The 144,179-nt window shown below is 45.5% G+C and overlaps 1 protein-coding gene across 1 annotated transcript; it reads right to left on the bottom strand.

Annotated features, from left to right (window-relative positions):
* Positions 1–61,319: 61,319 nt before the first annotated feature.
* On the bottom strand, positions 61,320–125,974 carry Slc38a1 (solute carrier family 38 member 1). Its single transcript, XM_059247384.1, has 16 exons — positions 125,738–125,974; positions 109,269–109,483; positions 98,236–98,311; positions 97,794–97,909; positions 78,267–78,340; positions 76,255–76,347; positions 75,881–75,962; positions 74,131–74,213; positions 72,245–72,303; positions 72,021–72,131; positions 70,464–70,543; positions 68,084–68,184; positions 66,134–66,255; positions 65,482–65,623; positions 65,290–65,387; positions 61,320–63,558 (listed from the first exon to the last, which is right to left on the bottom strand). The coding sequence occupies exons 2-16, from the start codon at positions 109,388–109,390 to the stop codon at positions 63,457–63,459; spliced, it is 1,461 nt and encodes a 486-aa protein (XP_059103367.1). The 5' UTR covers positions 109,391–109,483; positions 125,738–125,974; the 3' UTR covers positions 61,320–63,456.
* Between the last annotated feature and the right edge of the window lie 18,205 nt (positions 125,975–144,179).

Here is a 144,179-nt window from a genome sequence, read left to right as displayed (position 1 = left end):
AGCTTGGGGAATGTTCCTACCCCTTGTCCGGTTCTTCTTAATGGATTGATCAGAAGTTCCTTCTGTTTTCAGGAATTTCACAGAAATTCCTGTGCCTCAGCCTCTCTAGTGTTGAGATCACAAGTGTGGGTCACTATGACTGGCAGGATCTTTTTCAAATACATCAACATGTAGGATGATGCTACTCCTGAGGAAGAATCATTCAGGTACAAAATGTCTATGTTTCAGGTAAGATCGTTTAAGTGTTCATTCTACAGGCTCTAAGGTTTTCAAAAATGCCACGTCCTGAGCTGCACTTTCTTTCAGTTGTCAGTAGGTGGCAGCATATTCCTCCCGGCACACTGGCGACGTGGTTGTCCTCAATAACCATTTGGGCAAGACAACTTTAATTAAATAAACAAGGGCATGGCCTTTCCGTATGGAATCCATATTGTCTCATATTAAAATCCTTTTAATTCTAGGCATTATTTTATATTTGTGATGCTCTTGCTTTACATTTCACTCCCAATATCACTGTGTACTGAAATAGCTTCTTGTTGTTGTTTTTGAGCAGTACAGTTTAAGAGCTAGGAATTCCTCGGAGTGTGGGTTTATTTTGGAAAGCTGCCTCTGAGCCATATCGGACATCTGGGGTTGGAAAACTAAGGAGAACCTCTTTCCTGTGTTAATTTTCAGACAGGGGTACCACCTCGGTACTTAAATCACTTAGCCAATTGGACCTAATGCTGCCACAAGGAATTTAATCTGTGCCTTTGTCTTTAGAGAGAAGGAGAATATTTATTCTTCAAGGAAACTCATTTGTCTTTTAAAACTAAAAATTTACAGGCTTCCAAAAGTAAGTGTGTGTGTGTGTGTGTGTGTGTGTGTGTATCTGTCTGTCTGTCTGTGTGTCTCTGTGTGTGCGTGTCTGTGTAGATTAGAATACAGCTTGCAGGAGTCAGAGCTAGCTCTCCTACCGTTCATACGGGTCCCGGGACTTGAACTCAGGTTATGAAGCGGCAGGTGCCTTTACTCAGTGCTCCATCTCTCTGGCCCTCCACCTTGTTTATTGAGACAGAGCTTCTCTCAGGACCTGGGACTTACTGATTAGGCTAGACCTGTTTCTATCTAGCCCTGTGGTTATAGCAATGTTTTTCATGGGTGCTGAAGATCAGACCACGTCTTCATGCTTGTACAGTAAGTGCTTTAGTCATCGGGCTAGTTCCCCAGACCCAAGCATGCAAAATAAAAGACAAGGCGATCAGCTCAGTTCACCAAATGTCTACTAGCATTCAATCATTCAGTCACCCCGTGAGCCTTTTTTGAAGTCCTTTTCTTTGAACGGCATTCTGCTAGATCCCGTAGACCTTCCACTTGAGTGCAGCATACTTCTGCCCCTGGGAATTAGCCTAAGGAAGGATGAGAAATGCATACAGACATTTGTATCCTAACGCATACAGTTTATGTTCAGTGAACGTGTCGCATGAGCAGATGGCCGCAAGACGGTTGTAAACAGTGCTCTGGGGATTCAGAGAAGGAAATCAGCTAGCCAGGTTGGAAACAATATATACAAAAGGCATAATATCTTAGAGGAAACACGCAAACATAATATCTTAGAGGGTTCAGAGAGGAGAAAGGCATTCTGGGTGACTAGAGTAGCAAGAACCAAAACCTCTTGGGAAAGACATAACCAGTTTTACTGGAGGGTAACTCAGATCTGCATCAGCCTCCCACTTAAAGAGCCAGCAAGGTCCACACCATGGGACATGATACCTCTTACTGGCATATTTATCAAGGCAGGAGCTGGGCATATGCTCGTACAGGCAGAGCTTTAGCTGGACCTCCATGGCTTGGGCACTCAGAGGCCAGGCCTTTGTGAAGGGCTGGCGAGCCCCTTTGCTTCCTTGTCAACCAGTAAGTTATAAAATTTATTTAGTACGGTGGCTTTAAAATGCACGTTTATTTTAAAGATATTAAAGTATTTAAAGTATTTTAAAAGTATTTTGCTGTGATAAAATACCCCAACAAAGGCAACTTAAGGGAGAAAGTATTTATTTTAGCTCATGGTTCTAGCTTACAGTCCTCAGCGCAGGACTCTGAGAGAGTTGGTTATATCACGTTTATAATCAGGAACAGAGAGAATGGCTGACTTACATAGTGGTCGGCTGGTTCTCTCTTCATTCAGTCCAAGGCCCTGCCTGTGAAACAGCGCCGCCCACATTCAGGATGGGTCATCCCACCTAACTAACCCGGGTAGGAAAATCCCACATAGGCGTGCCCGAAGGCCAGCCCGATAGAGACAGTTCTGAATCGAGATTCCCTTCCCAGGTGATTTTAGATTGTGTCCAGGTGACAATTAAAATTAACCATCACGGGCTGGAGAGATGGCTCAGAGGTTAAGAGCACTGGCAGCTCTTCCCGAGGTCCTGAGTTCAATTCCCAGCAACCACATGGTGGCTCACAACCATCTGTAATTTGATCTGGTGCCCTCTTCTGGTGTGTAGGCAGAATACTGTATACATAATAAATAAATAAATCTTTAAAAAAAAAAAATAAATAAAAAAAATAAAATTAACCATCACAAGAAACAATAGTGAGGGGCTGGAGAGATGGCTCAGAGGTTAAGAGCACTGACTGCTCTTCAAGAGGTCCTGAGTTCAATTCCCAGCACCCACATGGTGGCTCACAACCATCTGTAATAAGATCTGGCAACCTCTTCTGTGTACATAATAAATAAATAAATCTTAAAAAAAAGAAACAATAATGAAAAATTAACTTAAACATGTCCCAAATTTCACTCTGAAACAATCATATTCAGCATCACTTTTCACTTTTCAGATTTCTGGCTGACAGGGATGATTGTGCCCAAATGGGACCTTATTTTGTGTTAACTTTATACTAAAATATTAAATTGTATCATCCTTGAATTTTCAAATTTTAACATAGTGGTAGCAGTGTGTGTATGGGGGGATCAAACCCAAGACCAAGGCGTTCCCTCTTTGTTGCTGAACTATAACAAAACTGTGATAAAGATTGGGAAGTCAGTTAAATTTTTATTGAATTTCAGTTAATTTTGTAAAGGAAAACAAAGTGCAAACGTGTATTCATGTGGTGTACGTTGCAAGAGCCGCACACTGGTGAATCTCTTCCACTGGCTGCCTCCCCATGGGCATCAGCGACACCACTGTGTCAAGAAGGTTCGTCAACCTCTCCAGAAAGCTCTTTAAATTTTTTTTTATCGTTAATCATTGCTTCCTAAGATTAAGAGAAAATTTTATACAAATTCTTAAAATTTAGATTTTTTTTTTTCCCCCGAGACAGGGTTTCTCTGTGTAGTTTTGTTGCCTGTCCTGGATCTCGCTCTGTAGACCAGGCTGGCCTTGAACTCACAGAGATCTGCCTGGCTCTGCCTTCCAAGTGCTGGGATTAAAGGCGTGCACCACCACCATCCAGCTATGATTTTTTTTTTAAAGTCATTATGGATGCTGGAATCTTACGGAGCCGGCTCTGTAAAACCCCAGGGAAAGAATCATGGATTGACCTCAGAGCACCACAAAATAAAATGAAAGTACTCAGGCAGTCCCGTTGTTTGAGAATAAAGACAATGAACATATTCTTTTTTTTTTTTTAAAGATTTATTTATTATGTATACAGCATGTATGCCTGCACGCCAGAAGAGGGCACCAGATCTCATTACAGATGGTTGTGAGCCACCATGTGGTTGCTGGGAATTGAACTCAGGACCTCTGGAAGAGCAGTCAGTGCTCTTAACCGCTGAGCCATCTCTCCAGCCCCCCCCCCTTTTTTTTTTAAAGATTTATTTATTTATTATGTCTACAGTGTTCTGTCTGCACATATCCCTGCAAGCCAGAAGAGGGCACCAGATCTCATTACAGATGGTTGTGAGCCACCATGTGGTTGCTGGGAATTGAACTCAGGACCTTTGGAAGAACAAGCAGTGCTCTTAACCTCTGAGCCATCTCTCCAGCCCCATATGAACATATTCTTAAGCAGAAGTGGCCTTAGCAGGTCTGGTCCTTCTGGGACCCAACAGAGATGATGTCAGCTACACAAGAAATGAAGCTTGCTAAGACAGAAGCACAGGTGTTCCATTCACTGTGGACACAAGAGTGCGCGTCGTGACCAGCTGGGGAATGAGACCCACTGAATTCAAGTCTCGCTTCTGCCCATCCTCCTTTTGGGCCTCAGATCATTTACCCTGCCTTGTTCTCTTACTGAGAACATGAAGATGGATGATTTGTATGGGAATCGAACAGAATGATCCGTGTAGAGTTCTTGGTGCCACGCTGGTACCAGATATTGCCATTCACAATGACACCAAGAGTTGTACAGGAGTCTAGAGCCCTTCAGCATGGCTGTCCCGTGTAGGTAGTCACGTGCAGCCTGCCCGCTCAGGCTGATCCTCCCAACTCTTCCTTTTGAGTCCCAAAGTCACCCGTTTAACCAGGTCACACATCTGTTTTAATCATCCTTTATCAGTTACTATATATCAGTTATATATATATAAATAATTAGTTCTGTTATTGTAGAGAAGATTTTCTTTTTTGAAACCTATTCAGTTTTATTTTTATGATTCTGTACTTGAGAGATACCAGCTGCCCTCACACAGGATCGTGCCTATCTTATAACCCGCTTTCCCATTAAACCTTTCTCCACTTTGCTGAATGTGTGACGTTGGTCTCAGGGCATCTCTCTTTGTCGGCCCTGCGCCTCCACTTCCACTTAATAGATTCTGTTCTTCCCAATACGTTAGTTCCCTTGGGTTCTCGATGTGTGTGTGGTCTTAACTCATCCGTCTCCCATGTTACCGCTTGTTTTATTTCTTTGTCCTTGAAATCTTGGTAAGTTTTTTCATATTTTATAACATGGGCAGTGAAGTTTTCTTAATCTGAATTATAGTTCCTTCCATACTGGGTTCTTCTTTTTGCCTTGTGTTTTAAATGCTCGTTCTTATCTGCTCACGTATACATACATATATATATATATGTGCGTGCGTGCGTGCGTGCGTGCGTGCGTGTGTGTGTGTGTGTGTGTGTGTGTGTTCGGTCATTTGCATAATCATTGCATTATTTTCTTTTTGCTTCTGCTCAAATAGCGTAAGTGTTTCCCGAGACATCCTACTTAGTGTGTTGTATAATGGGTAACTTCACTTGATTCTTTACCCGTACTATTTAGGCTATACCATCATCCGCAAGTGACAGATTAGGCCTGGGTTGAAACACATCAGCTGGAGCTGTTCATAACTTTGGAAGGAAGATCATTGCATGACTATTGCTCTTTCTCCCCCCGCCCCCCCGTCTGTCTGTCTGTCTCTCTCTGTCTTTCTCTGTCTCTGTGTGTGTCTCTCTCTCTCCGTGTCTCTGTGTCTGTCTCTGTCTCTCTCTCTGTCTCTCTCTCTGTCTCTCTCTCTGTCTCTCTCTGTCTCTCTGTCTCTCTCTGTCTCTGTCTCTGTCTCTCTCTCTTTCTCTCTCTCTCTCTCTCTCTCTCTCTCTCACACACACACACACACACACAAAATGTATATACACACATTGCAAAACTATACCTAAATCCCAGAGATAGTAAAAGACAACACTGATATTTGGAAAGAGAGTGCCCTTGCTATAACATAACCTGCACAGTGACCTGCACAGTGACCTACACAGCACAGAACCGTTTCCTTTGTTTGTTTTTTCATTATTGGATAGGAGACAGCATAGTCCTATAGCTGGGATCACAGCTGCCCTAGACTGAAGTCCCACCTCTGCCACTTTCTAGCTATCATGATGAGCAAGGCACTGCTCTTTTTAAAGCTTCATGTGTCTGACCTGTACTGTTGAAGGTGGTAATAGGGCCAACCTTTAGGGCTGTTATAGGTAATATAATAAATATAAAACAGTGCCTTGCAACAACAAGCATACACTTAACGTTCACTGTTATCCCAAACAGTAACTGTTTCCTTTCGTTCAATCCTCTTCTCTTAGTCATTGAACAGGAGTCATTATGAATGGCGGACATTGAGGGCTACTCACCTTCTGACAGTATGTATTGACTGGGCAAGAAGTAAAGGGGATGGAAAACTCAACATGTAGGCCGTCAATACACTGCTGTTGGGAGGATCAGTGGGTTTGGTCTGGGAAACAGATCGACGCTTTCTTTAAAACCTAAACATGCGGTTACCATTTGACCCAGCAATTGCACCCTTGTGTATTCACCCTAGAGAACTGAAAAGAAAAAAGAAAATCTGTACACAAATGTCCGCAATACCTTCATTTGTTGTCATAGAGGAAGGAATCAACTTGTAACCAGGGAAAATGCAAATAAGCCCTTTGACTTCCCCCACTAGGCCACGGCTAGGCAGTCATTATGTTTCCTTCTGGCTTCTCTGTAGAGTTAGGTGACATTGTGGGTTACAATGGCAGTTGCCCAGGTGACTTTTCAGGTCCCCGAAGGCTGCTTTGTTACTTTCTAGCCTAGTTCTTCAGCAGCTGTAGCTTCTGCACTCTGAAGTCCTTCCGAGTCTAGTCCTTGAGACAAGATGAGATCCTGCTAACCCACCCCAGCACACCAGTAAAGGCCAGGCTCTCCCCAGTCAAGGGCACTGGCCTGTGGGTGCCAGCTGAAGTCCTGCTCTTTCCCATTTCTGCAGCTTTCCTGCTCGATGACTCCAAGTGTCTGCTAGCATGCTCAGACGTCCTTAAGCAAATAATAGATTAAACAAAATTTAAAATATCTGTTCATGTATTCAACAGCTTGGGTGACTAGGGAATTACCCAGGAAGCTGAGAGTGGGAGAGCCTAGCCAAAGGGTCTCGTGCTTATGATTCATTGATACAACATTTCAAAAAGACAAAATTTTATAGACAAGTTAGTTATTGCTGGGCCTTGGGTGGTGGAATGGATGGGGAGGTGAAAGTAGTTATAACAAGATACAAAAGCTTCTTTTTCTTGACTGTGGTGGTGGATACACTGTCAGGTCCTAAAGAAATTCAGGGCAAATTAACTGTGGTACCAACTACCACACCAAAGCAGTCAGGCTCACTCTACAACTATGGCTCCCCTCAGATCTTCTCATCCCCCCTACCCTAAACTCCAGCTGGTGGGCTTCCCTTTCCCCAGCTCCTCATTCCTGTATAACCCTGCCATTTCAACCATGCGCTCTCTGGTCCTCCTCTCTCTTGGTCTCCTTGCCCACACTCTCTTCTCTCCCTCTCTTGCCCCACCCCCACCCCTGATATGGCTCAGTTCATTCAGTCTCTACTGGCCATGTTTAGTCTATTTCTCTCCCTGTTCTGGATTCTTCCAGATGTCTCTGCCTGTACTCTTCCCCCATGTCTACAATAAAAATCTTCCCCTCATAAAATAAAAATCAACCATACCTTGGAGTGGTCATGTTCTCACTTTATATATAAAACAAACTACCACAAGTGATAAGGTTGTAAATAATGGAGCACATGAACACATGCATGTCAGCACAAACACACATGAGTAAAACTAAAAAAGTGAAAAGGGAAAGCCTTGATGAGGTGGGTAAGTTGTGTGAGCATCAATATGTAGTTTTTAAAAATGTCACCATTGCTGGGGCCTGGGCAGAATGTACAGGGGATATCTCATTATTTCTCACAAATTCATGATTATCTACAATAACCTCGGAAACATTTTGAATTAAAAGATAAAGAGGAACCCAGGTACAAGGCACATGTGTATGACCCCAGTTTCTAGAGAGGCAGAGGCAGGAGGATCATAAGACATTGGAGTGAGCTGAAAGTCAGCCGAGGCAACAGCGCCTCTCTCTCTCTCTCTCTCTCTCTCTCTCTATATATATATATATATATATATATGTGTGTGTGTGTGTGTGTGTGTGTGTGTGTGTGTGTGTGTGTGTATAAAATAGCATTAAAATAAAGAGGAAAGTTTGTATCAATGCTCTTCATGACCACTTAGCTTCCAAATAAACCCTTCTCTGATCTTGAGGTCTTCATATTTTTTGATGGAAGATTATCCTCTAGTCTCAGAGGAAGGAGGGGGAAGGAAGTATGAGGAGACAGTGTTTCCTTGGGATGCAGAGAGATCGGCCCAAGGACCACTCGTGGATGTCAAAAATCCAAGGATAATCAAGTCTCCGCTATTAAATAGCACATGCTTGACATGCAACCAATGCAATCTCTCTCTTATATGTTAAATCATTTATAGGCTATTTATAATACCTAATACAATGTAATACAAATAGGGAAGGATGACTACATATTATCTTCAAATAATTCCTCTCCAGACACTGGATCAGGCCATCAGCACCCGAAGGGGAGTAGGACCAGGGACAGAAAAGTGCCTCAAAGATGTTCTGAGACAAGGTGATATGAGCTATTGCTGCGCCATCACAGAAAGAGTGGTGAACGGTGATTAAACCAAGTATAGGAGGAGACTGAGTCAGGAAATTGGAGATGGAGATGGGTTTAATTGCATGTAATTATAAGAGTAATGAATCATCTGCTCTGCCTCCTTGAGTTTGAAATGTGTTCCTTAGTCAGTTCTTACATTAAGTCTAAAACACTCCACTAGCCAAGTACTTAATTATCCAGGATTCTGACATGACTTAAGTTTGGGGTTTTTGTTCATTCGTTTGAGACAGGGTCTCACTGTGTGGCCAGTGGCGGCCTCAAGCTCAAGGTGATCCTCCTGACTCTGCCTCCTGAGCACTAGAAATACAGGCTTGCACCATCACGTCTGGCTGTGCCTTGTTTTTGACATTTATTTATCTAGCTTCAGTTCACCAGTTAGACTAAGATTGGAGGGATGAGTAAGAGACAGAATTCCCGCGGGGGAGCAGAGACTCTAGGTATGACAAAGAGTTGTTGATCTGCAAAGGAGGGTGGACTCTAGGCCACCTGGGAAGCCACAAGAGGGCACTAGAGGACCAGGGGAGAACTCGGAGAACACGATTCTTCCTCCATATTACTCATCAAATCTGTGATGCTAACACATGTGGGAGACAAAAAGCTGAGGCTCTGATAACATGTCCAAGGGCACACAGAAGGAGGCAGGGCTGGGAGAGATGGGAGAGCTTCCACTTACCCATCCAGGCCCTTCCCACAGCACTGTCCTCCTCCTGAGGGGACTGACTGGTTTACACAGTCTTACAGTCAGTGAAAATCAGGTCAGTGGGTAGACGGGTGCAAATCCTATTCAATGTGTCAGTAGCTAAAACCCAAATCCATCTCTCTGTTACTGACAACTAGGTTTTGAGGTTAATTATCTTCATATGTGGCCACCATTTCCTCACTTCTCATTCACACTCTTCAGCCTGCTCCCATCCACCTTCACCAAGGCAAAGCAAGACCTTTCAACATTCAGCTGTGTTGACAATATTGACCTTCTGGCCTGGTGGTGCACGCCTTTAATCCCAGCACTTGGGAGGCGAAGACAGATCTCTGTGTGTTCAATCCCAGCCTGGTCTGCACAGTGAGTTCCAGGTTGACTAGGGATACATAGCTGAGACCCTGTTTCAAACACACACACACACACACACACACACACACACACACACACACAGCTGCCACCACCACCACCACCACCATCACCACCACAACCAACAAAGTGGTAATGAAACAACATTGAATTTTGGCAAAATCCTATGGAATATGGTTGAATTGGTCTGGGGTGGAACTCCCTCACAAGCCTAATGGACAGGGGTCCAGGCTTTTATAGGGTGGTCACATAATTTGATAAGTGACTGGCTTAAACTGGGGGGGGGCTGGAGAGATGGTATAGTGGTTAAGAGTGCACACCCCTCTTGCAGAGGACCCAAGTTCAGTTCCCAGCACCCATGTTAGGGGCTCATGGCAGCCTACAACTCCAGCTCCTGGGAATCCAATTCCATGTTCTGGCCTCTGAGGGCACCTGTGTTCATGGGCACATACATATGCAGAGACACACACTGATTATTTTTTTAAAGTCCTAAACTAGGATGGGAGGGAGGGAGGGAGGGAGGGAGGGAGAGAGAGAGAGAGAGAGAGAGAGAGAGAGAGAGAGAGAGAGAGAGAGAGAGAGAGAGAATATTTGTGAAAGCGGAGTAGATTCCAGAGGAGAGGTGTGGGAGTGGCATGGGAAACAGGTGATGGGCGACCACTTGTTGAGACACGGGAGCTATGGAGAGGGAGCAAATTGGGGAAAGAGACGGATGCAGACGGAGAGCCCCACATTGCCCTAACACCTGTCATGTTTCTGCCTGTGCCCGAGTAGAAGCTGACACCCTGGGCAGATATTTCTCTCTGTAGCTGTAAGGCGGTCAGAGTGTCCAGTGTACAGATGGGATGTGAGGCCATGGGTACATGAAGTTGTCAACAGAAAGAACAGAAAGGAGGCAGATGCAAACAGCATTCGAAGAAAGCTTGAGCGGAATGGTGTGGAAGAGGCATGGTGAAATCACAGCAGAGGGAAGAGAGAGAGGCAATCGGCATAGGTGTGAGCACCCCCCCACCTCCCGGATCAAAATTGACTGGGAGCCTTGAACGACCACTAATGCTGTTTCTTCTCTCTCATGCCCTTCCCCTCCTCACCCACTCCACACCACCTGCCCCGGCGTCCTACAGTAAAAGCTGCTCTTTCTCTGCTTCCAACATAAAGACACTGTCTACTTTCGCATACTCGGATTTCTCATACATGAACTTCCTATTAGCGTGTTTGTTTGTATGATACTGGTCTAAGGCTGTTTCTTCACTAGCCTGTAAGCTCCATGAGAACAGGCAGAGGTCATGCTGTTTGGTTCACATCTGTGCTCTCGTGGCCTCGCACGTGGTACTCAATAAATGCCTGTGAAACAAATGCTTAGAAAAGCGATTCCTTCTTGACGTCGGGTCTCTCTTGCAGCCTTTGTGATCTTGTCGTAGCCTCCCAAGTGTTGGGATTAAGGGTTCTGGCCACATCTGGTGAGAACAACATTCATTTAACTTTGGACTGTGTATGTCACAGAAAATTTAGTTACTTTAAAGAGGAATTTTAACTTTGGTATGTTGTAGGACTCTTTTTTTCTAGAGGAGGAAAAACACCTTTAACTGCTGGGTGCATTTACATCTTTGGGGGGTGGGGTGTGTGCAAGATGGTTAACAGAAACCACTTAGACCAAGTGTGGCGGCCCACGTGCCTTTGATCCCAGTGTTCCAGAGGTGGAGACAGACAAACTCTGTGAGTTCAAGGCCAGCCAGGGCTACAGTGTTAGACTCTGTTTTAAAAACAAATGAGAAAGAAAACCCAAACAAGACCCACTTGTGTAACTGATCTCTCTGGAGGTGTCTGAATGAAGTCGGTCCTGGAGACTCCGCCCATGACACAGTCACACTACATGACATAGTCACACCACAGTCACACCAGCGAAGTCAAAAGGAGAAGCTGTGTTTAGCGTTCACTCTACGGCTCCATGTTGGGTGATCCTCCTGCCTCCTCTGCTTTGTTCTTCCGGTTGTGAAAGGTAGATATTATTATCATTCCCATTTTAAAGGTAAGGGAGACTCTCACGATGAAGCATCTGACCTTCTGAGGGCACCAGATAACACAAAGGATCAGGTTACCAACTCAGACTCACTTGTTCCCAGTTGTCTCGGATGGTAGCCGGTTCTATGATGGTTCCAAGAATAAACACCCGGCTTGGCAGTCCATGACTACAGTCTCAGCATTAGGAAGGCGGAGGCAGCGGGACTTCCGGTCTGAGGCCAGCCTGAGCTTTTTAGGAAGATGCTGGGGACGGGACACACACACACACACACACACACACACACACACACACACACACACGGGGGGGGGGGGAGGTTCATTGTCATCAACTGAACCTGAGTAGCACACAGGAACCGGTATAGATCCCCAGCTGATTTGTTGTAGGGTTCTGATTAGTTCTGGCCCTAAAAAGTGGCCTCTCATAATGACGTGTACTGTCTCAGCCCTTACACAGGAGATTGCTGTTTCTTCCATGGCACATCCCATGTATGCTTTCATGGTCACATGGGTTACATGATGTTATGTAGGGAGACAATTCCAGCACAGCCCTGTTTTCAATAGCACGTTAATCACGTTCCCCCAGCTGGCGACATTCCTTAGATAAGGACCTCTCTCTACGCCTAAGTTAGTGTGCTGCTGTTCCTGCTGTTGAGGTTTGAGCTGGTTACTTTCCCTTCTTCCTTCCCAGGATTTCCTCACGAAGAGGCAGGGGTTGAATGACAGGCCTGCTGCAGCCCCCTCAGGGTAGCACAGCTGGCAAACATCTGGGTAAGGACCCCAGTGCAGCTCTGCCTCACTTGGAGGACCGCTCTTCCCGACGCTCTCTCCAAGCCGGAGAGTGGAGCTGCTTTTCCGTGTTCTATGTCTCTGTTTTTTTTTTTTTTTTTAAGATTTATTTCTTTATTATGTATACAGCATGTATGACTGCAGGCCAGAAGAAGGCACCAGACCTCATTACAGATGGTTGTGAGCCACCATGTGGTTGCTGGGAATTGAACTCAGGACCTCTGGAAGAGCAGTCAGTGCTCTTAACCTCTGAGCCATCTCTCCAGCCCTATGTCTCTGGTTTTAACCAATACTGTTAGCAGTATCTCTCCAGATGCTGGGAACAGTCCTTGGGGAGGTTTTGCTGCTGTACCAGCTCAAAGGTCTGAGTTTTAGAAAAAAGTGGGACAGCTGGAAGGAAGTCTGTAGGGAAGGAAGGCACAGAGTCTCCAGCATGGTTTGAACTGGGTGCTGACATGGATGGGCCTTCAGCAGAAAGCTGATTCAGTGCTGTATGCACACAACCATTTCAACAGATAATAATTATGGTGGCTTGTTTACCAGTGTGGCATAACCGGAATGTAGCCACCAAAATTCATGTGTTTAAAAGTTCCTCAATATAGCAGAGGTGAGAAATGGGCCAAACAGGAGGTGTTTGGGTCATGGGGCGTTCCCCTATTTCATAGTAAAAAGGCTTTTTGTTACTTGCTTACGGCGCTTGGGATCAAACCTGGGCTTTGTAGGAAATGCTCCATCACTGAGCTGTGACCCGGACTTTTTGCCCTACTGAAGGGCAGTGGGTGCCATGAAAGGATGAGAAGAATATGGTCTGTCTTGTTTGTGTTCCTGTCTTGTCTTACCCCTTCTGCCTCCCACCATTGGGGGGCGAGGAACGGCAAGGCCCTTCCCTGGTGCCGCTGGCTCCATCTTGGTCTCCCCCGTCTTCAGAACAGTGAGGAAATGTAGTTTTTATGAATCCCCAGGCTCCGTTATTCTTTACAGAAGAAATAAACCGGCAAAGGCACAGAGTCATCTTTGGGATTGATTTTTGGGAACTTGCAGAAATTCAGTAGTCTTTGCAGACAGCAGCAAGCTGTAGCTTTTGAGGAATAGCTGTGTGCCCTGAGTTTGGGACAAGGACAGTTTGCAACCAGTTATGGTAGACACAGTCACAGGGTGGAAGTAAGCAGATGAGGCCTTCTCAGAAAGCCGGCTCCTGGGTGTTCACCAATATGTTGATATTCATAGGGAAATATACGATACTTTCCTGTTCCTGTACTCATTAATCACACGCCACAAGGAAAGAATCTATGAAAAATCAACATATCAACTAAGAACAGACCGTTTAAATTTTAAATGGACTAGATTCCTGGAAAGGACAATAAATAACGCTTCTTTCTTCCCTTCCTGAACTGGAAACGAACTGGAAGCTAGCAAATCAATATCTCAACTTAATTACTAATAAACCCAATTAGACGCTGCGACATGGAACCGGGCTAAATGGATATCCTCATTCCTTGCTGCTAAGCAGAATAAGCCCATGCAATCATTGACTGCACTGGCCCATGCCAGGTCCCAAGTCTCCTTCATCCACGCCTCTTTCTGCATACTGGAGTAGAGAATGTGTTTGTCCTACAGTCAAGCTATTCTGAGTGACAGGGGGACCAAAAGAGACCACGATGCAGAGGTTGCTTCTAGCATGTTTCCTCTCTCCTTTGGGGTCCCGGCCAAGCAGTCTCCTGGCAGAGAAGATAAGGATGAGGAAGAAAGGCCCTTTTCAGCCAGGCAGTGGTGGCGCACACCTTTAATTCCAGCACTCAGCAGGCAGAGGCAAGCAGATCTGTGAGTTTGAGGCTAGCCTGGTCTACATAGCAAGTTGTGGGACAGCCAGGGTTACATGGAGAGTCCCTGCGGGGGGTGGGGGGGTGGGGGGGGGGAGAGAACTTGAATTGACTGCACTATGAGTCACTCACAGTGTTCTAATCTAACCTCCTTCCAGTGGGGGATCTTTGACCAGACCAGTTGTTTAGTTCCATTCTATTCCTGGGGGCAATAGTGGAAAAGTCTGCATTTCTCTGTGTAAGGAAGCAGCAGAGGTCATGGGGTCCATTTTATCTGAAGTGCCACCTATAAGTTACACTAGGCAGTTTGGGCATCTTTTCCTACTTAAAATAAAAAAAAACAACAACAATGAAAATCTGACATATCTACCAATGTTAAACTATCAGGACCCTTCTGAGAATTTTTATCAGGCAGTTAGTTAATTTATGGAAGAATAGATAGGCATTTGATTTAAATGACTTACTGTTCAACCGAGTTGGCTAGCACAAAAAAAAACAAAAAAACCTGACATCAGTGTGGCGGGGTTAACTCAGAGCCCTGCAGACAGGCGGCCTCTCTCTTCCTCACACCGCAGCATAATGAATTGTTGTCTGCAATTTTAATCTCCAATTTCATCTGCAAATGTTTAGAAGAATGCACAATCCATCTTGTAATTATAAGTTTGATATATTATCCCTCTACTGGGCACCGTATTATGTGAGGGCTGAGATGATTCAGGCATTTTTTGTATTTCCTAGTTTTCTGCAATGTCTGTTCAGGTTGAGCATTCAGGGAAAGACCTCTGTATTGGAATTGCCTCAAAAACATGTTCTTTGATGGGTGGTTGCTGTCTAAGCAAGATCATTGCTTCAAAGGCTGACTGAAAGGGTCCCTACCCATCACCTAGATCCAGTCTAATTGCCGAGGACTTGGCATCCGCAGACGGTCTTCTCATCTACGGAAACGAGGTGTCCCTTCTCAGCACTGCTGGGCCCTCAGCTGGTACAAAGTGACACCATTGTCAGCAAGCCCTGCCAGAGGCCGGGCTCTGTGAGTCACAGGGAGTCACCGCTGTGCTCCCTGCTCTGTGGCAGGCTGAGGGAACACTGGCACCCCATTGTGGGAGGCTTGTTGTCCTGCACATGCATCCTTCAGAGGGACAGTACCAGGGCACCTCGGCTCTGGTGCGAACTGCCTGTCCTGTTACAGACTCCAGCGCACAAGTCGCTTAGGAAATTCAACACATTTTTTTTCATTATTTATTTGATGAATTTCATTTCAGAGAACGTCTCATTTTCCCAAGTCCCATGGAAAAAACTGTCATGTGGATCATATTTTTGGCAGAGATTGTGGTTAATATTATTCTGCTATGATAGTCGTAATATAGAAAGCACTAGGACATGTTTGTTCCTGGGAATAATAGATTCTGGGTTCTGTAATTCGTGTGTTGTTTTTCCACCGTTCTCTTCTAAACAATTAGTAGATGCCTCCTCACGTCATAATGCCCCTTCCCACCCAGGCCTAAGGAAACCTTTTCTTTTAACCTTCGTCTTTCTTTGGCTCTCTGTCTTCTCCACTTTAAAAAAAGAAAAATCGTATGTAGGAAAGGCTCAGGTTATATGTGTAAAACGCTGACATTTCATAGATGACGTAACCTGACTAGACGGTTTCTATCTTTTTTGTTGCTACTCAACAATACTACAAAGTGGAGACCTTATAAAGAAAAAAGTTTATTTTGGTTCCTGCTTCTGGCCCAAGGTTGAGGGGCCACATTTGGTGAGGGCTTCATTGCTGACAGGATCTTTCAGCAGTCAGAGTTTTACATGGTGTGTTCGCCAGACTTTTCCATTGCTGTGACCAAAAAAATGAGAAAACACCTTAAGAGAAAAGGGATTTGTTTTCCCTGGGCTCAGAGATCTCACTCCATCATCGTGTGTGTGGAGGGAGAGTGGGGGGGGGGGTCAGAGGCTTCACTCCATTACTATGTGGGGGGTTGGTTCTGGGTTCAGAGGCTTTCACTCTGTCACTGTGGGGGGGGGTCATGGGTTCAGAGGCTTCATTCCATCACTATGAGGGGTCATGGGTTCAGAGGTCTCATTCCATCACCATGGGGGACGGGGTCATGGGCTCAGAGGCTTCACTCCATCACTGTGGAGGGGGGTTATGAGTTCAGAGGCTTTACTCCATCACCATGGGGGGGTCATGGGCTCAGAGGCTTCACTCTATCACCATGGTGAGGGGAGTTATGGGCTCAGAGGCTTCACTCTATCACCATGGCGAGGGGAGTTATGGGCTCAGAGGCTTCACTCCATCAATGTGAAGTGTCATGCAGAGGTCTCACTCCATCACTGTGAGGGGTCATGCTGAGCACAGCAGTTCACATCATGGTGACCAGGACAGGGAAAGAGAATGTGGTGCCCCTGGCCTTGTCTTACCCCAACTTTATTCCCCACACTCCCCCAGCCAGTGAACAGTACAACCTATATTCAAGGAAGGTCTTTCCCCTTAAGTTCTCTCTGCGAAAGCTCCCCCGGCACACCAGAGGTGAGCTTTACTAATCTGTAGGTACTTCTCAATCCAGTTGGAGTTGACTGTCAAGATCTTGCTGGGCATGGTGGCGCGTACCTTTGAACTCAGCCCTTGGGAGACAGAGGCAGGAAGATCTCCATGAATTCAAGGCCAATCTGGTCTACATAGCAAGTTCCACATCAGCCAAGGTTATATAGTGAGACCCTGTCTCCAAACAAACAAACAAAGCCAAGTTGGCTCTTAGAGCAGACACTCTCTGGAAGCTCATTAGTCCGTTCGTCTGTTTGTCGTATGAATGGACTACTCCACTCAACAGGAAGATTCCAAAGTTCTTGAATGTTTTATGGCCTCTCTCTGCTCTTAGTGTCTTGCAGTGGGGATTAAATTTCAGCATAAGTTTAGGTGCAGGCAAACCATATTCCAACCTGCTGAAGAGCTGTGTTTTGAGATTACACTTGTTGATCTAACTGATCTTGTGGTCTTTATGTTCTCCATGCTTATTAAATAAGATACACTACTGTTTTATGACGAACTTCAATGGTTGTTATTATTGAAAACATACTCTAGGCAGTTTTATAACCATTTGAGACTTCTTTATTTCATGGACTTGCAACATCATTTTGAATTCTCCTTTGTCATTTATTCAATAAATATTTTATGGATACCAGCTGTGTGCCTGGGAATATAATATGGGGATATAATATGTCTCCTTGACCAAGAGACTTGGCTTCGTTTCATCCCTGAGAGTAGCTCACAGTTTAAATGTGCAGAGAAAGATGGGAGCTGCGATGTCAAACAGTAAGTGTGACCAAGGGGACAGAGGAGCCATTGTGGGTGGCCTGCAGCTGAGGCGTGGTTGCCTCTCTCCCCTCAAAAATCTCCTCTATCCATACAAAAGAATAGCAGAGAACTATGAGAGTGTTTACAATTGGATGTATTTATACGTGCATATTGTAAATGTATCTGGTGTGTTTGTACTACATTTGAAGTACGGTAGGGGCATCAGTGAGGAGAAGAAGGGAACAGACTCCCGAAAGCTGCCTGCCGACCTCCACACATGACATAGCGTGTGTGTACACCATAGCATGTGTTTTAAGGGACATGTTAGAAGCCGTATTACAGGAAGGAGGAATTTGTTATGATAAGCCAAATTTATTAGGAGTGTTCAAAACTGGGTTTGCGAGGTTGTTTTTTAGAGTATGGCGTAGGCTATTGTCTTAGGGTTTCTATTGCTGTGAAGAGACACCATGACCACAGCAACTCTTATAAAGGAAAAACATTTAATTGGGGTGGCTTACAGTTCAGAGGTTTAGTCCATCATCATGGTGGGACATGGTAGCATGCAGGCAGACATGCTGGAGAAGGAGCTGAGAGTCCTACATCTTGACTCTCAGGCAACAGGAAGTGGTCTGAGACACTGGGTGTGGCATAAGCATATATGAGACCTCAAAGCCCACCTTCATGGTGGCACACTTCCTCCAACAAAGCCACACTTCATAATATCACTCCTTATGAGCTTATGGGGGCCACTTACATTCAAACTACCACAGCTATAATTCATCTAATGCTTTCTAATATCCTTGACTTTTTCTGTGTTAATGAAAATTTCTCTTGGTATGAGACCAAAGCTATTCTCTGCAGTGGAACCCTCTATATATTCCATTCCAGAGAATAAAGAGCATCTTTTCCATTCTCCAAAGACTGTAGAGATGTCAGACACAGTGACAATGTCTAACAATGACCTGGCAGGAAGCAGTGATCTACATCTCAGGAGGAACCATGCAGAGCTTGAGTGACAGGTGCCTGTGGTGTGCATGACTTCAGTTACTAGGAGCTTAGAGAGGCAGCAATAGTACCACCACCTCCTCCTCCTCCTCCTCCTCCTCCTCCTCCTCCTCCTCCTCCTCCTCCTCCTCCTCCTCCTCCAACCTTTTTTCTTTCTTTCTTTTCTGAGACAGTCTCTCTATTAGCCCTGGCTGTCCTGGAACTCTCTATGTAGACCAGGCTGGCCTCGAATTCAGAGATCTGCCTGCCTCTGCCTCCTGAGTGCAGAGCTGAAGGTGTGGACCCCAAAGCACTGTCTTTATGGTATCTGTCTATTCTTGAACATTGACTAAGGTCCCTTAAAAACACAGCAAAAAAAAATTTTTTTTTTCACAGAGATCAGTGGAAATAGTGGCTCAGACTGATTCCAAAGTAGGTGCAGGAATGTGCCTAGAGACTCCAACTTCACTTTTGGGCGGGTGGGTGGAGGGCTAGAATCAAACACAAATGCTAAATGCTTTGCTCTCCCAGGGAGCTAGCCCCTCCAGTTCCTTTTCAAGCTTGTGGGGACACAGAATCGTCACAATTTGATACAAAACAGTAAGGCAAGCAGGGATTTCCATCTAGAAAGTATGGCTGGCCTGAACTCAGTTCTCATTTTTGCGGGCTCTACTTCTCAGGTCCAGTCCAGATGTGTGTGGTGTCTGCACTAGTCAGACACACTGGCGCCGTGACAGAAGCTATTTCCATTCAAGGTGGATACACACACACACACACACACACACACACACACACACACACACTGCACTTCACAAGTCAATCAAGTTGACAATCAAAATTAACCACCAAGGCCTCCATCATACAGGACCCACTCGTTGCTAGTGACGTCTTCCTTCTCTGTCACACTAGAACCCTGAGTGGATTATAAGCCAAGGATGCTTTGTGCTGATATCATTGCCTACAGAGAGCGAGGGGGATGATAACAGTGACATTTTTAAAGTGGTCATCCTTTACATTGCCTCTATTGTGAGATCAACATTGGTCTGGTCCAGGGGTGAACATAAAAATTCCATCACTCCAACCCACGGGAGCAAAGTAGAGAGAAAAAGAAACAGGGTCCCAAGTTGAAAGCCATTTTTTCCACAGTGACAGTCTATGTATCTTCATTTTCAGAATAATACTGGGATACCAGAGGCAAAGAAAGTGCACACATGTCAGCTTGTGTGTGCTGGATACAAAGAAAATACAGACTGCTACATAGTAAGTCTGTTGCATTGGTATCTAGTTACTCCTTATTTGAAAGTCAGGCAATATTGCAAGGATACTTAAAGGAGTATGTTGCCATACATTTCAGTGTAGGTCTATTATGTAGAGAAAAAAGATCTAGCATTAATGGAGGCCTCCTCTTTGCCAAGGTAACATGTACAGAATGAGTCACCCCCTGCCCTTTGGTATATGCGCCTCTCTTATTTAATGGATTCCACCCCTGTGGTAATTTCAAGCCAGGATTTAGATTCTTAGGCTCATCTTTTAAGGAGGCATCTGCATTCCTCCTGGCTTGGGGGAGAACTACGGTGTCCTAGAGGGTATACAGTGCATGAGGCTTCTGTGACACTCACAATTACGATCTAGTTACTCCTCGACTCTTGGAGGTTTGAGCAGCCATATAAGAAATCCTACCACCTTGTGATGACCATGTGGGAGAGGCAACATATACGTATTTTCTCTAGTGGATAGTCCCAGCCTCCAGACTTCCCTGCTAAGTCACCAGATACAAGAATGAGCCGTCTGGGATCCTTCAACCTCACTCTCTACCAGCTGGCCACTGACAGACCCTCATCAACATCATGAGAAATAGATGACTCCCAAAGCCCACAAAAACATCGTTTTCCATTCCATCTCAATCACTATAGTTAGTGTATGTCATTTAAAAAGATAGTTCTTAATTTAAAATTCCCAAGTATGAACTTCAACTGGAGAGAGATTTTTTTTCTTTAAAACCCATTTAGACCCAATCTACAAAATTGTGAACTATAACGAAATTGGTTGTTTTGAGCTACACCATAATTTGGGGGTGATTTGGTACATTGCAACAAGTTACTGGATTCATCTTGTTAGAACCATTTTGGAGAAGTCTGTGTTCTCTGAAGCTGCCCTCTTGTGATTCAGAATTGCATTTTGTATAATATTAAATGTTTGGCACTAACTGATGTCACAGTTGTCCTACCAATACATAGTTCCGTTATCTTGTGGCTTAAATGGGTGTGGATTGGCTAGTCTGGACAGTTCACCACCAGGAGGGAATCATGCATGGGTTCTGAGTACCCAAGACCTGACTCATGGCTGGATTCTGGACTTCAGTGCCTTCTGACTGGGAACAGCAGCATTGTGGATACATTCAGCTCTGTGGGCCAGTGCTGTCTGTACCTGGAGTGGGCACAGCACAGACATGATGGTAAATAGAGGCCAAGTCCTTCTCCTGCTGCTGTGGGAGCCTCATTCCCCAGGCTTCCAGTGCTCAGTGACATTTTGTTGCTGTTTCCACAGTGCTGGCACACCCGGCCTTGGGTTTTCATATGTAGGCTCCTCTGGCTCCGCATCTCCTACTAACCGTAAGGTCCCTGAAGGTGGAGGCTGCGTTTCAATAGTTTCCCGTTGTCCAGCGCACCACTTTACAAGTTACCTGTTGATTAACCTGTCTACTGGGACTGCTGAGTGACAGTCAGGCCTGAGCTTGTGAACACTGGACCAGCTTTCCATTTTCTTCAGGACCTAGGATCGCAGAAGACCAGAGCTGTCGGGGAACTCAGTGGTATGCTGAGGGGGAAGAAGTAAGAGCGGGCACAGGAGTCTAGGCCTTCTGACTCCCCCAGACTCAGCGGCAGCCCCCCATCACCCATGTTCCTGTCGCCCACAGTCGAGTAGCGTCAGCAACAGGGCATCAACAGCTCTTCCCCTCATGTCTGTCTGGCCAGATGTGCATCTTTGGCTGTGTCTACAGTCCCTCAGGTTTCCTTCTCCGGCCAGTCTGTCCCTTTTTGTATGCATTTGTTGACTTAGCTGGTATTCATCACGTTTATTGATAGTGTCTCAGGAGACTGCTTCACGATGCTTCCTCATTAGCTGGGCTACCACTGGTTTATTTACAATGACTCATCACTGCTTCTTGATTTCATTTCTTAGTCAGAGCTGTTGCATGCTGTTCTGGATGTGCTGTTCATTCATTCACTCAGCAAACACTTGTGGCACATAGGTTTGAACAGGGTGCTGAATGGGACCAGCACAGTCCTTGTCTTTGGAGATTACAATGAGCCTTGTTTTGACCACCTTGGCTCTGACTTTTCCCAACCTGAAAGCCCCTGGGTGAGGTGGGATGAGCCTGCTTCCCATTCCATTGTGATTTGTCGGAGATCCCAAGACTACAGTTTCTACGTAGGGTCACTGATAACTCCCTTTCACCTCCCTCTCCAGCACCCAGGATTCTGCTGCTCACATGTGATGTCTGTGCACGTCTCCAGCAGCCTCACATAAACCCATTCCCAACTCTGGACTCTCCTACCCACCTCTTGGGTCAAAAAACATCCATTTATCCTTTGATAAGATACTCCTTGCTGGTGAAGCTTCCCATACCTCGGTCACACTAGCTACCTTAAAAGGGTGCCTCAGGCCAGTCTAAAAGACACAGGAACACCCAAGAAAACAAGACAAATCAAAATACTAAAGTTTCTGTTTGTGACAGAGTTTCACTATATAGTCAGTGCTACAAAGAGGCAAGACAAATTTAAAAAAAAAAAAAAATCTAACAGGGACATGAGCCAAGTTTACAAAGAGAAAATTAAGATGAGATTCCTAAATGTCCATCAACAAAATAAGCCATTCGATTTTCCAAGTAACCCAGGAAAATTAAATTGTACAAATTTTCAGCCACAAAGGGAGCAAAACTATTTAAATGGTGACATTTAGTACCAGCCGAGTCCCAGGGTTTGATTGACTAGAGAAGCAGGCCATTTAACAGATGGGTCCCCACAAACGGCCAGCGTGAGAATCACTAGGAGCCTTTTCAAGGAAAACCAATGCTGTCTAGGGAGATGATGATCACCTGCTATGATGCCCAGATCCTACATGGGAGGCCCTCCGAGGATGCCAATGATGCCCCCCCCCACTTCCTGGACGATGCTTGCTCCTGAAGTGAGGCCACTCATGGGACGCTACAAGGCTGTGATGCCAGTGCCTCCAAAGATGAGATTTTCCACCGGCTCCATGCCGATGCCCATTCTGCTTGGCACGACTCTGCCAGACAGATAAGAGGGGCAGAGCTTTCTTGTTATCAGTTTTGTATTATTTTTTCTGTTTCACCGAAGAGCACAGTACTGTGCCTGAGTGGTTTTTAGTGGCATGACGGGGAAAGCCTCTCCCCACCTTCCTAAAGAGAATAGTTTTGGGGGGAGAAGTGGGATTTTTTTTTTTCAGTATTCGTTTATATTGTGAAACGTAAAATTACAATTTTCAGCTATTTCAGTCTAAAAATAAATGCGTCTTTGAGTACTACAGCCAGCGTGTGTTTGCCATCTGATCTTCTTTCATTACATCTTGCAGCATAATATGTTTTGTCCTTTTTCTCCTACCCTTTTGGACCCAAATGTTTCCATCTCTCTAAGCCCAGTTAAAAAGCCTCCCTGCTAATGGAGCCTCGGCACCTTCTGCCTGGCTCCTTAGACAGGCTTTCTTCATACCCCATGATTTATACCCATCCCTTTAGCACACCAGCGTTAACTGAGCCATGTGTTTACTTCACATAAAAGTAAACCTTTTAAGGGGAGAGTGCGTGCTTCATGCATTTAGTCCTCTCCCTGCCTGGCACAGAATAGGTGCATAAAAAAAAAATGAGTGCTGTGCCTTTGAAGGAGAGAGCCTTACCGTGTATGGTGCTGTATAGTTCATACACCTATTTATGGAGCATTCAAAAATATCATTGTCCCAGTCAGCAACTTTTAAAAAAACCTGATGATTAAGGAAATTATAAACACTTTTCTGATGCATCTCAGCAGAAAAGAAAAATCGCCAGGACAGTTATATTTAAATTAGCCTTGAGAGGTTAAATATGCGTAACAAGTGTTTACATTTGTAATAAAAATAGCTTTTCTCACCCGCTCTGCATTCCCTTTGCTGTCCGCCAAACATGTTCAAGCAGCCAATAGGTCTAAATGTCGTCAGAGACGAGGAGAACACATCACACTGGTCTCCAAGGTCTCCTTTCTTCGTTTCTTCAATGGAAACCTCTTAAAGCTCTAAGAGGATTACACAACCATTGAAAAATATGGGATATGTGGAAGTTCATTAAAAACAAAGTGAAAATCCCTGGGAAACTGTTAAAGAAAACATTTACTAATTGTTAGGTCTCAAACCGGGGACAAATGGCTGAGGTGCCTATTTAACGTATCAAAGAGGTTCTCCCAGCATCCCTCAGTCCCTACCTGTTACAGGGTATGGATGGCATACCCCACCTCTGCCCTGAACTCTCCAGCCCAGGGGTTGCCCTTCCCCCAGGAGCTCTTACCTATATAATCCAGACATTTGAGCTATGCAGGTCCATTTTACCTTTTACCTTCCTGGCCGCTTGGCCTCCTGGTCTCCTGAATCTCACCTCTTAACTCTCCTCTTTCCCCTCTCCCCTCTCCTCACATGGCCCTGCTCAGTCTGCTGGTCATGCCCACTGTGACCTCTCCCAGATGTCTCTGCCACAGGCTATGTTCTCCCTCATATCCATAATAAACCTTCTCCTCCACCATCCACACCTAAGAGTAGTCATGTTTCCCCTTTTTATTTCTTTTTTTCATTCACTAATATATGTTATTTTAGTCCTTTTTTTGTGCCCACACTCCACATATATTTTAATAGTACAAAGTCATATTAATCACAGTATTTAGCCGCCTGATTGTTCCCATTTCAAATAAACTTTGTCACTTTCCATATGATTAAGCAGATCGGCACGAAGGACTTTGCATGGCATGTCTTCTCTGAATGTCTCATAAATTGCTCAACTTCCCACTAAGAAGTGTTTAAGTTACTTCCATTTCCTCTTCCATGAAGACACACTTGGGAATTGCTTTCTTGGATTCTGTACTTAACAGATACTTTTTTCCTAGGATGGAATTGCTGGGCCCAAAGGCACATATACATTTTTTTAAAGGTTTGAAAACACACGGCCAAATCCTCCAGGAAACATTCTCCCACTGCAACACCCTTCATCATTACCGAGCAATGCCCATGCCCTGAGGCTGTGCAGCTGCCCCTGCCCTCCGCACCTGCCCGAGGACTGTGTGCTAGCACCCATGGCCATTTGCATTTCTTTCATTAGGCATTCAATTATTTCCTCATTAATTGTTTTGAATGTTCATGGTGGGGGAAGGGTGTGAGCTAAGGGCTTTTTAATGCACTTGATGAGTCATCTTGAGATCTTGGTGTTTGAGACCATGTTTTGAAAGGGACCTTTTACATCTAGAATTATAGATGGATCCACTTATGTTTCCCCCTGTATCATGTAATGTCCTGTGCTATCTCCTTTGTTGTTGTTGTTGTTATTATTATTATTATTATTATTATTATTACTATTCAGACCTTTGATCCACCTGCCACTTACTTTGTCAGAAGGGATAGAATAGAACACTAATGTATTTAGTGTTTGGAACAGCAAGTTTGGAACGGTTATCGTTCTTTTGTTTGTTTTATTTTTGTTTTTGTTTCTTCAAGACAGGGCTTCTCTGTATAACAGCTCTGGCTGTCCTGGAACATATAGAACAGACTGGCCTTGAACTCACAGAGATCCGCCTGCCTCTGCCTCCCCGAGTGCTGGGATTAAAGGCGTGCACCACCACTGGGTTATCATTCTATTGTAAAATAATTTACCTTTTCCCCGTTCAATTGAAGCATGAGAGTAAATATAAGATAGGGATATAAATAGCATATGCTGGACGGATGTGAATTCATTTAGATCTCACCATTCACTCTGTGAAATAGTTATTTCCCCCCGCTTGTCCAGAAAGAAACTGAGATAGCTGGGCTCGTGTGGCAAGTCCTTGCTAGAGGAGCCGTTCAGGAACGCAGGAGTTCAGACTGAGAATCTGGTTCCCAAACTGCCATGTGCTGCCTCCAGGCGAACACCTCACTGACCAGTGCTGAACTTGGACCTTCTTGCCCACCCTGCACAGAGCCCACCCTGCAGAGACATGCTTTCCTCTTTTTACTTGAAATCGCCCTGCTCACAGCTTTTACGTTCCTGCCTGGCCGGAAGCTGGCATGGTTACCTAGCTCGCCTTCTACACCAAGAGCCAGTTTCCTGGGTGATAGCGAAAAGGGAAAACAACTTCTGTATATTTGTTTTAGGTCAATGCTTAGCTTGTAGAAGGATAGATTTTTCCTTCCTTTATCATTAGGTTCCATTTCACTTGACAAATAAGATAACAAGACTATAAACAATTACACAGCCCAAGAGTAAACGCTGAAATCAGTCTGTGCCCCTCTGTCCTCCAGAGATGCCTACCGGAAAGTGTTTGATTATATGCAGGTATTCATATATAGTTTAGGTTTCACATAAATAGAAACATTTTAGTATCTCTCAAGCACATTAACCTTTTTATTTCATAACAAGCTTAGATAATATGAATGCAAATAGGTCCAACTCATTCTTTTTAATAACAGCGCAACAGTTCACCCCTTTGTAAGCTGTAATTTCTTATAGGAGTCCCCTGTGAGCATTAATTTTTTTGGCATTTTGTTTTTGAAAACAGTAATGAAATGAACAACATTGGGTCCACTAGGTTAAGCACCATTAGAGTAGTAATGATAGGGGAGAAAAGATTACCAAAAGATGGTGAGAGCAGAACTGCTAGTTCAGAACACGTACACAAGATGCATTTTGATAATGCTGAAATTGGGCCATAGAGTTTAAAAATTAGATAATAGTTTGTAAATTACATAGTTGATTTCCGATAAGTAGTTTCTAGAAACTGAATGACTTTTGAAGAAAGAGCAATTTAAACATGACTATGCAAAACCAAAATCTAGTAGGTATGGCAGTGGAAGCTTACAAAATTGTGTTGGTCATTATTGAGAAGATTCTTGCATTTAAACAGCAATACGATGCAAAGTGGTACCCAACATCAAAGGCCACAGTGACCGGTCATTCACATCAGAGGAAAAGCACCACAACATTAAGTGAATAACTCTGTGGTTCAGGGAAAATCTATTTAGTCTCTTTGTTCTTCAGTCTGTAACGTGGAAAAACAATCGTGCCTACTTCATTATGCTCTAGTGAGATGGATGGATAGATAGGACCCACGTTGAGCAGCGAGCCTTGTAGGTGCGCGGGGTTGGCCACTAGGTCCAGTACAGTTCGAGTGATAGTGAGGGGGAAAGTGTTACTGAGTGGATGGGTAACATTGAAGAGGAAGACTGAAGACTGAAACAATGTAACAGGAGGATTGATGGGACGGACTGAAGACTGAAACAATGTAACAGGAGGATTGATGGGAAGGACTGAAGACTGAAACAATGTAACTAGCAGGAGGATTGATGGGAAGGACTGAAGACTGAAACAATGTAACTAACAGGAGGATTGATGGGAAGGACTGAAGACTGAAACAATGTAACAGGAGGATTGATGGGAAGGACTGAAGACTGAAACAATGTAACAGGAGGATTGACAGGAAGGATGCTCCTCTGGGAATGCTCCTCTGCTCAGTTCCTTTGACACAGTGGAGAGGCTGGGCCCTTTGTTTCCAGGAAACAATTGTTCTTGGCTCCACTTCAGAGGAAGCACATGGCTCAGTGTAGGATGAGACTGATTTTGGCCACTGAATGGAACATTAGAGTGTTGAGTGATTATGAAAAACAATGGCAAGAAGGCCATTGATTAAAACACCCTAATACAATACAAGAAAAGCGATTGTTCAGTGTTGAATGCCATTGGGGGGGGGGGAGATAAGTTGTTTTGTTCATTCATGGGACTAACAAGGATTTGGGCAAATATTATATAATGCTTTCAGTTTCAGAAGGGCTTAGGATTTGCATAATTTTGCATACTGTTGGGCAGTTTTACTATTTTTTGGAGCCATATTAGATCCACATGTATGCATTTATATGTGCCATATTTTGGTGGTCCAATGAACTTATGTATAGTAATGATAATGTTTTTATGTGCTGAAATTTTTGCAGTGCTTAAATTTTTTTTTGGCAAAATTTTCAGTTTCAGGGGACTGATTTTATTTTTTTCCATTGTGAACCTTACTTAATCACTATACTAGAAAAAAAATCAAAACTTCAAACTTATTACACATCCAGTTAAAAGTCAAGCAGTTTTGAAGAAAACACAGTCAGGAAATACACAATCAGGAAATAAATACAAAATTAATTCCTATTGAAATATTAATTTTATAATAAGATGAGCTATAATGGAAATCATGTGAGTATTTGGTACCATTACAGTCGATTTCTAGAAGAGACAAAGTTCACAGATTTGAGGAGAGGACAATTGTTATTTTTAGCCTGACAAAAAAATCATGAACTTCTCAGGATGAAAAAAGTTTCAAATAATAAAAGACTCATTTTCCAAAACTTAAAATCAGTAAATCAATAAATGCTAATTAAAACAAAAGCAAAACCTCAGGTTTTCTACCTACCAGGCTCCACAAACCTCCTAAATGTGTTCTCTGAGCACACCCTGGGATCCCAGACGGTGGCACTGTTCTCCCAGAGGGAAGCAGTCTACAACTGTCGTTACTCTTATGTCTAAATTAAGCTGTTAAACAACAAAACAGAATAAGACACATTTCCATTTGTTGCTTACTTTTCAACTGCTGCTCTTTAAATGGGCAATTATGTTCATCTCCAGTGACTGGTTGGCAATGTACTCAGCAGAAAGACAGTGTGGTGTGGTTATGATCGTGGGTAGTGACAGGAAAATACAGTCACTGTTCTTTGTATCTGAACAGAGAGCCAATGGTGCCTCCGAAGACGTAAAAACCTGCAGAAAAATAGCAAGACTCAAGATAAACAATTACTAAGGTGTTTAAAGTAGAAACACTTTTGATTCCACAAAGAAGTAGAGTGTTAAGCCACAGGATAAGCACCTAGCTGGTGGGTGCTTGTCCTTAACAACGTTGCTGCTCCTGGTCTCTGCTTGGTCTCGCTGGTCTGAGGGTCATAAGCAGAAAAAAGTAAACGCTTACATAGTTTTATTCTCAGAAGTCACTTCTTAAAAGACAGAAATTTCTCTTCCTGTAAAATTTCCTTTTCTGATTGGAATGGTGGTACATACCAGCAAGCCCAGCACTCAGGAGGCTGAGGAAGGAGAATCGTCCCAAGTTTGAGGGAGCCTGGGGTACTATAGGGTGAGACTGTCTCAAAATTAAAACAACAAATAAACAAACAAAAAAGTTATTTTAAAAATAATCTTTTCCAGGTGGTGGTGGTGTCAGAGGCGGCAGCGGCACACACTTTTAAGTCCTGATATTCGGGAAGCAGAGGCAGGCAGATCTCTGTGAGTTCCAGGCCAGCCTGGTGTACAAAGAGAGTTCCAGAACAGCCAGGACAATACAGAATAACCCTTTTTTTTTTTTTTTTTTTTTTTTTTTGGTTTTCCGAGACAGGGTTTCTCTGTGTAGCTTTGCGCCTTTCCTGGAACTCACTTGGTAGCCCAGGCTGGCCTCGAACTCACAGAAATCCGCCTGGCTCTGCCTCCCGAGTGCTGGGATTAAAGGCGTGTGCCACCACCGCCCGGCCAGAATAACCCTTTCTTAAAAAACCAAAATAAAAATCATCATCATCATCATCATCAACAAAATGAATTCAATGGATTTTTGTAGAATTTGTTTCATATGTATAGCTTCGTTTGGGTGCTTTTTGTTTTGTTTTGTTTTTGTTTTTGTTTGTTTGTTTGGTTTTGGTTTTTTTGGTCTTACTGGCCTTTGCCTGAATGTTATGGTTTCCAATTTTGTGTTTTTATGAGTTTTGTATATGTGCGTGTTTCTTGTGCTTTTTTCCTTTTTTAAATTTTTTCATTCTGGTTCTGTAGATGTAACCAACCGTCTTATTAAATAAGAAACACAGAACCAATGCAAAGAAGAAAGCCAAGAGATCAGAGCTAAGAGCCTTACCCTGCAGCTAGCCTCTTAAGCCAAGAGACCTCTTCGAAAGAGACCTACTTCCTGTGTGTATGTCTTTATATAATCTTTCTGTTCTGCCTTCTCATTGGTTGTAAACCCAAACACATGACTGCCTCATCACTGCCTGTCTGTAGAGACTTCCAGGTCTTCTATGGTTGGGATTGAGATTAAAGGCATGTGTCTCCAATGCTGGCTGTATCCTTGAACACACAGAGATCTACCTAGCTCTGCCTACCAAGTGCTGGGATTAAAGGCGTGCGCCACCACCGCCGTGCTCTTGCTATGGCTCTAATAGCTCTGACCCCCGGGCAACTTTATTTATTAACATACAATTAAAATCACATTTCAGTACAAATAAAATACCACCATATGGTTCCTTTTTTTTTTTTTTCCTGTTTATTTGTTTCCTAAGGAGAAAGAGAAAGAAGGGGCATGAAGTTGGGTGGGTGGGGAGGTGAGGAGAGTCTGGGAACAGTTGGGGGAGAGGAAACAGTGATTAGAATATATTGTGTGAAAAGAATTATTTTATTGTATGCATTTTATACATATATTAAACAAAAACAAAAACACCAATTTCCACAAAAAAAGGCCAAAAAAATTAGTAATGTTCAAATACCACTATTGACTCTCCTAATACCTGTGGATACTTAAGGGGAAGGTATTAACAGGTACTCATTTAAATTGGATGAAATGTTTCTTATAGCAGATCTAAAGTAGTTTCTGTGAATGTAAGGAGCTGTCTCCAGCATGAATGTTTTTCCCTGGTATTCCTTACATCATAAAAATATTGAGTGAATTGCTCATGTATGGAAACCACTCATTCTTACCAAAAGATCAGATCCATGTCACTCACCCTCAATCAAAATGTCCTGATCATTTTTGAACCTTTTTTTTTTTTTTTTTTTTTTTTGTTTCTTAGTAGACAATACTGTGAACTCAGAGAGGAATCCAAAGATGGAAATTCCAGCGCTGTCAACCACTCACTTTGACCTGGAGCAAGGCGTTTGACTCAGCTCTATTTCATGGAAATGGAAGAGTTAGCTGGGAGCACAGATGACCTCCCACATATCCATATCCAAATACAGAATTATAATTTTAAATGAAAGGAATTAATAAAGATGTATATGTATTTACATATTCATAGCAATACAGTTGTGTATTGAACCATGAAGCCCTATGTACTATCCTGAATAACTGATGGGGTGGTGTGGGTGTAGGATTCCTTATCTTAGAGTCCAGTGACATCATCAGAGAGGCCGTGTTTGTCTTTCTGCTCTGTCATCTCTACTATTTGTCTTGTTTTTCTGTTGCTGTGACAGCATCTAATTTGGGGCAGTTCCAGAGGGTTAGAGTTCATGATCACTGTGGCGGAGAGCATGGCAGCAGGCACAGCTGAGATCCTGATCTACAAGCAGGAGGCAGAGAGCACACTGGGAATGGTACCAGTCTCCTGACACCTCAAAGATCACATCCAGTGACACAGCTCCTCCAGTGAGGCTGCATTTCCTAATCTTCCCCAAACAATTCCACCAGCTGGGGGCTGTTTCAAACACAGGAGTCTATGGGGGAGGGGGTCATCCTCGTCCAGACCACCACACCATTTGGATTTTGTCCTTAGTTTGCATGACAACTAGTCTTGTGGTCTCTGACAGCTGCTGCTCAGTGTCACATATAGACACGACCACATCAAGTATAACTAAAAGAGTCCTTTTATTCTGTGGGTTCTTTTAATAGCATATAAAGTTGTCGTCTGCAGAACTCATACTCCAACCCAGCTGACAAGCACATCCTTGTTAGACCATCAGAATCTACCCTCTGTGCTAGGTCTCAGGCAGTCCATAGACAGGTCCTGGGCAGTCCATATGTATAGAAACGGGCTCAAGCTGTACTGTAGATGGGTTTCTGGTGATTAGATAAAGGCCAGCATTCCTCAAGAACTTGTGGAAAAAAAAAAATCCCACCGAAAGGAGTCATTTCACTTACCTCTGACAGAAAGGACGTTTGGCTCTCCAATTGACATATACCTGTGGCAGCTATCAGCATATCAAAGTCCATGCTAGTCTACAGGCTCCCTGAGTCCCTACTTACAAGTGCCCATTACACATTTCTTTTTTTATTTTTTTTAAAAGATTTATTTATTATGTATACAGCATGTATGACTGCAGTCCAGAAGAGGGCACCAGATCTCATTACAGATGGTTGTGAGCCACCATGTGGTTGCTGGGAATTGAACTCAGGACCTCTGGAAGAGCAGTCAGTGCTCTTAACCTCTGAGCCATCTCTCCAGCCCCCCATTACACATTTCAAAGCCACCACACTAGCTAGCATCCTGGGCCTTTTGCCTCTTCCTCTCCAGCTCACAGGCTCCCCTCCTCCCCAGATACCCACTCTCTTTATGACCTTCTAGACCACTCTCCAGCCCCTCCCCCATCTCTTCTCTCTGCTTTCCCTACCCTGGAGCAGCCATTTCAGTTTCTCTTTCTCTCTCTCTCTCTCTCTCTCTCTCTCTCTCTCTCTCTCTCTCTCTCTCCCTCTCCCTCTCCCTCTCTCCCTCTCCCTCTCCCTCTCTCCCTCTCCCTCTCCCTCTCCCTCTCCCTCTCCCTCTCCCTCTCCCTCTCCCTCTCCCTCTCCCTCTCCCTCTCCCTCTCTCTCTCTCTCTCCCCCTCCCCCCCTCTCTCCCTCTCCCTTTCCCCCCCTTCCTCCTTATGTGGGTGTGCGGTGTTTGCTAGAGAGATGAGAATATTTACTTCTCCCCACTTTCACGGTTCAGGGATGATTCTATGACACAGAATTCAGCATGGTTTACCCAGTAACCACCCACTCTAGGGTTCAAAGAAAGGAATTTGTTTGGGCCTTTTCTATACTTTAGGATGGAGGTAGAATGTGGCGGTTAGGATTTGGGAAGGAGTGGACCTAATTAGCTGATGGTAAGGATCAGAGATGGTGTTGTACTCCCTGGGGCTGTCTTTAGCAAATGAGCCAGAGTGCTGTTGACTGAAAGCAACCAGCTTGCCTGTGGCCTACACAGTGTGACCACAGTGAGCTCAGCGAGAGTCAGCTGACAAGCCACACACTCCAGTCACCCCAGCAGCGGTTTCCTGAAATTTAGATCTCCTGGAGAAATGCAAGGAGGTCCAAGAGTGTAGCTCAGTGGAAGAGGGCTGCTCAGCATGCACAAGGCTGTGGGTTAGCCCTCAGCACCACAAATAAGTAAATGACTGAAATAAAAGGAGAAAATAGAAGGTTGAAAACTCTTAGAACAAACAGGTCTTTAAATGGAATAAATTCAAATATATGAAAAAGCCCATTCCAGGACTTTACAGTTCTTATTTTTCCTTGGCCACTGTGTGATTAAAAAAAAAAAAAAAAATAAGATCCCTGATCTGCACCAGACATAGATATTTGTAAACCAAGGCTCCAGTTGAGTGTGGTAGCTTATACCCATAACCAAAACATGTAGGAGGAGCAGAGGCAGATACAAACCTGTAGCTCAAATATTCAAGGGTCTTATTAATTAAAAACCCTGGAGCCAGATATTGGTGTAAATGCTGAAAGATCAGAGAGACAAAGGAACAAGCCAAGTCTTACCTCTAGGACTCCTCAGCCTGAAAAGCCTTCCCCAGCAGAAAGACTTTAGTTCCTATCTATCTCCTCACGCCTTATATACCTTTCTCTGCCCACCCATATCATTTCCTGTCTCAACTTTCCTAGTACTGTGATTAAAGGTGTATGACTCCCAAATACTGGGGTTAAAGGTGTGTGCCACCACTGCCTGGCTCTGTTTCTCTCCTAGACTGTGTCAATCTCATGTAGTCCAGAGTGACTTTGAACTCACAGAGATCCAGATGGATCTCTGCCTCCTGAGTGTTAGGATTAAAGGTGTGTGTCACCACTGCCTGGCATCTATGTTTAATCTAGTGGCTTGTTCTGTTCTCTGATCTTCAGGCAAATTTATTAGGGTACACAATATATCACCCCACAAACAAAAACAAATTAAAGAGAAAGAAAAATCACCGTTCCTAGTCTATAAAGTAGTCTAGCTATTTGATCTATAAATCCACTTTGGATGTTTATAGAGCACCTACCATATTAGTTAGGTACTGTGATAAAACACCACATGTCTCAGTTAGGGTTTCTTTTGCTGTGAAGAGACACCATGACCACAGCAACTCTAATGAAAGAAAGTAATTAATTGGGTGGCTTATGGTTTAAAGGTTCAGTCCACTGTCATCATGGTGGGACATGGCAGCATGCAGGCAGGCATGGTGCTGGAGAAGGAGCTGAGGGTGGAGAAGGAGCTACCTCTTGATCCTGCAGGCAACAGGAAGTGAACTGAGACACTGGGCATGGCTTGAGCGTATATGAGACCTCAAAGCCCACCTCTACAGTGACACACTTCCTCCAACAAGGCCACATCTCCTAATAGTGCCTCTCCCCATGAGCTTATGGGGACAATTACATTCCAACTACCACACCATGGCCAAGGTAACTTATAGAAGACAAAGTTAATTTGGGGCTTAACGTTCCAGAAGGATAATAGGACATAGTGGCTGCAGATGGCAGGCGTGGGGACAGGAATAGGTAAGAGCTTTCGTCTTCAACCATCAGCACTAAATAGAGTCTTTAAACTCCCAAAGCCTGGCCCCAGTGACACGCTTCCTCCAACAAGGCCACACCTCCTAAGTCTTCCCCCCAAAGTGGTACCAAACAGGGACCAGTTCTTCAGCTGCCAGAGACTATGGGGGGCATCTCATTCAAACCATACCTACCGTGTGGGGAACACAAAAGTAAACACAAGCTTTATTTAAAAACGTGTTAGTGTAACTAATTATCTAGAACACCTCATTATAGTTGGGCTTTCTTTGGACTGCCAGCTCCCGAATAATGACACGGAGACTTTTTATTAATTATGAAAGCTTGGCCTTAGCTTAGGCTTGTTCCCAACTAGCTATTAAAACTTAAATTAACCTGTTTATATTAATCTACGTTCTGCCACATCGCTCATACTCTCCTCAGTACCATGTGTCTGACTTCCTCCATGTCTGGCTGGCGAGTCTCCCACCTCGGATTCTTTCCCAGAGTTCTTATGTCTTTCTAGAAGTCCCGCCTATCCTCTCCTGCCTAACTATTGGCCGATCAGCTCTTTATTAAACCAATCAGAAGGTTCCTTAGGCAGGTGAGGTTAAACAGAGACACATCTTCACAGTGTACAAAAAGATTATCCCAAAGCCTCATCAGAAATGTCTTCCATGGGTTAAGTCTTTCAAATAAAGATTAAAGGGCTGGAGAGATGGGTCAGCAGAGCTCATACAGCTTTTGCTGCGGACTTGAATTCAGCTTCTCGCACTTGTGTCTGGAGACCTCACAGCTGCCTGTAACTCCAGCCCCAGGGGTGTTTGATACCTCTGGCCTCTGTGAGCACTTGTTCTCACATACATACTCCCTAATGTATACGTAATTTAAAATAAAATTTTAAAAAAATCATTTTTTTAATTAAAAAGGTATTTTGAAAAAGTCTTACTTTTGCAACTGTAACTAAATAGACATTTGGGGTTTTGTGATTTTGGTTTTTCGAGACAGGGTTTCTCTGTGTAGCTTTGCACCTGTCCTGGAACTCACTTGGTAGCCCAGGCTGGCCTCGAACTCACAGAGATACGCCTGGCTCTGCCTCCCGAGTGCTGGGATTAAAGGCGTGCGCCACCACTGCCTGGCGATTATTTTTTTTAAGACACAAATATGACCCTGAGATGAGTCGTAGGACATGTGTGTGTATGTGTCTACGTACGTATCAATACTTTTTTTTTTTTTTTTTAATTTGAGCTGATGGTTTTACACCTTTGCTTGCTGAAGAATCAAAAAAGGTAAGGGATGAGGAAGAGTGTGCCAGTCTCTTTGGAGTTAGGTGTGTGTGACGGAAAAAGCCGGAACTCAGATGAACAAACTGCCGCCTTTATCCCGTGCTCCTGGAAAGCCTCTCTTGTTAGAACTGGAAGTACACATGTCGATTGCCCAGTTGGGGAAGGTTTCAGGAAGGTGAGTAAGGTTTCGGTGTTCCTGCCCGGGGTTGCTCAACAAGCTTGTTTAACAGACTAAATGGGTGTGGAGCGGGGGAGCTGCGGGCAGGAGACCGCTTCTCGCTAAGAACTACTGGACAGATGCCAAAAACAACTTAAAAAAAAAAAGGCAATAAAATAAAACTGCTCAAGCATCCAATGCCTGCCAGAACAAGACTGACGTGCTGGGGCCTGGAGCTTACGTCATAGCAAACCAATTACAATATACACAATTTCTCGTTATGGATAAGGGGCCATTCATGAGGCACCTAGTACCTCTCCTATTACCTCCCCCCAAATCTGCAAATTCATGCAGGTAATATGTGAATATGGAAAGAAGGTTAGATCTGGCCCTAGTTGCTGTGGGAACCAGTTGTGCCCTCACACGGGAGATTTTTTTTTTTTTCTTCACACTTCTTCAGGCCGGACAAACTTCATACAGACCCATTTTCACGGGTGGGTTTTTGCCCCGCCCCCGCCCCAGCAGCACTCACTGAACAGTTGATGTCATGACGTCCTCTGCCTGTCCTCTGCCAAGAGTCTTTGCTGTGGGCACGCGTTACCCATGAGAACGTAAGCTTTCACTCTTCCTGGCGTCTGTCTCCAGCAGTTGCCCGTGTGAAAGCAGCCCTTCTCTAAAGCATGCAGGGTGCTTGCCTTTCATACAATGGCTCAGATCTCTGTGGCAGCTCTGCCTTGGCCTCCCGGACAGGAGCGCACAAGAGCTGGGGCTGCCTTTGAACTCCAAGGACAATGGGATCTGGGCTCTTACCCCAGCCTTTTGTCCTAACAGTGACTCAGTATTTGCTGGGTAGCAAATTCCTTCCTTGCTTTTGCCCACCAGTGTGAAGGAAGCAAGGACTCTGCCCCACCCCCCCAACCTGAGGTCATTGTGATGGTAATAGGGTGACCTTCTGCTGTGGGCTCCCTATGTGAGGGGCACACACTGTGCTAAGCAATTTACAATGGACAGTCTGGTCCCGTTTATTCCTTTCAACTGCCCTGTGGGGAGGCCACTGCTCTTATTTGTAGCTAGAGTTTTCCTGCCTGGCCCACAGTCAGGACAAATCTCTATCACCTGCCAGTCCCCCAGCCTCAGACCCAACCAAGTAAACACAGAGACTTATATTGGTTACAAACTGTATGGCTGTGGCAGGCTTCTTGCTAACTGTTCTTACATCTTAAATTAATCCATTTCCATTAATCTATACCTTGCCACATTGCTCGTGGCTTACCGGCATCTTCACATGCTGTTTGTCATCATGGCGGCTGGCAGTGTCTCTCTGACTCAGCCTTCCACTTCCCAGCTTTATTCTCCTCCTTGTCCCGCCTACACTTCCTGCCTAGCCAATGGCCAATCAGTGTTTTATTTATTGACTAATTAGCAACACATTTGCCATACAGAACATTCCACAGGGGAAATATGGTGATATTTTATTTGTATTAAAATGTTATTTGTATGTTAATAAATAAAGTTGCCCGGGGGTCAGAGCTATTAGCAAGCCATAGGAAAGCAGGGCAGTGGTGGCATACACTTGTAATCCCAGCACTTGGTAGGCAGAGCTGGGTAAGTCTCTGTGTGTTCAGGGATACAGCCATTATTGGACACACGTGCCTTTAATCTCAATACCAAGCAAGGAAAACCTGGAGGCCTATACAGACAAGCCGTGACGAGGCGGTCATGTGGTTGGGTTTACAACCAATGAGAAGGCAGAACAGGAACTCTATATAAAGACTTTAACACAGGGGTAGTGAGTTCGGAGAGGTAGGACCACTGCAGGAGGAAGGGTAAGGTTTTAGCTCTTATCTCTGACCTCTTGGCTTTCTTCTTTGCATTGGTTCTGTGTTTCTTATTTAATAAGAAGGTTAGTTACATCTACACTTATTCCTTATCTGTAGTTGAGGAAAGTTGAGACAGAAAATGGAGGAGACCTGCCCAAACTTACGTTGCTTTTAAAGCAATAAAGGCTTTCTAGTCAGAGTGAGTCAAGTTTGAACCACATTCCACACTCCTATACTGCCTCCTAGACAGAGTCTTGTGGAGAATTTCACACACGAATGTCCTACACTGCCTCCTAGACACAGTCTTGTGGAGAATTTCACACATGCATGTTCTACACTGTCTCCTAGACACAATCTTGTGGAGAATTTCACACCATTCATGCACTGACACACCCCTTCCCTCTCCGGCACCCAGGAGACCGGGGCACAGATTGCTCTGTGGGGAGGTCTCCACTGAGCCTCTCTGAAAGAAAAGATTCTGAAGATGGCGCCAGAAGCCTCACCAGATGCTGGTGGTCCAGACTGCTGTGGTCTGGCTGCCCCTGAACCTAAGAACCAAGCTCTGCCTCCACCCCATCACCTAGGGACCTCACTCCGAAAGGGAGGCCCAGGTCAAGTCTCTTTGGTGGGGAAATGGAGCTGTATCCTGGTGGTTTGGAGGCAACAGCAGCACAGGGCTTGTGGGAAGGTGACTTCGGCAGTCATCTTTCCATTCCCCATGCAAGATGGACCTTCCTTTGCAAAACTCTCTAGTAAATATTATGAGAACTAGCTTAGATTTAATGTGAAAACCATTTCCCGCAGCCCCAATGTAGGAAAAGTAGTTCCATAGACTATTTTGAGAACGTACACAAAAAATTAATAAAGATGAGCAGTAATTCTCAAGTGAAAGCATTCCAGTATGCCTTGCTCAAATGACCCCAGAGTCCTCTTTTCACAGCTGAATTCTGTGTTTAAAGTTTTCTGTTCTCCTAAATGACCTTGGAATTCCATTTGATGGCCATGGTATCTTTTGGAAAGCAAGATAACCTAACACCAAAAAAAAAAAAAAAAAAAGGGGGGGGGGGTTTCTGTGATGATCTCAGTGTTTGCTGGATTCTCTTTAGATGATTCCTTGCACAGCTTGTTCCCAGATCCCTGACTAGGGCCGGGAAAGGACTGAAGAAATGACACTATAAAAATGGCAGCCACACTTACAGAAAAGCTGGGGTGGATCCGGTGGTCTGGGCACTCTGGAAGCGCAGCATGTTTATTACAGACATAGCAGATCAGGGAGGCGGGGTTACCGTACCAGAGCTGACAAGGAGACAAGCTTCGCTCATGCCCGGAGGAGGAGCAGTCTCTGTAAGGGGAACACTCTCTGGGCTGTACACATCCAGGGAGGTGTACAGCTACGTGGACAGTTTCCACACACAATGTCAACATTTGCACTCAGACCAGAGGAAGGCTTTGCCACCCCACCCCCAACCCCTCAGACTCACCCAAGGAAGGTTTTGCCACTCCCATGGGTCTGAGGCACTGGAATCCTTGACATGGCTGTGCTCACGTCAAACAATTCACATTCAATCAGTACTTCATTTGCTCCCTATAACTCCTTTGCTTTAATAACGATGGACTCTGCAAAATGAATTTTTTGTTTTGTTTTGTTTTGTTTCAAGACAGGGTTTCTTTGTCGCCTGTCCTGGATCTTGCTCTGTAGACCAGGTTGGCCTTGAACTTACAGAGAGTTGCCTGACTTTGCCTCCCAAGTGCTGGGATTAAAGGCATGTACCACCACTGCCCAGCTACAAAATGAATTTTAAAGGTCCTTTTTGTGAAAGCAGATTCTTTCTTATTTTATATTTTATTATTTTGCCATTTTGAGACAGGGTCTCATGGAACCCAGACTGGCTTTAAACTCCAGTCAGATAATTGATCTTAGATCTTAAATGTTTTCTCGTTCTGCCTCCGCCTCCCCGGGGCCAGGGTTGTCAAGGACACAGTTCAGGATGGCTTTGTTTAAATAATGGTTAATTAAACAATAATGCTTTGTTTAAATAATGGCTGATGTTACTGAAGGTGATCTTCATGGTGCAATCTGGTGTTGACTTAGTTGGTATTTGGAAGAGATTTTTTTATTCTGACATTCTGTGGAGTTCCGAGATTTGGTGTGAAAGTGTCCACTTCTCCCAAAGCAACCTGTAAATCCAGAGGGTTTATGGACCCTGGACTGGAGGCAAGAGCCTTTAACAAAAACCTAACTGGGAGAAGAGGCAGTTTTCCTACCTAAGATGAAGTGAAAGAGACTAAAACAGGTCATGGGAATTGTCGAATCAAGTAAATTTCATTTGTAGTTTCCCAGTTAATCCAAAACAGAACCCCAAATATAGGTCATTTTAAGGAGCGTGTGTGTGTGTGTGTGTACATGTATGTGTGAATATGACAATGTAGAGTATGTGTGTTAGAGTGTGTGTGTATGTTTATGTGTGAGGTTGTATGTATTTATTGTGATAGTGTATGCATGCATGTGTAGGTGTGTGTGTGTGTGTAGGGGTGTGTGTGTGTGTGTGTGTGTGTACATGTATGTGTGAATATGAGAGTGTGTGTGTATGTTTATGTGTGAGGGTGTATGTGTTCATTGTCACAGTGCATGTGTGTGTGTGTGTGTGTGTGTGTGTGTACATGTATGTGTGAATATGAGAGTGTGTGTGTATGTTTATGTGTGAGGGTATATGTGTTCATTGTCACAGTGCATGTGTGTGTGTGTGTGTGTGTGTGTGTGTGTGTGTGTGTGTGTTCATGTGTGGGGTCCAGAGGTTGACGTCTTCCTCTGGCTCCCTCCACCTTAGTTTTTGAGACGGATCCTTCTCTGAACTTGGGGCCTGTCATTTTGGCTACACTGCTTGGCTGTCCGACTCCCAGGGCTGTCCGGCCGCCTCACCGGTACTGGAATCACAAGAATGAACATCCGTGCTCAGCCTTTTCTGTTGGTGCTGGAGATCCAAACAGTCCCTCACCCGTGTGCGGCAAGCGCTTTGCCCACCCCCAGCCTCTCCCCAGCCCCCCCCCCCCCCGTTTTCTTTTTATGCTTAAGAAAAGTAGCAGAGGGACCTGTGAGATGGTTCAGAAGGTAAGGGGGCTTGTGGCTGAGCCTGATGACCTGAGTTTAATCCCTGGAACCTGTGTGCTGGAAGGGGAGAACCGATTCCCACAAGTTGTCCTCTGACCTCTACCTGGGAATGCAACCACAGATAGATAGATAGATAGATAGATAGATAGATAGATAGATAGATAGATAGATAGATAGATAGATAGATAAAAGTTGAAAAACAAAACAAAGCCAGAAGGGATGAGACAGAATAAAAATGAAACAGGATAGACTAAAGCAGGGCCATCTATAGCAGTGCTTCTCAACTTTAGCACGAACCTGGGTTGTCTAGGAATCCTGCTGAGACCCTGACTCTTCCAAAGCAGGTGGGACTCTTCCAAAGCTGGGCGAGCAAAAGCTCTGAGCTCTACCAGAAGAGTCCTGTCTGGAGAAGTTTGTACAGCATGCTGGACAGAGAATCCCTGAAACACATCTCTGCTCTGGATTTGCATATTCTGACATTCTCTTTGTGTTAAATAAGCTAGGTTCAGGAGAAAGTGGAGCGTAACAAAACCACACACACACACACACACACACACACACACACACACACACACACACTCACACTCCTATACTCCCATACATGCATACACAGAGTCATACACACACACACATACATGCACTCACACTCATATACATGTCGGAAGTCAACCAATGTTATTTTCTGGACCATGTAGAATTCTAATGAGACCCTAATGTAGACCCTAATGAGCACTGACCAGGTCCTCTCCGCTGAGACTTGCACAGCCCCGAGACTGGAGGGAGCGGCTGGCTGCCTTTTTGTTTCTCCCACACATAGCTCGGCCTTTTCTAGACTCTTCTGTCTGGCACGTCCAGATGGATTGTAAGTTCTGACCTGATATTTGGTTTTGAGACAAACATGGCGTGACCAGTGACAGAGCCCTCCTCTAGTCCAGGAGGAATTACTGCTTCAACCACCTTGTATGACTGGAGAGATGGCTCAGCAGTTAAGAACAGATACTGCTCTCCATGTTACACAGCTGACAGTTCCCTTGGGATCTGCCATTCTCTTCTAGATCATGTCCAATACCTAGACATAGACACACATTACACTAAATTAAAAATTAAGTAGATCTTTGAAAAAACACACCACCTCTCATCCACTCAACACCATCTAAAGGCTTCCTCAACAGTTGAGGGCCGACATGTGTCAAACACTACTCTAGGCCCTTGGGATATATCAATGAGCAGAGATCCCTCACGTGGGTGGTTTACATTCCAGCAGGTGGCCAGCACATGGTATCCACAGCGAGGCACTAAGTTCTGGGGGTACTGTATTATCACCTGAAATGGCTGCGACAGATGTCACTGAGGAACTAAGGATTGTGCAAGGGTCTGAGGATGAGAATGAGCTGGGCAGAGGACATTTGTAGGAAGACATTCTGGCCCAGGGGACACACAGGAGCAAAGATTCCATGGTGGATTGTGCCTCCATTTTCCAGAACATGCAGGAAGCCAGGGCAGCTGGAAACAACAGAGGGAGAAAGATGCTAAAAGGAGATACATAAAAAGGAATGGCGAGTGAGGCAAGAAGAGCTAAACTTTGTTGTGTCTGAGTTATAACTGAGTGGGCGGTGGTGAGGACGGAGCAAGTTTAGGGGAGGAGGAGGGTTGTTTTTGAAGTGTCAGCTAAGGGGAGTTGTGAAACAGGAACTTGGGAGCTTTCATTTCAAGAGAGATGTAAACCTGGGCGCCATCAGCTCATAGGTCTTATGCAAAGACCGGGGACAATTTGAGATCACCAGAATGTTGGTAAAAGATTCTGGCCTAATATGGTGGCACACATCCTTGTAATTCCAGCACCCAGGAGGTGGAGGCAGTAGGATCAGAAGTTCAAAGCCATCATCAGCTACACAGTGAGTTTGAGGCCAGCCTGGCTAGGCTGCATGAGACCCTGTCTTCACAAAAACAGAAACAAATAAACCAGGGGGCAGGAGGAGGTTCTGACTGAGCCTGTACCGACCAACTAAGGGGATGTAAAAAGTAACAGAAAACAAAGAAAGTGAGAGGTGACTGGAGAGGAGGGGTGAAAACCTCAAGTATGTGGGATGCTGGGAAAGCATCAGGGAAGAGGGAGAGCATCACAGGTCAGGTTAGGGTCGAAGGCTTGACTGCAATAGTCAACGTTGGCGACCTTGGCGAAAGCCCTTTGGGCAGAGTGACCGGAGTGAAACCTGGCTGAAGTGGGCCATGAGGATGGCTGAAGAAATTAAGGATGGACAGTTCTTTCTAGGAATGTTGTCACAAATGGGCAGGAAAGGAAACAATGTAGCAGCTAATAAAGGTTTAAGAGAAGGCCCTAGCTGTTGTTTGTGAAATGGCATGGAGTGTTCTTTCCCTGCGTTGGTCTGTCTTGAATAAGGTGAGAGGGAGCAAAGAATCACACAGATGAGGCAACACTCCAAGGAGAAGCCGAGCCTGTGTAGAGACAATGGGAAAGCTACTTTTTGATTGTTTATGTTGACTATTGTTCTTCCGCTCCTCAGCGGGACTCCATGTAAGCTCTGTATGGGGCGGGGTCTTTCTGTTCTGTTCACTGGCGCATCCCAAATAGCTAGAGCAGTGGCTGGCATAGAGTGGGCACTCAAATGCTGAGCAGTCACTCGCTCAAATGTCGTTGGAATGGGCCCCCAGAACTGAGGCTGGCTTTCTGTGGAGAGTAGGAAGTTCATTTATGGAAAGAGTACTTCTGTGGAAGACGATGCGGCTGGTGGGTGCATGGGGTTCTCTTCTGATTGCTTCAACTTTCTCAGTGAAGTAGGAAAATAAAACCATGTATATGAGAGTTAAAAATGGGTATGAAGCTTTGGGGTTCAAGAAGAGAGAGGGATCAATAGCAGTTTAAGAGACTAGGAGAAGGAATGAACTTGAAGAGTATGGATTCATGTCTGTGGATGAGGGGGTACAGCTGAGGTGTCTGCTTACAGCACAGCTTATTGGGAAGTTGATATTTTCCCAAGATGTGTGGAGATACGGTGCTGAAGGCACAGCGTTGCTAAGGAGTGGATTTGACCCAGGGAAGGCACTCGAAAAAGGAATTGATGAAACAGTTCCCCAAGATGTTCACAGTGTTAAGGGAAACAGTGGGGATGGTGAAGCCATCGGGGTTAGGAAGAGAACTCCAGGACGGAAGGGCAAGAGACCAGAGTGGTCATCAGAACCCTGAGAAGGGATGTCCATTCACCTGCAACCTCAAAGATGGCCACTGCCTAACTGCACCCTGACCAGGAAAGAGAAGAGGACCACACCCGTCTCCTCCTCCTCCCTCTGCTGTGTCCATCCCTGGCTGAACACAGCTGGCAGCTAGCTAACCGTGAGGGATGGAGGGAAGCATCTCCGAAGGCTCCTGGTTCCTAGAGCAGAGCAGAGAAGAAAGCAGAGGGGCAGGCTGGAAAGGATATCTAAGTTGGCTCGGGTACTTGAGCCAAATCAGCACAGTGAAATGAACGGGAACAGGGGACCCAAATGAGATCATACAGGAGAGGTTTGACTGGTCCTCAGATTTAAGCTGGACACGAGGGACATCGAGAATACCAGAGAACCATCACCTGGTGGGAGAAACATGGTCGGCATTCCGGAACAGAGGGAGCAAACTGCACAGGCCGGGGGTGGGGGGGTGGGGGTGGGGGTGGATCAGAAATGGAATGCATGACCCGAGTCTGGGTTGCAGGCTTGTCATCCCAGCTACCCATAAGGTTGAAGCAGGAGGATCACAACTTCAGAGCCAACCTGGGCTCAAGAATGAGTTTAAGAGCATTTTGGGGCACCTTAGCAAGACCTTGTCTCAAAATTTTAAAAAGTCAAAGGAAGGCTGGAGATACAGCTCAGTGATAGAGTGTTTGCTAGCATGTGCAAGGCTCGAGTTCACCCAGGACAGTGAAGGGATAAAAGAAAAGGAGGTAACAGAATAGAAAGGGAGGAGAAGGGAGGAGAGAAGTGAGGGAGGAGGGAAGGGGAGGGGAGGGGAGGGGAGGGAGGAAAGAAGGAAGGGATGCATGATTGGAAGTGGTGAAACATGGCTGTAATCCCAGCATTCAGGAGGCTGAGGCAGGATGATTACCTTACCAGTTTGAGTTCAGCCTAGGCTACATAGTGAGACTGTCAACAAGCAAGCAAACAAGCAAACAGACAAACAGAATACCCCCCCCACACCACCCAACAAAGGAATGGAATGCATGGAGTTGAGATTAAGGAGTTGCAGTTGTTGGTGATAGATAACAGGTCTAGATATTGCAGTGTGGGTGAGTGGATGGGGTAGAGGGGACAGTTATGAAGGAAGGGGATGTCCAGGGCTAACCTAGGAGCCCAGACTGCCACTTACTGCCACCTGAACCCAATGTCTGCTGCTGCCTCAACTGCCCTGGTTTCTGCCTCAGCCTAGCTGTCGAGCTCAGAGCTCTGGTGCTGTGGAGGTCACTGTGACCTCTAAAGTTTCCTGGCTGATGGTCACAGCCATTGACACCTAGGAATTGCCCTGACGGTCTATGTTAGAATGTCACCACTAGGGGGAGCCTGGCTTCTTTGCCATGGCATCTGTAGCTGTGGCAGAGCTCATGGGCACAGAAAATGGTATGACGTCCCCTGGCCTCTAGTTCCTCAAAGCCCCAGAATCAGCCTGAGCAGCTGGGCGAATCCTACTATGCTTTGAACCTCAGATGAGCTATGAAAATACCACTGGAGGAAGGACTGAGAGGCTGATACTATAAATGGCAGTGTATGCCACACTACAGTCTTTCCAGCTGCACTGTATGAACATAGAGGAGCCCTCGTCCAGTGGCAAGTTTTTCATAACTAGAACTCCCCATAAAACCTTTTAAACACCCTTTGGTTCATAGGTGGACCTCTGGCACTCTTTATACTTTCTGGAGAGGAAAAATCATATGAGTTTTGTAGAAAATACCAGATACGAAGCAAAAGTCACTTTCCAGACTTACTGTAGCTTTTTGGAGTTAAACTAATAGTAATTTTTAAAACCCAGTAAGTGTGCACGCATATGCGCATGCACAAGTGTGTGTGTTTTCAAGAGCACACACGTAAGTCAAAGGACAACTTACAGAAGTTGGTTCTTTTCTTCCTCCACTCGGGTTCTTGGGGTTGATCTCAGGTTGTCAACTGAGTGGCAGGTGTCCCTTCTTGCTGAACTCTCTTAGTGGCCTAGTGGTAAACTTTCAAGGAAATAAGAATGTCATGATCTTGGGAATGATGGGAAGGCTTGGAACAGGCTTTTTCTAAAATAATCTGAAGCCTGTTGGTCATCAAAAGTACGGATAGAGAAAATACTCAGTTTGTAATTATGACTAAACTATACAATTCCTAGGAATATACTGTAAAAGGAAGGTATAGGACCCATATAGTGAATCTTTATGAAAGATATAAAATAAAAACTATATAAATTAGGAGTTTTGCCATGGCTTGGGTGGGAAGATGATAATCAATGATACAAATATCTATTCCTTATAAGTAAATAAGATTAATGTACTTCTATTCACACCTATGATATATCAATTTGTAAAAACCTATGGTCAGGGACATTTCTTGTAGTGATGTGTATACTAGTAAAACTATACAAATACTTATGTCTATAGAAAAAAAGGGAAATTGAAAATTTATATCCTTGGCTTAATTCATAGAATTGCTAGAGTTGACTCTGAAGGACTGTTGCAGAGGTATTACCAAGTGGGAAAAACAGATGAAGTCTTGCACGTTGGTGTGAATTAGTACAAGTCACTACTGTTTAGATTATGTCACTCAATCCTCACAACAATTCCATGGAAAGTAGTTAATACTATTCATGCTTTACAAAGACAAGACATTACAAAGGCATCGTGACACTAAGGGACAGACCTGAGGTTGCCAGGCCAAAAGATCTGAATCCAAATGGGACTTCAGAGTCTATGTGTGATTCCAAACTCAGAACTCTGGCGTCTGCTGTCAGTTCAGCATTCAAAGACCAAGTCAGCCCTGTGTGTCGCTCTACAGAAGCCCTGGCAAAAGATGCTAACTTTAGAAAATGGCATTATAAAACAGAAGTTTGTTAACCATTTCCTTTTTTAAAATTACATTTTAGATGTGTGTGTGTGTGTGTGTGTGTGTGTGTGTGTGTGTGCCTACACTTGTGTGGAGATCAGAGGACAGCTTGCAGGGGTCAGTTCTCCCTTCTATCATATGGGTCCAGTGGATCAAACTCAGGTCGTCAGGCTTGGAACAAGCACCTTTATCCTCTGAGCCATCCTTCCAGCCCCACTAGCCATTTCTTAACACACCTCTGTAATGTTCAATGCAAGGAGAAGCCTATAATTCTTTAAATGCTTGTAAAGAAAAAATATTTTAAAATTGAGTTAGCATGTTACAGTAGAGGGAAACCAGTGTGGGATCACGGTGTTGAATTCTGTGTCAGCTTTTTCCACCTTGGGGAGGAACAAGGACTTATTACCACTTGTTGTCTCTCTGGTACTGAAATATAGCAGGGTTCCAAGTAGACACAGATCCAGCCTTCCAATGGGCCATATTCCAAGTAGAGACAGAAAGGCCCTACACTAGTAATACGCAAATGAAGGTGCTTCCAGAGAGACATGGGCTGGCAAGGGAAAAAGCAAAGCCAAGTAAGGGATGTAGGGAGTGTAATGTGACTGGGAAGGAGGAGCTGCTGTCTATAGGATGGGCTGAGTGACAAGGTGACATTTGAGAAGATGCTTGCGGGCAGTCAGGACAACTGTCATGGACAAGTCACGCGGGAAGAGTCTGACCTCAGAGGCAACAGCAAGTCAAAGACCTGAGTTCAGGGCACATTTGGCACAGCTAAGGAATGAGAAAGCCAGTTGCGGAAAGGAGAGGTCATGGAAAACTCTCTTGGTATCTGCATGGGATCAGACGCTACTGCAGGGTATGGCTAGTGGCATGGTGTAACTTACTAACTTACTGCTTCGAGTCAGCTCCTGGCCCAGTAATATCAGACCTGGGCAGATAGTGTGTGTTCACATACATCCCACACAGCAGGCACTGTGGCAGCTGCCCCCACCTCCAAGCATTGCTTGAGAAGAGGATATGGCCTGAGAGTTTTCAGAGATCTCTGAGGGGAACCCCATCCCAGGCACCAGTTGGACAGACCCTGTGGTTAGAATGTGTTGTGTACTCTCCGTCGTTGGTCATGACACTGTGTCATTTAGAGAAAGGACTTTGGAAGAACGGGGGTCGGGGGGGCCACTCTTTCCTACAGAACAATTTCTTTGATTTCGAACAGAAGGAAAAAGGGTCATGGATATTATTCAGGACGACCCCCTAACCCCACTAACACCTTCACCAAACAAGATGACTAAAACACAAACAACAGCAATCAGGAAAACAAAACCAAACAGGATTTTATTTGTCAAGATTTAGATCAGTAACATCGTCAGGACTTTCTTGCTATACTACTTAAACGTCACCCATGTCAGTCATGGGCTGAGTAATCAGGGATATGCTAGCCATCAGGCAGGCGTGGACTCCATTAAAAAAAAAAATCTCTAAGGGAAAGATCCAGGTGTAAGGTCATTATTTGACCATCAAAAGCATCTTTGAAAGCTTCGAATGGAGTGCAGATCTTACCCTCACGTCTTTCCAACCTATCAGAATTCTCTAGGAATGGAAGTCAGGGTTCAAATTCAAGGAAGGGACCTGGAGACAGGAACTGAAGCAGAGGCCATGGAGGGGCACTGCTCATTGGCTTTCTCCCCATGGCTTGCTCAGTTTGTTTCCTTTGTCATCACAGGACCACCTGCTTAGGGGATGGCAACACCCACAGTGGGCAGGGACTTCCCACATCAATCATTAACCAAGAAAACGCCCTATGGACTCTCCGACGGACAATCTGATGGAGGCGTTTTCTCAGTGGAGGTTCCTCTTCCCAGATAACTATAGCTTGGCTCAAGTTGACAAAAGCAAACCTAAGTAGGATACCTAGTGATATCTCCTGGAAAGAAGAAGCCATCATTTTAGGGAGCTCGCTCTCTCTCTCTCTCTCTCTCTCTCTCTCTCTCTCTCTCTCCCTCTCTCTCTCTCTCTCTCTCTGTCTCTCTCTGTGTGTCTGTCTCTCTCTTTGTCTCTCTCTGTTTCTCTCTCTCTCTCTCTCTCTTTGTCTCTCTCTGTTTCTCTCTCTGTGTGTCTGTCTCTCTCTTTGTCTCTCTCTCTCTCTGTCTCTCTCTCTGTCTCTCTCTGTCTCTCTCTCTCTCTCTCTCTCTCTCTCTCTCTCTCTCTCTCCCTCTCCCTCCCTCTCCCTATCCTCTAACTCTCCCCTGTCCTATGTCTCAGAGATCAGTTCCTGTTGGGGATGGGGCAACGAGCTCCCTAGTTGCTTCAGGATGAAGGGGGTGGTGTTCAGGAGGTGTTGATCCAAGGTAGAGGACTTCTATGGGGAAGGCTCTTGGCGCTGCTTTAGGAGACTGTGGGAAAATTCAAGCCAGCAGGGCACCTGAGGCTCCATCTGCAAGACCATCTGTAGTCTGGTAGTTTGGATGCACTGATCTTATCTGCCTCTTGCTTATAGCCAGAACACTATTGTTGGAGGAGTTTCCCAGTTGACGGAAGGCGCCCTTAGCCCAGGGGTTGGGGTCATTAATTTTTCTTTGTGAGTTTCGCAGCAGAGAGACCACCTATAAGAAAAAGGATAAAGCCCAGAATAGGATGACATTTCCAGAAAAGTCCCACATAGTAGCAACTGAACAAAATCTAGCCAGAGGGGGTAGTATGGAGGCCAAAGGGATACTGCCGGTTTAGGGCCTCGATGGCTGTTTCCCAAAGAGCAGCCCGGAGTCCTCCATTGTCTCACAGGAACATGCTCTGGAGGTACGCTTGCTGGTTTATCCTCAGGTGGAGACTGAAGTACCACTCTCGATCTTGATGTGATGGGTCTAGGAGGCCACACTAGCCACCTTAGCGACCATAGGGATGGATAAAATGACAAAGTCGGGCCTTCCTTATTGGTACTTAGAGAAGGTGTCTCCTTGATTGTTTGACAAGAACTACATTACATCCCCAGGACAGAATGGGAGGGGGCAACTCTGTGTCCCTCATTTCTACTCCTCCTTGTTTGAGTTCTGAAAGGACTTTATGGAACTTGTCTAGATGGGTGACATATGTCACCAGCTGGTTGGTTTCAAGATCATGTGACAAGTGCCTTGGAAGAAAAGGTCTGCCATACATTACTTCAAAGGGGGGCAATCCCAATTGCCCTGGGCACTCCTTCAGCATGTCAGGGCTGAGGGTAGTAACTTTGTCTAAGGGGTCTACCTTTAGCCTCATTGAGTCTCTGGAGAAAGGCATTTAGAGGGGTCCCTTTCTCCCTGGAAAATGGTTATCCACTGAGAGTCCTCGCGAGGTTTAATCTTTGCTTTAGTTAAGCTCTCAGAAATACAACCAAGTGCTTTCTGTCTCTATGACCATGGAGTCGATGACATCCCAGTGTGGATCACTCAAAGGGACTGCCTGGGCTCGCGTGGAAACGTAGGCCTGTGAGTCTCAGCTCTAGGCTGTGTAGTAATCATTAGCCACATTTATCCCCCCTTCTATTACCCTCTTTTCTTCACTGAAGCCCAGGTCTGAGCTAAGATGACATCCTTCCAGGCCATGTATAGACACTGCTCAGATGCTGGGAGGCCTGTACAGATCAGTCAGGATTACCAGCGAATCTACTTAATCCTCTTTTGATAGCTTTAATCTCTACTAATAAGAGGAGGGTCTGGCCAGAGGGACTAAATCCAGCAACGGATGGGAGCACAGAGACCCACAGCCAATCATTAGAGCTCGGAGAATCCTGTGGAGGAGGGGGAGGAAGGATCAGAGGAAGCAGAGAGATCAGAGACACCATGAGAACACCGCCCACAGAATCAACTGACCAGGGCTCACAGAGATCAGGGAGCCTGTAGGGGTCTGACCTAGGCCCCCTGCATCTATGTTATAGCTGAGTGGCTTGGATTCCTAACAGTGGGAGCAGCGGTGGTCACTGACTCTTTTGCCTACTTATGGGACCCTTTTCCTCCTACAGGGTTGCCTCGTCCAGCCTTGATGTGACGATATGCATCTGGTTTTGTAGTAGCATACTATGCCATGTTTGATTGATGTCCCTGGGAGGCCTGCCCTTTTCTGAGGGGAGATGGAGGGAGGGAGGGTGGATCTGGGTGAGAGGACAGGTGGGAGGGAGAGACTGGGGGGTAGGGAAGAGAGGGGAAATTGTGGTCAGGAAGAATTTTTAAAAAAAATGAGATGAGTCTTGAGTGTTTTACCATGAAAAAATAATAAAGGAGCCAGGTGGTGGTGGCCCATGCCTTTAATCCCAGCACTCAGAAGGCAGAGCCATGTGAGCTCTTTGAGTTCGATGCCAGCCTGGTCTAGAGAGTGAGATCCAGGACAGGCACAAAAACAACACAGAGAAACCCTGTGTTGAAAAAAAAAAAAAAACTAAAATAATAATAATAGGTAGAAAAAAAGAGAGTCTGGAACTCCCATGACCCCCTGCAAGGGAAACATCTCTGTAGGTAGAAGTTTCTCTCTCACCTGCCTGTTCCCAAATACCCAGCAGCTGCTTCCCAAATAATTGATTCAGAGGCTTAACGTTACTTATAAATGCTCAACCAGTAGCTCAGGCTTATTACTAACTAGCTCTTATACTTAAATTAACCCCTAATTCTTATCTATGTTTCACCATGTGGCTCAGTACTTTTTCTCAGTACAGCATTCTCATCTTGCTTCCTCTGCATCTGGCTGGCGACTCCTGACTCTTCCCTTCCTCTTCCCAGCGTTCTTAGTTTGGTCCCGCACCTATACTTCCTGCCTGGCTACTGGCCAGTCAGCATTTTATTAAACCAATTCGAGTGACAGATCTTTGCAGTGTACAAGAGCATTATCCCACAGCATTTCTCCTTTTTTTTTGTCTAATTAAAAAAGGTTTTAACTTTAATATAGTAAAACAAAAACAATTATTAATAAGAATTACAGTAACACACCTCAGTGGCCTTTGGAGGTGGTTGAGAAGCCTCAGAACTACTTGAGGTCCTGGGGAGTAAGGGAGCCAGGTTGGGATAGATGGATTTTGGAGAAACTAGGATTGGGAAAGTAGATTCAGGCAATGTGGTGATAGAGTTAGATAAGGGGGTCCCTGATTGCAGAGGCAGGGGAGCCAAACCACAGACGTTCATCAAAGTAGCAGGACCTGGCTAACAACAGTGGACCAATTCTAGGTGGTCTTGATGATGAGAAAAGTCACTGTCCACAGTGACTAGGCCGGGGGTAGGTGAGTGACTAGGCCAGGGGCAGGTGGGTGACTAGGCCAGGGGCAGGTGGCAGAGAAGCATCAGAAAATGATTGGTAAGTAGCCCCACCCCCTTTCTGTACAGCTTTAAAGTAACAGGCTAGTGGAGAATACAGTGAACTTGCTGCCGCTGAGAATACTGTCTGTTAAATAAGTTGGCTGACTGTAAAAGGACTGGAGTTTCTTCCTTTCTGCTCAGACCCCTTCCCGATCTTCACGTAGACACCAGCCGAGAGGGAGCTGGAGAAGGGTGCCTCAGGACCACGAAGGACTTCCTCGCTATTCAATCTTAAGAGCTGCTGCTCCAAGAAACATGGCACATGTAGCTAGTCTTGCATGGCCTCAGTCGAAGGGCCAACCCCAGGGAAGTATAGGAGGAACAATCAAAGGGGTCCAGGCGTGGGCATAAGAGCGAACTTCCCCACGGACCTTTCTCAGGAGTGTAGTCCAGCAGGTAGAGAAAAAAGAACAGCTAAGAATGGCAAGTTGAGAATCTGACCTCTCCCACCCTTGACCCTCAAGAAGATGACTGGTTCCTTGGGGTCTGTGTGTCTTGGTTAGAACTGACAATGTAGTGCCCCAGATCTGCATTGAACACATTCAAGGAAGATGTTTCTGTTTAGCCAGATGAGATCAGGTGCACTGTTCTGTCAGAACCCAATAGCTTACTCTCCCCACTCCTGGTGGAGGTGGGGGCTGACCGGGGGTTCCAGAAGTGCTAGTTGTGGTTGGAGAAGGGATCCCTTGAAAGGTATCCTCAGAGCACCAGATGGGCATTTCACGTTCCCTTCCGAGTCCTTTGAGATTTTCAGTCAGCCATCCTAACCTTGAGTAGGATTTTCTCTCCGTGTCCAGACGAAAGCCTCTGAGAAGTGTAATAGGAATGCTCATGGTCCTCTAGGGGACTGATGAGCTTGTCCAGGGGACAGAAAGAATCCAACATCAGGGAAGACAGAGATGGAGCCAAATGTGGAGAACATAAGAGTAACTGCTTCATCTACGCGGAGAACGGTTCCATTTGGGGTGGGAGTCCCCAGAGCTGTGTGTGTGTGTGTTGGGTGTTTTATGGGGCCCTTGGGTCTCCCCTTTTCCCTTTTTGGTCCTGTTTGGATTCCAGCCACTGTGCCTTCCCACTGACTCTCCTGGAATTGTCTTCTGGGAACAAAAACCATGACTTCAGAGGCCGCTCTTGCTTTCCCAGTCTACCTATGATGCCCTAACTGTCCCTCACCTGGGAGAGAAGCCTGCTTCTAAGCCTCTCAGAAGGGCTATCCTTTCCAAAGATGGGACAGCTTCTCTCTTGCCCATTGGCAAGGGCTAAGCTGTTCCTGCAGGCCAAGTTTAAGTCAAAAGTTACTAGCCAACACTCAGGAGTCTTGTCCTGGATCTTGCTCTGTAGACCAGGCTGGCCTCGAACTCACAGAGATCTGCCTGGCTCTGCCTCCCGAGTACTGGGATTAAAGGTGTGCGCCACTGCCACCCAATTCCCACTTGCCATTTTTAGCTGTTCGTTTTCCTCTACCTGCTGGACTACACCCCTGAGAAAGTTCCGTGGGGAAGTTCGCTCTTCTGCCGACGCCTGGACCCCTTCGATTGCTCCTCCTGTACTTCCCTGGGGTTGGCCCTTCAACTGAGACCATGCAAGACTCACTACATGGCCTATTCACAGACAGGTCCGCCTAGGCTGTGCAATGTTTTAACATGTTTATTTTGGGTTTTTTGAGGCAGAGTCTTTAGCCCTGGTTGGCACATGTGCTCACTACACAGTGGAGGATGACCTTGAGCTTCTGACCTTCCAACTTCCACCTCTCAAGAGCTAGGATCACAGGTGTGCACCACACCTGGTGTTTCCCCTTCTTTCATTTTCGTCCTGTGTTTCTCCTTTATCTCCTCTATCTAATGGACTTTCTGTACCTTTTTGTGTTTTGTCTTTTACTATGTATTTTTAAAGGAATTATAGTCTACGATGGCCAATTAAATTCATAAGCTTTGAGGTTATTTTTTTACTGAGTAGAAGACACTATCATTTCTACCAAGAAAACAATGTTTATGTTAACAAATGACGTGTTATTCAATAGTAAATGGCATGTCCTGACCTAATACTATGTCTTCTCTTTATTTTGAGTTTGGAGTATTTTTTTCTTCTTCTTCGGTTTTCTGAAACAGAGTCTATTAGGTTTTGTGTGCATGTGTGGCTTCTGTATTTTGAACCAAGAGAGCCTTCCTTACTAGATGACATGAGATGGAGATACACACTTTGTAGAAAAGCCTTGAAGAAGGCTGGGCATGATGACACACGCCTTTAGCTCTAGCACTTGGGAGGCAGAGACAGGATCTGTGATCTCTGTGATTTCAAGGCCAGCCTGGTCTGCAGAGCAAATTCCAGGACAGCCAGGGCTACATGGAGAAATTCTGTCTCAGGAAAAAGAAGAGGAGGAGGAAAAAAAGAAGGAAGGAAGAGAAGAAAGAGGAGGAGGAGGAGGAGGAAGAAAGAGAAGAAGAAAAAGGAAGAAAGAGAAGAAGAAAAGGAAGAAAGAGAAGAAGAAAAGGAAGAAAGAGAAAGAAAGAAAAGCCTTGAAGACATAAAAATGGGAGATGCTAGCAGTTCCTAGGTGACCTTTCAGTGGAACACTACAAAGCCCTGAAAGTCTATTTTAAGAAGACCTATGGTGGGTGGATAAAAGGACAGCCATGAGCTATTACAGTGTATTCACTGTAGCCATCCAGGTCTAGTCTCTTTATCAAACAGACCTCTGCTCCTGAAGCTTGCCCAAAGCTGTCACAAACTACAGGTCCACACTGGGATCTTCAACAAGGCCTTCCTTCCCCAGAGTCTCATGGAGAGAGATTGTGTGCCAAGGGCCTGAAACTACGACACTTCCAAGAGGAGACACTTTTGAGTTGACATTCCCTAGACATATTTCAGGCTGCACCAGTAGACCGAGGGGGAGTGTTCGGGACTGTTTTCAATCCAGAAGCAACAGCTTTATGTATGCCAAGTGCCAACCCAAGATTAAGCAGAGCAGAGACCCAAAGGGCAGGATGACCCAAGGAGAAAGCTTCCTCAAGCTGACAGGGTTTTAATGCTCCACTGCATGTCTATATAAGGAAGCCAAGCTGTCTTCAGTCTACAACAGTGCAGTAGAATCTGCTCAACAAAACTGAGCTAAACTTCCCTGCACCTACTGAACACCGGGACCACGTCTCTCTACCTTTGTCAAGCAATGTAATCAGGTGCATCAGTTCATCAGGAAACGCTTCCCTTCTGTATAACCTGAAAACTTGACTGTGTAACCCTGGCTTGCCCTGGAAGAGCATACTGGAGACCACTGGTCATTTGACAGACAGGTCAAGGAGTGAATGCCTGCAAAGCCCTCCCCCGAAAACTGGCCTAGAACCAATCTTCTAGGCCTGTAACCTGCACCCTAGTTCCAAAGGTAGGGTACTAACCTTGTATAGGTTAACAAAGGGCACTTCCTTGTAGACCAGGAACCTCAGCCATAGGGAAATTCAAGTAGAAAGGAATTCTCTCAGGTATATAGACAGTACAGGTGAATGCCCTCATTCTTTAGGTTTACTTTCCTAGCTTTGAGCTAGGAAATAATAAACCTTTAAAGGTGTGGTCTACTGGCCCAGTAGCTAGTCAGGATTGCACGGTTCTAGATTGCAAAGGAAGCCTTTATGGTCACTTAAATCTAGTCACACCTATGCAGATAAACAGGCCAACCCTACTGAGAATAGCCATTTTATTACTAAGAATAATCTGCTGCACTTTTATTGTGACAAAAAGGGAAGTCAGAAAAATTGACTTTGAAAGAGGTTAAAAAAACTATTGGGTAAACTTTCAGTGAACAAGTGTGTATCCCTTCTGGGCTATGGTATTCGGTATAGCCTACACATTGTTTTTACGCTCCATTTTTAATATTTTTTTGTCTTTGAGCTATTTTATAATTTGTAGCAAACTGATAAGAGACAGAAACTTTTCCTGTCCAGAGATAAAAATGAATTCTGGTTGAGATATTAATAGGCTTGTCTTCCTTGAGAAGGGCAGTTTTACATCAATTACTTCCATGTCTGGTCTTGAATTCCTCTTTGCACCTCCCACCTAGGCTTTCTGCTAAAGTATTGAACCCAGAGCCTTGCAAGTATTTTTTTTTTAATGCTTCAAGTTCTTCTTACATAGTCCCAGGCCAGCCTCAAACGTTCCATGTAGTCTAGACTGCTCTCCTCCTACCTCATTCTCTTGAGGGTACTACCATGCCTGACACTGTAAATCATTTTCATACATCTTGTTCATTAGTTATGAAGTGAGCTGAAGCTGGGTGTGGTGGCTTGTGGTCCTAATCCCAGCACTCGGGAGGCTGACGTAAGAGGATTGCCATAAGTCTGAGGTCAGCCTGGTCTACACAGTGAATTACAGGCCAGACCTGGTCTTAAATAAATGAAGGCAAGCTAGCTAAATAAGGCATGATTTAAAGCCATGTCTCCAGCATACAGGTTGCTCACTTGTATTGTGTGTGTGTGTGTGTGTGTGCGCGCGCGCGCGTGCGCGCGCCAATGTGTTGTTCAAAGTTTTTATTTTGAATTCTCTTTAGATATGAGGTAATAGTGAACTAGGTTTATGTTCCCCAGAAACTACCCCCTCCCCTACCTCCATTATCTATTGAGTAACCTTTTTCTTCTCCATAGGTTCTAAAGACCACCTTTCTGGTACCATTTGTGCTGTCCATGGTGGCAATTATTTTTATGCCAATACCAATTTGGTTTTACTGCTGTAGCTTTAAGATGAATCAATAATCTGGTCATTTTGATGTTGTGTTAAATCTAGCAAAGCAGAGCAGATCATAATTCAACTTGAATTAGTCTAAAATTTATAGTAACCAGAATTTTTTTTTTTAAAGGCCCTGTTATTTGGGCCTCATCCTTCTCTCCAGACTAAGTAGAACACATTAATGTTTCTAGTAAGCAAGAGGACGTGAGGGTGAGGTGCAGTTTCCACAAAGCCCAGTTTATTCTCCGGGGGTGGGGCAGACCAACCCTAGCCCAACAAAGATATGTTACAGAGGACAGAATGTGACATAACAGCATTCACACACACACACACACACACACACACATGCACACACGGTGACTGTGGCAGGCGTCAGAGCTATCAAATCGACTCATAACCTCAAAAGCCTCAACGGTGTATAATCTTTTCCCTACACTTGGGCTTGAAAGTCATCCTTACAGTTTGCCCTTGTGACTTCAATGAATTAAGAAGTTTGTGGGGTATGGTGCTGCATGCCTTTAACCCCAGCACTCAAGAGGCAGAGGCAGAGGCAGAGGCAGATAAATCTCTGAGTTCCAGGCCAGCATGGTCTATGTAGTAAGTTCTAGGACAGCCAGTACTCTTTGTAGAGAGATGTATTGTCTCAAAAAGACACACACACACACACACACACACACACACACACACGACACAAAAGACATGTAAGTTTAATGGTATTAGCCTTATTCCTAATGAAGCTAGGTTGGGCTACCTGGCTTGGATACCTGTGTTCCTATTTCTACCTGTACGTGCCATTGTGACTCTGTAGGATGGGCTGTTGTCATCAACAGGACATGAAGAGACATGGCCAGTCTCATATCCAGTCACAGGGGAAAAAAAAAAAAGCCCAGGCTATCCTTAACAGTGACTATTCACATGAAGAATTTGTGTATCTCACCCTGACCTTGTCCATCAAAACCTTAAGGTCACAAGAGCAAGTGATGGAAAGAAATGTGTTGACAGGATTCCCTGTCTTATGGTGGCTGCAATGTGAACAGAGTCCCTACTGCAACAGGACAGACGCTGGAAATGCTATGTACAACTTACTCTGATTCCGAAGAATGGAGAAATGTGTATATGCCAGACTGGACGGTACCATCAAAAACAAAACAAAAAAAATTTTTTTTTAAAGACAGTACCTTGCTGTAATAGCCCAGGATGGCCCACTTTCCATCCTCTTGTCTCAGCTTCCCAAGTTGCTGGAGTACAGGCATGTAACCATCAGGCCCAGCTGAAGTCTGGGTATTAAAGAGAAACTGCCATGGTCTAAAATCACAGCATGCGAACAAGCCTCTTCCAGTAACTCACCAGCATTCACAGCACTACTGCCCTCTACACCGCTTCCTGGAGCATCACACAAGACTCACAAGTACTTTTAATTCACATTTTAATGTTTGAAAACTATGTTAACACTGCATTTATTGAACATAACTTCTTACACTTTCTTATTTATACCACATCCTGAAAAAAAAAAAAAAAAAGAACAACCCAACTTTATACGATGGACAGTGAACAGCAAAGTTTTGTGACTTGTGACTCACTTTGGATGCCCACCCCAAATCATTTACAAGGTTTTTACATTAATAAAACAGTGGTGTGCTACATGTACTGAGTCAGAGGGAGTCTAGGACACACCGGACTCTAGAGACTGTATTACTGTATTACGTACCAATGGTTAAGATTCACGTGGCGGTGGTGGGGACAGACAAGACACTCTATGTTGGCATCGACATTAAAAGGCAAACATGCAAGACCTTCAAAAGCTTAAATAACAGGATGTTTTCCTTCAAATCTGTGCTCATAAGAATATTCAGCCCTCCCCTCAAGGATCCCAAAGTTTGGGAAAAGGTAATTCCATTTTGGAAAATAAAACAAAACAAACCCTCCCTAACTTCTGTTTTCTTAAATTCTATGCAGTAGCATCAACGTTAACTGTGAAAGAACGTTACGAAGAAACAACTTCTCATCTGGGGCATGTCTGTTGCTATATGACAATGGTTTTCTTCTAAATCGTTCTTATTTGTATCATCTAAACAGATCATAACACCAGCAGAAGAGATCAAAGCAGCTATTTCTCAGTACTTCTTTTTCCAAACAATTAATTAAGGTTTTAGGCTCCAGGTTTACATTGACAGAACTATGGGAGAGAAGGTAAAATTCTTCTAATTCCCAAACAAAACCACTAACATCTATGAGAATGTGTATTTCTTATATGCAGGTACTAGCGACCTCTATTTCTGTGCGGATCAACAACTGCAAAAATATACAGCCTCCTATGTATTTACAACATATTTACATACAAATGAAGGATTCCTCCAGTGAGCCTCAAATGCATAGATTCAAGCCTGTGTACAGATAGGCCCAGTGCTTTATGGTTCTTCCCCAGGGAAACCCCGAGAAAGACATCTGCATCCATGCGAACTTTGCATTATTCTTCAAGGACCCGCCTCTTTAGACAGCATTATTTTCAGTCATTACCCACAACCCCAATTTGAACCCAAAGTCTTTGTATCACTATCAACAGTCCACTGCATTTTAGAGGAATATGTTCCGTTGCAGAAGGAATTCTCAGATCTGCCCTCCTGAGAGGAAACCACTGATTAATATTGCTAGGTGACTTCTCTTTCCAGGTGCCCGGATGTTCCCTTGAATAGGATGTTATTCTTAAAGCCTATCTCCTTTCTAAACAATGGGTCAATGGAGGCGTTGCTCTAAGGCATACACCACGCCTATGATCATACCGCCCACCTCTGCCCTACTCCAATTAACAATGCCATCTCACACTGTGCTTCACGGAGATGGGCTGGGCTCCGCCCTCCCCTCACAGCCCCTTGAAGCTCCCTCAGCAGTGCTGACCGATCTTTCACTAGAATACTCATTGTATTGATAGTTTATATTTTACAGTATCAGGACTGAGCTTCCCCAGGGCTTTGTACCTAGCAGGCCAGCTCTCTACCCAACCACGAACACAGTCCTCTTGGAGAACAGACTCCTGAAAACTCAACAGTGCCCTTAGGGTTGCATTTACAAAAAGGCATTTTAATTTACTTAAACTTTGTAAAGCCTCAATTTGATGTCTTCACAGCTGTAAGAAAATGTGAGTGCCTTAGGCCATTTTCCCTCAAGTGCAGGCACCCGGATTTTACTCATGCCCCTACATTGCATTTCCAGCAGGAGGAGACACAGGTATGCCCCACCCCCATAAGATGTTTCCTGCATTTGCAGAGACACTGGCTGGAGTCCTTTCATACCTTTTCTGGGTCCTAGCTCTGATTCCTCACCCCAGGAACTGCCTTCCGAGGGCTGACTGACTGGAGAGTGGTCCCCAAACTTGATGCCACGGGTGTCACCTGGAGTCTAGACCTGAGACTTGCAGAGAACAGGTTGCTTTGTCTGTGGATTCTGGCAGCGCCGAGGATTTGCATTCTGATGAGTCTGTCGTGAGCTTCACGCTGCTGGCCTGGGGGCCACAATTGGAGAAACATCAGCTTGGGGGCCTGAGTGTAACTCCAGAATTCTTGGCGTAACTGTTGGAGGTATCCTCTGAAACACCGAAGCCGCTCACCACAGACCCTGGTGTCTGTAGCCCACTCCCACAGTGCTCTTGTGTTCCTCAATATGGTCCATACATACACAAGAAAGTGGACGGAGACCCCGTTTGTACCTTTCATCTGATCACTGAGCAGTTAAACCATGGATGAAACAGAAGACATTAAAAGTGCTGTGTGCTGGTCTCAAAGCTGGCACCTGGGAGAAGCTCTGACGTCAGTGGCCGAGAAGGAGGTGGGTGAACTCTAGGAGCGAAAGGCTGCCACAGAACTGGAAGCAGCCAGGCCAAGCTTGACAGTTTCAGAGCAAACAAAAGGTGGTAGCTAAGGAATCCCTCTTCCTCCTCCACCACCACCTTACCAGCAGGGTTTTGAACTTAGTTCCTCTAACGTTGCAGGAGCCCAGGCTGCAGGCCACTGTGGCAGAGACGAGCAGTCTGGATTCCACAGCAACAGGCTGTGGCTTTCTCTCGGTGACTTGGATTCCTCCCTCCCCCCTCCCCCCAAACCCCACCTCCATTCTCTCTGGGGATTTGGCTCTTCTGCAGTCCTGTCACACTATGCCATTTCAGCTCGACTCTGGGTCTGGCAGTCTTCCCCAGCTGCTCTGGGGGCCTCATCCTCACATATAGCCCAGTTACAGAAAATCCATTCCAGGTGACAAAGCTTTGGAATATGTGCTCCCCGTGACCTGGGGACTGCCTGTCCATGCCTAAAAGATGGGTGTTCTTTCTGCATACACTCTGCTAACTACTTCTAACCAGCAACACTAAGCTAGGAATCTACAGTAGTCTGTGTGACACTAGCCAGAGAACAGTTCTTTACCCAAAGGATGGAACTGGCCCTGGTCAGCAGTGTGAAGATCCTATGTGCCAAAGGAAAGCACTGCTTCCTGTGGCAAAGGCCTACTACTCCCGAGTCTACTCATTGAGCAGGAAAATGTCTATTGCATTTGACTGTGCTGTTCTACCTAACATCTGTGATACAGGTATGTTTTGGCTACCAGTTCATTATTCTGAGCAAGAGTAAGAGGAGTATACAGGGAATACCACAGACACCATGGGATTAATCTGTGGTACCTGACAAATGACAGTGAGGTCTATAACATTCAAACAAACTCAGGTACACACATAAAGGAGCTTAAAAAACAAAACAAAAAACCCCCACATATCACAGACATCAACAACAATGTGCTTCCTGCAAATAAATATACTGTAAATAATACATTAGTTTTACCAACACATAAAATCCAGAGATCCCAAATCACAACACATCCCAGAGTTAATGACGGTTTTTGAATTCACTTCATGAATGTAAAATGAATGAAATGGTTACAGAATGAGGAAAGAGGGTAGAATAGTGGGCAAACTGAATCAATGTATTTTTTAAACAGTGCCAAACAAGCTACATAGGTTGGCGAATCATCTATCATTCTCTGTGACATGGAAAGCATTTCCACAAAGGGCAGAGGCTGCTGTGGGTTTTGCCCTTTTCCTGTCTAGGCCCCTGTGTCCAGCTGCCCAAACTTGACATGGACAGAACTCTGAAACACTAGACCAAGGTGATGACATAATGTAGGAAGTAGCTTTTCCTTCTTCCCCAAGAGGATGGTGGCAGGCACTTGGATGCCTACCTTATCTGTGGGACCTCAGTATATGAAGGGACATCTCTGGGTGTAACTCTCAGGAGATGCCTTCCCAAAGACCTTTGGGGATTTCAGTCAGTAGGAACAGTGTCTACAGCTGAGTGTCTGGGTCCTCTGCTGACTCTCTGTGTCCGATTCTACCTGTCTCCAGGTAAGAAATCTGTGCTCAGTATATATATAATCTGAAAATGCAACCAGAATACACCTGACTGCAGGACAAGCCCTGTCTGCAGAGAGTGGTCACAGAGCCCATGCACTTCCTACTGCAGCCAAGCTATGGGCAGCCATGGGTGTGCCCACCAGCAGGACATGCTGCTCTGGGTTCCCTCGCTGCCACGTCCAAAGCTGTCGTTTCTCTCTGCTCCCCTTGGGAGGGGCCAGGGAGAGAGTACAAGCCACCCTGCCCTCCTGCGTGGGTCACATAGAAGAGGCAGTAACAGGACACACGGGAGAAACACAGATGGAGAAGAGCCACTTGTCTTCCCCAGCAGGGACAAGAGAGGACACAGTGACTTCAGAAGCTCTCCACAAAGACTGTCTCAGAAGGTTTACTTTCAAGATGGGATGGAGAGTTAATGGAGAATAGAAATGAGGCTTATTTAAGGTACAAAAATCCTGTTATTTGTAATAACCTAGATTTATAGATATAAAACACGTCTTTTAAAGACTCCCCTAAAGTAAAGTACCCAGTATAAAAGAGGATGGCCTACCTACCCTCGGTCATCCTTAGGTACACATTATTCTCTGTTGCAAAAAGCTGGTGGACATGACTAAATGCTGCTGGGCATATAAACCAACAAATCTTCTCCCCCTTCAATAATAATGGGTGTAGACTGAGGCTGTCTGCATCGGGAACATTTCCTTAGGCATTTTGGGCAGTCTCATTCGTCACTAGGGGGGCCATGGGACCCCACGCAGGTGACTCAGCCTAGAGTAACTGTGATACCAGATGACAAGGGGGGGAAAACAAGACTTCATTTGTGATCTCTCCCAAATGCACATTTTAATATCTTCCCACAAGTGCCGTGCCCACCCCTTCCCAGCCACAGACACTCCCAGGAAATAGCTCCATGTGGGAGCATGATGGAGTACCATCAGGTCCAGGACAGCCCATGTTGGGTGATCAGAGCCGCCTCAAATATTGGGCATGCTCAGATGCAGCAATGGCACTCAAGTGTCTCTCAAAGGATTACCCCTGTGTGCTATGTTAACCAAAATAGGCAAAGGATTTGTGAAACCTTTTTTTTTTCCTGAAACCTTTTTTTTTCTGTAAAGCAAAATAAATATATACAATTCAAGATTATTTTCTCTTCTAAAAAGATACAGATAGCGTGAGCAGGAACATCAGTAGGAAAACGATTTCAGAACCTTGGTGTCTAACAAATGAATACACCTGATGATCATGTTTTCAAAGTTCTAAGAGACTAAGCAGAAGCCACAAAACACAGTAAGGAGAGGGAAATATTGGTGACGGCATGAAATCTGCAAAAGATAAAATCCACCGTCCCTACGTGGATGTCCCGGGAGGCCACAGTCATGCTGGAAGCGGGTCTCCGTGTCACAACCCCGGTGTTGTTGTGTGCCTCTCTGTCTGTCCGTAAACTCGCAAAAGAAGTGGCAAAGGATTGCTGATGGGCGGTGAAGAGATGGGCGGGAGCAGGTGCTGGCTTTCCCCGGCTGGTCTCAGTGGCCATCGTCACTGCCAGATGAGCAAGCCCAGTCGTAGATGACCAGCGGGATGCTGATCAAGGAGAACAGGACCCCCAGCGCCAAGAAAAGGGCCGCCTGCAGGACAAAACACGGGTTATTTCTGGTGTAGCCAACCTTTTCCATGTGTACCCGGAGGAGGAAGAGTAGAACTCTCTGCTCTCCTCCTTTGTGCCCCGGGGTTTTTGGGAGTTCATTACAACCGTGGCTGAACTTTGAAGACTTTCTTCTAAAACTGGGGGAATGTGGTCCTGCAAGGATGGGTGAAGGGCAAGCAGCCCTGGTCCTCTACACTTTACACTTTGTCATCTGGGTCACCTCGGGTGTGTCCACGCTACAAATGACTGGGTCTCCTTAAGACTTCCTCTCTAAAAAGATTACAACCTAATGAGCCGGGTGTGGTAACACACGCCTTTAGTCTCAGCACTCGGGAGGCAAGGGCAGGCAGATCTCTGTGGGTTCCAGGCTAGCCTGGTCTATATAGGAGTTCCAAGCCAGCCATGGAAATATATCTAGGCCATTTTGTTGGCCATTACCTACCAACCCTCAATGTTCCTGAGAAGCAAATGTTTCTGTTGGTAAGAGTGTAACACATGTTGACTTGATCTCATTGTATCCGGGAACAGGGCAAAACTAAGTTACTTGAAAGGTTGATGAAGGTCACAAATGGATCAGACAGTCCAGCACCCGGGAAATATTAGCTTACACATAGCTTGGCCTTGATGTCGAACTTTGCCGGGGTGGGGTGGAGGGCTCTTGAGAGCCAGGGGCTGGCCTGAAAACTGGAGGGGAGACAGAGCTAAGGAAAGGATGGTAAGTGGTGGGGCTGGTGGGTCTAACACTCTGCTCTTCCTAGCCAAACAGAGCTCCCATTCAGCACACTTTGGGAGACCCAGTTTTACTTTGGGAGCAGGACTGGAGAACCTAGAGAACTCGAGGACAACAGGACTCTGCTATTTGTAGCTTTCGTCTGAGGGGGTTTCACTACCCTGTGAGGACTCTCCGCATAGGGCTAGAGGATTTGGGACTCATGGCTTTAAGTCTCTTGGGGAACTGGGGTTCTACCAGCATTAACCCCGCTCCAAAGTGCACAGTGAACAGACTCTTGTTTGCCTCTCCTCTGGGTCCCTAGACTAGGGTGACGTAGGTGACTGCAGGGCCTGCGTATCTGGGAGGCAGCTGAGAAGCCTTCTCCAAGGCCAAGCAAAAAGATACTCCAGACAGGACTGAGCCCTTCTACCCCTGTTCCCCTCGCTCTCCAAGCACACCACCCTCAACGTGTCCTTGAATGTCACCAGATCCACAAGCAACGATCCCAACACAGAAAGGCAGTTCTGAATCCACATCTGCTTGCTCCAAAGCACCCGTCAGATCATGAAAAGACCCTCTGTGCTAACTCCCGACACTTTGTATGTAACACATCGCCTGTGCCCTGAGCTGTGCAAGGGAGGCACGTGGTAAGAAGCCGTCCGGGAACGGTAGATAGCATCAAAATCTTCTGAGTGCTTGTGCACTTCCCGTCTCGCTAAAGACAAGGCGCTACTCTCCAGAGACGCCGGGGTGCAAACATCCATTCCTCAGCTGGCCGTGCCCGGGGTGAGAACACAGGCAAGGCCCACTCAGAGCCACAACTGGGAAAGCTACTGTGAGGATGGAAAGGGTCCAGATTTGAAGCTCTGGCTCTCCCCAGGGGAAATCTAAGGGGTTGATGCTCCCTTCGACGTGGGCAACGTGAGGAGACCGTTACCTGCAAGTCTAGCTGGGAGACTGACTAACCAGAAATATTAGAGTGGCTGGCAAGAGACATACCCAGATCCGTTGAGTGCCTTTGTCTCCGTCCTGGTTTGTGATTTTTAGGTAAAGTGACGACGGGAGAATGAAGATGAGCATATTAGCAGATGTTACTCCTGTAAACGGAGGAGACAATCGTTCAGGGCCGTTATTTCCAAGCTTTAACCATAAGCGGCTCCCTTGTGCCGTAAAGCGACCAGACCACCGTACCTACGACTCCAAATATATCCTTCATGGAGGGAATGAAGATGACCAACAAGTTGATAATCACCAAGAGTATGACGGTCACCAAGACGTGGCGGCACAAGTGGAACTTGGTCTTCTTGGCCAGTTCAAATAAGGACGAGCGAACCTGCAGGGAAAGCAGAAACCCCCGAGGGCTCCAGGCGTTTGCCGACCCTCCGCTCTCAGCGGAAAGCTGAATTATTTACTGGTGCATGGAATTTGTCAAGAGTTTTCTTAACGCTCGGCAAACTTAGAGCTGGCGTAACAGTCTGAAGGTATATGGGGGCTTGACTCCAACTGTTAGGCTCCTCCTGTATGACCCAGTAAGCTTTCCTTTTGGGTGGGCTAATATCCACCTGGGTGGTCTCTGCGGTAAGGTGAGACAGAGAGGCAGCCACTCTATCGGTATTCTTGTAAAAAGAGGAAGATGAGAATGGGGGGATCCAGCCCCTCCACGCTACGCTAACGTAAGGATCCCACTCGCTGCCTACGAGGTAGAGACTTGGGCTGAGCCAAGTGTTGATCGATGACCAGAAAGGCCACCTACGGCGGGCCTTCTCTGGAAACTGGATCCTGGCGTCAGAAAGGAAGTCCAGAGGCCAGCGTTTCTCCTGTTACCCCGAGGCCCTTTACTTACCGTGAAGAATAAGACGGGCACGGTGAGGATGACGGCCACGATGACAGCCAGCCGCACGGTCAGGATGAGAATGTCGCCCTTGTGAATGTCGTACTTGTGAAGGAGGTCTGACTGCACCTTTTCTGAAACGAAGGAGCGTCAGAGGGCTTTTAAAGGCAACTGGAGCATTGCTTAACAACGACAGCTCCCCTAAGCAGCCAAGCCTCCATAAAGAGCAACGAGGGGCAAGGCTTGGAAGCGTCTACTACAACAATCTAGAAATTCAAGTGAGATACGGTTACTGCACATGCACTGTTAGCTAAAAGGGGTCTGAAGTCACCACTAGACAGACAAAGCTGCCTGGTGTGGAAGGCCTCATTTGTGCTAACACACACACACACACACACACACACACACACACACACACACACACACACACGGGAAGCCTAAAGCCCTTTGTACCTGACTTTCCACACTGGGAGCTCATACCAAAGACTGCCCATCTCCCTGCAGGAACTATGAGCCACACAAACATCTCTCCTTCCATCTCGCTCGCTCCCTGTAACTCAACTTTCCAGGGGCCAAGCAGCAGAGGGTAAGTCAGTCAACCACCCTAGGGAGCGAATCTCCCCTTCATGTTCATGGCTCTCACAAAACCGTCTTTAGTGCCCGGGCTCCTTGGATCCTCCTCCACTCCCAACTGTAAGAAGTGTCATTTCAAAGGCTGTGGATCCTGTGATGGCAAAGGCTCACTCTCTTGACAAGTGCCTGCCCCCTTGTGACTCTCTCCCTCCAGGGCTTCCCCCTACACCTGTTCTCAAGGTTGTGGGCAAGGAATTCAGACTGTAACCAGTCTCTGTCCACTTCTGAAACAGGACTGGAGATTACAGTAAAAATCTCTTTAGATTTAATTTTCTTTACTTGAAATGCATATCTATCAATAGCTGAGCTGTCACCCCCTAATCGTACAAAAGGACCCAGTGTTCTACTACAGGTGACAAAATGAATATACAAAGAGGACTCCTAACGGAACAAGGTGACTCAGGCCTCGACTATCAGCTCTCCTCTCTCCCCTCACCCACCAGCCCTGTGACGCGAGAAACCTCCTCCTAACAGCATTTCTACTAAAACGAAAGGCAGTGGTTATGAACTCCTCAGGCAGGTACCATCCTCTAGTGCTTATGAAATCAATAACCTTTCTTCCAAGCTGAACTAATCTGTACATGTGTTTAGATTTTGTTTATTTTTATGGTGTGTGTGTTGGGGGAGTCCTAACGAAGCATTTAATAGAAAAGACGGTAAAGTCAACTTCAATCGTTCTTACACTACTATTAAGGGTTACACAAAGCTGCAGGGTCATCGCATGAGACGCCAGGGCAGGAAAAGCCACCACTACCCCGACAGGGTCAGCAGCACAGACGGAACACACTTTCTTTCTCAGCGTTCATTGCTAAGTCACCGCTGTCCTTCGCTGTGGGGCACCAAGTCCCAGCGAACAATTAGCTGCTTTATTTTTAATTAACGCTGAGTGTCAGGAGTGTGGGCTCGGCTTTTTTTCTCACTTTCGGCTTCTCTCTCTCTCTCTCTCTCTCTCTCTCTCTCTCTCTCTCTCTCTCTCTCTTCTATTAATGGAATCCGACCCAATTTTCAGTGTCAAGTAGGAAAGCCTTCTCTGATGTCATTTTAAATTTTCCTAAGATGGCATGCTTCTAAAATACAATTTCTCTGAAGAAGAAAAAGCTCGAGAAGAAAATATATTATTTCTCAGTGATTATTCTATTGTGCAGCCTGAATGAGTATGGAAGGAGCCATCGCCCTTTGCTATGAGGAAATAAAAAAACACCATGAAACAAAACAGAAAACGTAGACCCTTTCGTTGTACCCTTTGGCTTCAATGTGAAGTGACTTCAGTATTGGTTTTTCCTGTTATTTTTAAATACAGACAGGCACTCACCAGGGGAAGTTACTTACCATAAAATGTCAAGTACCCAAAGATGGCGGTCAGGAAGTACATCACAAACATGGCAAAGAAGGAAATATTGGAAACCATCTGCATTTTTTTCTGTGATCGGCTAAAAACAAAGACCAAGGAATTAAAAAATATATATTGCTGATTCAAATTGACAGAGTTCAACCTGAGCCAGAGACTAGCTTAAGTTCCCTCCTCTCGGGCTGGTATATTCCCTGACCAGCTCAGCTGACCCCCTGAGTGATGTGGTTTTTAGATAATTCTTTAATAACAAATGGGTGCTTGCAGGCAGCGTCTAGCCCTGGATAACTCAGGAGTGCCCTTCCAGGTGCTTTTTAAAACATAGCCACTTCTTATCTGGAAGGTGGAATTTTTAAAAAATATTTGATTTCCCATGCTGCAGAAAAATTTCTGTACCATGAACAGAAAGATTCAAGTGTTGTTCTCCCAGTCTCGGAGGTAGAACCTGACCCCAGGTCTGCTGTATGGGTCCTGCTCAGCCTGGCTCAGCCTCAGGGCCACAGCTGCGCTTTGCCTACCTCTGAGGAGTCAAGAGGTCTCGGCTCAGAGGGTGGCAGGCCCTGGCTCTCAGATCAGGCTTCATGACCCTTCAAGCTGGCCCGCTCAAACAGCGACTCTACAACCTGTGTGGCTCTGTGCCAGTCACAGCATCCGGTTAGGCTGGCGGATAGCTGAGGTGTCATGGGGAGTCTGGAGAACAGGAACACTGGGAGAGTCACAAACCAAATACTGATCCTCAACTGAATATGTATATATATACATAAAGATACACTTAAATTCTCTAAGTTTAGGGCCATCGGGGAAGAACAAGGTGTGTATACATAGAGGAAGGCACTTCAAAATTTAGCCGTGTGTCAGTTAAATAGGAAAGATAAAGACTGAACAGGAAACTCAGTGCCATGTGCTAAGGATACATCAAAATGGGAACAAGCAGCATATTACACCCTTCTTCTGAACTGAAGACTACGGGGGTGACAACCTTTACGTAGTGTGGGTCTAGTGGGATGAAAGGAGAACACTCAAGGAATTCAGAAGCAGGCCTTTAGCCCTCTCTGAGACAACGAAGAAGATAAGGCCACCGGAAGGCAGTGTGGTAGCGTACTACCAGGGACGCTGAGACAGGGGGATTGTGAGCTTGAGGGTAGCCTGGGCTTCCTAATAAGCAAGATCCTGACTTAAAAACAACAAATTCACTTACAAAACAACCCCGAGTAAGCAAAACTCAGTGTAGATAGTTGAACTCCTAAATAACACGGTGTTTAGAGAAAAAAACTAGCTAAAAAGCCCACGTTTGGGAATCGGGGGTGCCAGGAGGGGACTTGGTGGCTAAGGGCACCTGCTGTGTAAGCAGAACGGCTTGAATTCAGGTTCCCAGACACCAAGTGAAAAGCTGGCCTAACAGAGCATGCCTGCCTGAACCCCAGTGCTTGGGGGTGGGGGGTGGAGGGTGGGGGGTGGAGGGTGGGGATGGGGTGGGAGCATGCCTGTAACCCCAGTGCTTGGGGGTGGGGGGTGGAGGGTGGGGATGGGGTGGGAGCATGCCTGAACCCCAGTGCTTGGGGGTGGGGGGTGGAGGGTGGGGATGGGGTGGGAGCATGCCTGAACCCCAGTGCTTGGGGGTGGGGGGTGGAGGGTGGGGATGGGGTGGGAGCATGCCTGAACCCCAGTGCTTGGGGGTGGGGGGTGGAGGGTGGGGATGGGGTGGGAGCATGCCTGTAACCCCAGTGCTTGGGGGTGGGGGGTGGAGGGTGGGGATGGGGTGGGAGCATGCCTGTAACCCCAGTGCTTGGGGGTGGGGGTGGAGGGTGGGGATGGAGTGGGAGCATGCCTGTAACCCCAGTGCTTGGGGGGTGGGGAGTGGAGGGTAGGGGGTGGAGGGTGGGGATGGGGTGGGAGCATGACTGTAACCCCAGTGCTTGGGGGTGGGGGATGGAGGGTGGGGATGGGGTGGGAGCATGCCTGTAACCCCAGTGCTTGGGGGTGGGGGATGGAGGGTGGGGTGGGAGGGTGGAAGGTGGTACTTGCTGGCTGCCAACTTAGTTAGATTCTGTCTCAAGGGAATAAGATAGGGACCATGACAGAACCTGAGTGTGTGCAAGTGTGGTGCCCGTACAACCACACACACACACACACACACACACACACACACACAAATAACTAATTAAGGCTACATGGCTTGTCGCTTTCTTACTTATAGCTAAAAATATTGCAGATTTCAGAGTTTCCTTAACACAGAGCTTGCTCAAGAATGCAGCAAACATGGACACGGGTGAGGAATCCCTGTCTACTCTCACACAGAACTTGGCCGTTAGTAGGAGGTGGGCAATAAAGGACGAGGCATGAAAACGCAACGGATCTTACTCTTTGAGCTCGCTGTAGATCGGCAGGACAGATGGGTGGCAGACAAACGCAAACGCAATGGTGGGCAGAGCATACACCGTCTATTCGCAGGGAAAAAGAAGACGTTCAGGAGAGACATTTCTACGACAAAAATGACACAGCCGTCGTATTCCTGAGCCGTCATATTCAGCCTGTTTCCCCAGGATCCTGGGATGACGAGGTTATTGGGAGGGTTTTGGTCCCCAAATGAAAGCAGCTTTCCCACAAAGGTTCATCTAGTGGAGCCACAGGGCCCTTCGGACAGAAGGGCTTTGGACCCGGCCCCCAGGGTGAGCGTCAAACATCCCAGCACATCTGCGCCATGTTCCCATGTTCGTGCCGCAGTAGCCCGGTACTCGGGTCTGTATGGCAACCGACAGCAAAGGGCAGGGCATTGCTATTCTCCGACGTCCTTCACTAACTGAGGTGACTTGCCCACTACATACTTAAAAAGAAGGCATCTAAGTTGAGCACAGTGGCGCACGCCTTCAATCTCTGCACTCGGGACCCAGAGGCAGGCAGATCCCTGAGTTCAAGGCCAGCTTAGTCTACATATTGAGTTCTAGGACAGCCAGGGATACATAGTAAGACCCTGTCTCAATAAATAGATAAATAAACAAACAAATACATAAATAAATAGATAAACAAAAAAAGACGATATCTAGAAAAAAATTAGTCCCACAGCTTACTACTTTGGCTTTTTTTTTTAGAATCAATAAAGAAAGAGATCTATTAATTTTCTTGGAAGAGATATTTTTTAAACAGCCAAACCCAGCTGCTCCTGCTTCTCCTCCTCTTCTTCTTCTTCTTCTTCTTTTTTTTTGTTTTTTTCAAGACATGGTTTCTTTGTATAGTCCAGGCTGTCCTCTAACTCAGAGATCCACTTGCCTCTGCCTCCCACATCCTGGGATCAAAGGTGCCCAGCTTCTTAAACAAAAACAAAACCAAAAACACCCGAGAGAAAGAAAGTTTCCCTTTCCAGTAACATATGGCATGCTCTAACTGTACCAGGCACCTTCCAGTGGGAACCCTGAGATACAAACACAGGACCCTCATTTTCATGCGGGCAGTTGGAAGCCCCCCTGAGGATTCCAACCTGTATGACTGAATGCAGAGGTTGCTACTGTCTCCCAGGCTGCTAACTGAACCCCAACAGTATGAAGGTCTTCAGAGTGCCCATCTGTGGTGTTCACTCCAACACCTCTACACAGCAGCAGTGGGCTGAGGGCATGATGAATCAAAGCCCAAGGCAGCGCCACAGAGGAAGAGAGATGTGGAGACCACTACCCAGAGAGACTGTCCTAAACCAGATAGAGGGTGTGACTTTGAGCGTGTGTGTGTGTGTGTGTGTGTGTGTGTGTGTGTGTGTGTGTGTGCAATAGTGCTGTGTGTTTCTCAAAGGTATATGAATGGATTGTAAAATACAGAGGAACAGTGTTGTGTCTTCTCTTGAAGATGAATATATCCTAACAGGTGATTACAACAAGCACAAGAAATATTGCCCTTAATAAAAATGCTCATGTTTGTTTTTAAACTTACCTTTGAGTTGAAGGTAACGTATTTTGGCGTACACATGTCAGTTACATTGGCACTTATTGTTGAGTTTTGTTCTACATTCATGCATGGAATTTGAAATTTCTTGTAGATAACCTGGTATTGAGAAACGCAATCAACGGAGATTGTATTAAGACCAAATCATGAATAACTATTACAGCATTTTGAATAACATCAGAACCACAGGAATTGCTTCAATCAGAACTTACCACTATTAGGAAAAAAACCATACAGCTCAAGGAAAATCCACTAGTGTAGCCAAGATACCCTTTTTAAAAAGAAAAAAAAATATCAATTACTATTTTATTAATATAATTATGAATAGTTATTATTAAAAATATCAATTACTTGTACATATTGCTTTAAGCATAGTTTGGGACCTCAACAATATGCCTACATATCCATATGAAAACAAGATGTATCATTTCGTAGTGCTATTTTATTTGGCACAAAGAATAATAATAGTAGGGCTTTGAATAAAAGCATTATATTTGGCATTTTGATTCCAGGCATCCCTGGCACATTCTAGGACACAGATCTCAGCATCTGGGAAGAAGGAGCCTCCCAGTTTCGGCCCTCTATCTGTGTGGGTGTCTCTAGTGCTAAACCTTCTTACTCCTTGCCCCTCTCCCCAGCCTTTCCTGTGCACCTACTGTGGGAATCCTGAATGTTACTGATAAACTTCTCTCTCAATAAGAGGCCAACACAGGCAGACGTGAGCTTCTGGGAACAAACAGAGCAGTGGTTCTCAACCTTCCTAATGCTGTGACCCTTTATCATAGTTCCTCATGCTAAGGGGACCCCCAACCATAAAAATTATTTTCGTTGCTACTTCATAACTGTAATTTTGCTACTGTTATGAATCATAATGTAAATATCTGTGTGTTTAATGGTCTTAGGTGATCCCAGTGAAAGGAGTCTTTGCTCCTCCCAAGAGGTCACTACCCACAGGTTGAGAACCACTGAAACAGAGCATTTGAGGGTCTCACTCCTCTTGGAATGCCAGGGAAAGGTGGTTACCACAACCTCCATGATGGCAGATGGCCTCCCAGGAGCTACATTATTCTTAGTCCCCAGGCAAGGGCCGTTCTCTATACTAACTAGAGGGACAGAAAAGCCTACAGAAATCCAGAGAACAGAAAAATAAGTAGTTAAGAAAATCTACTTATAAACTTCATATACACTGTGCAGCTCTGATAAATCTTAGCTAAACCAAAACCAAAAAAAAAAAAAAAAAATCAAAACCTTCTGCGAATCATGATTATTTTTGAGAGAACATCAATCCAAACTTTTGCCTTGAATTAGCCCAGATTTTAAAAATGCAGATTAGAGCCTTAGGAGAGATGGAAATCCGGCCTCATTATTCACTGTATGAAATTCCCATAATTCCAGGCATGCTTATCTCCAAATATAAGCGTAGAAACGAATGTCAGAACCAAATGGATGACTTGGAGATCGTCCGCCATTTTTTTACTTTACATTTCTCTCTCTCTCCCTTTGGTGGGTGAAGTCACCGAGACTGGCTGGCTGCACTCTGAACTGAACTGTCATTTGTAACTTGTGCTCTGCCTTGATCTTAGATTTGAAATCTCTGAGAATGAATGACCAGAATATTAAACACCACAGACCAGCCAAGGTGGGAAGATTTTGAGTTTCAGACTTGAAAGGGAGACCCTGTTTTCGGAACTCACAGGAAGTAGGGTGGGGTATAAGTCAGTAGTAGAGCACTTGGGTAGCATGCCCAAAGCCCCGAGTTTGATCCCCAAAACCACGGAACAAAAAAGAACGGAACTTTCTAGGGGAATTCCATTTTCTGGACTTTTCTTAAGGCAGTCTGTAAGCCGTGCTATTGAAAACACTAAGAATCTATTCCAGTCCCAGAACCGCCATCCTCTGAGTTCTGGCTCAGGGAAGGGGCTCAGGAAAGCCACATCATGTTTTCAATCTCACATTAACATCAGGCCTCATTAAGAGATGCAATTTATGATTTATTTTGTTATTATCCTACTGAAGGCAGGCAAAGGTGTTCGTTTTCTAATGGTTTGGATTCATCTGGAAGCAGAGAGCCCGAGATAAAGGCCGGATCTTTGCTCACCCAGGTTCTTCAAGAGACACAGCGGGAGAATTATACCAAAGGTTACCATCACAACCAGGACACGACCATCGACGTACCAGGCTCTGAAAGGCATGGAAGTGGCTAGGTTACAGTCTCCAATTAGAAAGTGACATTGCTTCCCTCAAATGTAAAATTTCACTATGCATCTTAATGATTTTTCAGTCACTGCCTTTTATTATTTTCTTTTTTTTTATTTTTTTATTTTATTTTTTATTTTTTTTTATTTATTTTGTATACAGCATGTATGACCAGAAGAGGGCACCAGATCTCATTACAGATGGTTGTGAGCCACCATGTGGTTGCTGGGAATTGAACTCAGGACCTCTGGAAGAGCAGTCAGTGCTCTTAACCTCTGAGCCATCTCTCCAGCCCTATTATTTTCTTTTTGAGGACTATTCACCAAATACTTTAACCCACCGCTACTTGACTACCCGCCTCATCCTCATGTGACTAACGGAGGGGGCACGTCCCCTCCTGTCTCCCATTGGCTACACGTGGCATTCCTAGGAATTATTTATGCGGCTTCAAAGCCACTTCGTATGTGGCATTCTGTCAGATTACAACTTGTCCTATCAATTATTTAAAGAGAAAGTCCCCTTTGTTTTGTTTGGATGGTACCAGCAAGAACGGCGTCACCACAGGTAGGCATCCCTCCCTCCCCGAGCCTTTGGATTTGACCTTGAATAGATCACGGGGAACTACAGCTTTTACAGTTTCCCGTGAGGGAAGATGGAGAGACTGAGGCTGTCAAGGACTCTCAGATGAGGGGTCAAACATAATGCTGTGCCAAATGTTGCGGGCAGCGCTTCCTGGGGTGAGCTACATTGCGAATGATGTCAGTTCATGCAAATTTTGCTCCCAAAATGCCATGGACTTCCTTTAAAAAAGAAGGCAGGGTTTTCTCTTTCTTTCTTTCTTTCTTTCTTTCTTTCTTTCTTTCTTTCTTTCTTTCTTTCTTTCTTTCTTTCTTTCTTTCTTTTTTCTTCCTTCCTTCCTTCCTTCCTTCCTTCCTTCCTTCCTTCTTCTTTGTATATCCTACTTCTGTGTTTAAAATATTCCATATGTATTCTCTTTCACAGTACGTAGATACAGAGTCCAGGCTCCCTACCATTTTCAGGGTGACACACAGTTAAGTGACTCTATGCTTCTTCCATTTATAGTGCCACCCCCCACCCCCCGCCCCCCACCCCCCACCCCAAGAAAAGAAAAACAGGCTTAGGAACATTTTATTTCTAAAACTTTCATAAAACAAAACTTGGCCATCCTTCATTTAAGCCAGGGGTTCTCAACCTTCCTAATGCTGCGACCTTTAACACAGTTCCTCATGCTGTGGTGACCCCCAACCATACAGCTGTTTATTATCATTATTATTTACTTTTTTTGTTTCATTTTGAGACAGGGTTTCTCTCTGTAGCTCTGGCTGTCCTGAAATCTACTCTGTAGACCAGGCTGGCCTCGAATACACAGAGATCCACCTGCCTCTGCCTCTCAAGTGCTGGGATTAAAGGCGTGCGCCACCACCACCACCGGGCATATTATTTATGTATGCATGTGTGTATGCATACATTTATTTATCTAAATATTGGACATGCAGGATATTTGATATGCGACCCCTGTGAAAGTGTCATTTGACACCTCCAAAGGGGTCGTGACCCACAGGTTGAAAAACACTGGAGCAATTGGTTTCCTTACATCCCACACCAGAAGCAAGAAAAGGTCGAGAGCTTACGAAAATGCCTCCTCCTTTCCCATGAGGAATTTGATGGCGGAAGGAAGTTCGTTTTTTACTATGAAGAGGTAGCTCAGCATGGCTGGAGAATGAGAATGAGAACAAGTTCAGAAAGACAATACCCACGGCTCCTATAACAAGGTTTAGGAGCAGCGGGCAGCTGCTCCAGGCTCACCTTCGGTGAGCACAGGTAACATTAGCTCCGCTGCAGCATCTGACTGCTCCCTCCGCCTCCCTGTCCACGCGCCACGCAGGCTACAGGACTCTGAGTGCCTGAATTACGTTAAATGGCATGTGGACACCCAACCACCAGCACCAGAAAAGCCAGTAACAGCCACGCCCGGCAAAGTCACATGAGAGAAGCAGGCTCTTACCGCCAGTGTTCTGTAGTGAGGTGGCTCCAAAGATCACCAGCTTCCCCGTGGTGCCAAAGACTTGTTCTCCCAGCTTCTCATAAACCATGCAGCCTGTTTACAAATGGAATTCAGCAGTATAAGAAAGGACAAGGCCCCGAGAGTCAAGACAGGGAACATCTCCTTACGCTGGGGGCTACGCTTCACGTGACTTTGAGCCTTTCTCACACTCACACCTCGGCACTAGAAGGGCTAAGGCGCTGTCATCTGAACCACCTTGACATGTCTACATGTCAGACACCAGCACTGTTCCGTTCCTCCTTGGTCATGTTGGCTTCAGAAATATTACAAGGAAAGACTGGGTCATACTGGGTGGGGGAGCACCACATGGACTCCAGGAATCTGCTATGTAATATTAAAATCAAGATTTGATTTTTAAAGGCCCTCGTATTTGAGACCAAAAAAAAAAAAAGATTTCTTCTGAAGGAATGTGCTGCACAGAGTAGGCTAACAGAGAACTGCCTTCTGTTTGAAGTGGGAAGCCCACCCATACTTTGACCCCAACCTGTTTCGCCATCTGAGAGTGACGCCTTCATCTGTAGGGGACAGTGGGTAATGTGGAAGCCCGTAACAGGCCAGAGTGCTAAGGATAAGTGATGGCGGAGCACTCGGCCTTATTAGTTAATTACCAGCTCCAAGGCTCAGGGAACTTCATGGAAGAAGGGTTGGAAGGAACGTGGAGCCAGAGGCTGGGGAGGGGTGTATGTGTGACATGGCACAACTGTCACACCAAGGAACTCGCGGCCGATGTGGCTGTCTGCACAAAACCTGCACAAGACTGGGCCCAGCAACATTTGATGACAAACCGGGAGGTCCCAGGAGGCTCCACTCTTCCCGGGGGGACTGCTGGCAATTGATGATGGGAGGAGGGGTCGTTTTCTTGAGTGGGTGTAGTCCCCCCATAGTTGCCTTTGCTCCAGTAAACAATCCCCCACCGAAACTATTAAATTCAGTGGGCCACAAACAAAAATAAGCAAGGGCGGGCTTGTTGAGAAGGGTTCCAGTTGGAAGGGGTGGAGAAGAGAGGAAAAATGGGGGCAAAACTACCACAATTCACTCTATAAATGCATGAAACTGTCAAACGCTTTTTCAAAACTCGGGAAGTATCTTCATAATATCCCATCGATCCCTCCTGTTTTAAATATAACAATAAACGTAGAACGTCTAATAGTCACTACCTAAGAGTTTTCATCACATGTAAACACAGTTCAAAGACATGCAGCTGCCCAGAGAGAGAAGCAGACAAAACTGCCTGAAGAGAATTTTGGCCGTAGAAAATTCTCAAGTGGCCAACCAGCTCATTTCAATAAACAGTAAATTTTTAAACCAATTCACAAAAAAAAGAAAGAAAGAAAGAAAGAGAGAAAGAAAGAAAGAAAAGAAAGAAAGAAAAGGAAAGAAAGTTTATCCTTCTTGATGGCAGTTCATAATTTCAAAAGGTTCACAAGCAGCAATTTGGGTCAGGCTATAATTAAACCTTTGCTCAACCTCATGTAAGACTAGTGTTTAAAGTAGACAATGGCTAGACCCTGAATTTATTACAAAACATTCCAGTCATCTGTATACAATAGCTGGCCAAGGTGGCTTTAGCTAATGTAAAAGTCAAAGTATTCCAAACACGAGCCAGTGTCTCCAGATAGAAAATAAACACTTCAGGTGTTACATTGCCCAGAAAACTTGAAGTATCCCTGGTAGCATGCTCACTCCCACAATGCCTTGGGAGTAACATTTTCTCCTTGGAATGTGCACAAAAGGGCATAAAAGGCCTGTTTACTTAAGACCTTGGAAGCTATGATAGAAAAACATAGGATCTTTGTTCAAGGTTCACCAAGGCCTAAGGAAACAGTGAAGCCTTTAAAACCAAGTGATCCCAAACTAGAAAAACAGGTACAATTGAGAGATCACTGTAAATGACGCAATACACATTGTCCGTGAGCATCCTGCCTTCAACAAAATTGTACATCTCCGCTTACCCGTTTCCTTGGAACAGATCAATAGTAGGTTTATTGAGTATATAGACAACAACGTCACCGAAGTCAGAAGTATCCTAGAGCAAAGAAAACAAGTATTTAGAAAACACATTTTGGAAGGGCAAAGGTCTCCTTCCGGTTAACATGACTGGTTAGCATCAAGTTAGCTGCCTGCTTAAAATCCTCACAAAAATTCTTCTCACTGGAGTCTAAATGAATGTACCAGTCACCATCTGTGATGTAATTCATAACCCAAGCAGCTCCATGATGAGGACATTCAGGCGACACCACTGTAAGACCAGGTTATGAAAGCAAGCCTTTGTAGCCTACGGCATGAATACTCAAGGGTTACATCCGGGTGGGGAAGGGGTTTTGCAGATGGGGTGGCAGGGAAAGATGTCAGTGACCTTAGGAGAGTGACCATGTGACATCAGCAGACCTGCTTGACTTCCTCTCCCTCTGATCTCTCATGTATGACCCAAAGACACGCCAGATGATGAGGTGACCTATCACTCGGGAGCTATTCCTCAATCTGTGCATCATGCCACTAATTTAATTTTTTTTTCTTTGCACCTGGCTCCTCTTAGATAAATGCATGTGGGGCATTCTCACAATCAAGAACAACATGAGAACAAATTCATGCTTTTGTTTTAGGACACCTGGCTCATTAACAGACCTTTCTCAAGAAAAGGGGTATTTAAAGTGATGTGTGGGGGGAGCGTGTCACACCGAGTATTTCTAAAGCACTTAGGTAAAACAGACATGATAACTGAAAATAAAGTTTGCTTATTTAAAAAAAAAAAGAGAGAGAGAGAGAAGAAAATACAATTCCAGTCCCCAAACAAAACCACCTACTTCCTCCTGCAGGGAACAATGCCTGGCATATATTGGCCCCACCATAGCCTTAGCATAATTAAAAGCAGTTCTTTTCCTAGTAAGTGCTGTTGAGAGGCACTTGGCCCCTCCGGCAGCTCTCCGTGAGCTCAGGCTCCCAAAGCTCCCCCACGGCACACCTGTGGGCCTGCCACTCTGGGGCCAGAGGCTACCTCTTCCGGCCTCTCTCTCCTTCCCAGGGCAGGATGGCTGCGCTCTCGGATTTGGTAGCATTTTGTTTCCCCTGCACACAGCATTGTCTTGGAGAGATGACTAGGGAGTTCACGGTCCCCAGAACTGATGGACTCCAGAAACGGACCCGGAAACAAGAAGGCCAAGTTCCATAGAGGCAAAACAAACCCCAGGAGAAAGAAGAGAAAAAAGTGAACACTGGGAAAAGCTAAACCACCCTGCTGACGGAGGGGGACTGAGGTTATTTATGATGGTTGAGAAAGTGCATTCAAGTTTATATTTATTTGGCAAAGATCCTTGCGTGAAGAGGGTGATGAAGACAGTAAGTCCCTTGTGGTCTATTCTGTCCGAGGGACAGGAAGATACCAAGAGCATTTATTTAACTAACCCAGGAGTTTGTAATGGGATGGGATTTGACTGGTGTTAGGAAAGGGAGGACCAGACAGTCTTCTAAACAAACGACACGTTGAAGAAATGAGCTTTGGGCTTTAGTGAACACCAAGGGCCACTTCTACAAGCACATGTGACAGGCCCAAGGCACAGGGTAACCTGGACTCCCTCGTGTGAACAGGAAAAGTACCAACTCGGGACCTGTTGTGCGCCATTCCTGAATGACATGGACCATGTAGGGGTTCTGCAGGGACCAACCAGGAGTGTAGAGGAGCCATTACCACCCACAGATCCAAGGATGAGGGGTAGAAAGCATAACCTTGTAAGAGAAGGATGCACCTACCCAAAGGGGCCGGTTATTAACATCTAAAGAATGACTTGAGGCATTCTAGGAACACATCTACGTACTCTCTCATCCAATAAAAGAGCACCTGGGACCACACAGCTCTTGCACACAGTTTCCTGTCTCCATTCTGTGAGCCCCATCTCTCTGTAGATGATACTCAGTGGCCTCTAGGAGACAGGAGAGGTGAAGAACCTCTTCAAAAGCTCCTGTCACTCCCCTTCCTTGTTCAAGGAGAAATATCAGTCAGGGAAGATTTTTCATTTTGTTTTGTTTTTGTTTTCAGAGACAGGGTTTCTTTGTGTAGCCTTGGCTATCCTGGAACCCATTTTGTAGATCAGGCTGTCCTTGAACTCACAGAGATCTACCTGCCTCTGCCTCCTGAGTGCTGGGATTAAAGGCATGTCACCACTGCTCGGCAGATCAGGGAAGATTTTAATAAAGTGTCCCCATCTTTCCCACACCTGAACGCAGCAGGATGAGGTACTCCCACGATGATGACAATGATTCACTTTCTTCCATGTTTAGTGACATAACATGGCACCCCGCAGTCAACAACATGGAATGTCCCGTAGCCTTTACCTCAAGCCATCCAATCTCTGGAGAAGATTCTCTTCTTCATCCTTCCCAAAATAATACATCCCTCCTCCTCCTCCTCCTCCTCCTCCTCCTCCTCCTCCTCCTCCTCCTCCTCCTTCTTCTTTCTCCCTCCTCCTCCCCCAGGGCAGTCTTACCACATACATAGTCCAACCTAGCCTCAAACTCATGAACCTCCTGCCTCAGCCACCTGAGTGCTGAGATTTCAGGTGTGACTTACCACATCTAGCCAGATTTTGCCTATAACTAAAAACCGACATAAAACCAAACCTGGGGCTGCAGAGATATCTCAGATATTAAGAGTACTGGCTGCTCTCCCAAGGGGACCAGGATTCAATTCCCAGTGGCCACATGGCAGCTTGTAACCATTTGCAGCTCCAGTCCCAAGGGATCTGAGGCTCTCTTCTGGCCTCCACAAGGCATTGTACACATATGGTATACAGATTATAGGCAGGCAAACACCCACACACAAAATATTTTTTCAAATATCTTTTTCTATCAGACCACTAAAAAGCATACTGTATATGTAAAATTCCAAGAATGCAGGCTACACCAACGTCTAGCAGCTAATTTAGCAGGGCACACCTTTTTGTTTAGATATTAGAAAGAAACAATGTTTCCTAATTGATTCTAACATACCTAGAATGGTATGAAACTCAAGTTAGAGATGCCTTAAGACCCCAACACCGTGACACCTGAAAGAATGAGCGAAGAGGAATAAAGCAGAGAAATGTGTGTGTGATCACTTCTCTGAACACTTGGGTTTCCAGCCTAACAATGACCCTATTTGTCCAAAGAGTTGAACACATAATTATGGTTTCCTGCAAAGACGCGAGCCACCTAGGAATCACTCCAGCTCCCACACCACTAGGGAAAAGCTGGTTGCATGTGATAACTGAGTTGTAGAGGTGCTGCTCATCCAGTCTTGGGTCATCTTTGCCAAAAAGGGACCTAGAATGTGTAAGTGTAAGTGGACAGGTTGGGGGCGGGGGGAAGAAAGCCACCACTGTGAGGGATGTAGTTAGGAGTTTTAAGAATCCTTGTGTTAATAACACTTCAAAGATGTGGTATAGGAAGCAAGATATGGTGGCACAAGCCTGGAGTCCCAGCACTTGAGAGGCGATAGCAAAATGATCAGGAGTTTAAGGCCAACCTCAGCTACTTAGCATGTTCAAGGCTAGCCTGTGCTACTATGAGACAGGAATAATACAATCCCCAAATAAAGAACCTCTTCCCCAAGCTGTGATACAGGAATAACCTAGGAGACTTTGTTTCTCCTGACAAGAAGACTGTTAAGAAACAGAATTCTAGGTGATGCACGCCTTTAATCCCAGCACTCGGGAGGCAGAGCCAGGCGGATCACTGTGAGTTCGAGACCAGCCTGGTCTACAGAGTGAGATCCAGGACAGGCTCCCAAACTATACAGAGAAACCCTGTCTCAAAGAGAGAGAGAGAGAGAGAGAGAGAGAGAGAGAGAGAGAGAGAGAGAGAGAGAGAGAAAGAAAGAAAGAAAGAAAGAAAGAAAGAAAGAAAGAAAGAAAGAAAGAAAGAAAGAAAGGAGAGAATTTTAGACCCCTGGATCAGAGCACAATCTTCAAAGACTGCCTGGCATTTTACCCCAGAAAGGAGATCTCTTTGCTCTGTGCCAACAGCAGACATCGAATCAACAAAGCCTCCTGACGGGGAATGCACTAGGCAACCGGTTCCATTTCTAGGAGTTGTGTGTGTCAGAAATGAGGCCGAGCTGACATGGTTATTTCTCCATCCGGGTCTTCACTTTCCTTCTGGGCCCTTCTCAAGCTACCTGAACTCCAGCGGCTTTTCTGCTGGACAGACCTCCCCACTGCCGTGCTCTCTGACTTAACCAACTCCAACCCTTTCATCTGTTCATCTGGTAAGCATCGGGGCTGTCTACACCTCAGTCAGCCTCAAGGGCTGTGTGCTGGGACAAACACGGAGACACGACGTCACTTTTTGTCTAAATGGTGCAAAGCATGATGGGATTTTTTTTAATGCTCTGAGTTGAACAATATACATTAAAAAAAATAGTTCATTTTGAGATTCATTTTTCTGGCAGTCATACCAACTTCTTTGTTTTTGTTTGTCTGTTTGAGATTAGACTAAGTTTACCTGGCCCTATCTTGTCTATCAAAGAGCAAAACTCCACATGTACATATAATCCATTGGATCTCTCAAGTCTCATGACATCTTTTGGAATTGTTACTCCTCCTTACCCTGTACTGTTCATCTCATCAGCTTCCCGTCTTCTGTTTGCCTTCCTCCAAATCACTGGTAGGGACTGTGGAGAGTCCCACGGACTACACCTGCATCAGGTGACCTGAAATAGCCACCCGTAAGGCAACTATTCAAGCCCAAACCTGCAAGTCAGACAGGCCCGTCACCTGTCTCCCATGCCTCGTGTCTACCCAGCAGTAAGGACTCTTCATTTCTACTTGCAAGCATGTCCAAAGGCCACGGTCTGTGGCCATCACCCTTTTCCTGCTGAGACCCCCTTTCCACCAGGCATCCAGAATCCTTTTCCTGACTTATTGCTGTACCATGTGTTTTCATGCCTAGATTACAAGTCAGGCAAGGACGGTTTAATTCACCTGTTCATACGCAACACCAATGTACAAATTAGCTAAGAATCAATGAACTCACAATTAGGATCTTGTCTGCAAGTTACCTGAGACTACACCAATATCCTGGTAAAATCAAGCCACACCTATCTCCCTAAGAACAGTCCTGTGACCTGCTCGTTCCCACTTATCTCAACGGTTGACATTAGTCTGGTGATTCTAAAGGACCACAAGCAACTGTATATAAATGAGCTGTTTAATCATTTACTCCAGGATGTTGCTTGAGCCCCCAAAAGCACAAAAAGAATCTTCCCACATTTAGTCCCAGGGGATACACCTGCCCTCCACAATCTTCTGAACTACTGTGATGGTGTTCTAAGATAAATTTATTCTACTTTCTGCTAGAAAATTTTAAGTCATCTCAGTGAACTTCTAAGGACCTATTTTCGTGTGTGTGTGTGTGTGTGTGTGTGTGTGTGTGTGTGTGTGTGTCCCTGCTTGTGCGGGTGCACGTGCCTGTGTGTACATGGGAGTCTAGAGGCCAGAGGACAACGCAGGTATCATTCCTCGGAAGCTGTTCACCTTGTTTTTGGAGATAGAGTTTCTTGGTGATATAGAACTTGCCAAGTAGGTGAGGCTGGCTGGTCTGCAAACCCCAGGAACTGGCCTGTTTCCACCTCACCAGAGCTGGGATCACAAGCTTGAACCACCACAACACTTTTTTAAAACACAAAGCAAAAACAAAACAAAAAAAGACCCCAGGTTCTGGGGATTGAACTTGGGTCTTTGCACTTGTGTGGCATGTACTTTACCAATGAAGTCATCTCCCTAGACACCTTTAAAATGTTTAAAAAGATTTATTGTTGTTATTATGTTTAATTATGTATATATCTCTAAGTAGGTACATACACATAGATATTGGTGCCCTGGAGAGACCAGAGGTGTCACACTGGAGCTGGAGTTACAGACAGTTGTGATCTGCCTGATAGGAATGATGGGAGTTGAGCCAAGGTTCTCTGGAAGAGCAGACTGTGCTCTTAACCCCTAAACCATCTCCCCAGCCCCACTTATCTTTAAAAAAAAGTCTATGTCATTGTTTTGAATCTCACTGACAGGGCAATAATTCCTTAGACTTCTATAACATGTAAAGATTGTACAGATAGGAGACGGGGAGATGGTTCAGTGGGTAGAGTATTTATCTGAGGACTAGAGTTTAGAATTCCAGAACCCACCTGAATGGTAGGTAGGTGTGATAGTCTAGCTATACCCTAGGGCTCCAGGGGCAGAGACGGGATTTGGAGAGCAATCTGACTCTCCAGACTAGCTGAACTGGTGAACACTGAGTCCAAGTGAGAGACCCTGCCTTAATATCTAACGTGGAGACTGACTGAGGTAGACACCCAATGTCAGCACCTCCGGCATCTACATACACGCATGCATGTGCATGTGCAGTCCTGACATACATGTAAACGAACACACACATTTGAAAAAGATTGTACAGGTGATATAATAAACACCACTTTTAAAGTTTATGTGGATGAAATGGAAAGGTTGTAACAACAGAAGGAACTAGAATATTTACGGTGACTAAATATTCTATATCGTGATCGTGGTGATATCACGAGTGTAACTGGGTAAACTTCCTCTTTAAATTGGGAGGTTTGTTGGTAAAGTACCCCTGAGCCACCATTGCAAACAAGTATGTCATGATATTTTAGGAGAGGTGACACTGGATTGTAAAGGTCTAATTATACAGCCAAGTGCCACCAACACTCCCACCTCAGCAGCTGAGTCCTTGGAAGAGAGGAGAATAAAACAGCAGCCACTGCTGTGAAGCCAAAAGTAGCTCAGGTGGGGGTATCTGGGGCTGTCACCCAGCTGAGAGCTTGTACCTTCTCCAGGACCAGCTCCTCTCTGAAGAACAGATTGCCCTTCCCTGCCCCACACTGCGGAATTACCCGCAGGTCTTGATAAGGTGAATATTCTATCCGGCAGGTCTGGAGTGGACCTCAGGTTCTGCATTCCTAACATTAGCCTCCCAGAAGCGCCAATGCTGGAGGTCCATGGACCACACCCAAAGCTCTGGCCCTGTGGCAGACACATCTCAGTTGTTCCTGATTCTCATAATATGACACATCTATACACCTGCCACACTGTCTGCAGAGAGATGCCCTACCAACAGACATTCCCAGCTCAGCTACTGGGAACAGGAAAGAATAGAATGAAAGGGAGCACCCATTGCCCAACCACCACTGCCGTGTGACACCGACGGGCTCTGTGAAGAGCCGGACTGTGTCCACGTTTCTGCTCAACTCCTTTAAGGTTCTTTCCTTCACACAGGTGTATTTTTAAACATTATTTACACCCCTCCCCATGCCTCCGCTAGGCTTTGAGCATCACCACACTATGTAATTTTTCCTTTTTTTTTTTTCCCTGTCAGATGTTCTATACTGAACTATTTTCCATTGTTAACTAGCTGGGCAACCCACTGCACCATGCTGATGTCCTCCATGTCGTCATGAGGGTGGAGGCCATCACCATCAACCTTGCAGCCCACAGGCTGAACAGTCCCCGGGATGTCAAGGGTTCCGGAGAGTTCTCTCTCTAAAGATTCAGGTTGTATTTATCAAGCAAATTTTGGCCAGCTCATTGCAGGTGTTGTTTCTGAGGTATCTGGGGTTTCTCCGTTGCCTCTGTCTGCCGGAGGTTTTCTGAGGGTTACCAGGACAGGGTAGAAATCGCCACCTCACCCTCGCCTGTCTGTTCTGAACGTTCAGTCTCACTGTGAAGCTGTTCTCGGAAGCCAAGGTGACCTTGGTGCCCACCTCACCAGGAATGCACATCGGATGCACAGCCTGCATGTCGTCAGAGCTGAACCCCAGTGGCGCGGCGGGAACAGCCTGTGGTGTATCAGTTTGGATTTAGAACAACCAAGGAAAGTGGCATGTTGTTGGCCTCTTCTGTGCCGACAATCAAACAGCTAAGTCTTTCCCTTTTAAATCCAGGGAGCAGTAGAACACAACTTTACCAGCTTCGATGAGGTGGGCAGAACAGCTCACACAGAAACCGAACCAAAGCACAGGCAGTCTGTGGCACACGTTCTGTTTCCCAGCAACCCACACCCCTCACTTAAAAGCTCAGTCAGTCTGCTGGCTAAGGTAGGGTATTTGTAAGAAAGTTATTTTGCTTTTTTTGTTTGTTTGTTTGAGACAGGGTTTCTCTCTGTAGTTTTGGTGCCTGTCCTGGATCTCACTCTGTAGACCAGGCTGGCCTCGAACTCACAGAAATCTACCTGGCTCTGCCTCCTGAGTGCTGGGATTAAAGGCGTGCGCCACCACCGCCCGGCTTTGTAAGGAAGATTTTAAATCCAGTACAACAGAATTAGATCAACCAGAAGGAAACATCTATTGTTTTCTGGCCATTCACCTTCTCCCAGTGCTCCTCCTCTGCTGCTGGCTTCCCGTTCGCGGGCTTCTACCTCTAGTCCCCACCTTTCGTCTCCGCTAACCCCACCCCCTTCCCCACCCCCCCATCCCCCGCCACTCTTCTGTCACACCCCTATACAGACTGGGGTCCTTGTTGAGGGGAACTGGAAACAGCAGAGGGCAGACAGCACAGAGGGCCCGCTGAGGGCAGAGACCAAGAACTGAAAGTGACGCCTGGCTGTCTGGCGGGAAGGCTCACATCTGGGGATTTTCCAGGCTCGTGCGATAGAGAGCTTGGCATGGGAAAAGAAAAATGGGGGCAGGGCTGGAGAGATGTTTTGGGGTTAAGGGTCTGCAGTCCTCCCTCCAGAGGACCATGGTTTGGTTCCCAGCACTAACATCAGGTTGCTCACAACTGTCTGGTAATTACAGTTCTGGGGGACCTGACATCTATGGCCTGCCTCCCAGTCACCTGCACACTCATAAGTGTATTCTCTCTCTCTCTCTCTCTCTCTCTCTCTCTCTCTCTCTCTCTCTCTCTCTCTCTCTCTCTCTCTCTAACACATATACTTTCACACATACTCATACACACACATACTCAAACACACAAACTTTCACACACATACTCATATACACAGACACTCACACATACACACACACTCACTCACCACCTCCCCTGCCCTTTAAAATAATAAATCTTCAAAACAAGAAAACTGAGTATGGACAAGGGATGGATATAAGTGAGGGACCCTGACATTGAAAGTGGTTGGGGAAAGAGATGCCAACTACAGGTTCTCAGGGGGTTCCTGCAGTGGTGGCCCCTGCCCTGGGGAGCCACCGTGGTACAAAGTGTAAGTGCAGAGGTAAGGGACACAGAGAACTTCATTCACTGGGAACTCAATGGGAAGGACACACACATTGAAAGCAGTAAGGACAGGTTTTCAGTCTCTAATTCACATGAATATTTTAAATGTTTTGAAGAACTCAAATTCCTCTTACACACAAAGGAGTTTTTTAAGACCTTTAACGTAATGGGATTCCTAATACAAGTAATAAAGCACTTTATTGGTTAATAACAAAAACAAACTTTGGAGTGTTCATCCTAAGCATGGTTTGTATTTCACTTCTCAAGTATTACCATCCCTGGTCCCATTTACAGGTCACTGAAGCATAGAGGTTAAGTATTTTGCCCAAAGTAGGAGAGCCAAAGGATCAGTACACTAGGATCCGGTGGTGTGCGGTTACTTGTACTATTTACACAATGGCGGAGGAGAGCCATGAGCCATGGTTTTAATAGGCTGGCCCAGGAACAAGCGGAAGTCAATTACCCATCCAACACCTTTCATGTGTTTCCTTGTAGACAAGTCTAGTCGAAATCCTTTCACAAAAAATTGACCTTGAACTAGCCCCACGGTGAGTTAGCTATTTTTAATCCAGAGAGCAAAATCCATCTCACTGATGTCTGAATCTAATATCACCCTACAAAGAAAGGGGTGTTCAAAAGAGATGTGAAGACAGAAAGCAGGAGGCCTGAGCTTGGAGGAGGAAGTTGTACTGGCTAAAAAGCAAGCCACTCCTTACGATCATTTCCCATTTTTTCCGGCAGTGGGTAGAGGACTGTGGATTTGTGTGGGACTTAATGTGTAACTGTTGACATACATTGTCCTAACTCCTCCTCCTGATCCTACAAGGACAACTGGCCTTTCTTCTCTTCAAACCTAGATGTCTACCCTTTAAAATAATGTCGCCCACTTTCAGCCTCTGAAGATGTAACTTTTCATGACCGATAAAGTCCGCATAACAAGTGAAATGATTTAGACTGGGTTTAGATTCCAGTTCCAGAAGCCTGCTGGATGTGGGGGGCTCCATCCGTGTGTCCTCCCTCACTCCATTTCCATGGGAACTTGCACATATGCCCATGGATACGAAGTGGACCAGGAGTACACAATAGATATGGTCCTCTACCCCCAGGAATTATGGTCACCTGAGAAAAGCCAGTTAACCTCTGTGGATCTCAATTTCTTCATCTATAAATGGAAGGGGACAACGTAACATTTTTGGAATTCTATAAAATCAAGCATAGTGTATGGCTGTCTTTTCTATATTCTTTTTAAAAAATAAAGGCCACTCTCAAGCAGATAACTGTGCTAACGTTCTGTCGGCCACTGTGTGCCAACCCTTGACATGGATGTTGACCTCTGATGCCATGCATCTAACACAGAGCAAGGCAAAACTAACTGGGCTACACAGGAGCAGTTTTCCTTTCTATTAAGTTGGCTATTGCTCTAGGAGATGAAATTTAACTTGGCTTTGCAAACCTGTTTCTCCAGACTGTATTTAACCTGCCCTGCTGGGCCGATGCATACTCTGTCTACAGTGAGCCAGAGTTAACAGAAAAGTATTCCATGCATCGTGGAGTTGAATAATGGGGTGAAGACTAAAGACCACATAGTTGTCTCTTGCAAGCTAAGAAAGACACAGTAGGACAAGACAGAAGCCATTGTGCTATGCTCTTGATGGACTAAAGCACCAGAGGTGACCGAGTCTAAGCAAGGTGAAGTCTTATGCACATACGTGCACAGCACACAGAAGCACACACACACACACACACACACACACACACACACACACACACACAGGCTCCCATCTGAGACCCAGAGAATCCAATTCTTGGAACCAATTTGTCAGAGACATCTCAGATGACCCAAGCTAAGCAATCAGTGTTCAACTTTTGAAAATAATGCCTGGGACCCATCTCCTACACAGGCCAGCTCCCTTTGTTTACAGAACAGGCCCTCATTGTGAGTATTTCTCTATTTCTGAAGAGCTTCTAAAGCCAATGAATTTCAATAGAGTTCAACGGCTCTAGCCCTGTCCTTTCTACATGAATTCCGAATGCTGGCAAGCTGACTATGTCCCTTCTCCCCTCGAGTGTCATTATTCTCAAACAAGGGCCTCTGATGCCAGCGGGTTTTGCTGCCAGCAAAACAACATTTTTCTCTTCAGATCATTTCTAAGGAACCGTGACTATAACTCAAAGAATTTTAAAAAACAAGTAACCGATTGACAAGAAGGGAGATGAATCTGACCATATCCGTGGACCTCCTAGGATCCTCCGGAAGAGCGAGGTCTCCTTGTTGACTTCCGTTTAACCACTCCATTTTTATATTACAGATTTGTCTTTCCTTAAGGGAGTGCCCAGAGAAGATGACTTAGCATTAACAAAAATAATTTGATATGTAGCACATAAACCATCTTCTGCTTAGGGCAAAATCATCATGGTTCCATCCCTCCACCTTTTGGGAATATATAGACAAGTAATAACGACAGTTTAAGAAGAGACGGATCTTTGGTGGACCACAGTCTTCGGTGGAATCTGTGATTAACAATAAATGACCAAAAGTTCAGTTACTTCTTTGCAAGGGCTCTGTGGAAGACCTTAAACTGACTGAGGGAAACCGGGCAGACTGTGTGAAAGCCACCACGGTGGTTTGGGTAAGAAATGTCTCCTCCAGTCTTGGGCATTTGAATACTCTGTCTTCAGTTGATGGTGCTGTCTGGGGAGGTTTAGATGACGCAGGCTTGCTCGAGGAGCCGAGGGCGGGCTTGGAGGGGAAAGCCTCTTCCACGTCCACTTCCTTCTTTCTATTTCACATCTGTGGTAACAGATGTGAGCTCTCCTCCACGCCCGCCACTTGCTGCTCCGCTTCCCCATCATGGTGGGCTCTTAACCGCTCTAGAACCTTAAGCGAGAATAAACCCTTTCTTGCCTTAGTCATAATATTTTCATCACAGCAGCAGAAGAGTACTTGATACAGCCATATGCAGTTTAGAGGCTTATGGTTCTGCAATGCACCTTAGGCATGGAGTTAGTTAGGCTGCTGCTCGGAATCTAACTGCCTCAGATGTGCAAATTGCACCATCTAATGCTGCAAAACTGGTTCCTTTATTGTGGAGGATCCTGATCTTAAAGGAGCATTAGCAAGATCATCCCGGGATGCTGACGATTTCATCATCCTAAAGCTACATAATTAGGAAGTAAATAGTAACTGACCGACAGCCATTGGTAAGGCTGTACTTCCTCAATACATTAATAACACGTCTGGTTCCTGAGGATGGCAACAGTGAGGGGCAGTGCCCTGTTTTAGATCCCACAAGCCTAGATGGACTCCTGGCTCCCCATATTCTAACTCACAGTCACGGACAGTTACTAAGCCTCAGTGAAGCTTGTGGGGATAGCTCAGGGGGTTAGTTAAATGGAACTAATACTTAACCCGTAGTGTTGGTGGTGGGGATTAAACAGGATAATATGGTGTGTATATTTACCTTTAGTTACTGTGCAATAAATGATATAAGTACTTAGTGACTATTAACCTAGTACTCTAGCAAATACTGACTACAAAGTGCTTACCCTGCCAGGCACGACCAGCACCGTCTGCATCCTTTCTCACCCACGTACATAGATATACACACATGCACACAAACCATACACTCACTCACTCCTCATGGCAGCCCTCGAGTCCTCGGGGCTAGTACCAATACTGCAGCTCCTCCTACACGCCCCTTTGAAGAATGTGGCTTTAGATGCCTGACCCTTTCTGTTTCTACAGTCACTACCCACCCACGGGAGACAAACTTTTCAGAGAGCAAAACCCCACAAATATCTGGCGTTAAAATTGGAACCATTACTTTTGCACAGACTACACTGTTGCTTGGAAAGTAACGTGTGCAAAGGGTTGCTTACAGACTCACGGTCTACAGTGGACTGGGATTTTGGAAGTTATCGTGGACTGTCTGCTCTTCATGGTTTCCAGCTTCAGTGCTGGACTCGGGAGATGATACAAAAGGTAAAAACGCCTCCTGTGCAAAGCTATCAACCTAGATTCAGTCCCGCGAGCCTGAGTAAAAGCCAGATGAACGGCATAAACCTGAGAGGCAGACTGTGAGAGACAGGCTTTCTCTTTTATGTAGCCCTGGCTGTCCCGGAACTCCCTATGCAGACCGGGTTGGTTTCCAACTCAGACATCCACCTGCCTCTTCCTCTTGCATGCTGGGATTAAAGACACGTACCACTCCACCCAGCTCAGTAAATTTTTTTTAAATCCAAAATGATTACTAATTTAAAGGTAATATTGTTAAAATAAGAAATGGTAAAATGGGCTAAGATGTTTATTGGAAAAGGATAAAGTTTATTGTTTCACCAGATTCTGTCACTTAATATTTCATTTATTTAGTGCTATGGAAAACAATATATCCTAAAGAGATTCAATTCCTATAAAAATGTATGCCTTTAACAAAGATATTTAGAAAGTGTACAAATATAAAATAAACACCATCCTTCCATATCAGTATTGATGGAATTGTATTTTTGGTTTTTAGGGGCTATTTGTCGAGACAATGTCTTGCCGTGTAACCCAGGCTGGCCTCCAACTTGGGATCCTCCTGCCTCAGCTGGGTTACAAGCAGGTGCCACCGGTACTGATGCTCAGCTCGATACTGATTTTATTATTATTATTATTGCATTTATCAGCCTAGTTTATTTTAGGGGAGCAGATCCCACAGTGCACATGTGGGGGTCGGAAGACAACTTGCAGGAGTTGGTTCTCTCCTTCCACCATGGGGTCCTGGGGCATCAAGCTCAGAACATCAGGGTTGGCGGCAAGTGCCTTTACCTGCTGAACTGCCCTCAAAACTGATCTCTAACTCTTGGTTTTGCTGAGACGAAGATAGAGGGATGCTTATAAAAAGACGAGAAATAAAGAAGAAATAACAGTGTGTCTCTTCTGCAGTGACTCCTTCATCGGATCTCCTGGGGCCACCTGGGTTCTGTGATAGCTTTGGCCCCGTTTTGTTTCCCGCAGAAAATGATTCATTTCTTTAAGCCATACTTTGAGAATCCTCACCAGCATACTTCCTGTTCCCTGAGTGTAATGTGGTTTTGTTTTCTTTTTCTTTTTTTTTTTTTTTTTTTTTTGGTTTTTTGAGACAGAGTTTCTCTGTGTAGTTTTGGTGCCTGTCCTGGAACTCACTCTGTAGACCAGGTTGGCCTCAAACTCACAGAGATCTGCCTGCCTCTGCCTCCCGGGGAGCACTGGGATTAAAGGTGTGCGTCACCACCGCCCGGCCCCTGAATGTAATATTAAGGACCCAAAATTCAACAAAATCCCAAACTTAACGGCGTTCTTTTAACAGGGCGGAACCCGTTGAGTTTAATTGAATAAGGTGTGGTACATGCTAACGGCAGCCATTATGCTTGGCCCAAAACTAAACCTGAAGCTCATCCAAGAAAAAGAAATCACACCAAGACGTTCCCAGAGGGTCCAGTGAAGAGCTCCACACCCAGCCGCAGGGCGACAGGGAGGAGCCTTCCCAGCTGAGGCTCTAAAGCCCAGGCAGTCTTGGACTCCCCTTGTCTGCTGGCCAGTGAGCCTGGATCGGGGCCCTGGAGCAGCTGATGCCTGAGCTTCCCTGGGCCTGCCAACGGCTTGCTGGCTGTGAGCAGCAGGAGCAGCTGGCTTTAAAACACGCCTGTGCTCCCTTGTTCTGAAGCCACAAAGTCCCACGGTCTGTGAGAAACTTCTGCGTCTTTCTACAGCGGCCTTCAGGAAAGTCCACCCTGGGGTGTGATAGGCCGTGCTTGCTCTCCAGGTGCGTCAAATAAAATGACTCCTAACAGCTTCATCCAAGGGAACCCGCTCCCTTCAACACTAAGTGCCGTGTACCCAATCCTTAGCTTCTTCCAGTGATTAAAAGGCAGTGGATGAGATCAGTCATCCCTAAGCCAGTATAATTAAAAATCATTGATTTTTCTAGGACTGGTGGATTGGGTTCAAGGATTCACTCCTGTTCCCACATGAAAGCCCACTGACAGGATTTTGTTTTACTCCTTCACTTCCTATTAAATTGCTAAGTCAGTAACACATAAAGACAACAGCATCGTGGAGGAGATGCAGACAGAGCTGGAACCTGACCTGATAGACGAGAAGACCAAGGCCAATCTAGATCACACCAAAACCCTCCAAAGGTACTGGCAACTTTCCTAGAAGCCAGTGGCAATGGGAAAAGTAGGCCAAAAGTATGCTGAGTATCTTTAATTTCCTTGAAGAAGCTGCTAGACACCCCCCCACCACCACCACCACAAGTATATGCCATGAAGATGACCAGCTGTTCCTCCTCTGTTTTGGTAAAAGTCTGAAGATGTTGGTCAACACATAGTAACAGCCTAGCCAGGCGTGGTGGCACACATCTATAATCCTAGCATTTAAGTGGCTGAGGCAGGAAGAGTGCAAGCTGAGGCCAGCCTGGACTATACAGTGAGACCTTTCTTTAAAACAGACAGACGAACATACGAGGAAGGGAACAGGCATGGACTGTAACACAAACTGGACATTCAGGAACACATGCATGTCCGGACATTCTCCCTATCGCTTTGGTCCCCACGAAGATGGCAGCCACTGCCATGCCCTACAGGTAGGATAATCCGAACAGCCAAAGAGGAGCATCCTACAGAACCCACACTGGTGGTCCCTGGAGGGAAGGACTTCTGCAAGTACCTCAAGGGAAGCTACTATCTACAAGCCCTACTCATGTGTGCCAGGCTCAACTTCGCCCCGTTTTCCCATTCTAGACCAGGGCCAAAATGGAAGTACCACCTGACTCTGAGGAAAATGTGAAATGGAAGGCTGCATCCAACCAACAGAAGTCAACTGGGAACATGGGGCTCCGTCAGCAAATAATGGCAGGGAAATGGCCCAGTTTACCCAATAAATGAATCCCATGGGGGAAAAAGGAGAATTGGGAAACCTACAGAAGTTAAAAGAGATTTAAGGCACATCAGCCAACTGCATTCTACAGACCTTGTCTGAATAACCTGATGGTTTCTGTTTGTGGTGGTAAACACCTGTCATCCCTGGAGAGGCAGAAGCAGGCAGATCCCTGTGAGTTCTGCAAATAGCCAGGTGTCTACATAGTAAGACGCCATGGCAATAAAATAAAAACTACAAATCAGAGCAATTTTAATGTTCGTTGGGTATATTAAGGAACCATTACCTGTAGGTTTTAGCTATGACATTATAGTGTTTACATTTTAGAGCTATACATAAACATGTCTGTGGATAAAGTGGTGTGATAGCTTGGTTTTTCAGGAAATCTAGGGGTGGAGTTGACCAAACATGTGTAGTTGTGGAAAGAAGGGTACATGGAAATCTTTTACTCCACTCCATGTCTGAAATTTTCCACAACGGAGAAGAATTACTGTTAGAGTCCTCAGAGAACAGGCCGAAACCATGACGAAGAGCCAAGAGATACTGGAAGGGAACAGTTTAGAGAGCTTCTCCAAAAGAAAGACTAGCAGATGTAAAATAAACAATAAAGTGTTGAAGGAAAATGGACAGTCTAGAAAGGACAGTGAAATATCATTAGGGGTGGTGGAAAAAAAAGATACATCAATACACAATCATGTAAGAAAATGTCCCCAAATGGAAGGTCATGGATTGAATTTCAAAATGAAGAGGAGGATGGGGTGTGGTGGTGAATGCCGTTAATCCCAGCACCAGGGAGGCAGAAGCAAGCAGATCTCTGTGAGTTTGAGACTAGCTTTTTCTCCACAGTGAGTTCCAGGATAGCCGGGGCTATGGAGAGAGACCCTGTTCCAAAAATAAAGAAACAAGAAAACAAAACAAAATGAAAGAGACACCCCAAGGGCCTAACATGAGTGAAGAAATGTTCACATCAAGGCGCCACCGTGGACCTGCAGGACAGTGGGGACAAGGACATGCAGTGTGTGCCCAGTAAAAAGAAAACCCAAACCAGAACGCGTAGAAAAGACCTCAGGTGAGACGCACATGGGACCTTGTCCCAGGAAGGCCAGGCAGTGACTCCTTCAAAATCCTGAAGGCAAATTGTTGCTAACACAGAGGGCTTTGGCTGCCCGGGCTGCTAATCAAAGACACAGGTACGGCAGACACAAGCATCGTTCAGAGGCCGTGTCTCAGTAACAATGGCAAGGAAGTAAATCCAGAAACAGCAGGTGACTAGTGACAGTCCATTCCCCTATGGTTGACACACAGACTCCCTAAAGACCTGGTGTGAAGTCAGGTGGTCATGTGGATACTTCACACTGTGTCCACACATAACTTGATATGTTACTGTGGATTTTTAAGAGGAAGAACCCTGGGACCTGAGAGGGCTCGTTGAGTGCAGGCATCTGCTTCACAAAAACCTGATGACCGGAGTCACATCCCCAGACCCTGTAAGGGTGGAGGACCAACTTCAGAGTTGTCCTCGGACCTCCATATTCACGCACAAGCCCACACACAATAATACTGATAATAAATAGTTTTAATGTAAAAAGAGAAAAAGCAAAGGAAATTGATGAAATACACATTTCTGAATAGATAGATAGCTGGCATTGGAATGACTGAAAAGTCACAGAGCCATGGGGCTTTAGAGATTGGCAGGGCTGTGTGACACTCCTAATAAGATTTCCTCGTCCAGGGAACCAAATCTCAGAGGGGCTCAGGTATCTGCTTAAGACAGCACCAGTGAGGCCAGGGGAAGCGGAGGCAGGAGGATCTCTGTGAGTTCGAGGCCAGCCTGGTCTACAGAGTGAGTTCCAGGGCAGCCAGGACTGTTATACAGAGGGGAAAAAAAGACAGTACCAGTGTGTAGAAGAGGAGATGGGGGGGACGGGGGACTGACACAGATGCCTCATTTAACATACAACGAAAATCAACTGTAACTACCTAAGTATGTCTGTGGCATCTTCAGAGGTTCAGAGTTTCACGAAGAAAAAAAAAAATCACCATTAAAGTATATTGTCCAATATCACCACTTTACTCTTAAACCTGGCACCTGGCTCATGATACATACCACATATACATATGAATTGTGTGTGTGTGTGTGTGTGTGTGTGTTGTGTGTGTGTGTGTGTATACACACTAACTGGCCAGTTCGATCACTGCTTCCAATAAAACAAAGTTCCCATTGAAAGGACCAGAGGAGCACAGAGCAGGCCAATGTGGTGGCAGGGGGGTGTGACCTCCCAGACACCTGAGTGTGAGTGTCAAGAGGCAAGACATGTGACAATTTTCCAGGAAGTACATTTTAATCAAGTTCCAACTGGGAATATTTGCCAAGCCCCACCTAACAGTTTCAGACAAACTTATGCAAACAGAAAATTGCCCGTTTTCACTGCCTCTGAGGAAAGGTGGACACCCACCGCTCGTCTCCAAAACAAACAATTCCTTGGTCCATCTGGGATAGTTACCACAACACATTTGCAATTACCTTCGAGCACAGTACAGGCTCCAGAGCAGCTCAAATTCCAGAGTGACGAAAGTCTGGATTAAACCTGTTTTAATATTGTGACCATGTGGCTGAGATTTACAGTGACAAGTAGAGTCCAAAAGTAACAAATACAAAAAAGTTAAAGCTAATTCTGAATGTTTCAGTCCTTACAAATGCAAGTTTCGGCATTTTGATTAATAAGAAAGAATTTCTTCTTTCTTGTAGGGACTAAGTGTATTCCTGAAAGGCGTTCAGACGAACCTGAAAGTATGTTCTGGTTCCTTAGCCAAATTAATAAATAAGCAAACAAATAAAAACTGTTGAGAAACATTTCCATTTCTTTTTTTCTGTGTGACAAAGGAAGTGAGTGAAAACGAGACTTGACCGCTCCTAGGTATGGTTGAGAAGGAGGTTTTTATCATAGATAGGAGGGAGGGTAGAGCCAGAGGCATCTGGAAGAGTCAGAAGGAACCGGGCCATGAGGTAGGGTGGGGGTGCAGGAATCAAGAGAGGAAGAGAAAGAGACAAAAGAAGACCACAAGAAAATCAAGAGCGGAGCCCAGAGAGGGCCCAGAGAGGGCCTGGCTGAAATGGCAGGTTTACACAGGAGTGAGAAGCTGGGGGAAGGGAAGGGACGCCCCCTGGGCTGAGGAGGTTTAGGGCAGGGGGTGGGTGGGGTGAGAAGTGCTGGGAGGGGCCACAGGTACTGACTGAGTGAGCTAGAGGCCAAGCATGATCTTTGGTAAGCTAAGACACCACAGTTAGCCACTTGTTTCTTTGGGACCCGACAGGAAGCATACATAAACAGATGTAAAACAGAGTGCATGGTCATGTCAATACTCACAGAAAAAGGAGGATTCCAGTGTTGGCCAGGGCAAAGGCGAGTCCCAAAATCCCACTGCCCATAATGGCGTTGCTCAGGTTAAAAACAGACATGCCCAGGGAGGTCGTTCCTGGGATCTGAACGGCAGAAACAAACATCCTCACTAAGCATACAGTCTCAAGGTAGTTCTTCAAGCCAAAGCCTTTCAAATGCTACCAAGAACCCAGAGAGAAAGGAAACTCCAGAACTTTCTTTGCAGTCTGATTTGTTTTAATGGGTTGCATGAGAAAACGTAGCCAGCGGCACAGTAAGATTCAGTGCTGTGCTATGTGAATTAAAGTGCTGTCCCCATGCATCCGAGGTGTACTCCAGTGAGCACGTATGCTTTTATACTGCCCGACACACACAGAACCGCTGTCCCCATCCTGTGGTTAGAGTCAGGGAGCACCCCGATGACACTTACGTATTCATCACATTTCCTTTTCTCCAAATGGCTGTTGGTGAGACTTCGTCTGCTTTCACGGTCCGAGATGAACTTGCTGAAAAGACACACAGAACACCTTTACCTTTATGCTAGTGACTGAGAGTTTAAGCAGCAATGCTAAATGATTTATTTCCCAAAACACACTGCACACAACAAGCTGTCAGTTGGATGCCTAAAATTGTCTTAGTCAACATCTACCCAAAGTGTGTGTGAATGTGTGTGTGTGAGAGAGAGAATGTGTGTGTGTGTGTGTGTGTGTGTGTGTGTGTGTGTGTGTGTGCATGCTCACACGTGCTCTGTGCATACACGATCTACATTCCTCTTTTATTAAATAAACTCTAAGCCTTCCCAGGGTAGGTCCTTCTCCTCACTCATTTTTATCTCTCACTCTACTATCTAAAAAGGCAACAGTTGCTTAACTCGAACGAGATGAAAGATTACTGTAAGCTACAAAAGAGCTATACATTTTGAATCATTTTCACAGTAAAGCAAAAGACCACACACAATATAAGTTTAGCTTTTAGGCAGATTTTTCGCTAAGTAGAAAATCAGATAAAACCAAGACTACCATACTATGCACCTGGTATTAGAAAGAATACTGGAGGCAAGGTTCCTCCCGAGCTCAGATCCTACCGTACCGTAGGGTCATAAACAGGAACCTCTGCTCCCTTGCTAAAAAGACAGCGGCTGTTCCACCAGCAAATGCTGAGTCAGTACCAGCTCTGTGCAAGACACAGGAGCAGAGACAGGGGCTGTGAGAGATCTCTAGGCTATCAGGGTCGAGACTGGGAGGTTTTGGTAGAGCAAGTCGGCCACAGTGAAGAGTCAAGGCTGGGGACTTAAGGAACTCAGGATTTGAATTCAGACTCTGACGAGGTCCAAGGGCCTGGGCTTGCCACCTTGGGATTCTCATCTGTAAAATGGGAGTCACACTATCACGGCAGCTGTGGGAGGGTGCAACGGAAGTAGATCCAACACCCAGCTCAGAACAGGAACAACAGAGGTCAGTCATTCCTCTCCCAGGGGAAGAGCTTGAATTGGGATGGGTAAGATCCAGACAGCGGAAGAAACTCCAGCATGCCACACAGACACAGCTACACAGAACATAAAGTGTCCTCAAGGCTAACACAATGCATCCAGGGTGAGTTTCAGAACTTTGTCATCTAAACTTGCAATCTGTAAAAAGTCAGCCGTAAAGGAGGGTTTCTGTCAGACAAACTGATGCTTGCATCCTTTCCTTGTTTGTGTGTGCAGACCTGCGTGAGTGTGTTCCCGTGTGCCATGGCACGTGTGTCACGGTGTGCGTGTGGAGGTCAGAGGGCAACGCTGTGGAGTCGGTTCTCTCTCTCCATCTTGACATGGATTCCAGGGATGGATTCTCAGGTCAACAGACTTGCACAGAAAACGCCTTTACCCACCGAGCCATCGCATTGGCCCCTTAAAAACATTTTAAGGCCGGGCGGTGGTGGCGCACGCCTTTAATCCCAGCACTTGGGAGGCAGAGTCAGGCGGATCTCTGTGAGTTCGAGGCCAGCCTGGGCTACCAAGTGAGTTCCAGGAAAGGCGCAAAGCTACACAGAGAAACCTTGTCTCGAAAAAAAACAAAAAAAAACAAAAACAAAAACAAAAAAAACAAACAAACAAAAAAAAACATTTTAAGAATGATTGTTGGCCCTTGTGCTGGCTAGTTTTACGTCATCTGAGAGGAGGGAACCTCAATTAGGAAAATGCCTCCATAATATCTGAGCTGTAGGCAAGCCTGCAGGGCACATTCTTAATTAGGGATTGATGTGGGGTGGCCCAGCCCACTGTGGGTGGCATCACCCCTGGGCTGCTGGTCCTGGGTTCTATAAGCAGGCTGAGCAAGCCAGTAAGCAGTGCTCCTCCACGGCCTCTGCATCAGCTCCTGCCTCCAGCTTCCTGCTCTGTTTCAGTTCCTGTCCTGACTTCCTTTGATGAACAGTGATGAGGAAGTGTGAGCCGAAAAAACCCTTTCCCTCTCAACTTGCTTTCTGGCCATGGTGTTTCATCACAGCAATAGCAACCTATCTAAGACAAGCCCTTCTAGAGAAATTCAATTATCTAGCCATCGTCAGAATGAACCACAGTAAATTTTTCATTAGCAAATCTAAAGGGACCTGAATCTAATTTAAAGAAACATCTTTAAACGGTGCTTAGAATTTTATATATTTCTTTTGAATAATGCTACATTTTCACAATTAAGTTTCTTTTAAATGAATTGTAGAGTCTATCTTATTTATCTGCCTTTTCCATCTTTAATTCAAGGGACCTGGTTTTGTCTTGCTATCTGTTCTGGCATCCATATGCCCAAAGAGTCTGGAATTTTCTGGCAGAAGATCCACCTCAACTCCCCTCCCCCATCTCTTTCCCTAAACCTGCTCCTTCAAAGCCTGCCAAACACAGCTCCTCTCCCAGAGAGGCTCGAGACCACTCCCACAGGGTATTTAAGCTGCATCCCAGAAAACAGACACATGGTTTTCCAGTCTCTTGTCCCTGTCTCCTCTCTGTGGGGCCGGAGAATCACCCAGGAACGCTTTACCCATTAAACCTGGGCTTTTTCTAATTCGGTCTGATTTGGTCTAATTTGGATTGCTGTGTCAGCGGAGAGGCTTGTCAGGGTGCAAAAACCTTTCACTATCACCTCTCTAAATTCATATTGTTTTATTAGATTAAGCCAAAGGCTGCTATGTATACACATATGACAAATTTACCTGCAGACCCTTGCTTCACAGAAGCGGCCGTCCCTAGAGCCTGCTCTGCTTAGGGAAGAAAACACCGGCCTCCTGAAACATAAGTGATCATGTTCAAACTGGGAAAAGACCACATCCGCTAACACTGGTATAGGAGTGTGGGATGTCCAGGATAAAGCTGAGATAAGGAGTCCCGAGAAGTCAACAGTAGTGTTGGGTGGAGTCCTGGGCAGAGCAAACCCAGAAGCAGAGCCAGAGAATCAGAATTGCTTGTTCTCAGCAGGGAGAACAACAGGATCTTGAGATAACTGCAGAGCATCGCCCGAACGCTTCATGTGGCCCTGCTTTGTCCTCAGCATTTTAAATCTTTCCACAGAAAGAAGGCTTACAGGTCTGGCTGCAGAGAGGCAGGAAAAGACAGCCCAAGGGCACGTGGGTGTTGGGCTTGTCCAAATAAAGACTCCTGCTTGAGCTACTCCATAGACTCGACCAGGCTAAAATGAATAACCAACTCGGACCTGCCTGTGGTAGCCTGGTCCAGCCAGTCTCCCATTGGCCTTTCTTATGGAGAAGGCTTCTTTCCCAAAGAGAATTTCCATTGTTTTTTAAACAGAGGAAAAGCCCAAGCACTTTCTTCCCCCACCAAATCAAAGCATGAATAAGTCTGACAGAGCTGGGCAGAGAAGAGGGGTGTGGGAGCGGCCTGACAGGAGGCAGTGCTGCAGGAGGGGTCTTCAACAGGCTCCAACACCGGTGCAAGTGGAGGGGATGAATGCTGAGGCCGCTGCAGGACAAGAAGGAGGATACGAACGTACAAACCACGGCCATTAAAATACATTAAAACACCCATTCTGTCCCTCCTGCCTCACTCACTGCAGCATGGCAGTAGATGGCTCAAATACCTCTGCTGGTGTCACAGTCCTTTTCCTGTTGCTGTGATAAAACACCATGCCTAAGGTAACTTATAAAAGAAAGAATCTATTGGGGGGCTCAAGATTCCAAAGGGTCAGCATCCACGACCATTGTGGTGGGTATCATGGTATGGCAGCAGGCAGGCAGGCATGGTGCTGGAGCAGTAGCTGAGACCTTACATCCTGAGCCACAGACATGAAGAAAAGAGAGAACTGACCGGGAATGGTGTGGGTTTTTCAAGCCTCAAAGCCCAAGCCCAGTCACATACCTCCTCCAACAAGGCCACACCTCCTAATCCTTCCCAAACAGTTCCATCAAATGGGGACCAAGTATTCAAGCACATGAGCCTATGGGGGCCATTCTCATTCAAACAGCCACAGTTGGCTTTTCCACTGGGCCTTTCAAATGTTGAACTTGGTTTTGCCTCAGTGTTCCAATCACGGCTTCCCCCTATGGCTCGAGAGGATCCTCCCAAGTTCAGCTGTGGTGGTGATCAAGACAAGTAAAAGCCAGGCGGGTAGTGGTGCACACCTTTAATCCCAGCACTCAGCAGGCAGAGGCAGGCGATCTCTGTCCCCTCCAGCCAATTCAGGCCTCTCAAACTATCACAGGTTTTCTGACATTGCAGTGTGACCTGACTTTTCTGACCTATTTCCTACACTACCTGTAGAATACACGGTGCCCTGAACTCGTCCAGGGAACCAGGTGATGCCCGGTGTCACTGAGCTCCCAAAGTGCGTACCTTCCCACATGGGAATTCAGAAGAGCCCCTACTAACTATGCAAGCATCTTCTATTAGTAATTAGTAATTAGGAACTACCTTAGGCTGCAGGAAAATTTAGCTATATAAGATGGGAGCATTTAATTACATTTATTTATTTATTTAAGGTGTGTGTGTGTGTGTGTGTGTGTGTGTGTGTGTGTGTGTGTGTGTGTGTGTGAGACAGCGTGCGTGCACGCCATCTGTGTGCATACACATGTATGTCATCAGCATGTGAAGGTCAGAGGCCAACTTTGGGGAATTGGTTTTCTCTTTCCACCAGAATAAGAACTCAGGTTGTCAGGCCTGGCACTCACTGTAGACTCTGGAACGGTTGTGTTCAACCTGCGGGTTACCAACGCCTTTGAGGGGGTCAAATACCGGGCATTTACATCATGAGTCATAACAGCAGCAAAATTAGGCATGAAATACCAACGGAAACAATGTTATGGTTGGGGGTCCCCACGACTTGAGGAACTGTGTTAAAGGGTCGCAGCATGAGGAAGGTTGAGAACCACTGTGCTAGAATGAAGTATTTAAAGGAAGTCCCTTTATTCTCTTTATTGTTTTTTCTTCTCTTTGGTTTTTAAATCTTTACTTTGTACTCCTGTAAACTTAAAAGAGAGAGAGAGAGAGAGAGAACCGATCTTTCTTTTGTAATGGAAAATTCCACACAAACCACCAGGTCCGACAGCTTTCACCACAAGTTCTACCTCACCATTTTAAAAGGCAACTGGCTGTTTAAAATCACTGACCTCTGGCGCTGAAATTGACATAAAACTTCTTTTTATTGGCTTACAAAGTACGGGGAGAAGCTATCGGTGACAAGTGATTTTCAGATACAAACTTATTATTAAAAAGAGTCTACACTGGGTCAGTCTGTACCCATAAAGCAGCATTTGATAGACTATCAAGTACTCCACCGCTCTGCAAATAAAACGAAATGAAACAAAGCCCTACGACTGATGATTTCAGTGACAAAACCTTAAAAAAGGACTGAGGCGTCACAATTAGATACAATATGAGAAGAAGCAATGTAAAGCTGTTACTTGATATTAAAAGTAAATGAACAGACGGGTGAAGAATGTGTTGTGCAACAGAAAGATAATCCTTGGTGGAGGGATTCCCCACCCCCAGGAAAACCAATGTGATGGCTATGGGACTCCTGGAACACGCCATCCCCTGGGACAAGCTCCTGGGACATCAGTGCCCGTACCACCTCTCCAGACTCAAGTGGGCAGCTATCAAGGATAAATGGGCACATCTTTATCCTTGAACCATCTTTATCCAGAAACCATTGTTTCTGGCAGTCTTCACTCTCCCCATGGCTAGCCACGTTCATAGGGCCGATGGTAATAATCTATTTTTTTTCTCCTAGCAACTTGCCTTCTCAGCTTCCTCAAGAAACAGATCCCTGTGGTCTCCAGGATGGCAGTTAAGCAAACACTTCTTCACCCATACCTCCTGCCGAGCATGAGCCCACCGAATCCTGACTCTCCCCACTCCCCCACATCGTCCCTTACCAGGAGGAAGTAGCCAGACTTGAACCAGCACCCATACATTCCCCAAAAGGTTGGGATGTTGGGAATCTCCACTCCGGTCCCTCTCCTCCCATCCTAGACCCTGCCCCTCAGAAAGCCCGCCAAGGATTGCCTCCCTCCCCCATGGTCAAGACCACGCCTACAGGGTATTTAGTACATGTCCCTAGATCTGTCACATGATTTCTCTCCTGATTCTTCCCCTGAGAATCACCCGGGGGTGCTTTGCTCATAAAACTTGGACTGCTAATGGGAAGCGGGGAGATAATCCTTGGACCAGAATCTCAACCATCTGGGTTCTCACTAGATTATGATCCTGGGTTTGAGGATCTGCAACACAAGAAATGAAAAAGAGAGGGGTGGTTGAACTTAAATACTGGTTCCCAGTCCTTTCCCTGACGTTCAGATATTCTACAGAGAAAGAGAAGGGAAGAAGAAACACATAAAAAGGGATCAGGGCCAGGGTGGTGGCATCAGCGTGAAACACTAGCAATCAGGTGGGAGAAATGAGTTCCAGGCCAGCCTGGGCTACACAGTGAGTTCTAACTAGCCTGGGCTACAGGGCAAGTCCCTGTCTCCAATATATATGACAGCATTTATCAACCTGTGGGTTGTGACTCCCTTGGGGGGGTCGAATGATCGCATATCAGATATCATGCACATCAGATATTTACATTATGATTCATAGCAGTAGCAAAATTACAGTTATGAAGTAGCAACAAAAATAATTTTATAGTTAGAGGTCACCACAACGTAAGAAACTCTATTAAAAGGTCGCAGCTTTAGGAAGGTCGAGAACCACTAATTTAGGATAACCTACAAATATTTCACCAAACTTAGGACAGCAATAACAGCCATCATTAAAACCAAAAGCAAATCATTGCTCCCTGGGGTGGAGAAGCACAGAGTGCTGGCCAGAAAGTGCTGGGTTACAGTTTTATTGATGCAGACACTTCTCATACTAAGAGGCTTAGAACTACCAGGCCGGACGCGGGGCCAAGGGCTTTACATGGATGCGCTCATCTATATTCATAACAATGAACTGGGCTTGGTACTATTTCAGAGACATTAAATGACCCGAATGAAGTTACACTGCTAATTCCTGAACTGCTGAGCTGGAATCGGAACCTCAACAGGTTCCTACAGGGCCAGCGTTCTTAATCTACCAAATGTACAGCTTGGCTGATTCCTGACAGCCCTGGAGCCTGCCTCGGGGTCATAGGTGAGGCTCCCAGGGAAAATCACAAAGTCTGTGACAAGACCAGGATTCAACACAGATCTAAACCCAAAGCTACACTCTCTCTCTCCATCCCTCCATCCTCCTCCTCTCTGTCTCTTCTTTTTTTTTTTTTTTTTTTTTTTTTTTGGTTTTTTTTTCCGAGACAGGGTTTCTCTGTGTAGCTTTGCATCTTTCCTGGAACTCACTTGGTAGCCCAGGCTGGCCTCTAACTCAGAGATCCGCCTGCCTCTCTCTCTGTCTCTTCAAAACCCATTTGCTAAGTCCACGCTGTCTCAGGTACGGTGATAAGTACAGTAATATCTCGATGACTGAGATCATCTTTCCCAGGGAGCTCAGACAGAGGCTCCAGGAAGAGCTGGCTACTCAGTTTGGCTCCCAAAGAGCAGTTCGGTCTTGCCAGACATCCAATCTCAGGACCCACTCCAGACTTCCTGAAGTAGGACCTGCACTTTAAGCAGCTCCTCAGTGTCTCACACATACATGAAAATGTCTCTGAGGAAGGTCTAATCCGCTATTTACAAGGCTGGTCATCCCAAGCTTACGCTTCTCCCTATCTGGCAAAACTTAGGGCACAAAAGAAACAGCCAGCCTGGAATACAGGAAGCATTTATTTGAATGCAAAGTGGCCCTACTCTACTCTTAATTAAAAACCTCAGAAAATGATTCTTACTGTATCTGGGGAAGTTTCCAGGTACAGCTATGAGCTAGAGAGCATGTCCGTCAAGATCAATATCATCGTCAGTGTTTTCTTTAGTTCCCGACAAAGGGAGGAGCTCCATGCTCCTCTCAGATTGATGTAATTGGCCCCACCTTCCCACAGAATGTGAGCTAGCTACAGGCAGAACAAAGGGCAGGCAGGCAGGCTGGAACCAAGGGTGGACGGATGCACCGATGAAGAAATGCAGGTCTCTCGATGGGGCCTCCAATGAAACTGGCTGGGTTTTTGGTTGTTTTGGTTTTTTTTTTTTTAACATTTGTTTACTTGCTTCATGGGCCATATGCCGTGTTTAATTGTCAGAACCAGAAATGAAGTAAGGGCCAGGGCTCTAGTTCAGCAGTCAGGCTCTTGCCTGTCCTACACAAAGCCCTGAGTTCAATTCCTAGCACAGCCAAAAAAAACAAAAAACAAAAAACAACAAAACCAGAAATGAAGCCAGAATTCTCAATTATGTCAGTAAAGGAGAAGAAATAAGATGAGGTTAAAAAAAGATAAAAAAACAAAAAACCCAAAACCAAACCAAACCCAAACCAAAAAAAAACCAGAAATGCAAGGCACTAACTTTGAGAGAGTGGGACAAAAATTCCATGAAACGTCAGCCAAAGCTCTGCTGTACCAGCTGTGGCTAGTCACCGTCTGTGGGGAAGTGAGCTCACCCCTCAGGAGGCCCACGTCTGGGTGAGCAAGGGGTGTTCCACCTACTGCAAGTGGCAATCACCTAAAAACCCAATGCTTTATAAGTAGACCTTCTAAACTTCAAGGGTAGACGCTAAGCTGAATGTTATAAATGACTCCCTTTAAGGTCCTCGAGGTAACACTGCTTTGAGAAGGCTTTGTTATACAATCAAAATGGCCTACTTACCACCGTCGGGCGGAGGTCAGCAGTGGCTACAGAATGCTCCAGGAGTACAATGCACAGACAACACGAAACTATTAAAGCCTAGACTTTTAACCAAAGGCCCAGCGTTATATCAGACGCAGAAGGACAGAGAAGAGAGACAGATTTGGACTGGCCCAGACGGCGCCTTGAGTCTCAGATTTTCCCTCATTTGAGGACGCCCATTTTGAGCGATGTTCTAAGGATCCATGGCAATACAGGCAAAACACTTAGATTCAAGAAATGGATTCAAGCTCTGTGAGTTCAAGGCCAGCCTGGTTTACATAGAGAGTTCCAGGTTTACACATAGATCCTGTCTCAAAAAAGAAAAAAAATAGCAATAATAATAACAACAACAACAATAATTGTGGTGATATTTTGTTTGTGCTCTAACAAATAAAGCTTGCCTGGAGATCAGAGTGTGGAGCTAACCACTAGAGACCAGGCAGTGGTGGCACACACCTTTGATCCCTGCACTTGGGATCTCATGCCTTTGATCCCAGTACTTGGGAGGAGGAAACAGGAAGTGATATGGCTAGGAGGAGAGAGGAAGTGATAATTCCGGGTGGAGACAGGAGCTTGTCCCTTTCAGTCTGAGGATCCCTAGAGGATCTTTCTAGAGGCTGGCTGCTCTGCTTCTCTGATCTTTCAGCTTTCACCCTGATATCTGACTCCAGGTTTTTATTATTAAGACCAATTAGAATTTGTGCTACAAATAACAGTAGTAATAATAATAATAATAACATGGCAGTTATGGGGCCAGAGAGATGCTCTGTAGTTAAGAACACTTGCTGCTCTTCTGGAGTACCCAAGTTCAATTCCCAGCTCCTATGTTAGGGAGGCTCACAACTGCAGGTTAACTCCAGCTCCAGGAAACCTGACGCCCTCTCCTGGTCTCCACAGGCAATTGCACTCACATGCAACTACTCCTACATATACATTCTCATACATAGAAATACAAGAAAAGAAACGGAAGTAACTATTAATGATCACTCAAAAAGGCGGAAGGAGTAAGGAAATTTGATTCCAATAAAAAGAAACCTCACTTAACACTGTAAACACACTGGGCAGTAATGAGGAAGTGTCTATATTGGGAGGCTTAATCTTCGCTACAGGAAGGAAAGGCAACTGTGTAAATAATGACAGTCCTGGGCTGGGCTTTCCATGGCACGATCTATCAGGATGTACTTCAGACTGTCAGAAATGATGTCAGAAAAGATGCCTGCTTGTGACTGTGTGCTTACCCTCCCGACTCTGTTCCCCTGTGGCCTTAACAGAGTGTACCCTTGACGGCATTCTAATAAACAGTCCTCCAGGACCGAAGAGATGGGCCACGGGTAAAAGGCACTTGCCATCAGACCTTTTGATCCCTGGACTCCACATGCTGGAAAGGAGGAACCAACTCCCTCAGGTTGTCCTTCTTGCCATGACGTCACTCACATCCAATCTAGGTTTTTTTAAAGGAGTCCTGCAGGCGCCAGTCTCTTCCAGCGTCCTGGGAGACTGTGCCACTAACTCCCGCAGAGGGAAGGCTTCCTGCTACGGATCCATAAAAACCAGATAAAGAGTCACGATGTCCCGGGATGATCTCAAGTCATTGAAAATAAAATTTAAAAAATGGTTCTACCCTGATAATTTAACAGTCCCAGATTCAAGAGTGGGAAGGACTTGTGCCGGGCCAGCCCTCTCCCCTCCCTGCTCTCTATGCCCTCCTCCCATCCTTTTTCTTTCTCACAGACTATTTCTGCTCCACAGTCTTCCACAAAGCCATTTGGGCCTATCGATCGTTATTATCTAAAGTCCATACTTCAAATGCTGTTCAGAACGATGAGACCCTTGTAGTTTTTACTCACTCGTAGAAAGAAATTCCATGCAAATGCAACTTGGAGGGTTTGATTAAAATGTGTAGCAATGGCCATGGCGGCACACATTTGGATATGAGATGTGATGAAATTCTATAGCCTGTCTAACTCACAGGCATAGAGTTTTGAGAAGTTTGGGCTGGTTGGGGTCCAATGTATTTATACATTTTTATTAGACTCAATTGAAAGATTTGAAAAGATGAATAAATTACTTTCCTATTCCCCTCATCTGCTATTCCAGACTATGTCCAACAGATGTCACATGAGAAATTCAAATGGCATCTTCAAACGAAGCATAACTTTAGTAAATGAATAATTCAGGAGACTAACTGAAAACCAGACCCATTTTCTGAAGTCATCGTTCACTGGGCGGCACTTGTGGAAAAACGCTCACCTATTTATCTGGCCGTTCTCTACTTCGGTGAAGTCATTAGAGTCATTGCTGATGTTGTCGTCTTCGGGCACCGTCATGTTCTGCAACTCCGTTAACTCGAGGCCACTTTTGAAATGCATCATATTCAGGTGTCCGTCGTCCAAAAGTCAGTCCAAGTTCTTCTGCTCTGAGGGTCTTCAGAAGCAGAGAGCAGCAAGTATAGATGCTTGAGACCCCTGCAACAAAGCAAAATAAAGGATTATTAAACCGATAAAAGGCAGAACCGGTGGCGGCATGCAAACCGTCGTTGAGAGCAAACAGAAAAGTTAGCAAAAACGCCACTTTTGAGATTTTGCTACCGGATGTATTTAAAAGAAGCTTATCTCTACATCTTATGTCTTTGACACATTTCCCTCCATTTTCAGCTATAAAGTAAGTCATGTCCCATGATCTTCAGCTCACATTTATAGACACCTCATGTCAGTGGCGGGCAACATACACTCTTTTATGAACTCGGGTTTAAAAATGAAAGCGAAAGGCCAGCAAGGTGGGTGAGCAAGTTGAGGCCCTTGCTATCCAACCCAAGTATCTGGGTTCAAGTCCCATGACCCACAAGGTGACATGAAGGAGTCAACCCCCCGCAACCGACTTCCGAATGTGTGCTGTGGCATACACGTCCCTCAACCATAAATAAACACATGACTTAAAATTTAATAAATGAGTAATTGAATGAGAGAGAGTTCAGTGATTTTTCACACGCTTGCTCACAGGGCACAAGCGCCTTCGTCCCAGGAAGCAATCCCCGTTGAATGAGAAGGCAAATCCTCAATAAATGGCATGGGGGGGTGGGGGTGGGATCGACCTACAACCTGAACGAATTTTATTTTGGAATTTAGCAAACAGTTTATACATCAACTGCAAGAGATTAAATCAATCTCCTCAATGAAATCACTCCATGTCAGGGAATTAGGGAATTAAAAACTCATAGGCAGGGGATTTGGGTGAACCCACCTGCTACTCTATTTTCTCATCAGACATGAAAGACGATCAGAGGTCTTGCTTCCCTCACGCGGATGGCTGTGGCACCAATTCCTGAGGCACCACAGAATGAACGAACGGGTGAAGGTGTGGGGTCCAGAGCACCAAAATCCAAAAGGATGGCCACAAAGGCAAAGGAAACTTCCAATGCAAGGCCAAACCATCGGTGTAGTACAGGCTTGTAGGCAGGAGGGGCTGGAGTGACACTCTGTGCTTCTATAGCAAGACTCTGCTTCAAACTGGAGAGGGGGAGGGGGAGGAGGAGGGGAGGGAGAACTCCTGTAAGCATGGCTGCCCCACTAGGCTACTCTCAGGTGTCACTTCAAGGGCATCTTTGAATGGCATAGAATGTCAAAAAGACACACCCTTAGAAACCGGGCGGTGGTGAGGCATGCCTTTAATCCCAACACTCGGAAGACAGAGACAGATAGGTCAAGGCCAGCCTGGTCTACAGAGCGAGTTCCAGGACAGGCACCAAAGCTATACAGAGAAACCCTGTCTCAAAAAACAAACAACAACAACAACAACAAAAAGACATACCCTGAGAATCTAGGGCTAGATCAGTGGTTCTCAACTTTCCTAACGCTACCACCCCTTCATACAGTTCCTCATGCTGTGGTGGCCTCCAACCATAAAATTATTCTGTTGCTACTCCACAACTGTAACTTCGCTACTGTTGAGAACCGTAATGTAAATGTCTGATATGCAGGATGTCTGATATGTGACCCCTGTGAAAGGATAGTTCGACACCCCCCTCCAACAAGTCGAGAACCACTGACTTAGATGAAAAGCTACAGGCAGTTAATGGCTGCTGAGTGAGGGAAGAATCAGTCTCCTCCAGGGACCAATGTCCCCCTCCCAAAACATTATCCAGTCCCAGTGGTCAGCCAAGAGCACATACACAGGAGCAACACTAAAGGACACAGCAGACTGACTGTACTTATGTTGGCATATATGTGCATAACAGTAATAATTAAAGAGGTCATAAATTTGAGGAGTAAGGAACATGGAAGGAGTTGGGGGGGATAGAGATTATGTAAATAACAATTACTCATATATGAAACCCTCAAAAAATTAGATAGATGTAAAAAAATAAAACTGGAGTTTCAAGAAGTTAATACAAGTAAACACATTTTCTTTTTTTTTTTTTTTTTTTTTTTTTTGGTTTTTCGAGACAGGGTTTCTCTGTGTAGCTTTGCGCCTTTCCTGGGACTCACTTGGTAGCCCAGGCTGGCCTCGAACTCACAGAGATCCACCTGGCTCTGCCTCCCGAGTGCTGGGATTAAAGGCGTGCGCCACCACCGCCCGGCCAAGTAAACACATTTTCTAAGGAGTACCTCCTTGAGAACATCTGATGTACTGTCTGGTCCTGACTAGCAAGATGACTGTGACCTAGTTAAGGGAGACCCGATACGCCTGTGCAGGCGTCCTGGCTGGCACACACCCAGAAGCATTTTACTCACTGATCACTAATGAACCCACAGAAGTACCCGGAATGACACAATCTGAGGTATAATCTCTTGGCACATGGAAACCACACAGTAATCCTTTCCCTTCCGGGTTCTCCCATCTAGAAAGAAATTTCTCTGGTGGCGGGCGTTTAAACTTCTACAGTGTAAGCACATTCTAATATCTCAGGTTCCAGGAGTCTCTCCGACCCGCTGCATCGGGCACCTCTGAGAACTCAGGAAGCCTGGGGCACCGGCGGGGTGTGTGTGTTGGGGGGGGGCAGGGACAGCTGAGTCCAGCTGTGACTGCTTTGGGGGTGTCTTCAAATAGAGGTAATGGCTGCCCATCTTCTCTGGACAAAGCTGAGTGCATTTCATTCAAGCAGCTAAACCCCATCCTCACCTCTGGGCCTCCTTTAAGGGAAACTGGCCCACAAAGCAGGCTGAGTAATTTCTAAACTCCTGACGTTCACTCTTGCTTCTAAAACTATCTGAGAGGCTGCTGAAGTGAGGCCACAGGCCTGAGAGAAAGGGATGGAATTTCTAATCTGTGTCAAGTGTTTCTCCCTCCAAACTAGAAGGTGGTGGGGTACCAGGCAGGGGTTTTCTAAGAGCAGAATATATTTAGTATGAGATTTGGAGTTTAATGTTTAAAGTTAACCGTTCATATCTGTGGTGTGTGTGTGTGTGTGTGTGTGTGTGTGTGTGTGTGTAGTATACAAATATCACTAACTTGTCATGTAGGGAAATGAACATGACAATGGTTACCAAAGCCCCGCCCACTACACCTATGCAGACACCAGTCAGTACAAGTTCATCACACAGGAAGTTGTCGAGGGTATGAAGTAAGTCTCCTCGAAGCCTAACGTGTTCTTGAAGATAAAAACTGTAAAAGAGCTGGGTGGCGGTGGCGCACACCTTTAATCCCAGCTCTCAGGAGGCAGAGCCAAGCGGATCTCTGTGAGTTCGAAGCCAGCCGGGCTACAGAGCAAGATCCAGGACAGGCTCCAAAGCTACACAGAGAAACCCTGTCTCGAAAAAAAAAAAAAAAAAAAAAAAAAAAACTGGAGAAGAAACAGAAACCACAAAGTCCGTCATGCCATCCCACCTGAGATTGATTGACTGATTGATTGACTGATTGGGAAATACTTGATGCTCAAATTATCCTTATTTGAGAACTCAGTAATGATGAAGTTTAAACGGACCTGAGACAGTGTTATAGAAAAGTTATTTGGACTGGACCGTGACTTTTCTTTTTGTCCCCGAGAGTCACACACACTTGATGGAGAGTCTCTAGAACAAAAAAGAGAAATTCCACCACCTAAAAATAGGCCACCGAGACACACTCATTTCCTCCTCCTCCTCCTCATCTCACTCCTTTTTCTTTCTTGTCTCTTTTTCCATAGCTACCCCCGCAACTTCCCCTTTAACACTGAAGACTTCAGATTGTTTTTAACCTACTTTTCTCATGGAGCACCAGACTGTAAAGGTTCTGAAGGACAGAAGTGTTTTTCGAAGCTGTTAGTTCCAGGGACATGGCTTAGGAGTAAATCACAAGAATCCGAATTCAACACCCCCCCCACTCCCTCCCCCCCAAGTCCTCATGGAAAAGCTGTGCACATTGTGTGTGTCTGTCCTCCCAGAGTTGGGGTGGGGTGCGGACCGGTGGATCCCTGGAACTCGAACTGATGAGCTCCAGGCTCAGTGAGAGAATCTGCCTCAAAAAAAATGAAGTAGAAAAGAGACTAAAGAAGGCACCTAAGGCTGACCTTTGACCTCCACATGCATGCAAGTGAGCATGAGCATACGTGGGTCCACACCAGTGCACACACATGAACATGTATACACATACACATAGACAGTATGCTTACATGCATAGGTAAGACCAAAAGTCAGTTCCTTGCTAACAAATAATACAGGTTTTGTGAGAAGCACAGCTCTCTACAAAGAGGAAAACACGTCTAAGGGTATCTGTCGTCTCAGCAAGCAGTGACATTGCTACCAGTGAGTCACCGTAGGTTGTCCAGTCTTCTGTGGAGATGCTGCCTCTCACAAGAACACCCTCAGTAAGCCCGTCGAATAAAGGACGGCTACAAAGGAAAATGTATACATTCAAGAAAATGAGACTCCAACAATCCACTGAGAGATCTTCTTCATATGTGTTTTTAGGTGTTAGTTTTTGTTTTTTGTTTTCCTTTGAGACTCAGTCTCACATAGTCTAGGCTGTCTGAGGATGGCCTTGAATTTCAAAATCCGTCTACCTCTACCTTCCAAGTGCAGACATTACACTTGGGCATCACTATGCTTGGCTTTGAGGTTTTTTTAAAGTATTCATTTTCATTTAAGATATAATTTTCTACCCTGAATTCTGTCAACAAACACAAGTCTTCATGATCACTGCTAATGCCTGGTTAACAGCTTGATGCCCAATGGTACACAAGGGTGCCCAATAGTACCCAATGGTGCCTAGTGGTACCCAATCTGTTACTGCTGATGCTCAGATGTTTGATGGAGAGACTGACAGGTAGAGATGGGGCCTGAGTTGAGACTTCTCAGTAGAAGTAGAGTCAATAGAGGTAGGAAGTAAAGTTTGGATTTAAGAAAAAAAAAATTACAGTTTCCCTGAAAGATAAGAACTATCACCATTAAGGTAGTAGCACACTCATGTAATCTGGGACGTGGGGGACTAAGACAGAAGGACAGTCAAATTGAGGCCAGTCTGGGCTCCCAGAGAGAGCCTTTGATTCCAAAGAAATGGGAGAAACAAAACAAAACAACATCAGGGTCTGGGGAGACGGCTCAGTCAATAAAGAACTTGCCGCATGAACATGAGGACCCAAGTTCAGGCCCCCTTTGCCCAGGTGAAATCCTGGCAGCTTGCCTGTGGCCCCAGCATTGAGAGAGAGGGAGGAAATGAATGTATCCTTGGGGCTCACTGGCCAGCCAGTCTAGTGGAAATAGTAAATTCTAGGTTCAGTGAGAGACCCTGTCTCAAAACAGAAGACGATGGGCCAAAGAGATGAAGTGGGTCAAGCTGGTGGGGAAAGGCACTCGCCACCAAAGGCTGATGACCTGAGTTCAATGTCTGGGACCCACATGGTGAGAGGAGACAGTCAACTCCCACAAGTTGTCTCTGACATCCACACGCTTGCTGTGTACACATACATACACCACACACACACACACACACACACACACACACACACACACACACACACACACACGCCACAGTCAGACTATACAATTAAATAAAAAAAAAATCATATGAAGATCTTAATGTTAACCTAACTACACCTCAACATTTAAAATAGTTACAAGTCACAGCTCACTCTGTGTAGAGTACTTTTGATCTTTACCACAAGAATCTTTGTTCTTAAGGCAAGGATTATCCGGGTACATTTTAGCACAGCACTAAAGTAAAGTACAAAGACTGCACTGTGTTATGTATCAGAGGAGGGAACACACAAATAAACTCATCTGGCTTTAAGTCACCCGGAACCTGTTTAAGCACGCAAGGCCATCCCACATAAGATGTTGGTACACCATAAAACATTTTGTGTGACAGAGATCAAACTAAGAGAACAGAGACAAAATCCAGGAAGATTTCTGAAATATGCATGTGCATGTATTGCATGCATGAGGAAGGAATGAGGGAAAGACAAGAAAAAGGAGGAGAGATAAATAGACCCTGGAGAGATCCGGACTTGAATTGTGTTTCTTAGACTGGAGGAGGATGGTGAGGCACTACTTCCCCTGGGGACAGTACTAATATGCTTAGTGCTAAGATGCGGTGCCTGGCTAGCTCTGTATCACGGGTGGTTGTGGGCTGCCTTGTGGGTGCTGATAATGGAACCTGGGTCCTCTGGAAGAGCACCCAGTGCTCTTAACTGCTGAGCTAGCTCTCCAGCTCCTGTTGGTTGTTTTTATTATGAAGAGCTAATGTGATCATAGGTATCCTAGATATCCTACTAGATAGCCTGGCTCAACAGCTGGTAGGTACCCTAGCTCAGCACCTGGTAGGTATCCTAGAACAACAGCTGGTAGGTATCCTAGATCAACAGCTGGTAGGTATCCTAGATCAACAGCTGGTAGGTATCCTAGCTCAGCACCTGGTAGGTACCCTAGCTCAACAACAGCTGGAATCAACTATAACAGCTAACTAAGTCAGCAGTTTAAGGGAGTGTCACCAAAGAGGACATGCCAATAGCTACCAGATACATGGAAAGTCCTCAGCACCACTAGTAACTGGGGATGCAAATCAAAACCACAGAAGAACTACAACCTCACACCCATTAGGATGGTGCTCAGCAAAAACTCAAGAGATAACAAGTGTCAGGGAGGGTGTGGAGAGGGAGAGGCCTTGTACACTGTAGGTGGAAACTTACATTGCAATTTCTAAAGAAATTAAAAATAGAACCACCATATGACCCAGCAATCCCGCTTCTGGGCACACACCCAAAGGAAATGAAATCACCACTTCTTGAGGATATCTGCACTCACATGTTCATTGCAGCATTATTCTAATAGGCAAGACACCCAAACTAGGATGTGTACACTGATGGATGGACGCGGAAACAGTAACACCTGTGCATGCGCGTGTGCACACACATACATACACACATACAGAACACTGAGAGAGACACACACACATACATGCACTGAGAGACAGACAGACAGGCAGACAAGCACAGACAGATAGACAGTCAGAAAATGGTCTTATTCTTCCTGGCTGTCTCTTCTCACCACTAGCTGAGCCTGTACACATACTTGAGAGTCCCAGATCTCTGCACTAACACTATAGTGATAAGTATCCAAATGCTAACATGGGTCTATTTCAAAAGGCCTCAGATAGGCTAAACAAGTTAACTATAATGTCATCTTAGAGAACATTATAACATATATATATATATATATATATATATATATATATATATATATCCCATCTTTTAGTTGGGTTATCTATCTAAATGTAATAAGCCCAAGGTTATAGTTAATAATGTCACATATCACTGGGTAAATAAAACAAGAAAAAAAAAACCACAGTAGATAGCCAACCTCAGTAACTATTACACACAGAATCTGACCATTATGAACCTAGAATAGGGGCACACTTTGTAATCTCAGCACAGGGAGGCCGAGGCAGAGGACTGCTGCAAGTCGGCTTGTCTACACAGTGAGTGAGCCCAGCCGGTGCTACACAGTGAGACCCTATCTCAAACAAAACAACAACAGACAAACAAGCAAACAAAACCAAAGATCTGGGGCTGAAGGGATGACCCAGCAGTTAAGAGCATTTTCCACTCTAGCAGAGGCTCTGAGTTCAGATCCAAGGGCCTATATCGGGACACAGCTCCAAGGGATGCGACACCCTCTTCTGGATTCCCAGGACACTGCATTCACACATGCACTTACCCACACACAAACACACAATACACATAATTAAACAATAAAGCAATCTTTAAAAAATACTTAAAGATCTAGGGCAGGCAAGATGGCTAGGCAGATTGATTGGCTGCCAAGCCCAATGACCTGAGTCTGATCCCAGGAGCTACCTGGTGGAAGGAGAAAACTTCCTCTCAAAGCTGTCCTCCGACTCTCCAGTGCATGCCACGGCACCACACCTGGCACTGTGTGTGCACACTCTAAATGTAAACAAAACAAATATCTAAGCAGGGGGGTGCATGTGATATTTCAATTAAGAGTTTAATGTTGACCATCGAAATCTTTAAAATTTGGGATCCTTGGGAGACGGGCAACAATAAAAATGGTCTTTGAGACCAAGAGTGAGAGCTAGCACATCTCAGAAACAGGCTGTTTCCTCTTGTCTAAGGTCCCAGACCAGGCCAACGCCAATCGTTGGTGCTTCATAGGACCATGTATCGTCCATCCTCTCGGGCCTCCTGGCTTCCATCCCGCACTCTCAGAACACGGTACCTGCCATGTAACCTGTCCAGAAATGCTCTTTCCTTCCAACTCCCTCTGACATACTTGCCCTCGTCTTCCCTAATCCGCTAATGCTGCCATGTTTGACCAGCAAATTCTTGCTCCACCATACAGGAGCTATGTGACGCCAGGTTAAGTTCTCTTGCCTCAGCTTCCCGAACATCTAGGAAATGAAGATATACTATTACCCTGCTCATATGATATAATATAGTTATTGTCTTAGTTAGGGTTTCTGTTGCTGTGATAAAACACCATGACCAAAAGCAACTTGGGGAGGAAAGGGTTTATTTCAGCATGCATATCCTGACCACAGTCCATCATGAAAGAAAGTCAAGACAGGAACCTGGAGGCAGGCACCGAGCAGAAGCCACGGAGGAATTTACTGGCTTGCTCTCCACGGCTTCCTCAGCCTGCTTTCTTATATAACCCAGGACTACCTGTCCAGGATGGCTGAGTCCTTCCACATCAATCATTAATCAAGAAAATTCTCAAAAGACTTGCCTGTAGGCCAAACTTATGTAGGCCTTTTCCCGATTAAGATTCCTCTTCCCAGATGACCACAGCTGGGCAAACTGACATACGCTGGTGGGCACAGTCATAAATGCCATGGTTTAGCCATGCATCGTAGTTACTAACAGTGCCTGCCTGGTTCTGGAAAGCTAAAATGACTTTCCTCATCAAGGCAAATGGCTTTCCTCGGCCTTCTTTCTCTTTGACTCCTGACCTCTTGCCTGTTTTTTTGTTGCTTACCAGCTGCCTTCCTCCGCCTGCCCTAAGGGCAGGGGCCATTCTCTGACCCCGCGCCTCCAGCTCTCTGCACATTCCAAACTCCCATCGAGTGTGAGGTTTCACCCCACAAGCATCTTTCAGGTCTCCTTTCCCAGTCTCTCACTGTAGACTAGAATTCCTTTGCTATACTGTAACATGGGACTTCCCTTCTAAACTCTGCTTGATGATGACCACGACCCTCCACACAAAACATGGTTTGTTTTTTAATCTGTAAAAAGAAAGGGGTGGGTTGGGGGAGGAGAGCAGCTCTGTCAGTTCCTTCCTGCTCAGAAATTTCCATAAATTCTTTAAGTCTCAGGCTGCCTGCTGGACATGTGCCCACAGACACAGCCACCACAGAATGGACGCAGAGCACATCGCCTGTCCTCAGTCAAACTTCCAACCTTTTCACTTTCGACAACTGTGTGTGTCACTTTAAGACACCCTAGTGAATCAGTCACCAAGTCCGGCCAATTTTCCTTCAAAATGTCCCATCCCTTCCCTCCGTTTCTTTTTTTTTTTTTTTTTTTTGGTTTTTCGAGACAGGGTTTCTCTGTGTAGCTTTGCGCCTTTCCTGGAACTCACTTGGTAGCCCAGGCTGGCCTCGAACTCACAGAGATCCGCCTGGCTCTGCCTCCCGAGTGCTGGGATTAAAGGCGTGCGCCACCACCTACCGGCTCGTCCCTCCGTTTCTTACAGTTACACAATGCTACCTCTCCCACCTTCCCTCCACGCCACCTCTGGGGCCCTCCGCTTGCCCAGCTGTAGAAAAGGATTCTTCTGGAAAACATCTGCCTTGCATCTTTCTCTTCCCCCACCGCGGACCGTGACAGTTCCAGATGTGTACAGACGTGATTTCTGGAGCCTGGCATTGGAAGCCCCATTGCTCCTGGCCCTCTGTTTACTTCCCCTTGCACTGTGCTGGGCCTCTGCATTCCTGCAGTGGGGCTGCTCCCAGGCAGTTCCCACTGGGTCCTGTCCACACTCTCCCCACTTTCTGTCAGGCATGTGCAAACGGGACCTTGTCTTCCAAGGCTGTGTTGTTTGCTTTTTCTAAGAACGTCAAGCCAACCTCTTCTGTAAAAGCTTCTCTAGTGGCCAACCTGTGGTTATTTATTTGTGATGAATTCACACATATCTGTTATGCTGATTACTCACCGGCTTAGATCAGGATTCATATTTTAATAATGTTTTTTTTTTGTTTTTCAATTTCAGTTTGATGGGGAGAGGTATTAAGGTAACACAGACATCATAGGTACATAGCATAGTAGACATTTGTTAACACTCAAGACGACGGAAGTTTTTTTTTTAAGTTAAATCTGCAGACACACAGTGATCCTAACAAGCACAGTTTCTCCAGAAATGAGAAACAAAAACAAGAGTGTGAAGAGGCACAGACAGCCCTGTTTGACCTTCATGAACTTGTTCCTTCATGTTGAATCTGGATGGGACAGGTATGAAAATACATTTAAAACCATCGAGCGCAACATAATCGAAGGTGTTTTGATCATATCCTGCCACTGTGCTGGAATGTTTTAAGATAGTCTATGTTGTTTCAAAAAGTCCAAAGAAAGTGTATCAAATCTGTCTGTCTCAGGCAGGAGCAACTTTGCCCATCAGGAGATACTTAGCAAAGTCTGGAGACGTTTCTAGTTATCACACATGAGGGGTCATTGCAGGCTTCCAGTAGACCAGGCTGGAAATGGCTCTAAACCTCCACAGCAGAGGAGGATGGGATCTGGCTCAAAATGGCAGCATACTGATGAAGGACCAACTCAGTGTTACAGAAGGCTCACCCAGGACGAGCCCCGCCAGTCACTGGGGACATAGTGATAACTGCCCACTGCACTCTATCCTATCCGTGGTGTCCCAGTTCCTGTTCCTACTGCTCCATTCTATGACTGTTCAGGTCCCCACAGTATCACCCAAGTTCCTGCTTTCAATATGCCCAAGCTATGTTATCTGTGAATTAATATCCATATTTGCATGTTTCAAAATGGCACTGATTTCCTTGAGATACAAACTCCAGATGTAAAACCAACATATAACGTTGGATGTGGGAAAACAGATTCTATACTACTGTAAAATAATAATAATGATATAATAAATCAACATTTGAAGTTTAGCTTCATGAGAACAGTGAGCACACCGGTGTGAACAGTAATACAACTGAAACTCCCATTAAGTGAAAATTACATGGATTTCTAGAATTACCACAAAAGGTATGGAGTCAGAAACAACTTAGAACACTAAAGAAAAACATTACTACTCTCGGCATACGTGTGTTTTGGTGGGTTGACGTTTCTGATCACAGACCAATCTTGTACTAGAAGCACTGGGCAGTAATTGTACTGTATTTAGCCCCTAGCTGAGCTCCGATGCCAAGTCCTAAAGAAATACTCCAGGAAAAACACAAATGTAGAGGGATTGAAAGCACCACAAGGTAGCATGTGAAAAGTGGATCATTTTGACAAAGATATCTTTAAATATGTACCTCAATTTGATAAGAGGAAAAAGTCCCCAAGACACCTGGCCATTCAAAAAGCCCTACCCTTTCGGAGGAGGGGATGGGGAGTGGGGTAGGGTGGGAGGCTGGTGGGGAGCAGAAAGAGGGATGAGAGGGGGAATCTGTGGTTGGTATGTAAAGTGAATAAAAAAAATTTCTTAAATAAAAAAATTAAATAAGCTAAATTAAAAAAAAAAATCACACGATGGTACAGAAAGTGAACAATTCCTTTTTTGTATATGGGTCACTGGAGGTTGAAGGAACTGATGTTCTTTCAAGATTTCTCCGGTTCTCACACCTTCTAGTTGATCTGGCTGTTTACAGGTCAACTTTAACTAAGCAGATGAACTTATGGATACAGCTTCTTAACTGCCGACTCAAGACTAGTAGCTGTCATTCTAGCTGGACAAGAGAACCTTAAAAAAAAGAAAATCAGAGCTAAAGAGTGACCTCACACACCATGGGTCTGTAACGCCATGGGTCTAATACACCATGCGTATTTTAAGAGCTCTCAGGGGGGATCTAATGGGAAGCCAGCCTTCAGATCCACAGATTGAGATTAAAGACTAAGATCAAATACAGCTAGTGTGTCCAGGCAGGCAAGGGAGATGAGCAATACAGCGTATGCTCACGGAACTGGAAAACACTAGTCTTACTCAGGTCCCTCCAACCTGCAGCAGGAATAAACCCGATCTTTAGGGTTTTGTTTAGTTTGAGATAGGGTCTTATCGCATAGCCTTGGCTGGCCTAGAACTCACTATGTAGGCCAGGCTGGCCTCAAACTCACAGAGATCCACCTACTTCTGCCTCTAGAGTTCTGGAACTAGAGGCATGCGCCACCAGACCCACTGACATTTTTTAAAAGGAATGCTAGAAATCCACGTGTGAAGCGACATCCTAATTTTTACCCAGCAATTAACTCCAAAGGATCTCAGAAGTGCAGCTCACAAACTATGCCCATCAGCACTCACCAGTTTACAACCACAACAAAAACAAGGACAAGTTAAAGCCTACTCTTCTCAGTCCTGACCTCTCCCATCAGCCCCTCTTCCTTCCACACCTCAGGCCACCTGTCCCTTTCCTTTTCTTTTCCAGTCTCCTCCGTCACTGCAACTGCGAGGGATGGAAACCGAGATCCTCACATTACACCTTCACGTGATCCTGGCATTCTCTCTGGAAGGGCCTCCAGGCCTGGGAATAATACAGGCCACACGTTGTAACCTGAGGCCGAGGCCCCATGATGTCAGCAACTGGATGGTTTAGTAAAAATCAAAGGGAAAAGCCAGGCGAGCTCGCGTGGCTTCACATTGCTAAGACTTCACCGGGCAACACGCGGCTGCTCTTGTGTACTCTCGGATGCTTGGTTTGTGTGTTCTGCTTTCGATCTAAACCACGTCAGACTCTCCCTCCCCTCGGGGTTTTGTTTACTTTTCATTCTCCTGGCTGACCTGTCTTTGGAGATGGAGTCCATGCACGCACTGGTGGAGTTTCAAAGACACAGGCTGAGTCAACTGTGGAGCTGGGCTAAGGAGCACTAACACCTTCTCCATGCCTTCCATTGGCAGTGAACTTAGACCCCACAGTCCTGACTCGTCCACAGAGTCGCCCAGCTGGTTCTCACTGTATCTTCCCCAACTCTGGATGGGGACAGCGAGGCCTCAACCTGTTGACTGAGTTGCCCACAGGTTACTTCAACCTCGAGTGAAGTGAGTCTCTCACTGCGCTACTACCACCCCACCCCACCCCCATGTCACACTGGCTTCTCGGTAACTGAATTCCTCTGCCTTTAACGACTGGCTTGAAATCCATCATCACCGGAAAACCAATAACCAAGCCACCAAATCATACAAATAAGAATGTGTGAGTAACCTCATCTCCACCATCTTGATTAAACCTCTAGGATAACTCAGTAACTACCATGGGCATCATCCTCATTTAATAAATGAGGGTGGAAATCCTGAAGTGCAGAGAAGCTTAATAATTTGCCCCAAGTTCCCGAGGCCACTAAGCCTTACCATCTAATGAGAGTGACACCCCGATCTTACGAAAATGTCACTGAAGGTGGTCACTAAGCACTTGTAAAGGGCAGAAAAATAGCACCCGGGCTAGGCTGTCACAAATACACAGGATTTCAGTAGGCATTCTCGTCTGGAAGCTACATCGCCATTGAGGGAGAAAAGTACCTGAGGGCAGGGTATATTTGCATCATGCCCGGGGGGGGGGGGGGGGGGGGGCGGGGGGGGGATGTCATTTGGCAAAGAGGTGATGGGTCAGACGGTGCAGTTCTGGGCACCTGGCAAAGGAATTCAGATTTTATCTGTAGGCAAGTGGGAACTCACTGGAGAGCGAGGGCCTTACAAAACGCGAACAATTTTAAAAACAGAAGGAAATGTAAGACTCGTGAAAGTGCCCAGACTGAGCTGGGGCAGCAGCATTTAGCAGGGACAGGAACAACTGGGCAGCTGTTCCATTGCCTGAGCCGACTCCCTCATTTCTAAGCATGCTTGTGTCTTCACTTCCAGGCGCCTCCCATCGCACAAGTCCTGCACCCCAAGAATCTACTCGGTGGGCTTGCACATTTGCAGACAATGACAAGTGGGGGCCGTTTCAGTGGCCCTGCTACTGCTCAAAAGCGGGGGCTGTGGTAAAAAGAAGAGCAGAGCAGGAAGACTGCAATGTTTCAAGGAAGAGGAACGGGTTACGGGATACAGAAAAGGAGAGATGACCTACGGTATGGTAAAGGGCTGGGTGAGCTGCCCGGCCAAGGTCGCAATCCAGCAAGAATTGATGAAGCAATCCCTCTATCCCTGGTACTGGAGGAGGAAAGGGTGAGTGAGCTTGGAAGCCGATTCCACGGCTCCTCTCACCATAGTCTCAGCTCACCAAGCACGGTCAAACTATCCATAAACAACCAAAGTCCAAAGACTCAAAGGTATCTTTCCATCTGCTTGCCTATCTTGCTGAATTATAGTCAACCCCGGATACGGTAAGCACTCTTTCTTCTGAAAGTCTTTCCCTTAATTATTCCCATAGCAGGTCCATTCCATGCTCCTCATTAAGAGAGGAAGACACGTGTCACCCCTCACACAACCCCTCCGGAAGGGTCGCCCTATCTCAAGCATCCTCAGGTCTCACGATCCCCCCTCTCATTTCTTCACGGCCTGAACACCCGGCATTTCTGTATGCGGTCACCCATAGCCTGTTTCTGTTGAGAATGGACATGGCAAGGGAGCCGGAACTTGATCTGATTAGTGGCTGCCTGCTACACAGCATGCACTAAATTCAGCACCTGGTTTAAAAAAAAAAAAAAAAAAGCCCTGTTAAGATTAATACCTCCATCAAACTAGGCCGCTTCTCCGTGGCTTTCAGCCACACACTGAGAAATTAAGTAACTGAACAACAAAGTCATTGGAGTCATTTGAAGGCAGAGGTCGCGAGCCCATACCAGATCGGCGGCGGGACTTGCCAGTTTCCTATAGGGTGAGTTATTTGACAATGAGGCCAGCCAGCTCAGGTTTTATTTCCGTTGTCCTTCTGACGTCAGAGAAAGCACGAGTTGCAGTTTCTTTTATCAAGGTGACAAATTACAGCCTTGCTGGCCCTGCGTTCTGCAAACCATACATTTATTTCCCCCTATTCTATTCTTTTTAAGTTTAAAAGAAAAAAAAGAAAGAAAGAAACACGCGGAGGTGTCAGATCTTGGAAATGCATACCGTTTCCTAAGCAGTGGGTCGTTTCCTGTCTTCCACGTACAACACCGTCTATCAGGCTGAGAATAGCACGCGATCCCCCAAAGCCAGAGTGTTTTCCACCGATGGGACCGGCTGGCGAAAGCCCGGGTCCACGCCGCAGAGCGAGACACAAAGGGCTGGAGTAAGCACCACCTTCCTCGGCCGGAGGCAGCTTGTGAAAGGCAGTCCACGGCGTGACGCGCTTACCGCGAAATTCCTTTTGCCGCCATATGCACTCGTATCTAGTGCGAGCACAGTTGGGCCAAGAAAACCCAGCGGCCGGCGATGCGCCCGGAACCGCGTGCTGTTCACAAGGGGTGCGGAGGAACCCCTCGCCCAGAACCGGGCTGTCTGGAGGGTGAGGGCGAGCAGCACGAGATCTTGGGAGCGTTTTCCTCCCCGCGTGGAGCCGGCCGGATTAAAGCCTTTTGCCGCAACGTTTGGGGCTAGGTGCGGGGGAGGGGAGACCAGGGCACCAGGCTCCGGGTCCTGCGCAAGCAGTGGCCTTTTGTTCTCCCGCCCCAGTGGACCCGGCTCTAGCAAAGGAAGTAGCCTATCACCGGCTCTTCATTCTGGAAAGAACCTCCAGGGCGGGAGAGGAAAGTGAGTCACTGCCAGCATCCTCCCACTAATCCGAGCGGAGCCAGGGGCTGAGCCCGTGAAGGTGCATCCAACGTGCACCTGTTTACCGCGCGCTGGGCAGCCGGGCTCCGAGACTCGGTTGCCCTGCCAGGCCCGAGATGTAGACTGGACTCACTCACTCCTCGGTGTACCTTCTGTCCCTCGCATCGCATGCTTGGTCCCTAAACCTCGAAAAAGGAACCAGATCTGGTGCCACACTCCACCACCATGAAAACAAGTCCAAAAAGTAAGCCACGGCACGCAACGGTAGCATCTGGGGTCCCCGCGTTCCGGGAAGGGCACCGGACTCCGCCTTCTAGAAAGGAAGGCACCGCCGCGCTCTGCCCAGGTCCACGAGACATGGAGGCTTGTCCGCATTACCGCCTCCCCTTCCCTCCACGCCGCCGCTCCCACTGCCCTCCGAACGCACCTTACCTCGAGAAATAAAGGGAAAGGCGCCGCCGCCGCCAAAGTGTCCACCCTTCCAGGCTGTCCCCCGCAGTTAGATGTCCTTTGTGTCAAGGTCTGGCTAGGGAAAGGTGGCCCCTCGTCAGTAAGGCTGGGCGGGGAGGAGGTTTCGGAGGAAGGTGAAGGGCCGGGTTGCGGGCGACCTTCAGGCAGAGTGGCGTGGCCGCGCGGCTCTCCCTGGCTCTCCTCCTCCCGGGGCTGATTGCATCAGAGTTCCCCCCCCCACCCACACTCTGCCCGCCAGCCTCACACTTACATCCACACGCCCGGCGCGGAGGGGCTCCAGCCTGACTCATTGGCTACCGCGGGGCGCGGCGCCCTTTTGCTTCTGCAGTTTGGGGACGGGAGCGCGGCCTTTTCAGACCATCATCCCTCCCTGCCCGTGCGCCCTCCGAGCTGAGCTGCGTGCGGTGGGGAGCTGTGCACAGGTCACATGCCGCTGGTCGCCGCACCTTCGTGCCTCTCTCCCAGGCTGGAGGACAGCAAGGCGACCCTAGCTGGCGGAGACCGAGCATCCAGGAAGTGCCGTGCGAGCGGATGCGCGCAGATGCTGCCCCAGCAAGCCGAGGCTGCACCGCCGCCGCCGCCCAGCACCTGCCCGCGCCCTCCCAGGGGCTCAGCTGGGGCCACAGCTGCGGCACCCGTACCCTCGGGGTTGGAGGTGGAGCAGATCACTCGCCGAGGCGGTGGCAGGGGGCTGTCTCTTGGGGTACGCCAGGGCCGCAGAGAGCGGAGTTGCATTGTGGGAAGGGCGCAGCGTGAGGGTAGCCCCGCGACCCCGAGGCGTTGGCGGGCTATGGGACGCAGGGACACCTTTGGAAACCTGGTGTCCCGAGCCAGCGGGCTAAGGCACCTCCCCTCTCCCACTGCGACACCTGCAGCCCCCCCAGAGCAGCGCTGGGGACCCCTTGGGGCGCTGGGTGTGACAATGGCCCAAGGGGTCTGCGCCAGTGGCCCTGATGCCCCAGCCACGTGACTCTCTACCCTTGGTGGGCCAGGGAAGGGGAACAGGGTGCAAGCCGCATCAGTCTCGGGTTCCTCTTCCTGTCCCACTCTTTGTCTGAGGTGCAGCCCCTTAACTGACTAGGCACTGGCTGGCACAGTCGCTTCTTCTTAAAATGGCGACAGGAAATCCCACCTGCGAGCCAGCCAATGAGACCACCACCACCAGGAATCAGCAGGATGGATCCCTCTCACATGGATGGATCCTATTACGGGTCTGGTGAGAGATTCCCCAGTCTGACCATTAATAAATTTTAACAAAGAAGAGGCTTTTCTTCAGATACTGGCGCGGGGTTGGGATTCCCGAGTGCGGCACCCAGCCACCTCAGCCAGGGGTTTATAAAGGCAAAGAATGCAAAGTTACAATTTGTTCTGCAAGCTTATTTACAGGAGAGCCAGCAGTTTAAAAAAAAAAAAAAATTAACCCTTAGCAACCCTTAACATTTGGAGGTCTGATTCTGCTTTACACTTCCCTTAAGCACAGAGATTTTAAACTTTTAAACATGAAGTTAGCCATCAACATAACGTTAGCCATTACAGCTCCGTCTTTCTGTTCCATCAAAACAAGAAAACGGCGGTTGAGTCATAATTTAAAAATGAGTCTACCTGGATCCTTTCAAGCGGATGAGTAATGCTGTTTTGCAGTGGTTACGGATTTTCAGTTTCCACTGGAAAAATGAGAGGACAACCAAGATTTAAGCTCCTTAGTGACTAAAATTCTTGCAACCTTTTAATAGCAGTAAATGGTCCTGGTTAGTTAAACACTGGCTTCCAGAGAACCAAGTGAGAGGCGTGTTCTTTAATATGCCTGAAAACCAAAAGGTCGTTGCAAAAAGGAAGGGCAGCTGAACCCAGTACAGGGCAGTTTCTTCCTCAGACACAGTGTCTTTAACCTAGGCCATTTTTGTCCTGTTACTGCTTCTTCATATGCAAAATTTACGCATCACAATAATCTTTAGATTTACGCACACCAAAAAAAATCCCTTCTTTTTACCATTCTTTCTAAAGGAAGGTTGAAATTGATGGGTTTAAGTTACAATTTTTTTTTTTTTTTTTTTTTTTTTTTTTTTTTTTTTTTTTGGTTTTTCGAGACAGGGTTTCTGTGTGTAGCTTTGCACCTTTCCTGGAACTAACTTTGAGTAAATTAGACGGAGTCGGTCAACTGAGGGACAGTTCAATAAGCCTGTTGAGAGGGGTGCATTGTTAAAGGAAGATGTACACTCATTCGTGTTTCAGAGAATCTGATCCTGAGATTTGTAGCTTGTCAGCTCCTGTGCACAGACAGACTGGTTACTCACCACTATCTGAATTGAATTCAATAGTTAGGAACCTTGCTCCTTCCATTCACTAGCTTCTGTGCTTAGCACTTCATACTTAATTGAATATTCACATTTAATCCTTTATACGCTTCAACTGGGTATTAATTATCCTCTCTATAAACAAGAAAGCAGATTCAAAGAGGTAAAACTGACCATATTGACCAAAGTCAGAAAGTAGAGATGGGGAAGGGATTCCTACTCAGGTCTGATTCAAAATCCATTAGCAGTCCTTAGACGCATGGCCTTTGAATGACGTCATGATGGCTCCCTACTAACTGTCTTGCTAAGAAACCTGCAGCAGGTGAAGCATTTTACACATGGTTTCTCGTTTAATCCCCAGAATAGGACATGCTATCCTAATCCCTGATTGAAGAGTTAAAGAATTTAGCCCAAGACCACACAGCTGCAATCGGCACATCTAAATCTTAATTCCAGATACAGTTATCTATGTCTGGCTCTAAGAGGTTCCTGGATTCTGGGACGGCCTTGTTTACAGAATGAGGAGGTCAGAAGGGTCCAGGGCCACTGCACTTCAGATAGGAGCCTCTGTTTCCAGTTTTTCTAGGCCTGAGGGGTCAGTTTGCCCTGTGTTAGATTTATGAGCACCATAGGCATTGCTGTTAGGATGTGATTTATCTGCCTACCTTTCTCAGTTGAGCATACTATCCGCAATGGTTCCAAAGGGGCTAGGACTCGTTGGCAGATTTTACCAAGCTGTCCTAAGGAACAGAAAATAGAATTTCTTTGACAAGACTAATTTCAGCTTCATATGGAAACAACAACAACAGACAGGAAAACTAAAACCATCCTGAACAATAAAAGAACTGCTGGAGGTATCACCACCCCTGACTTTAAGTTGTACTGTGGAGCTATAGTAATAAAAAATAGGGTATTGGCATAAAAACAGACCCATTGAAGACCCGAACGTGACTTCACACACCTATGGACACCTGAATTTTGACACAGAAGTCAAAACTACACACTGGAGGAAAAGACAGCATCAACAACAAATGGTCAAACTGAATGTATATAGAAGAGTGCAAATAAATCCATACTTATCGTCTTGTGCAAAACCCAACACCAAATAGATCAAGGACCTTACTCTGAGGCCAGAGATACTGAATCTGATAGCAGAGAAGATGGGGGAACAGTCTTGAACTCACTGGCCCAGGAAAAGACTTTGTGAGCATAACAATGGTAGCACAGGCACTAAGAACAACTAATAGGTACATGGGACCTCATGAAACTGAAAAGCTCTCTAAGGCAAAGGACACCATCACTGGGACAAAGAGGCAGGCTACCGAACAGGCAAAGATCTTTATCAATTACACATTCAAGAGAGAGTTAATATCTAACAAATATAAAAGCAAAAACCGGGCATCAAGAAGACAAATAACGCAGTGGAAAATGGAGTACAAAGCTAAACAGAGAGTTCTCAAAAGATGAAACACAGACAGCTGAGAAACGCTTGTGGAAATGTTCAACATCCTTAGCCATCAGGAAATGCAAATGAAAACTACTTTGAGGTTTTACTACACCAGTCAGAATGACCAAGACCAACATAACAAATGACAGCTCATGCTGGCGAGGATGTGGAGAAAAGGGACCACTTATGCATTGCTGGTGAGGTGCAAACTTGTACTGTCACTATGAAGGTCAGTGTGGGGGTTCCTCAGGAAGCTAAGAATAGATCTACCTCAAGATCCATCTATATCGCTCTTGGGCATATTCCCAAAGGACTCAACCTTCTAATACAGAGACACTTGCTCAACCATGTGCATTCCTTGCTCTATTCATAATAGCCTAGATGTCCGTCAGCAGATGAATGAATAATGAAACTGCTACATTTACACAATGAAAATTTTTTTCAAAAGTCATGAATTCTCAGGTAAATGGATGGAGCTAGAGAAAGAAAATCATGCTAAGTGAGATAACTTAGACCCAAAAAGACAAATATTGGATGTATTCTCTTATATGTGTGTGTTAGCTTTTAAGTCTTTCATAGGCACACTACCATCTGTATATCCACAGAGGTCAAGTATTAAGCAAAGGACTAGGAGAAAGGGAAGCATCTCCCAAGGAAGGGGAAATAGAATGTATAGTTATGGAGAGAATGGAACAGAGGATTAAATGTGGAGGGGGAGAGGAAGGGGAAAGGGAGGGACACTAACACTAAGGGCCATTTGAGGGGCCATATGGGAAACTACTAGAAGCATCTTAAAATATACATGTATGGATTTTGACTGTCCCCTTGACTACGTCTGGAATTAACTAAAACCCCAAAATGGCAGGGCATACTTGTTAGGGGTTTTTGAAGTAGGAAGATCCACTTTTAAACCAGATCTTTGAGGTAGGAAGACACATCTTTAATCCAGATCTTATGAGATGGGAAGACCCACCTCTAATCGGGGCCACACCCTCTGCTGGAAGCTGTAGCATGAATCTTAAAAGGTCTTATTAATAAAAACAAATCTGGAGCTAGGTATCGGGGTGAACGCTGGAAGATCAGAGAAGCAGAACAAGCCACAGCCACCTCACCTTGCCAATTCCTCAGCTGATCCTGTTTCCTCAGAATGGAAGCCTCTGAGTCCTCATCCAGAATGAATCTCAGCTGAACTGTTTGTTGCTCAAAAGCCTAAAAGCTTAACCAGCTCTAGTTCCTGGTCGTCACGCCTTAAACACCTTTCTGCCATCACTTCCTGGGACTAAAGGTGTGAGTCACCATGCCTGGCTGTTTCCAGTGCGGCTTTGAACTCACAGAGATCCAGACGGATCTCTGCCTCTGGAATGCTAGGATTAAAGGTGTGTGCTACCACTGCCTAACCTCTATGTTTAATATTATGGCTGTTCTGTTCTCTGACCCCAGATAAGTTTATTAGGGTGCACGATATTTTGGAGAACACAATATCACCACAGGAAGCCTATATAAAGGACATGGAAGAAGGGAGCTTCACTCTTTGCCTGCTTGCTCTTGCTCTCGAAAGCAAGTCCATTCCTCCCATTGCATTAGAGCCTACTTCTTCAGGATTCCAGTGTATACTGAAGACCAGCTGAGATATCCAACCTCATAGACTGAACAACTACTGGATTCTTGGACTTTCTGCTCATAGGCAGCCATTGTTGGATTAGCTGGACCACAGCCTAGAAGTCATTCTGATAAATCATATATATATATGTATATATATATAAAGAGAGAGAGATTCTATAGGTTTTTACTCTAGAGAACTCTGACTACCATATATAAGTGAAAGAAATCTAAATGGAGTCACCAAACAGCAGGGGACACAGTACCCTAACTAGCCATCTTTCACCAGGAAGTGAAACTTCCAGTACCAAAAATGGGCTACATCAAGTTGAACTGTTGGCCAAAGGGGCCATGGAAACCCCCAAACATCCTAGGCTATTTCCAGGGCTATTGTTTGCTCTCCACAAACTGATGGTAAGTTCCTATTGCTAAAGACAACACTTACAAAACTCATTGAACATGGAGAAGTCAAGCTGATGCCTAACTAGAGCCTTCACCCCTACTGACTAGAGCTCCAGCTGTAAGGTATTTTCTCAATTAGTGATCAATGGGGGAGGGCCCAGTCCATGTTGGGTGGTGACATCTCTAAGCTGGTGGTCCTGGGTTCTATAAGAAAGCAGACTGAGCAAGCCAGGGGAAGCAAGCCAGTAAGCAGCTCTCCTCCATGGCCTCTGCATCAGCTCCTGCCTCCAGGACCCTGCCATGTTTGAGTTCCTGTCCTGACTTCCTTCAGTGATGAACAGAGCTGTGGAAGTGTAAGCTGAATAAACCCTGTCCTCTCTAACCTGGCTTTTTTTTTTTTTTTGGCCATGGTGTTTGTCACAGCAATAGAAACCCTAAGACAGGGACCCATCTGGCGATCGCATGACTCTGTCTACAAAGTATTTAAGTATACTGCTTGGTGTAATAAGTGCTTGATGGATGGCATTTGCCATTATTTTGTACACTTTGCAAAAACAAGCAGCAATGAATTTTCAACACTCAAACTTGTAAGCGCCAAGCATTCTATTGTGTTCGCCCTATACTGAAATGGCTGCTGAATTCCCATTTCAGTTTAAATTCCTTCCACAGTGACAATGAGAGAATTGGTATTAAAGACTTCCTAGGCCTCCCCTTCAACGTAAAAGCTTACCTTTGAGGTGAGAAAGCAGCCAGCTGCCTTTATGAATGCTGCTGTTATAAATTAATACAACTTTTTTGTGGGCCCCCATTTCCCCAAGAGTTGGGTTTTTTTGTTTGTTTGTTGGTTGGTTGGTTTTTTATTTTCGTTTTTTTGAGACAGGGTTTCTCTGTGTAGCCTTGGCTGTCCTGGAACTCGCTTTATAGACCAGGCTGGCCTCTAACTCAGGAATTTGCCTGCCTCTGCCTCCCGAGTGCTGGGATTAAAGGCGTGTGCCACCACCGCCTGGCCCCCAAGTTGTTATCTTGGGCCCACAGCATACAATCCCTGTGAGCTTTGGAAAGTTACTTGATTTCTCTGCGTCTTGGTTTTCTCTTATTTAAAAAGGAAATAATATTAGTTCCTCTGTTAGCCAGCTTTTGTTGCTGTGAGAGAATATCTGATAAAAACAACCTAAAGGAAGAAAGATTCACTTTGGATCATTCTTTCAGAGATTTTAGTCATAGAAACATGTGGTAACATGCATATGTGTGTCTCAGTAGCTCACAGCGCATGTTAAGTACTTAATAAATGATAATTCTTGTTGTAAAAACAATTTGACCAAAAGTAGGAGAAACCCAAGTGATGTGTATGCCTCTTCTATGTTTCTGGATCCTGGGAATGGTGTGTAGAAATATTTCAGTTAAGAAGACAACAGGCGCCGGGCGGTGGTGGCGCAGCCTTTAATCCCAGCACTCGGGAGGCAGAGCCAGGCGGATCTCTGAGTTCGAGGCCAGCCTGGGCTACCAAGTGAGTCCCAGGAAAGGCACAAAGCTACATAGAGAAACCCTGTCTCGAAAAACCAAAAAAAAAAAAAAAAAAAAAAAAAAAAACAAAAAAAAAAAAAAAAAAAAAGACAACAGGCTTCAGAATAAACCAGATTAAAAGAAGATGCATGCTTGAATAATGTCCTTCCAATGCCAGAATAAGGAAATTATAAATGACTATTCAAACGAAATACTCAGGTAGCTGGCCTTGGGGGAGCTCCACACCTTCCGGAAGCATTTAGACATTCCTTGAGAGACAGGATGATGGCCTGAGTGTTCTCAGTTCTAACCCCATATGGGCACTCCTGTTTACCAGATTGAGATGCCAAAGGTAACATGGTACAGAGCAAAGATTTTCATCTAAGACCAGAGAAGTGAAAGTGATCACCGGGAAGCCATGAAAGACATCCAGAAAAGTCATGATGCAGTTAAGAAATCTTGAAATCAAACCAGATGAACAGCCAGGAGTATCTGGAACCAGTCACAAATGCACAGCCCAGGTTTTCAGGGCAGGGTGCTCTGGGCATCTCAGAACGATGTGGGTAGGCTGCCATGCACACTTAGTGTGAGGCTAAGGTCTGCCTGGGAAGAAATAAGGTTTTGAATGTTCTGTTGGAAGGGCAGCTTTGGGAATGGCTGCTTTTGTCTGTCTTTCCTGCTGTCTTTCTGCTGCTGGCTGTATTTAAGGGGAAGGCTCTATTTATAACTTGTGTAGAGTAAACTGTATGAAAAAAACGAGCTTCCATTCTAAATGATTGTTCCTAAAATAAGAAACAAAGTAATTTTCAGTGTGCTTGATTTTTATATTTGAGGCATAAAAGGCTATTTCAAAACCACAAAGGAGGTAATTTTAATGAGAAGGATTTAAAATTGACAGTCTTCCAGGCTTCTATACTGGCAGTTATACACACACACTTCTAAAATAAAGCGTTCCAAGTTTTCATTCAAATATAACACGTTAAAATTGAATTCATTGTTCTTTCCCTCCATCTAAACTCTCTTCTCCAATGAACCTCATCTTGGGAAATGACACCGTGTGGTCCCCAGCAGAGGGGTCTTGGCTCATCGCCTCACTCTTCACATCTAATTCACTCTTTTAACTAACATTTACCAAATGCCAGGTATTCCAAGACTCTCTCATGGAGTTTGGCGTTATGCACAGAGACTGACATTACTCAGAAGGTCCCACTCATGAATGCACAAATGGCAGAGGAGAAAAAACTCCGTGGAACAGAGAGACAAGCCCTGACCCAGGGGCCAGAGAAGGCTTTTCTAGGGACATGACCCTTGTTTTGACTCTGCTCTTCCCTGTGCTGAGGACCAGGTGCCAGATACGATCAAGTGTGCATTTTTGAAGGAATGCTGCCAAAGCTGTCATTCCACCTCCGGGATATTTTGATTTGTATTCCTCCATGGCAGCCCTTAGTGACATCTTGACATCCTCTTGACAATTGTTAGCGCACATCTCTATCAACTCAGTCTCGGGCAAATTCCCTCCAAATAGTCCACCTAGCACACTTCATCACTGAAAACATCTTGATTACATCTCTTCATCCTGATGTGTACATGCATGTATATCAACAATAAGGCACTTTATTTTTCTAGTTATCATGTACATTCAACATGTGTAAAAGTTAAAAATTCAAATACTGTGGGGTTACGCTTTAGATTTATTTGTTAATATTTTACTCTAACACTATAATACATTTCTAATTGTCTTTCAGAGTTTAACATTTCAGTGGGAGAAATTTGACTCAACATATTTCATTTAACAGTGCCATAGAACAAGTCTAGTTCTAGATTTTTGCTTCTTTAGATTCCGGGGCTTAATGGCTGCCATAGCTAAAAAGAGATCTCCCAGAGAGACAGTGAGACCCAAGAGAGACCATGCCCTGTGGGGTTCAAACTTTGAGATCCCAAGTGGAGAGTCCATTTCTCTATACTGTCGTCTACCAGCTTATGAAGATATGTTTTATTGTAAGTCTACAAACATACACTCGGATGAGAGGAAGTTTAAGCGGAATCTTTCTTCCTAATTCTGAATTTATTCTAACAGATTTCTTGTCCCATGTGAGTGAATGGACATTGTCTCTTCTCACATGCCCCACACTGTGCTGCCACCTAAGAGCTCCTGGAGGGAGTGTAAGCTGACTCTACTGTTCTTTGTTTCCTTAAGGTCATGAATGTCATCTTTCAAAGTGAGATTTACTCAGAGCAACATTAAAAATCTGGTTGTCCACCGCAGGAGGAGGTAAAACTGTGCAAATCAGATAATCCAATGTATAAAATCAGTCACCTACGTACAAAGACACTGAAGCAATCTAAGCATAGTGAACAGGAATAAACCTTGCTCCTTCCTCAAGAGACCTTGAGTGTGATAAGAACCATCTGATGCATGGGCCATCAAGCTAGTAATGTGGGGTCCTGGTACTCTGTCTACTGACTTTTGACCTCCACAGCAGCTTAGAGATTGGTAAACCTCAACTAGGTTGTGTACTTTGGGAGAGGCTTGGTAAATGGTAGTTGGATGGATGAGTATCAAATACCTTTACAGATATGTAGCTCTAGTTCTTTTTGTATTTATTAATGTTTCGGGTCTTTTAAAAGACAAAGAATGTATAAAAACACACCAACTATCAAATATACATTTATCTGCATTATCAAAGTTTAGTAACTTATACTTAGCAAACTTAGCAAGTCAAATAGCTATTTTGCGAACTGTTGTTTTTGGTTTTTTTTTTTTTTTAAACTCTTTGCTTTTTGGGGGCCCACCACCCAGCTTCCAAATAAATACGCAGAGACTTAGTCTTACTTATTGCTTATGAATGTCTGGCCTTAGCTTGGCTTATTTCTAGCCAGCTTTTCTTAAATTATCCCATCTACTGTTTGCCTCGGGCTTTACCTTTTTCTGTTCTATATACCTTTCTTTCCTTCTTACTCCGTGTCTGGCTGGGGGCCTAGGGGGCTGGCCCCTGGTATCACCCTCTTCTTTTCCTCTTCTCGCTCCTCCTCTCCTTCTCGCTTTCTCCTTCTGTTTATTCTCTCTGCCTGGCAGCCCTACCTATCCCTCTCCTACATAGCTATTGGCTGTTCAGCTTTTTATTAGACCAATCAGGTGTTTTAGGCAGGCAAAGTAACACAGCTTCACAGAGTTAAATAAATGCAACACATCTTTGCATCATTAAACAAATATTCCACAGCATTAAAGAATGTAAACTAATATTCCACAACAGGGAGCTATAATTATTATTATTTTTTTTGGAATCTTATGTGACTAAATTATAGCCTTTAAAAATCAAAAGTACCTGTTGCATGTTAGATTGTTTTAAATAAGAAACCTCAGCCTGTGTTTTAAAAGCAGTGTATGTAGTTTACCAGTTTTTCAGTATACAGAATTTTCCTGTAAATTCAGGACTTCACCACCTAACGGTCTCTTCTAATGGAAAGTGTGGCTGTTTTGCTTCCAGAATCGTCTGGATTGATGCCAGCATTCTCCAAGTCACATTCTCAGTATGAAATGAACATTTGTAAATGAATTCTAATTAAATGTTGTGCCTTAGAAGAAGAGCTGCATGCTAATGCTCTGCTGTTTCTGCTTGCCATTACAAGTGCTTAGCGTTTAGGCAAAATCCTGGGGTTCAGGTACAAACCACTTAGCGATATCAATTTAATAATGAGCTCAACAACTTGTTCCTGTGTCCAGCGTTCTTATTTTAACAAACAGAGAAATGGATTGGTCTTCCTTCCTCTGTGTTAAGAAGGGACAGGATGTCAGAGACCTGTCGTCTGATCACTCCACACTCATTTCCTTCTTTCATGAATTTCCATTTTTTTTTTTTTTTTGTGGTATTCTTCATTTGACCTTTATCTCCCCAGGACATTTCCCTTTGCATTTAGTGTGTGTGTGTGTGTGTGTGTGTGTGTGTGTGTGTGTGCCCACCATATGTGTACATGCCAGACAAGGCCAGAAGAGGGCATCAGATCCCTAGCACTGGAGTTGACATGTGGTCGTGAGCTGCTGAGTGTGAGTGCTGAGGATCAAACTCAGCCCTTCTGCAGGAAGAGCAATCACGCTCTCACTACTGAGCCATCTCTCCAGCTCCTGCAATTTTGTTTTCTTTCCCTTCTATATCTGCATCCTCTTCTCTGCTGGGGGTGAAGTAGTCAAATCATTTATTTCATCATCAAAGAGAGGAAGGAAGGAGGGAGAAAAGGTAGAGGAGGAAGGGGGAGTTGCCTTGTGTGGGGCGTTTACCCAACCACCCCCACAGTTCCCCAGAGTTTTCTTGAGTGCGAGCAGCAGGAAATATTAGATAGAAGGATTTATTGCGGAGAATATCGCGGAGATAAACAGATAGAAAATAAAGGATAGCCTCGAGAGGGCCTGGAACCTATTCCAACGGGCCCCGACTGTCTCTGCCCCAGGGTTTTTATAGAGACGCCAAGGGGTGGAGCAAAAGACCTCCTCCCCCAGAACAGCCAAGTGCAGACCATCCCAGACACCTGCACTCAGGCCTGTGGTCTAATCATCCTCTATTCGGACCTGCTGGGTAAAGCCACAAGGAACCCGAGAATGGGCTCCCACAGCCTTGATTTTTGCACTTCCCTCCAGCTCTCCCTTCTTCTGCTGAAGAACCAAGTCTCACAGAATAGGTGGTGGTGCCTGCTTCTAAATCTTTACCTCCCATTCCACGATTTAAATATGCATATGCTCACAAAACTTGCTCACTGTAGAACATGTTGAGATGCATTAAAATGTAGAGAAGAAAACCAAACTATTCAATATTCACAGTCCACTGTTGGAGAATATTATTTTAAGGTGTGTTCCTTTGTTTGTGTTGCACTTGTTTAACTCTGTGAAGCTGTGTTACTGTGCCTGTCTAAAACACCTGATGGTCTAATAAAAGGCCGAAGAGCCAATAGTGAGCCAGGAGAGAGAAACAGGTGGGGCTGGCAGGCTGAGAGAATATATAGAAGGAGAAATCTGGGATGAAAAAAAGAAGGAGCCAGAGAAGGAGGAGGACCCGGGAACCAGCCACCCAGCTACACAGCAAGCCATGGAGTAAGAGCTTTGCAGAAGTAAGAGAACGGGAAAAGCCTAGAGGGAAAAGACAGGTGGGATAATTTTAAGTTAAGAAAAGCTGGCAAGAAACAAGCCAAGCTAAGGCCGGGCATTCATAATTAAGAATGAGCCTCTGTGTGTGATTTATTTAGGAGCTGGGTGTTGGGCCCCCCAAAGAGGTAAAGAGCAAAAACAACAGTCCACACATAACTACTGTTGATATTTTTCATTTTGTTTGGGTGCTTATTTTTTGACACTGAAAATAGCATCCGGTTTTGTATTAGAATGTAATATTAAATTATGATCATTTCCCTACATAATTGAAAATTCCTTTCCCAGCACTTGTGAGGTAGAGGCAGGGACAACATGAATTTGAGGCCATCTTAGGCTACGTAATCAGACTCCAACTAAAAATTCCTCAAAAATATAAATGTTGATAGCTACTCACATTGTTTTATAATAATCCACACTCACATTGGACTTCCACTCTTCTGTGTATGTGTACGACTCTTGGTCCTAATCTCCAAAAGCAGAAATTCAGAGTTAAAATATAGGATCATTTTTAAATGTTTGGTACATTTTCCCGGGAAGAATCATACTAAAATCCTCACTAGTAATACAGGAAGGTGCTGTGAAGGTGTATTGTGAGTATTCTAAATTTGCTCCTTTTCATAACTTAGTACTTGAAAGAGTTTTGACATTTAATTTTCATTTGTTTTGTTGTTGGTGTTCTCGAACTTTAAAAATTTTACCTTTTAGGTGTTATATTAATATATCTTTAAGGGTTTTGCTCATTTTCCCTGCTGTAAGGTCCATTTATGTATATTTCTTACGTATAAATGTTATATGTAACTATGTTGATGTTTTATTTTCCTTTTTATGTTTACAAGGTGGATGAAGGGGGTTTTGTTCTGCTTTTGGTTTTGTTTGTTTGTCTTCTATGGTGAGTTTTGAGAGAAGGTCTTGCTGCATTACCCAGGCTGGCTTTGAATTCACCTTCCTCCTACCTCAGCCTTCTGCATGTTGAAATCGAAAGTTTAAAGGTATGGTGTGGTGTGGTTTGAATGTGAAGTGTCCTGTATTGGCTCACATGTTTGAACCTTGGCCCACAGCTGGTGTCTCTGTTTGGCAAGGTTGTGGGACCTTTAGGAGGTAGAACCCAGCTGGGGGCAGGGAATGACTGGGGTCAGGCCTGGAGGCCACTTCTTGTCCACTGTTTTCTTCGTACAGATGCAATATGGCCACCAGCCTTCTGTTCCCCACCGCCACACCTTCCCTGCCTGCCGCCATGTCTCTCCTACTGGAATTGTCTCTGTCTGCAACTGTGAACCAAAATACACCTTTTATCCCTTAAAAATAAGGTTTATATGTTTTATGTCAATGAACTCTTGACTTTTTTCCCCCAGACGTATACCCGCATAATATTCATTGAAAGTTGGTTTTAGTTTTTTTCTTTAATTTTTATTTTGTGTATGAGTGGTTTGCCTGCATCTATACCTGTGCACACGTACATACCTGGTGGCCCTGAAGGCCAGAAGAGGGTGTCAGAGATTCTCTGGAACTAGAATTACAGACAGTTGGGCGTCGCCATATGGGTGCTGGGAATGAACGTGAGTCCTCTGGAAAATCGGCCAGGGTTCTCAGCTGCTGAGCCATCTCTCCAGGCCCTGGCTTTGGCTTTTAGGACTTCGGTGTTGGTGGGTTTTTTTTTTTTTTAATGTTTTTTAATTTTATTTGGTTATTTTTCTTTTAACACCGTGCCCCTGCCTCCTCAGTCAGGTGGTTTGAATGAGGGTGTCCCCACAGGCTCAGGTGTTTAAACATGTGGTTCCAGGTTGGTGGTGCTGTTTAGAGGGGTGTCTATGCAGCCTTGCTGGAGGGAGCATGTCACTGAGGTGGGCTTGGAGAGTTTACAGCCTTACCCTACCCACAGTTTGCTCTCTTTGCTACCTGTGTGCTGTGAAAGATGTGGTCCCTCTGCCTCCTGCACTAGCTGCCCTATGCTGCGGAACACTCCTTTACGCTGTGTGAAGATGTGTCACTGTGATTGGTTTAATAAAGAGCTGAGTAGTCAAGCTAGGCAGGAAGAGGTTAGGCAGGGCTTCTGAGGACAGAGAGGTCTCAGGGGAGAAGAAAGGCAGAGTCACCAGCCGGATGCCAAGGAAGCAGGACATGCAGGAGGAGAGGTAAAAGCCACAAGCTACATGGCAGCACGTAGATGAATAGAAATGGGTTGATTTAAGTTGTAAGAGCCAGCTTAAAAACAAGCCTAAGCTAAGGCCGACCTTTCATAATTAATAAGAAGTCTCTCTGTCATTATAGCTGTACATCCTGACATGCCCACCACTGCCCGCCACGCCCACCACTGCCTGCCATGATGGGCTCATACCTCATGTAAGCCAACGAAACTCTTGCTTCCTTTTGATAATGGTGTTTTACCACAGCCAGAGAAAAGTAACTACAGTAGTCAGCTTCCTGGGTACTGGTCTTCTAGAAGTGGACCACCATGGTTGTCTTCCTTTATTTAATTCTTGAATCGATCCAACAAGAGTTAAGACTCTACATGAATTTCTTCCAAACCATTCTTTAAGGACCAGTTGTGGGAACTTCCTTTTCCCTCAGTGGTGGCTCCTTCTCTAGCACGTGATTCCTTCTGGAAGAGTCCTACTCCTCATCCGACTCCTCTACCCACTGCCATCTTAACCTTTTATTATCTGCACTAGCTTATTTATTATGCCTTTGGGATGTGTTTTAATGTCAACTATGGCATTTTTTTTTAGCTATTCATGTCTGTTTATTATTCCAGATAAATTTAGACTCATTACTAAGCCAGTACAACAAAAACCCTGGAACTGAACTTTTGTTATGCCTGTAAATCAATTTAAATACACACAAAAAAATATTTACAACAAAACATATAAAACACCATAAAAATCTCTTTATCAGAAATGTAGCTGTCCTCTGTTTTTATAAAAGTACCAACTTTGCTGATAGATTCATGGAGCTAAATGTAGCCCACTTCTGAACCGTCTCATATATTAACTCATCCTAATTTAAAATATTTTTGTTTTGCTTTTTTGAGATAAGGTTTCTCTGTGTATCCCTGGCCATTCTGGAACTCACTCTGTAGACCAGGCTGGCCTCCAACTCACAGAAAACCACCCGCTTCTGCCTCCTGAGCACAGGGATTAAAGGCATGCCCCACCACTGCCCAGAAATCCTTAATTAATTTATAGAAAAGTTATTGTGCATAAAATCCTGTTTGTTCTAAAGGAAAACTCATCTGTCGCAGCCATTATTGCCATTTTTTAGTAGGTTGCATTTCTGTACTGGGCAAGCATCCGTGTGAACCCCTTCTATGCTAATTCAACATCTACACTTGTGGGCATTCCAACCCTACAGGAAACATAAAGGCATGACTCATGCTCGCTAAATGACATAGAGAGAGCCGTGGTCTAACCGACTACAGACTTTTGAGAACCAGCAACCAATTAGGTGTCTGGCACAGGTTGAGTTCCCCAGGAAATAGATTCTGAAGCAAGATAAAGTGAGCGTAAGTCTATGAGAAAGTGCTTTTGAGATCCACACTTGAGTTAAAAAGGAAGAAAGTAAGCTTCAAGAAGAGGGAAAATCTGGTGCATGAGCTGGCTTTTTTGGAGCCCAGTGCCTATGGTGGGACACTTTGTGCAGCCTTGGTGCAGGGAGGAGGGGCTTGGACCTGCCTCAACTGAATGTACCAGGCTCTGCTGACTCTCCATGGGAGACCTTGCCTTGGAGGAGGTGGGAATGGTAGGTGGACTGGGAGGGAAGGCTGTGGGGTGGGAGGAGGGAGGAGAGGGGAATCTGTGGTTGGTATGTTAAAGAAATAGAAATTTTAATAAAATAAATAAAATAAAAAGAAGAGGGAAAAATCAGGGTTCAGATACCACCCCAGCAAAGCCCTCGGCCAGTGCCATGGAGAATTATGAGGCTGCCACAAACAGCTCAGGGATGTCCTGAGCTAAGGCAAGGGGGCACACACTTTATTCCCACATCACCTCACCGTTAGATGAAGTTTGCCCAGGGAGGGGACCTAGGCAAAGTAGCTTTCTTAGAGTGAGCTACTTCCATCAGAAGGCAGGAAATGAGACCTCGATGTCTGCAGCAAGGCCAGCCACTGTTCTAAAGGGGTACAGGCAGGGACTCACTGTCCACTATATTGTGCGCTTAAGATGGTCCTTCAAATCCTGCATCATCAATGTGTATCCGGTGAATATATGCAAAAGCATGTAGCAATCACTGAGATAATTACTTCTAAAAACATACCTCTTTATATTTTGTGTTGTGAACAGGTGAAAGGAAAGGAAGAAGTTTGAAGATTCTCATTTTTCAGGTTTAGCTAAATGAGAAGATTGAAGAGCTTGGATAGAAAAAAAATCGAATCTCTTTTTCATTTTTATGTGTGATGGTGTTTATCTGGTGCCTTCAGAGGCCGGAAGAGGATGTTGCCTCCCCTGGAACTGAGGTTACAGACAGTTGTGAGCCACCATGTGGGTGCTGGGAGCCAAACCTGGGTCCTCTGTAAGAACAAGTGTTCCTAACCATGGAGCCATCCACAGCCCTAAATCTCATGTTATTTATTGAAATAGTATAATAAAAAGAATACAAGAGGCCAAGGGTATAGCACTTGATCAGCATTCACAGGGATGTCGAGAAAAAGAGAGAGAGGGAGAGGAGGAGAGAGGAACGAGGGAGGGGGAAGAGAGGGAAGAGGGGAGGGAAGAGAGAGAAGAGGGTTAAGGAACACCATGCACTGGACATAGAACAACTGTTGCTGGTAAGTCTTCCATCATAAGAAAAATGGCTACATTTTTCCTTCTTTCTTTACAAAACTGAATAGGAGCACAGGGGAGGGAGCACGGAGCACGTAGGGATTGAAGGGAGAATGAGGGGGCTGTGTGCCCACTGAAGGAAGTGCTGGGGATGGGGCCATCTCCTGGTGGTGTTGGCTGGTGGTTTGCTTTGCCTTCACAACCGTCTTTGAGAACACAAACAGTCGTCAGTGGGCAGGAGAGGGATCTGAGGGGCAGAGTGCAGAGACAACTGAGCGCCTGGCTGGCTGTCAAGTCTTATAAATAGGAGAGGGAGAATGAGCCGAAGCATTCATAAATCATCTTTCTAGAACATTCCGTCTTATCATTCCTCACTTTAGCGCTCATTCACAAAGTTCCTATCAGACACTTTATGTGAGAGGAGCAAAGTGCAGTTTCACTTACAAGTTGAGTAAAACTGTACTCGCCTGAGAGAGGGAGCTCACGGGGGGGGCCCCCTTAATCGCCTGGGCATTAGCTGTGCTTAATCGCCTGGGCATTAGCTGTCGCCCCATAGACACAGCAAAGCAACTGAAATGTCCCTGCCTGCCTGCTCATGCTGTCTAGATACATGTCAAGCCAGCATTCCAAAGTCGAGGAAAGCGTAGCTAGGCTCTTAGGTGGAGTTTTGGAGATGAAATCGGGTATGTCCGCATGAACAGGAGACCCCTTTTTTTTTTTTTTATAATGCAGGCTAAGTAAACTGGTGGGGTGTAAAGAGAATAAAAATTCTGGCTGAGAGGGGTTATGTCGACTTGTTTGTTGACTTCAAGGGAGAATCTGAAAGAGAAAATTAGTCCTCCTTTCATTTGGTGTGGGACACCAAACACCAACGTGAGCTTTGCTGCCATGCCTAAGTCTAGTTCTGGCCATGTGCCAGTCATAGTTGTGGGCAAGTTATTAACTCTCCTAACCTTGAGTCTCTTCATTGTGAAATGAGGATAAGTGATAAGAACATTTTGTGGATTCCATGAGACACAAGTTGACACTATGTATCTGATATATAAGCTCAGAGGTCAACTGGCGGGGCTAACACTCACTTGGTATTGCTAACAATATTCCTATTGAGCATTTAGCTAGCTCTTCCATCTACATGGAAGACAGTACACTTGCTAGTTAAGGAAGTAGATGCTGGCACCAGACAGTCAGATGTCAAATCCAGGCTCTGTCAAGGGCTGGCTATGTGAATGTGGGCAAGTTACTCAACCCAGGGGCCCTTTGATTT

This window comes from Peromyscus eremicus, chromosome 20 (assembly GCF_949786415.1).
Source record: "Peromyscus eremicus chromosome 20, PerEre_H2_v1, whole genome shotgun sequence".
Classification (NCBI taxonomy): domain Eukaryota; kingdom Metazoa; phylum Chordata; class Mammalia; order Rodentia; family Cricetidae; genus Peromyscus; species Peromyscus eremicus.
Note: the sequence above shows the minus strand (reverse complement) of the source record. Positions and strands in the feature narration are given on the sequence as shown.

Coding starts and splice junctions, on each gene's coding strand:
- Slc38a1 (XM_059247384.1), bottom strand. CDS start 109,390: ATGATGCATTTCAAAAGTGGCCTCGAGTTAACGGAGTTGCAGAACATG. Junction 66,256..68,083: donor TGGGTACTTGACATTTTATG/GTAAGTAACTTC, acceptor CCTTCGTTTCAG/AAAAGGTGCAGTCAGACCTC. Junction 63,559..65,289: donor AAGGCACTCAACGGATCTGG/GTATGTCTCTTG, acceptor TTTGTCCTGCAG/GCGGCCCTTTTCTTGGCGCT.